The following is a 144,179-nucleotide window of genomic DNA, read 5'->3' as shown; positions in this document are numbered from 1 at the left end:
TTTGTAGGTCCTTGAACCTCTCCCAAGCCTCATACAAAGATTCATCGGCTTCTTGGGCAAAGTTCTGAATCGCACTTCGTAGTACGGCTGTTCTCTCTGCAGGATAATACTTGTTATAAAAATTCAAAACAAGAGTTTCCCAGTCAGTTATACCAAGTGCAGTTCTATTTAAGCCATTAAACCACAATTTAGCTTTTCCAGTTAAAGAAAAGGGAAAAAGAATCTCCCTGATTTGGTCTTGAGTGACCCCGGCTTGCCTGATGGTATTGCAATATTGAAAATAGTCGGCAATGTGAAGATTTGGGTCTTCTTCCTTGGCTCCACTGAATTGCTTCCTCTCTATCATCGTTATAAATTGAGGTTTAATTTCAAATTGAACCCAATCAAGAGCCGGAGTGGGAGTGAGATGTGGAAAATCTATGAGTTTTGGTTGTGAGTAATCACTAAGCTTCTTTGGAGCCGTCATCTCTGATTCTGGATCTGATGATACATCTGAATCGCTAGAACCAGTTGGAGGGTCGCGGTGATTATTATTATCACTAGAATCTGCCAGGATTTGCTTGTAGAGATTTTTCTGTCTATGGAAGGAACGTTCGATCTCGGGATCGAATGGGATGTACCCTGATCTGGAACACCTGGGCATAAACAAAAAAAACTAGAAGCAAATGTGAGATTTGCCTCAGAGAACTACCGTTCTCTGAGACAAAAAGAAAATAACCTAGACTACAAAAATAATCAGAAATAAAAATAAAACCGTTTCCCCGGCAACGGCGCCAAATTTTGACAGGGTAAAGTCGTATCCCCAAATCAAAAGTATTACCTAAGTCCTCTAACTAAAGTAGATAGGGAAGTAGGGTCGAATCCACAGGGAAACTGGTCTTTCTATTCCTAATTAATCAATTATAATCTAAATTATTAAAGTAACCAATTTGTTGTTGTTAAAGGAATTATACTATGAAGAATAAGTTTAGGGAGAAAAACAATAATAAGAACGCCTAGGGTAACAGGTTCACCAATAATTAATATTTCGGGATAAAACATAATAATTAATAATTAACATTGCACAAATAACATGATTAACAGGCTCTCGCAATTTATTAATCAGCATAGATCTAACAGGCTCTCGCAATTTACTAGATCTAAGTTCCTATTAAAAATAGCCTTTAATATTAAATTAACATCTGCTCGATTCATCAATTCAATATTGCTAAACATTCACAATCAAATTACATCTGCTCGATTCATAATCTAATTGCAAAGAATTAAAACAATTCAATAAGAAATTATCATGCAATACCAATAATCAATAATAACAAATTATCCCTTCATATTAATTATGGATCCCCATAAACCCTAGAATTGAACTACTCACACATAATAGAAACTAAACTAATCAAAGCAATAGAGCAAGACATGATTAAAGGAATGAAAATAAACAACTAAGATTAAGAGAAGAGAAATCGTTACCAAAATAAATCTGGAATTAAGAGTAGATTAAGAACAAAGGTTTTAGAGAAAGAAATCTAAGAAAACAGTTAAGAGAGTAAAAGAAAGAGATAGAGAAAGAGAGAGAGAGAGAGAGAGAGATAGAGTAAAATCGTATTACATAGGAGTATTTATACTCCGTACAAATCCTAAACTAAAACAAACTAAAACGACGCTAATTGTCTCCTAATAATTACACGCGCCCGATCGGGCGAGGCACCGCTCGATCGGGCGCGCTTTTTTGCTCGTCAGGTTAAATCTCGCTCCCGGCCGGGCGCGTCACCAGGCGCGCCTTCGGGCGCCAGCCTCTTTGGCCGGGCGGCTCTCTTGGTCAACTATTTGGACTACGATTGGGCTCCTATTCTTCGGGCTAACCTGGGTTTCCTCTTCGGGTCTTGAATACTCGGTCCAAATGCCCCGGTATCACCTATACCGAGCCCTTAATCACGAGTTCGATGACTCTAACCGGCCCTGGGCTATAAAATCTGGTCGTGCTTCTCCAATGTTTTTGATTGCTCCAAAATATCTCGGGAAAATACTCCAAAAGTGTAAATCCCTGCAAAAGTCAACCAAATCTACGAAAACACTAGAAAACACCAATTAGTAATAAAAGTGGCTCTAAATAGCCAAAAACACTACTAATTATGATCAAGGGACGGGGGTAAAATACTATATAAAATAGACACATCAGTATCCTTACAACAACAATCACATTTAAGAAGCCTAAGCAGGCAAGTTGTAGCCTACAAGTAAACAGGGCCAAACTGCCTGCCTAAATTGACTCAGCTTCTAAGGGAAATTCCTCAAATGTACCACAAATTGCACACCAGACCACAGTACTATATCACAACTAAAAAACATGTGAAATAGGAAAATGCTTCATTCAAACAAAAAGACCTTGAAATAAAAAAGAAATACATAATCACACAAGCTATGTAACTGGTACAGTGTGCAACAGCAGCAGGCAAGTATTCTTAAATCAAAAGGCAAAACTAAACATATTCATGAAGAGCATATAATCTTACATTTAAAGCCAAAACATGAACTGCAAACCAGGTGACAGGGTAAAGTCGTATCCCCTAATCAAAAGTAATTACCTAAGTCCTTTAACTAAAGTAGATAGGGAAGTAGGGTCGAACTCCACAGGGAAACAAGTCTTTCTACTCCTAATTAATTATTATAATCTAAATTATCAAAGTAACCAATATTGTTGTAAATAAATTCTATACTACGAAGAATAAGATCGAGGGAAATAAAGTAGGGAGAAATTAAATATTAAAAGAACTAGGGCATAGGTTCACTAATAAACAATATTCCAGGGCAAATCATAATAAGCAATCATCAAGCATTGATTAATCAGATTATAAAGGGCTTTCGCTACGTATTATAATCACAAAGTTAATTTATCGGTATTAAATCTCATCTGTCGAATCTCGACTTAACCATTTATAAATTAATCCGCCTATTGAAACTAAGCCTAAACATCAATTCTCATATGTCGAATCTCGAATTAATATTTCTAAACTCATACAATTAAATCTGGCCAAACCTAATTGCATAGCATTAAATCAATCAATAGGAAATTAACCAAGCATTGATAATTAACAATCACAATATTACCCCTTCATATTATTTATTAGATCCCCATAAACCCTAGAAATAAACTACTCAAACATCATCATAACTAAACTAATCAAATAAATATAGCAAAACATAATCAAGAAGTAAATAAAATAACTGAAATTAAAAGAGAAGAAATTGTTACCAAAAGAAATCTGGATTAATGAAAGTAATTAAGAACAAAAGTTGAGAGAGAATTTAAGAGAGAGAAAATATCCTAAGTAGAGAGAGAAAATCTAAAGAAGAAGGTAATTAGAATTTACGTACATAATTCGTACTTAAACATTCCTCAAAACAAAAATTAAAACAAATCTAATCAGTCTCCTAAGAAAAACACGCGCCCGATCGGGCGAAGGGCCGCCCGATCGAGCCCGCCTTTTTCCTTGCCCACTGCTGGTATGCCGCGCCCGATCGAGCTTACGCTCACCCGATCGGGCGCGCCTCTTCCTTGAGGGTTCTTTTGCGCATATCCGCCCGATCAGGCGTATGCTTGCCCGATCGGGCCCGGTCTTCTTCTTCGAGGCTTGGATTTTGATTGGGTTCAATTCCTCGGCCCTATTTGGATTTCCTCATTGGGTCTTGATTAATCGATCCAATAGCCCCGGTATCTCATACCGAGCCCTTAATCACCGGCTCTCACCGATCCTGGGCTTCAAGAGTGGTTGTGTCCTTCTAGCTTCCGTAGTTGATCCATGAAAACCAGGGAAAATGCTCCAAAAGTGCAATTTCCTGTAAAACTCAACTAAAACTACGAAAACACTAGAAAACACAAATTAGTAATAAAAGTGGCCCTAAAGAGCCAAAAACACTACTAATTATGACCGTGGGACGGGGGTAAAACACTATATAAATTGGACATATCAAACTCCCCCAAGCCAAACCTTTGCTTGTCCCTAAGAAAAGAGCTCATCAATGAACATATAAAACATGCCTCATCCCAATAAACAAAATCAAGCGCAAACGATTCAAGATAAATCTAATGAACATGCTTCAATGTCAATCAATCTCATTCATCTAATTATCATTCATCCCCAACAATTGTCAAGCAAAGAAAACCACATGAGCATATAGAATTCAAGACTAGTGCTCACACACTCAACTTTCATTTATGTGCCGAGTAAAATATGTACTCGATCGCTCTCTCTAACCAACCCCTTTATTTGTGAACAATGCCCTCCCATCTCACACTCTCGTGTGCTTAAAACAATGAACGCTCAACCTACTAGTCGACTCGAAATATGTCAAGTCATAACTTGCATTGATAAACAACACTTTGACATTCATACAACTCTATGCACATAGGTCGGAAGGTCTTTAAAGCTTGTAATGTAAGGCTAGGGTAAAGGGTAGGATAAATTTGGGAAAATGTGAGAGTAAAGCCATGCTTAAGGGAGCCATATCCTAATAGAACCCAAGGTCACAACAAGTGATGACCAAAACATCTCCTATCACAACTCAACTCCACAAAAGTTCACCAAACAATCATATATACAACACAATCCCAACACTTAATCGCTTATCACTAATTTCCAAATTCTTTAAGAGTTAATCGCACATCGTTGTTTAATAATCGGAATTGCACATGAGTGATTATAGCATTCATTTTAATAACATTAAAACTAAAGATAAATTCTAATGTTAAATAATCATATGTATCATGGCACATTTGAAAGAAACCACTCATGCCTATGCCCTTAAACAATTTTTCCACATATTTATCAAGACCTAATCTAGCTAATGTGGGAAGATGAACAAAGCGGGTTGAGATTACCTGTCTATCGATGAGGTTTAGCATCCTAGCCCATTTCTCCTCCGAGGTGATAACAACCTCCCCCCATCCCGGTACTTGAAGCTCTGGGTTGACCATTGGTTGTTGTGGCCTCGAACTTTCACCCCTTTGTGTCCTAGAACGCCTTGAAGCCATGTGTATGTGGAAAATTGGGTATTTGGAGCTTTCTCTCTCTAAGGGTTAGAAGGAATTATGAGAGAAAGTGGGAGAAAGTGGGTGGAAAATGTAGAGGAAGGTGTGAGGATTAAGAATATGTAAAAAATTTGAGGTTTAATTTTGATGGGTGAATTTGAGGAGATCTTGGATTGAAAGTGAAGTTGAAGGTTTGAAAATGGAGGTTTTAGAGAGAGAAAGTGTGAAGGAGAAAGAAGAAGTAAGAAAGAAAAAGAAAAGAGAAAGGGAGAAGGGGGGTTTAAACCCCGGATAAAAATAGGCGCGCCCGATCGGGCAAGCCTCGCCCGATCGGGCGAATAGGGTTCTTGTTGATTTGTAAAGTGCGGGCCAGATCGGGCGACCTCCGCCCGATCGGGCGCGAACACGAACCTGGGAATCGCAATTTCGCCCGCCCGATCGAGCGCGAACACGAACCTGGGAATCGCCATTTCGCTCGCCCGATCGGGCGAGCTTAGCTCGATATTTCTTTTTTTGGCACTCGATTTCTCCAAAAATCCGCCCGATCGGGCGGCCTCGCCCGATCAGGCGAAGTTTCCCTCGATTTCTTTCCTAACTTGCGCGCCCGATCGGGCGAAATAATTGGCAATTTGGACCCTTAGGTGCGCGCCCGATCGGGACTCCTCGCCCGATCGGGAGAAATTAAGCTCCGATAAATTCGATATTTTGCGCCCGATCGGGACTTCTTTCCCGACCGGGCGAAATAAAGTTCAATTCCGACCCTTAGGTGCGCGCCCGATTGGGCGAGCCTCGCCCGATCGGGCCCGTACCCAATGTTGGAGCTTCTCTTTCTTCACCTTTTTCTCTTGAAACCTCCGTACTTTGTGATCTAAAACCTGTACAAAACACTCATGAAAGGTAAAATTCACTCTCCTCACCTCTCTAAGAAAAAGTAAAAATAAAAATAAAGAAAAATATTAGTCTAGAAATCAAGAAATACGGGTTGCCTCCCGCAAAGCGCTGGTTTATCTAGGTCCCGCACGACCCTCTTACCACAGTGAAACTCAAAGTGAATCGGAACCGCTTAGGTGAAGTAATTCAACTGCACCAATCGTAGCCCCCTCATGATATAGCTTGAGTCTTTGGCCATTAACCTTAAACTCATTACCATGTTCGTCGAAAACCTCCACAGAACCGAATTTATTGGCCCTTTTTACAATAAAAGGACCCGACCACCTTGACCTTAACTTTCCTGGGAAAAGTTTAAGTCGAGAATTGAATAGTAACACTTTATCACCCTCCTTGAATTCTCTCGAAAGGATCATCTTGTCGTGCCACCTCTTCGTCTTCTCTTTGTAGACTCGAGCACTATCATAGACCGTCAACCTAAACTCATCGAGTTGGTTAAGTTGAAGTAGCCTCTTTTCTCCCGCTAGTTTGGCATCTAAATTGAGCTCCTTAATAGCCCAATATGCCTTATATTCCAATTCGACCGGGAGATGAAAAGCTTTACCGTAAACGAGTCTATACGGAGTAGTACCTATAGGGGTCTTGAATACAGCTCTGTACGCCCAAAGGGTGTCATCCAACTTGTCGCTCCAATCTTTCCTTGACTTTGCCACCACATTCTCTAGAATGGTCTTGATCTCACGGTTAGAAACCTCAACTTGGCCACTAGTTTGGGGGTGGTAGGCTAAACCCGTCCTATGGTAGACACCATACTTTTTGAGGAGGGTGTCTAACTTCCGTTCATGAAAGTGAGATCCTCTGTCACTTATTATTGCTCTAGGTACGCCAAATCTTGGAAAGATAGTCTTCTTGAAAAGTCTATGGACCACCTTGGCATCATTGGTAGGAGTGGCGATGGCCTCAACCCACTTGGATACATAGTCGACGGCGACAAGAATATAACAGTTCCCTTTTGAAGAAGGGAACGTTCCTATGTAATCAACACCCCAAACGTAAAAAAATTTCAACTTCTAAAATCCCGGTTTGGGGCATCTCATGCCTCCGCGAGATGTTGCCAGTCCTCTGGCAAGAGTCACAAGCCTGCACAAAAATGTTAGCATCCTTAAACATTGTAGGCCAATAGAATCCCAACTCATTAATTTTGGCCACCGTTTTAGTGGGGCCATGATGTCCTCCATATGGTGAGGTGTGGCAACTAGTAAGCACACCGTGGACTTCCCATTCGGGAACACACCTGCGAAACAATCCATCTGCACACTCACGAAACAAAAAAGGATCATCCCAAAAATAATGTTTAACATCAGAAAGGAATTTCTTTTTTTGTTGGCAGGACAAGTTAGGAGGTAAAGTACCACCCACTAAATAATTAGCAAAATCTTCATACCATGGGTGTTTCTTTACAACTGCATATAGGTTGTCATCAGGGAAAGAATCATCTATAGGAAGAGAATCCTTACCCTCATCATACCTGATACGTGACAAGTGGTCTGCCACTACGTTCTCTGCTCCCTTTTGTCTTTTATTTCGATGTTGAAATCTTGGAGCAAGAGATCCCATCGGAGTAGCCTTGGCTTTGATTCTGCCTTAGCTATCAAGCACTTCAATGATGCATGGTCAGTAAAAACAATGACTTTAGAACCAACAAGATATGATCTAAATTTTTCTAAAGCATAAATAACATCAAGAAACTCCTTCTCCGTAGTGGCATAGTTGACTTGGGCTTCATCCAAAGTTTTTCTTGCATAATAAATAGCATGCAAAACCTTGTTCTTTCTTTGTCCGAGCACGGCTCCTAGCGCAAAATCACTTGCATCACACATGATCTCGAAAGGAAGATTCCAATCGGGAGCACATATGATGGGTGCCAATATCAAAGCCTGCTTAATCCTGTTGAAAGCCTCAAGACACTCGTCATTAAAAATAAAAGGAGCATCCTTAAGCAAAAGCTGAGTCAGTGGTTTAGCAATTTTAGAAAAATCTTTGATAAAGCGGCGATAAAACCCCGCATGACCCAAGAAACTTCTAACTCCCTTAACAGTAACTGGGGGAGGTAATTTCTCAATAACTGATATCTTAGCTTTGTCTACTTGTATGCCCTTATCGGATACAATGTGACCTAGAACTACTCCCTCTGTCACCATAAAGTGACATTTTTCCCAATTTAAAACTAAATTGCACTCCTCACATCGTTTCAAAATTTTAGTGAGATCAATTAAACATGAATCAAATGAAGGACCATACACGCTAAAATCATCCATAAAGACTTCCATAATAGACTCTATGAAATCACAAAAGATGCTCATTATACAACGTTGAAAGGTAGCGGGTGCATTACATAAACCAAAAGGCATTCTACGATATGAAAAAGTGCCATAAGGGCATGTAAAAGTTGTCTTTTCCTGATCTTCAGGGTGAATCGGAATTCGGAAAAATCCCGAATACCAATCCAAATAGCAAAAGAATTTATGGTTAGCTAACCTCTCAAGCATTTGATCTATAAAGGGAAGAGCGAAGTGGTCCTTTTTTGTGGCGATATTTAATCAACGATAATCAATGCACATACGCCACCCTGTTACAGTTCTAGTGGGAATTAATTCATTTTTTTTCATTAGTAATCACAGTCATCCCGCCCTTTTTTGGCACTACCTGCACAGGACTTACCCATTTGGAGTCAGAAATAGGATAGATAATACCTGCATCAAGTAATTTCATAACCTCCTTCTTGACTACTTCCTGCATGTTGGGATTTAATCTTCGTTGGGGTTGAATGCATGGCTTATAGTTGTCCTCTAGATGTATCCCGTGCATACAAAAATCAGGGCTAATACCCTTGAGATCATCAATACTGTACCCAATAGCTTTCTTATGGGTTTGAAGAACCCCTAGAAGTTGGGAAGTTTGTAGGTGAGTAAGTGCAGAACTGATCATCACGGGGTATAGTTCTTGTTCATCAAGAAAAATATATTTTAAATGAGAAGGGAGAGGTTTTAGCTCAGGTTTCTTGACCTCGCAGGTTTTGATTCCTGAACTAAATTTACTACCTTCATTGTTTCCTTGGGGCTTAACTCTTGTAAGGAAAGAGCCTTTTCAATATCTTGTACCTCATTACCCCAAACGCTTGCATTATCTTTAGATAAATTCCCGCAGAGAACTTCCTCTAGGGGATCCCTCGCAAGAACCTGTGGCAAGCTATCATCACAAATATCATCCATTATATCAATTACATCAATATAACAACAATTTTCCTCTAGCATAGGCCCTTTCAAAACTTTCCCTAAATTAAAAGTAACATTGTCGTCACCTACAGAAAGAGTTAGTTTACCATTTTTAACATCAATAAATTGCTCCTGCAGTATGGAGAAAAGGCCTACCTAATATAATGGGTATTTGCGTATCCTTTGCCATGTCTAACACAACAAAATCAACAGGAATAAAAAATTTTCCAACTCTGACAGGGACGTCCTCTAAAATACCTAAGGGGTATTTTACCGAACGATCTGCCATTTGCAAAATTATATTAGTAACTTTTAATTCTCCCATATTAAGTTTAGCACAGACAGACGATGGCATGACACTGACACTAGCACCCAATACACACAAAGCCTTATCAATAAAAACATTCCCTATATGACAAGGGATAGAAAAACTACCGGGATCCTTTAATTTAGGAGGGGATTTGTTTTGCAATAAAGCGCTACACTCCTCTGTGTAAGCTACAATTTCTACTTCATTAAAGGCCCTTTTCCTAGTCAGAATGTCTTTCATAAATTTAGCATAAGCAGGAACTTGAGTGATTAAGTCAGTGAAAGGAACTGTTACCTGCAGGTTTTTCACAACCTCTAAAAACTTACCGAATTGTTTATAAAACTTACTCTTCAATTTTCTATTAGGGATCTGCACATATCCTCCCTTGTCCTGAGATTTACCCTGCACAAAAACATTAGTAGAGTTAGTATCTATTTGTAGCCCTGCAAGGTTAGCAGGATTAGCTTTTGTGATAGAGGAATCTAGATCAGGAACTGGTCTATCTTCCTTTGGCATAGGAGGTCCATCATAATGTGAACCACTCCTTAGAGTGATTGCATTGGCATGATCTGTAGGATGGATAGGTTGTGATGGTAGAGCTCCCTGCTGACGGGATTGTAGGGTAGATGAAAGTTAAGCAATTTGATTGTCCATGATTTTATTATGGGCTAAAATGGAATCAATTTGCGCATCCCTACTCTCCATATGCTTTTGCATATTAGCAAGCATTGCTCTAATTTCTGTCATGGCAGGGTCGGAAGATGATGAGGGTGATGCTTGGCTTTTCTGGCCGGAATTAGGGTGATAATATTTTTGTTGTGGTGGGGTTTGCTGTTGTGGTTGTTGTGGAGGTGGAGGGTTTTGTACATTGGTGCTCCGGTATGAAAGATATGGATGGTTCCTATAACCGGTATTGTAAGAATTGGAATATAGGTTATTCTTCCTATAGGTTTGAAAGGCATTAACTTGTTCCATAGAGCTCCTATAATCTTGCTCCCAATGCCCTACAATTCCACAATTTTCACAAAAAGCTTCATTGTTAGCAACAGCATAAACATTAGCTACAGAGTTAGGAGTAATAGTAAGATTATCTAATTTTTGACAAATAGACGTTAATTGAGCTTGCAAAAAGGATACGGAATCGACATTATGTTTTCCTTTATTTGCAAACCCTCTTGGATTCCCATATTAGGAATTGTGTATTGCCATGTCTTCGATAACCTGTCCTGCATCGTCCACATTTAAATTCATGAACCTCCCACTGGCTACAGAATCTAGCACTGATCTAGAAGAATTTCCAAGTTCATTGTAGAATGCTTGGATCAATTGCCATTGTGCTAGATTGTGGTGGGGGCACTCTCTCTGTAGATCCTTGAACCTCTCCCAAGCCTCATATAGCGTTTCGTCGGCCTCTTGAGCGAAGTTCTAAATAGCACTCCTTAGTACCGCTGTTCTCTCTGCAGGATAGTATTTATTATAGAAATTCAAGGCAAGAGTTTCCCAGTCAGTAATACCAAGTGCAGTTCTATTCAAACCATTAAACCATAATTTAGCTTTGCCACATAATGAAAAAGGAAAAAGAATCTCCTTGATTTGGTCCTGCGTGACCCCGGCTTGTCTAATGGTGTTACAATACTGGCAGAAATCTGCGATGTGAAGATTAGGATCTTCACCCTTAGCTCCACTGAATTGCTTCCTCTCTATCATAGTGATAAATTGGGGCTTGATTTCAAACTGAACTCCATCTAGCGCCGGAGTGGGAGTAAGGTGCGGGAAATCTGTGAGCTTCAGCTGCGAGTAGTCACTTAGTTTCTTCTGGGCCGTCATCTCTGATTCTGAATCTGAAGGAATTTCTGTGTCACTAGAATCAGAGGGAGGATCTCTTCGACTGTTGTCCTCCTCGGAACCCGCCATAATTTGTCTATAGATTTTCCTTTGCCTATGAAAAGAACGCTCGATCTCAGGATCGAATGGGATGTAACCTGATCTGGAACACCTGGGCATAAACAAGGAACTAAAAGACAAATATGAGAATTGCCTCAAAGAACTAACGTTCTCTGAGACAAAAGGGGTTAATCTAGACTACAAAAAATAATCAGAAAATAAAAATAAAACCGTTTCCCCGGCAACGGCGCCAAATTTTGACAGGGTAAAGTCGTATCCCCTAATCAAAAGTAATTACCTAAGTCCTTTAACTAAAGTAGATAGGGAAGTAGGGTCGAACTCCACAGGGAAACAAGTCTTTCTACTCCTAATTAATTATTATAATCTAAATTATCAAAGTAACCAATATTGTTGTAAATAAATTCTATACTACGAAGAATAAGATCGAGGGAAATAAAGTAGGGAGAAATTAAATATTAAAAGAACTAGGGCATAGGTTCACTAATAAACAATATTTCAGGGAAAATCATAATAAGCAATCATCAAGCATTGATTAATCAGATTATAAAGGGCTTTCGCTACGTATTATAATCACAGAGTTAATTTACCGGTATTAAATCTCATCTGTCGAATCTCGACTTAACCATTTATAAATTAATCCGCCTATTGAAACTAAGCCTAAACATCAATTCTCATATGTCGAATCTCGAATTAATATTGCTAAACTCATACAATTAAATCTGGCCAAACCTAATTGCATAGCATTAAATCAATCAATAGGAAATTAACCAAGCATTGATAATTAACAATCACAATATTACCCCTTCATATTATTTATTAGATCCCCATAAACCCTAGAAATAAACTACTCAAGCATCATCATAACTAAACTAATCAAATAAATATAGCAAAACATAATCAAGAAGTAAATAAAATAACTGAAATTAAAAGAGAAGAAATTGTTACCAAAAGAAATCTGGATTAATGAAAGTAATTAAGAACAAAAGTTGAGAGAGAATTTAAGAGAGAGAAAATATCCTAAGTAGAGAGAGAAAATCTAAAGAAGAAGGTAATTAGAATTTACGTACATAATTCGTACTTAAACATTCCTCAAAACAAAAATTAAAACAAATCTAATCAGTCTCCTAAGAAAAACACGCGCCCGATCGGGCGAAGGGCCGCCCGATCGGGCGAAGGGCCGCCCGATCGGGCGAAGGGCCGCCCGATCGGGCGAAGGGCCGCCCGATCGAGCCCGCCTTTTTCCTTGCCCACTGCTGGTATGCCGCGCCCGATCGAGCTTACGCTCACCCGATCGGGCGCGCCTCTTCCTTGAGGGTTCTTTTGCGCATATCCGCCCGATCAGGCGTATGCTTGCCCGATCGGGCCCGGTCTTCTTCTTCGAGGCTTGGATTTTGATTGGGTTCAATTCCTCGGCCCTATTTGGATTTCCTCATTGGGTCTTGATTAATCGATCCAATAGCCCCGGTATCTCATACCGAGCCCTTAATCACTGGCTCTCACCGATCCTAGGCTTCAAGAGTGGTTGTGTCCTTCTAGCTTCCGTAGTTGATCCATGAAAACCCGGGAAAATGCTCTAAAAGTGCAATTTCCTGTAAAACTCAACTAAAACTACGAAAACACTAGAAAACACAAATTAGTAATAAAAGTGGCCCTAAAGAGCCAAAAACACTACTAATTATGACCGTGGGACGGGGGTAAAACACTATATAAATTGGACATATCACCAGGCCACAACACAACAAGCATAAACAATAGGCATGCATTAAAAAAAAACAAAACGACAAAACCCAAAACATTCATGAAGGAACCACAAACAAGGTTGCATATATTAAACAGACTAAAGTGATACTTACAGAACACTTCTCTCCTAAACGTCAAATTAATAGAACCTGTCAAAAGGAAACACACAAAAAAATATCAGTGCTCACGGAAAGAATCCTCAACAGGAACCACAAACACAACATTCTAAATAACAAAACATTCCACATAGCTGACCACCAAATCCAAACAGAAACAAACCAGGCAACCATTGATTGAGGGTATAGCAGGACAGGAAAAATTACCAAAGATGAGGAAACTTACTCCAGCAGCAAAGGAAAAGAAACCCGTAATACTTGACCAGCATACAAAGGCAGCATGACTTGCACAACAAACCAGCAGAAGACATAGTTGCCATGTCCATTTAAGCAATCCAACTGAAGCAATGCAAGTATGGACAATGAGCTTGTAAAATAAAGATTTTGCTAACCATGAAGCCATACTTGAAAGCAATCAGAGCTAATATTTACACCCCAAGCACAAAATAGCAAAGTTTGTTCATTATAAAGTTTTAACTAAAAAATAATTAAGCTTAAATTTATACCTCAACCTCAATGTATGCTCCAACCTTTTACAGTGCTCCTTGCTTCCTCTCTTCCTGCCCTCACTCACTGAATGTAAACCCTATTTATAAACCCCCTTTTTTGTTCCTATTTTTTTAAAAATAAATTAAAATTTTCTTTTTTAAAAAGAGGAAAAGGCTCTGCATACCAAAGACCCTCTTATGACCACCCAAACTCCTAAAGCTAGAGTCTGTAACAGGGAAAAAAATAAAAGGGATACTTAATTTTTTATCATTACCAACACTAAACACCCAGTAAACCAGTGGATAAAGGGAGTAACCTGAGGGTTTGAGGCTGACTCCAGCAGATTAAGCCGCCCAACTCACACCGCCAAGCTTTAAATGTCAAATTCAACACAACAAACCTTAAAACGAATACAAAAGACATTGTTAACTACTAGCACGCCTGATCAAACTCTGAGCATAGCAGCACCGTCCAAAACAAAAGCAACCAATAACTTTAAGCCTCAATTAAGCTGAACACTCAGCCACATAAACTCAACACAATTAGTAAATAAAGGCAGCATCCTAAGCGTTCACTAATTGCAAACACAAATGCAACCTTAAATTAGTATTTATATTTGCCAATCCCTTAAAATACTAAACAATGTATCTAAATCAGCACATAATATCAACATTTGATTTAGCAATTTTTAAAAAAAAAACAAAATATTACAAACTTAACAAACCAATCTAAATTTAATCCTAAAATTACAATGTACAACATCAAATTTCATGAAAGAAATTGTTAAAACTTTACACTTAAATAGAATAATCCCATATTAAACAAAATACAACACCACAAATGTACACAATTCCTAAAACACTCCTAATCCTAATACATTTCTACTCCCATGTACATGCAGGACACCATAAGCAATGCCATCTTTGCATGGAGAGAACCATGAGAGCAACAACTGTGCATTCCAGCCGCCACTTGTCCACCACCAGGAAGACCAAGTCAGCTTACAAAGTAATCAAAAGACAAGAAATCGCCACCTAAGCATCCTGACAGAGCAAAGAACGAAGGTAACTGTAGGGATTAGTTTCAAGCCTTAAATCCCACTAGCTTGAACCCCACTGTGATCATACACTAAAGTACGGTGGCGTCCAAAAGGGAAGAAGATAGAGCAAAAGAGTCGCCAACAAGTTTTTAAGGAACTTGTAAACCGTTCACGAGGTGAAGGTTACACCCCTTAACGATCCAAGAGATCGTCAACTCCATAAGGTCATGAACCAAATAAGGGTTCGGGGATGAAGGTACAAATCCAACCTAAAAGAGATTGAACCTGCCCTAATAATAGGCCTCTACTTTATTCTGCTCGTATTCATGTGCGCTTTCTGACTAACATGCAATCAATAGAATTAACCCTAAACCTGTTTAATCTATGTTGGTTGAATATTAATGCACATATAAACTATTATTGGCGATCACTTGAATTATAATCACAATTAACCCTAAACAAGATTATTAATTATCTTATTAAGCGTGGTTGCAAGTACCAATTCCCTTTAAACATGCAATAAAGGTGATCAAGCAATAACAATATAAAATAATATGCATATCAAGCAACATAATCAACATCTTTAATAAAAATAATAATCATGATAACCATAAATATAATCATAACAAAACAATTATAAAAATAATCATGAATCATGTTAATATTAAAGCATAATAAAAATAGCAAGATCCTAGGCATGATACTAACAAGATTAATAACAATCCCTAGCATGTCACTAAGCAATAAAGATCAAATCTTTAACCCTAACATGATACTAAAATGAATAAATATTAGGAAGAACATAGGAAGCATCGCACTTTTAATCATACTTGATATTAAATTTACCCTAAACATGATACGAGGAATCAAAATAACAATCTAAGCATGATTTCTACATCATAAATCAATTAAACCATTAAAGTACTTACTTGGATGCCTCGTACCTCTTTCTAATAACAAAATACACACGTTAGTAACTTCAAGGAAAATAATACTCAAAAGCAATTAAATTAAATAATTGAAAGAGAGATTTGGGACCAAACCCTCAGAAATTAAAACCTTTCACGTCTAGGGCGAAGGAAACTTCGAATATGGCTAGGTGTTTCTAGATCTAATGAATGCGGAATTTTGTGTGAAAAAGCAAGAAAGAAAGAATGCTAAAGAATTTGATTATGGAAAATTGGTGAATGAAAGACGAAGATGAATGAATGAATTGCGAATGAAAGAATTAGATGAATGGTAATTGATGAATGAAAAGAATTAAAGAGAGTTGATGAATGAAAACGGAGTTTTTTGATACGATATTTATAGAGAAAATCATCCAAAAAAGATAATTTAACAAAACAGAGTCTGAAGATCGTAAAACCACATTGGCGCCAGCCCTGGCTAGTTGGCGCCAGCACCAGTGGCTAGCGCCAGGCGCCAATGGCAAGCGCCTGGCGCCAATCCTGGTTCCAGGCGCCAAGGCCTGGGGTTGGACGCCAAACTGTTTTTCAACGCGTTTTCGAAAATCTGATAAATTTCCCGTACTGAAGGATAAAATAATATAATTCCATCGAAAATGCTATTTGATCTTGATTAAAACTCTGAAGAGTCCTAATTGAATTAGAAATGATGAGAACCTTCTAGAATGTTCTAGAATGTTCTAGAAGACTAAAACCATTCCTAATTGCATTAGTAATGATAAATTATATTAGGCCCTCCCCTAGATCATTGGGCCGTACATAAAGCTCAAACCGGACCCAGTTTAGTAAATTGGCCATAATTTCCTCAATATTCATCGGAATTGGGCTTATAATATATCGCTGGAAAGATCTTTGCAAACCCCATCCAACTACACCACTATTGGACCCATATCATGGACCAACCAAACTGGATTGGTTGTTTTCTTAAAATAAAGTTTTCAAAAACAGGGAGAAGAGAAAAGAAATAAAACTTTCCGCCACACTAGACCTTTCCACACTTTCGTTTCATTCGATTATGATTCGACGTGAAAGGTACTCATCACTAGGTTTGGTTTTGGGGAGACACAAATGGGTGTCTACAGTAACAGATCACCAAAGAGAAAATAAGGGCAAAATAGTATTTGAACATTTTCAGGGGCAAAAAGGTCACCACACTACTACTAAGGATTTTTCAACTTGCCAAGTTCTCACTTTTAATAGTTATAGATTCTTTTGCATATTTCTAATTAGGTGAATCTATTCATAATTTTTATACAGTACCATTATTTTTGGTCAAATTTATTGTCATTATAAATATTTAGCAACCGTGCATTGTACGGGGTTTTAATCTAGTTACAAATATATAGGTAAATAGGAATATAAAACCTAATATTCCTAAGGTGTCGTTTGGTTGGGGGTATTCATCAATGGGAAAGGGAATCAACCACACCGATTCCCTTTGTTGTTGTTTGTTAATCGTTTTTTCTCATTCCCTTTACAACCCTCCATTCCCCCAAATACTTCTAAGACCATTCCCCACCCCCTAGGTATTTCCATTCACGTTCCCTACCACCACCACACCACCAGAGCCCCTCCCCCGACCCTCGCCGCCCCTTCCCCGACCCTCGCCACCCCTTCCCCGACCCTCGCCGCCTGTCCATTTCCCCGCAAAAGCATTCCCCTAGCCGTCGTGTCCCTCCTCCGCCACTTTCTAAACCCCTCATCGGAATTCTTTGCTTATCTTCGCACCTCCCTCAACCCTCGTTGAGGGTTATCGCACTTCCCCCATCCCTCAAAAACCTTCATCACCGCCCCTGTTTCGATTGAGCGATGAAGTTCAATTTCGATCTAGGGTTTTTTCGGGGCCGGGGAAGGTTTTGCGAGGGGCGGGGAGAGTAGTGCGAGGGACAGGGATGGTCAGAGAAGGGAGGCGAAGGGTGAGAGAGGTGCGGCGACTGGTTTGGTGGTGGGAACGTTGGAGAGTAAATGTTACAGGTGGTTGTGTGGTGTAGTGGTAGGACTGGTGGGTCTCATTCCCTTTGTTTTTAAAACAAACAACACCCCAAATTTAGGTATTTTCATTCCATTCCTTGTCTTTCCTTTGTTCATTCCATTTCGATTACCTCGTGCGAACCAAACGATCCCTAAATATCCTAACTTCTTAATATATCACCATATAAAATATTTATCATATTACAAAATATATCCCAATATCTCCCCCCCCCCTCAAGTTGGAGCATACGGATCACAAATGCCCAACTTGCGGAGTAAAAATTCAAACTTGACTTTTCTCAAAGCCTTGTGAAAATGTCAGCCAACTGAACCGCCGTAGGATCATATGAAGTATAATCGTCCCATCTGTAATTGCATCCGAACAAAATGACAATCTGACTTAATATGTTTTGATTGTTCATGAAACACTGGATTCTGCGCAATGTATAATGCTGACTAACTATCACAATAAAGGATGCATATCATTCTCATGTTTAACACCTAAGTCGCCAAGAAGTCGTTTCAACCACTTTAATTCACATGTCGTTGCATTCATCGAACGATATTCTGCTTCTGATGAAGAAAGAGCAACAGTAGGTTGCTTCTTGGTTTTCCATGACACTGGCGACAAACCAAGAAGCACAAACCAACCACTCAAGGATCGTCTAGAGAGAGGACAATCCACCTAATCTGAATCACACCAACCTTCCAACCGTAAAGCACTGTCGAATCTCAATAAGATTCCCTGTCCCGAGCTCTTCTTCAAATATCTAACAACTCACAGAGCTACTTCCCAATGATCAACCTTGGGATTTTCCATAAACTGTGATAAAATGTGCACAGAATATGCTAAATTTGGTCTCGTAATAGACAAATAAATCAGTCGACCTATGAGGCGACGATATTTCTCTATATCATGAAAATACTCTGCTTGAGCCAAAGCCAACTTGTGATTTTGTTCCATATGGAACTCTGCAGGTTTAGCATCTAGTAAACCAGCCTCAGTAATGATTTCCAATGCATACTTCCTCTGGAAAATAAAAATTCCCTGTTTATTCCGGGCTACCTCTAGCCCCAAAAAATATTTTAACACACCACGATCTTTCATCTTGAAACAATTTCCCAGATTTGATTTAAAATTGAGCATAACATTTTTATCATTGCCTGCTAAAATTAAATCATCGACATATACTAACACATTGAGCTGCATTTTACCCTTTGTCAGAGTAAATAAAGAATAATCATAATATGATTGTTTAAAGCCATAATTTTTCAAAGCTGAAGCTAGCTTTGCAAACCAGAATCTTGGATGTTTAAGCCCGTACAACGATTTCTTCATCCTGCAAACTTTGTCAGAGTTATTTTTCTCAAAATCAGGGGGAGTTTTCATGTATACCTCTTCCTCCAAGTCACCATGTAAAAAGGCATTATGAACGTCCATTTGATGAACTTCCCAATTCTTCACTGATGCAACTGCACGAAACGTTCTAACAGTCACCATCTTTGCCACGGGAGCAAATGTCTCGTTGTAATCTAGACCTTCAACTTGATGATTGCCAAATATCACTAGTATTGCCTTTAATCTCTAAAGATTCCCATGCTCATCGTACTTTTCTTTGTAAACCCATTCGCTTCCGAGTGCCTTTTTACCTGGTGGCAATTTCTCAAGCACCCAAGTGCCTTGCTCCTCAAGGGCCTGAATTTCATCTTCCATTTCTTTTCTCCAACCTTCGTGCTTCATTGCCTCTTTAAAACTTTTCGGCTCATTGTCTCCTGTAATAGCAGCAACATATTTTCTATGCTTTGTAGAAAAGCGATTAAAATCAACAAAATGTGTTATGGGGTAAATAGTACCTGAGGTAAGCGATGTTGCGGATGAACTTGGTGGAGAAGATGGACTTTTATTTTGAATGGTATGTGTCACATAATTGCGGAGACGAGTCGAAGTGAATTTTTCTCTCCTGCTTCTGCCCATATCAGTTGTGTTATCACTCATAAGTTCTGGTTGCTGTTGTACATTCGACTGCAGCTCATGTGCTGTATAAACACCATTATCCTGCATGTCACTAATCCTGCTAATGTTGTCCACGGCCTGGTCGCGGCCCTTGTTGTTGCGTGCTGCTCGTCAGCACTAGCAATGTTGTCCGCGGCCTGGTCGCGGCTCAGCTCTTCCTCCCGCGGCCTGGTCGCGGACCCTGCTGAGTGTGGATGTTCTCCCACGCCTACAACCTCCTCATTACTCCACTCGTCATCACTATATACCTCATCCAAGGGTAGGCAGGTGCGTCACCATTGTAGTAGGCTTTTTATGAGAAACCAAGAACGGAAACTCATTCTCAAAAAATTGAACATCCCTCGATACAAAGAACTCTTTTGTCTCCAATTCATATACTCTCCACCCTTTCTTTCCAAAAGGATAACCCAAAAATACACATTTGCGACTCCTACTTGCAAATTTATCACCCTTGCTTCGTTGATTATAAGCATAACATAAGCAACCGAACACCCGAATATACTTATATGAGGGTTGTTCGTCAAATAATATAATATCTCAAATGGTGTTTATTGTAAACCTAGAAGGAGTTCTATTGATCAGATGACAAGCCGCTTGCACACACTCACCCCAAAATTTGAGAGGCAATTGTGCTTGAAACCGCAATGCCCGACCCTTGCCACATTTAAAATATGTTGATGTTTGCGTTCAACACGCCCATTTTTTTGGGGAGTCCCCACACAAGAAGTCTCAAATATCATTCCATTATCAAAAAAATAGTCTCTCAATTAAGGAATTAAATTCCGTCCCATTATCACTACGCACAATTTTTATTTCTTGACCAAATTGTCGTTTAATAAGTGCTACAAAATGAAGAAACATAACCTCTACTTCTGTTTTATTCCTCAATAAATATGTCCACACACCTTTTGAGAAATCGTCAACAATGGTTAAGAAATAGTGAGATCCACAAGACGTTGGAGTCTTATAAGGGCCCCATAAATCAACATGAATAAGTTCAAAGACGCGACTAGCTTTATTTTTGCTAATTGGAAAACTACTTCTATGTTGTTTAGCTCGAGGGCATATATCGCAAGATTTGTGTTTACTACTACTACGACTCACAAATGAAAGGCGTTGAGGAACTTTGCTTGAAGGATGCCCCATTCGTTGATGCCATAACTCTATCGAACAATCTCCATCTAGCTTCAATCCATTCACCACAGGAACACCACGAAAATAATAAAGTCCATCCACTCGTTCACCCGCTCCAATCACCTTCCACGTCGCTAGGTCTTTTATAACACAAAGTGTATTAGTAAATTGCATTACACAATTTGATTCATCACTTAATTGAGTTACCGAAATTTAATTGCAATTTAATTGTGGTACTGTAGGGAATATTTCAAGCATTACCCCAAACTTGAACCCCACTGTGATCATACACTAAAGTACGGTGGGGTCCAAAGGGAAGGAAGCTAGAGAAAAAGAGTCGCCAACAAGTTTTAGGAACTTGTAAACCGTTCACAAGGTGAAGGTTACACCCCTTAACAATCCAGGATATCGTTAACTCCAATAGGTATGGAACCATGACTGGTGTTCGGGGATGAAGGTACAAATCCAACCTAAAAGAGATTGAACCTGCTCTAATAATAGGCTTCTACTTTATTCTTCTCGTATTCATGTGCCCTTTCTAACTAACATGCAATGAATAGATTTACCCTAAACCTGTTTAATCTATGTTGGTTGAATATTAATGCACAAATAAAACTATTATTGGCGATCACTTGAATTATAATCAAATTAACCCTAAACAAGATTATTAATTATCTTATTAAGCGTGATTACAAGTACAAATTCCCTTTAAACATGCATAAAAGGTGTGATCAAGCAATAACAATAAATATCAAGTAACATAATAATAACAATAATAAATTATAACAATCAAATTAATAATAATCATAATAATCATAATCATGTTAAAGCATAATAATAGTAAGATCCTAGGCATAATACTAACAAGATTAATAACAAACCCTAGCATGTCACTAAACATTAAAAATCAAAGCTTTAGCCCTAACATGATACTAACATGCTATTAGGAAGAGAATAGGAAGCATCGTAGGAATCACAATTGTCATATTTGATATTATAACCTTAAATATAACACTAGGAATCATTGTTGTCATTCAAAACATCAAACATCCTAACATGACACTATGAATCATAATAACAACCTAGACATGGTTTCTATATCATAATATCAATAAAAACAATTAAAGCACTTACTTGGATGCCTCGTACCTCTTTCTAATAACAAAATACACGCGTTAGTAACTTCAAGGAAAATAATAAACAATTAAATTAAATTAAATAATTGAAAGAGAGATTAAGAAAGTTTAGACTAGATTTGGGACCAAACCTTCAGAAATTAAACCTTTCACGTCTAGGGCGAAGGTAACTTCGAACTTGGCTAGGTGTTTCTAGATCTTGTGAATGCGGAATTTTATATGAGAAAATTTAGTTTAGAAAAGAGAGAGAGAGAGTATCAAGATATTCTTGATTAGAATTGGTAGTTGTTGATAGGAATTGATGAGAATTCATGATTGAGAACAGAATTTTAAGAGAGTATCAAGTCGGCGAGCTAGACTTTGCATAACATGGCCGTTAAAACCTCGCCTTAAGAAATACTTCATTGCGAGGTTTAGCAATCAGGAGGATTATAATTTTGTTCTCACACAAGGTCTATGGTTGATTGATGATAAATACCTTACCATACGGAAATGTGTTTCAATCAAGATCCGACAACCCGTATCCGAGAACTGTGAAGCTCCTATCGTCCGGATGAGAACCTACACAGGGAACATAGATTAGCTTACCCGGGGTGAATGCGGGAAAACCACTCCGATGACAAAGTCAGTAAAGTGTTTAAGAAGAAGATATGAAGAGAGAGAAAGTAGAGAGAGAGTGTGTGTAATAAATGCTACCTTAATTATGGGATAAAACCTAATATTTATAACACTTCCAGATGACAGTGGCCACGTGACATGCAAACTATTTCACGCCAAGTGTCAAGTTGTTGCTGCCACGTGCCGATCACCGACAAGCTGTAGACATCTACTTTTGGCATCCTGTCCCGACATGAAGTGCAATGACGATAAATAAAATCATCTTCGTGTTGGATCAAAGTGAAGAATACTTGTAGATGACTGATTAAATCACAAAGACACAAAAATGACTAGCCTAACCCAAAAATAAATACAACAAGGTCCGATTAACTACACCCGATCAAAATTAGGCTTAGTTCCGAGCTTAAGACCAAAAAATGACGGATTTAGAGGCTCCTAGGTTAAAATTTAATACTGTCGCAGAAAATCCGAAAGTATCTTAATGAGTCGCGCTGGTCTGGCGTCCGCGCAACACCTAACGCAACTGCTAGTGATGCGCTCGCGGAAGATTCAAAATTTCATAAAAATGTAAAATCGAATCTTACCATAATGCCGAGCGCAAGACATTCAGTTGCGCTGCCCAAAGCAGCGCAACAAAATCACTTGCACTGGGATGCCGCACGCAACTCATCCAGATGCGCGCGACACCTGCTGTGGCATAATGCTTAAAACCCTAATCGCACCCATTCCCTATAAATAGAGGCTTAATACGAGGCTTAAACAGACATAAATTAACGTAAAACTATGGCAGAAACTTTGTGAACTTGTGTGCTACCAAACCCTCTTGTCCTAAACACTCACCCCCTTTGATACTTGTTACTACGGTGGAGGTTCCCGAACAAGAAGGAGTCCATAAGTGTACTAAACGGAGATTTAGCAAAGAGAAGTGGTAAAATCCCGAGCACTTAGATCAATCATATTTATTTTCTTATTTAAAAGAACTTTAATCAATTAATTAGTGTTGTTTGATCACTTTAAAAGGTTTTTTTTAATCAATCAATTCCACATAGTATCTTGCGTTAAATAGGATTAGAATTGAATAATTAATTTTTGGTTGATCACTTAAGTCAAGGCGAATCTTGTTTGTTTTTGTTCCTTTCACAAATTTGAATTAAAAAAAGAATAAAGACTTTATGATGAAATTCCTACGTGTTTGATGCATGTAAATAAAATCAACTAATTTAGTTTTAGGTATCACATTGCATGTATTGTTTGGTGATAAAATTGTGAAAAAGGAAGAGCTAGTAGAGGTCGCACTAGGGCTAGGATATCGATTCCCCTCTAAAGAGAACGTTATCTTAGTACCCTCGCTCCCGAACTCATTTCTGGTTTATGTAGACCAATTTGGGCATGGGTAAACTTACGATTCGTACTAAATATCCCTTGAACTCTACTTGGGAGAAAGACATGAATGAGGTTTATGAGTTGTCCTAAAACTCATTGTCGACTCCCTATTTGTTTCTTATAAAAAAGCGTGATGACATGATCAATTCTAATAATTCAAGGTCCCCCAAACAGTCAAGAATTAAAATCCTAATACACCCTAACAAGTGTAAAGTCCTAGGCTTTTAAAAGGCCATGAGCATCTAAGGAGAAGGATCCCCTACGATGGGAACACCCTCCTTACACAAGCCGATATGTCTATTTTATGTATGACTACCGATATGTTTGACAGGTGTTGAGGATCCTGTAGACAGCCAAATGTGTCTCCCCAAAACCAAACTCAGTGATGAATACTTTTCACGTCATTAATTATCGAACGAAGTGAAAGTGTGGAAAGTCTAGTGATGAGGTTATTTTTAATAAAAATCCTTTTTCTGTTTTTGAAAATCCACTCTATTTATAAAAATGTCCAGTTTAGTTTAGTTTTGTCCATGATAAGGGTCCAATAATAGTTTAGTTGGACGGGTCTTGAAAAGACCTTTCCAACGATATATTATAAACCCAATTCCGATGAATAATGAAGAAATTATGACCAAAATACTAAACCAGGCCCAAACCGGATTTTATCTACGGCCCAATGATCATGTGGAGGGTTTAATCCCATTAATTAACTAATTAGGATTGATTAGAAGCTTATATAAGTTTCTAAAAGATCTTAATAATCCTTTTTGAAAAGATAAGATCATAGAATTTGAATAAAACTCGCTCTTCTTTTTTAAAGCCCTTGTTCTGTACGAAATGGAATATGATCAAATATTATTTCGTGCCTCATAATATTTATCCAAATCTTATATGGTTGGATAGATCTTGAAATTATCTTTCCAATGATATATTATAATATTAATTCTGAGCTATAACGAAAAAGATATGAAAGAAATACGAAACTCTATCCAAAACTGACACCCTTCCAATTTTTCGTCATATCTTTTTATCTACAAAAGACTTTAATCTGATTCCAATTTGGTTGGAAAGTTGACTTCAAGATCTTTCCAACGACATATTATATGACTTATTTTGATTTTTGGATCAAAAGATATGATAAAAACAAAATCCGCAAAAAAGGGTCTCAACGCCAAACGATAGACCTTGTCGCCATGCGACAGACTCTGTCGCGCGCGACAAAACCAATTTTATTCCGATTCGAATTCTAACTCTTTTCTATCATTTTCGGACTATTTTCTCTGTAAATAGGATCTTCAACCGCCATTTTAAATCATCAACAAGCTTGATCCCAATCATCTCTTCTCTCTCTAAGCTAAAGCTTGTTCTCTCTCCATTCTTTTTCTAAGCCTGTCCCTTTTCAAAATACATCATACCGCATTCACAAGATTTAGACACATCTAGACAAGTTGGAAGTTGTCTTCGCCCTAGACGTGAAAGGTTGATAATTTCTGAGGGTTTGGTCCCAAATTTCCTATTTCAATTCTTTGATTAGATCTATTGTTTAATATTTTATTGAAGTTTTAGTAACGCATAAATTTTGTTATTAGAAAGAGGTACAAGGCATCAAAGTGAGTAATTTTATTACTTTATTCTTGTAGAAAGCGTGCTTAGATTTTATTAATTCATAGTATCATGTTACGATGTTACTATTGCTTTGTAGTATCATATTTAGGGTGCTTCCTATGCTTTCTAATATCATATTTATATCATGTTAGGGCTAAAGCTTTGACCTTTATTGTTTAGAGACATGCTAGGATTTGTTATTAATCATGTTAGTATCATGCCTAGGATCTTGCTATTATTAAGTTTAATTATGATGATTATTATTATTAGGGAAATTCTCTTTGGTAAACTTCACTTTTATAAAATTCTAAGTGATGAACAAAGTTTTATAAAATTATCTTTGGTACTCATAAACTTTTTATAATTATCAATGGTGTCATTAATTATTATATTTTATTAAAAATTTAACTATAGTTAGGTTTTATTTTTATTTTTTTAACAATAACATTTAACTATAGTTAGGTTTTTAATTATTTTTTTAATAATTTAATAATTATACTAAAATTTAAAAAAAATAAAAAATCAACCACCCCTTCCTCCCACCCACTGCCAGCTCCCCCTCCCCCTGCCGGCGGCCGGCGCCCCTACCCAACCCCCGGTGCCGGCGACCCTATCCAGCTGCCGGTGACTGGCGACCCTACCTTCTCTCTTTCCCCCCATCCCAACATTGCCCAAACCACCACCTCTAATCCTTCAATAGTCAGCCACCTTAGCCCAGCAGCCACCCCGAAATCCCAAAACCTCTCCCCGTCCTTCCACCTTAGCCGGAAGCCCTTCGTCGGAAGCCCAGGTTCCCACCCCCACGTCGTCGCCCACCATAGCCAAAAATACCACCCTAAAACCCTTAAACCCCAAAATCAAAACCCTAAAAATCGATTTGGGGCTTTTAATTTTGGGGTTTGATGTGGTGTTTTGGAGGGTGGAGATGGCAGGGCTAGGGACGGTTTGGATTCGCCGGTGCGAGGATGACAGTTTGGACGCCGGCGGTGCGGGGGGGGGGGGGGGGAGGGGAAGGGTTTTCGAGGGAGAGAGGAGGTGATTTTTCAGATTGGGGAGTTGGTGGTTCATGGGAATTGAAGGTCTCCCGCTGGTGGGTTGTCGCGTCGGGTTCTGGGTGGCGCCGGTAGGGGGAGGGAGGTCAGGCGTCGCCGGCAGGGGGAGGGGTTGCTGGTTGGGTGGGGGAAGGGTTTTTTTTTTGTTTTTTTTTTTAATTATTAATAAATACTAACTATAGTTAAGGTTTTTTATTAAAATAACACTTCTCAATGGTAAGCAATAATTTAAGTCTACCATTGATAATAAATTTTAAGAATGTTTACCACTTAGAATTTCAAAAAGTTGGAGTTCACCAAAGAGAATTTCCCTATTAATGTTGGTTATTATGTTGCTTGATGTATATTGTTGTTATTGCTTCATTGCTTGATCACGCCTTTTATGCAGGTTTAAAGGGAATTTGAACTTGAAATCACGCATAATAAGATAATTAATAATTTGGTTTAGGCTAATATGCTTTTAATTCAAGTGATCGCCAATAATAGATTTATTTGTGCAATAATATTCAACCAACATAGATTAAACAGGTTTAGGGTTAACCTAATGATTGTATGTTAGTCCGAAAGCGCACATGAATATGAGAAGAATAAAGTAGAGGCCTATTTTAGGGCGGGTTCAATCTCTTTTAGATTCGATTCGTACCCTCATCCTCGAATATCCAGTCATGATTCCAGACCACTATGGAGTTAGCGATCTCTAGGATCGTAAAGAGGTGTAACCTTCACCCTGTGAACGGTTTACAAGTTCCTAAAACTTGTTGGCGACTCTTTTGCTCTTGTTTCATTCCCTTTGGACGCCACCATGCTTAAGTGTATGATCACAATGGGGTTCAAGTTTGGGATGCTTGAAATTATTCCCTACAGATCCATACCCGTATTTATTAAGATATCGGCACTTCCTATGATGCCGGTCCGTTTCCATATCTCCCCATACAATTGGCCCCCCAAGTGAGGACGTTAGATTGAAAATCAATGTTCTCACTTTATTTGTAACCAAAAGTCTTTATTATCCGTTTCTTGCACTCTGTTGAGCGCTTTTCTTTGTTGTTAGTTGAACTATAATATTTAGGATGACTTCTTGGAAAATTAATTTTTACATTTTTCTATGAAATAATCTCTGGGTTGTATTCCGTGGTCGAGCGAAAAACCCCGTTTTCCCCCTCAAGTGACCTTTTATGCCTATAGCAGACAAGGTGTACTTGAAAAAATAACTAAGAGTGAAAAAACTTTGTTCCCCCCCCCCAAGTGACCTTGTATGCCTATAGCAGACAAGGTCTACTTGAAAAAATAATTGGGAGCGAAATAACTCTGTCCCCCCCCCCAAGTGACCTTGTATGCCTATAGCAGACAAGGTCTACTTAGAAAAAATAACTGGGGGCAAAAAAACTCCGTTTTCCCCCCAAGTGACCTTGTATGCCTATAGTAGACAAGGTCTACTTGAAAAAAATAACTGGGAGCGAAAAAACTCCATTTTCCCCCCAAGTGACCTTAGCTTGTATGCCTATAGCAGACAAGGTCTACTTAAAATAAATAACTAAGAGTGAAAAAACTATGTTCCCCCCCCCCCCCCCCCAAGTGACCTTGTATGCCTATAGCAGACAAGGTCTACTTGAAAACTTAATTGGGAGCGAAAAAACTCTGTCCCCCCCCCCCCCCCAAGTGACCTTGTATGCCTATAGCAGACAAGGTCTACTTGAAAAATAACTGGGAGCGAAAAAACTCTGTTCCCCCCCCCCCAAATGACCTTGTATGACGATAGCAGACAAGGTCTATTAGAAAAAAATAACTGGGAGCAAAAAAAACTCCGTTCCCCCCCCCCCCCCAAGTGACCTTGTATGCCGATAGCAGACAAGGTTTACTTAGCTTAGTCCGAAAGCTGGAAGTTCTTTAGTCATTATTGCGCATATGCATTTTACTTTGGGTGGGAATTTTATTAAGCTAAGGACACGTGTCACTAATCCAGCGTATGCCTTTTTTGAAACCACTTTATTTTCTAACCGTTGGATCTCTGAACCGCCTTTCCTTTCAACTGTCTTTTCATCTTGCCTATTTAAATAAATTTTCTCTTTCCTTCTTCATTTTCGTTTATTCTCATCTCTCACTTTCGATTCTATCGGTTTTTGCTGCTCTCTTTCCGTTCCATATCTACAGTCTGTTGTTGCTCCTTCGTATTTAAGTCGACTTTACTTCTTTGCGTTGCATCGTACTGTGGGAAAAGGCGATAGCGTTAATCTCATTCCTTGGTTTATCTTAAAGGTATTTACGAACCCTAACTCTAATTTTGCATGCTTTCGATTTTCGCAATTTCTGGGTTGTTTGCTATTATAAATGTCTGAAAATAGCGTTGAGGAAGAACAACCTAGTCTAATTAAGTACCGTCAGGCGTCTTCTTATTAGACAGTGTTTGGGTAAAGATATCGATAGACCACAGGGTAATTCGTCATCTCTTTCTGATAACATTGACGATCCTTTTAAACCCTTAACTACTGAAGAACAAAGGCGTGCTTATATACGCCATAAAGTTATTGCTGACCGTGAACGGGCCCTTCGACCTAATAATCCCGACATCCCTGACAATACTGAGATACTTGATATTCAGCCTGTTAGTGTTCGTTATCATTTACGCAACTTTGCCGAGAAACGTTATATTGATCAATACGGCTCTAACGTTGGTGATATAGGTGTAAGCACTGCTTCAATGCCGAGAACAAAGCGAACTAGTTACCAACCTGAGGCTGCAGCCCAAGCTGCTGCTGAAATGGCTAAGTCGAGTAAAAAACCTGAACAAGCCCAAGTTGTGAGTTCTAGTTCTTCTGAATCTAACGATATGGAGGCCCCCTTAAATCAACAGGAACGACAGGCTTCTCCTGTCCACGAGTCTGCTGTTAACTCTGTCCTTGGTGGCGATGATATTAATCAAGAAGATATCGTCAATGCCGAGAGTAGGGATGACGTTATCGATCTAACGACAGAGATCATTCAGGAAGAGAGTTTGGATGAGGGGTACAGCTTTGAGATGGACAGCGCAGAATATCGACAACCCCTCATTTTTCCAGCCGGTAGCAAAGTTGCAAAGCCAAAAATATGTGATGAGTTTAGGAAAACGACGTTTGAAAAAGATTACTGCCGCCGTGCTAAGCGGTTCTATAAATTACCTAATGGGAATGAATTGACTATTCCTGCCTCTGGGTCTTTAGTGTTGGAATGCCCTGCTAGTCACGTTGCTATATATGCCAAGCATTTTGATTTCGGGTTGCGATTTCCCCTCCATTCTTTTGTTGTGAAGATTTTAAAGGCCTGGAATGTATGTTTAGTTCAACTGACTCCTCCCACCATCCGCGTCGTTATTGCTCTTGTGTGGGTTATGTTATACAGAAATTTCCCACTAACACTTAATGCATTCCGAAGGCTGTTATCTTTGAAAAGAGATGGCCAATCGGAAGGGTGGTGGTCTTTTTACACCTCTCCACGTAAATAAACAGTTTATCCCAAATTATCCAGCTGTAATACCCCGTATTTTCATACGTATTTTCCTAATTAATTAATTAGGAATTATTTTATAAAAAGAGTATTATAGTAAATTTATTATTTGGAGCCAAAATAATATTTGAATTTTGGCGACAAAAGTATTTTGAAAACTAATCATTATTTTGGATAGGATTTATTATCCATTTATCCTATTTTGAAAATCGGATTATTTATATATTTTGGATATTTTATTTAAGGCAAAAACTATATTTTATTAATTAATTAATGTGTCCGAAAATTCCCGTTAATTAGCTAGGAATTTCGGATTTCCTATGTGTAGGAAATATGATTTTTCTTAGTTATTTTGTTGGTGAATAATTGGTATTTAATTAATTAATTAATTATTCTATATTATTTACACGATTATTTTATTCCTTAAAACCGAGCAAAAATCTTCCTAAATACTACTAAGGGAATCCAAAAATCTGAGCTATGGAAAGCTCAATATTTTTGGCCCTCTTATATTATTTTGGAGGAAATTATTTTGGTGAAATTGTATTTTAATTATCTCCCAAAATCTATTATTTTCCTTAATTCTATTTCTCCATCATCTTAATATTTTATCATAATATTTTCCTACCTTTTATTTCTCTTGATTATTCCCCTGGTAATTCCATTTGCCACATTATTTTTCATGACAACACATTTTCCTAAATTATATTATTCTTAATCACCTTAATATCAAAAGTTTCCTTAATTCTTTTATTCACTTCTCCAAGTAATCCCATAAACTCTACTTGCCATAATTCTTCCCACATTCTCTTGCCATAATTCTTGTATGAGATAGCCTATAAATACCCTTCATACCTCTCACATTCTTCACACCAATTCTCTTCTTTTCTTCTCCTCAATTTTACACAAATCATCCCGTTTATCTTTGAAGCAAATTTTCGGGTACTTATGGTCAGTTTTTGGGGTATTAACGTTTAACAAAAGATTGTTCCTCTCAAAAAATACTTGAGGTTAGGATCAAGAATAACCCAATTCGGAGTTATATAGAAGGAGTTACAATCTCTGCAAGTTCTGCCTATTCTTTCCAACGCAAATCCAATTCTTCTCTCTTTCTTGTTCTCTTATCTTTTCTTCTTCTCTTCTCTTATTCAATTATTATTATTATTATGGGGGATTTATAAATAATTATTATGAGTAGTTTTAATTATATAAAATCAGATTTTTAATGATGTTTATGAGAAATTAATTAAAAAGGTTCATGTACATATAGTTGGGGGTTTCTAATTATTTGTTAACCTTATATTGATTAAGGTTATATTTATTTGTAGGGTGTGTTTGATCAAGATTCTTGTGGTTCGTTTTGTGTGATTTTGCTAAGCAAGGATCAAGGTACGTTAGGTGGCTAGATACCTTTGAAAGTGATTGGTTTGAATAACATGTTCTATATTATTTGATTGGTGATTGAATTAATTGATTTGAATTATGATTTTTGAAATAAATTATGTTTGGAGGTATTGATAAAAGTATTTTGAATGATTGATTTTTAAATCATGTTTTGAATGGTTTGAGTTACTTATCATGTTTAAATAAAGGATTTGATTTTAAAAGGTTTGTTGAATTAAATAGAAGGTTTTTCAAGGAAAAGTTATTGATTTTGAAAAGTTATTAATATGAGATTTTATTTTCAAGTATTTATTTAAAAGGTTTTGATTTTGAAAATATGTGGAATTGTTGAAAAGAAAATTGAATTATATTGGAATTACTAAAAGGATTTATTGAACCATTGAATTATTATTATTATTATTATTATTATTATTATTATTATTATTATTATTATTATTAATGCTTTATAAGCATGTTGGTAATCCCACTATGCAGATTTGGTTTATTGATAAGGCCTTGGACTTTGTATGACCGGGTCTTTCCTCAAGAATAGCCTTGTAATATAAGGAGACTAGCTTGGGGGTGTTCACACTTGGGTGAGGAATTGGATTTAAAGAAATTGGTTCAAAAAGGAATTGGATTTTAAAGGAATTGGTTTATCAATTATTTTGAATGTTGAATCATTGGAATTGATTTTGAATCATGAGTTTGGAATTATTGGATTATTTATTGGAATTGGTTTTAAAAGCATGTTTGCGAATAAATTGAATTTACATTATCTTGCACTTATCGTACTTAGCATATTTTGCTAATCCGTATTTCTTATTTGTTTTGGTTCGCCCTGTTTACCATAATGGTAAGCAGTGTTGACTATTTTCATGAATGAGCATGTGGGAGTCCCGGGATTCGCTTCACCTAGTTTAGGAATGTTGGTCTTGTCTTTATTTTGAGTACTCATAACAATGTTACTATTTTTCATAAGTATTAATAAAAGAAAGTTGAGTTTCTGCTGCAAGTTTGGTTATCAAGTTAAGTATTTTGAGTAGCCTTGCGTAATCATGCGGCGGTAATACACCCAAGTCTATCTCTACGGTATAATTATACGTATTATACTGGTATTTCCGTAGAGTGGTATTTGGCGGTGTTACACCAGCTGCAAAAGCTGGCAAGATAAATTTTTCTTCATGTATGTCCCTAATGATTTCCAATTCGGAGGACTTTTTATCGTCCTCACCCCCGATTTGACACAATTGCCGAGAGAGATCTTGGCAAACAAGAACATAGGCCCGTCAACCATTTTGACATAGAGGAGTTTGATGACGGAACGGTAGGACCCGTCTTACTGTAAGAGTTTATAGGTACTACGCAGCGGAAAAACATGAATCATATTCATACAGTACCTAATCCCAAGATCTAATGCATAACACATAAAGAACATATAATCGTACCTTTGAAGCGTGATTCCACGTGCGATCGAGCAAGAACAATGGAAGATAAAGAACCCCAAGCGTGATTCCTCTACTTGGTCCACGGGCACAGATTAAACCTTCACTAATGCTAGTTAGTCGTAATTGAACGCTTCAATCAACCTTAAACGAAGAAGAGCGAGCCACGAACCACCACAGGCGCCACCAAAGGTGGCCGGCCGTGAGTCCAAAGGGGAAGGAGAGGGAGCCGTGAATTATAGAGGGAATAAGGGTTTTGGGATTGGTTGCCTTGATGTCAAAATTCACTGTGTGTGAATTATGACTGCTTGCTTGCAACCCTAGGCATGAATCTTATTTATAGATCTCATCTCTAAATAAGAGCCCATGTCATAAGCCCAAAATCTTATTCCAATCTAACTATGCTAGCCCAATCCGTTTCATGATTAGTTAAATGCTCATGAGGCCCATTAATGGGCCTCTAACTTGCTTAATCCAATACCCTTGTGTGTGACCTCATATCTAGCGGGCTTTGGACTATTTGACTAGTCCAAATATCATCTCTCATAGTCTAGCAACAGATGATGACGCCCCAAGAGAACGAACTTATTATCTCCATAATAGTAATCCTTGATATATTTAGTAATTGCACTTATCGAAGACACAACTCCTTCAATCTCCCACTTGTCTGAGACAAGTGCGCAATATTCAAATTCCTTAAGTCAATGTGTGTCGATTTGATGATATGATTGCATCTCATGTCGTGATCATATTAATCTACAAATCTTTTCTTGAAAAACTGAGTTAGATTCACAGAACAAATGATTACTATGTAATAATTCATTTGAGCACGGCCATGCATTTTCTGAATTCTCCCTCTTCAAGGGGCCAAGACACATTCCTAATTAAATAGGTAGACTCAATCCAATCTTGTGGCAACTAAAGCTCCCACTCAACTTCTGAAATAACCAGGAAACACCCTTTATAATCTCCAGTTACGGGTAGACGTTTGAGTGTACCACAGCCATAACATCCATTGAATGAAATCAATGTTCCACTCATGTCAAAGGAATCCACTAATATATCCGGAAGCTCTATACTTGAACTTCAAAGTAGGTCTATAGTTCGATCATGCATCATTCATGCATATCCATGTGATTGACCGAGCTTCACTGTGCTCCTATAGACCATGAAACTGCGCTATCCAATCAATCTTAACATGCTAGTCCAATTTATGAAATCATTTATGTCCACTTTAATGATTCCGAACTAGGAACTTAAGTAATGTACGAATTAGTTCACCTGTGGGGTTTTATTCAACAGGTCATCAACCTGATGAGCCCATCAATTCATAATTATTTTGGACATTTTATTTAATCTTGAAACCACGATTAAATAAGATTGAAACTTTGTTTCAATTGATAAACATAATTCTGAAAATGAATGTATTACACATGTAACTTGTTTTTCTCCAAAAACAAATACAACTTCTAATTACATCATTTGCCTCAATCCAGTTTCATTAGCATGTTTATCATGCTTTAGAAATGGAAGGGGTTTACTAAGTAGAGTTCATGAGACATTCTCATAAACATGAATTTTGCAATTTCTAAATTTTATAATCATATTCACCTCCATACATAAGAATTTTCCTTCGCCCTTTTGCAAGGAACTTAGTAACTTCTAATTTTTATTCTAAACTCATATTGGATTTCGATTGAAATCTATCATCACTTGTTCTTAAAATGCGTGAATCAAATAGACGAGTATAGTCCATGACATGCATGATGCATCCTTTGCATGTTGCATGATGATCATCACTCAACACCTTAATTTCATCAACCTTTCTCAAAACATTGAATCATTAAGCAACGTGTCATGTTACATGGGATTGAAACTCTTTTCAATATAATGTTGAACCTTATAAGAATCTTATCAATATAAGCTTCTTAACCAAACTCAAACATCCTTCGAGACCTATCACTATAGATCTTGAATCCCAAATGTACCCATCATCCTCTTCAAGGTTTTTCATACAAAATGCACTACCCACCACTTGACTCTTCAAGCAATGAATAATTTGCTCTTTATACTAGACCAAGAAGACTTCATAGATCCCACTAAACATCTTGTACACACAAGACCTTTTCTTCATTTTATGAGAACATCAAACAATTTGATTAACTCACAAAATTAAGAACATTAATCAACTCCATGATGCTAACTTCAATCCATTAAAGGATCTTTTATGCATCTTTAGAATTATTGGATTTTCAAAATCATTCTGATTGTATAATATACAAATCTTCTTTCATGAACAATTTCAAGAAAGTGTTTTGAAATCCATCTACCAAATCTTATAAGGTAGAAATCACTAAAATATCTTTAATAGATCTTTGCAACATGACTAATGTAAAGGTTTCATCGTAATCATAGTCATACTATGAATTTGTTGAATCCATTAACAAGTCTTTGCTTAGTTAGAAAACATTTTTCTTTCTTGTCTGTTTTGCTTATAATGCGTCTCACCCAATTAGGCAAATTATTCAAGTGACATACGCTTGCTTACAGACTTAGAATCTATTTCAGATTTCCTGGTTTTTAAACCACTTGGAGTTATAACTTGTCAAATCATCTTTATTACTTGCATAATCATCATGTTCCAAAATGAATATTTTAGAACTCTTAGTCAATATGAAATCATATTTCTTTGGCTATGTTTTACATATGCTAGTCATCATTGTGGGTTTTTATGCAACAATTGAAACTCATACAACAGCTTTGTTTAACTTTCAATAAGAAACGACAATTGAGGATGTGCACTTGGAATGTACTACCTTCAACACATAGTTATTATTCCCATTACACTTAATGAGACCACGCGTTGTCATTTGTAACATGAGGTGAATCATGCTCATATTGTTGCTTTGATTCGATTACTTCTCAAATTTCTTCAAATATTTTCGAATTCACTTTTCTTGAACTTTTCAAGGCTCTCGAACTTTTCAAGATTCTTATACTCCCACTTGCCTTATTGAGGAGGCATATTTAGCATAGGGTGAACCAACCATGGTTTGATCCATGTTTATTTGTTGCTTTTCTCGAACTCTTTCTAGATTTATACTACTCCCACTTTACCTTTTGGAACAATTTCCATAAGGGCACTGTAACACCCCAATAATTCTCCCTTTTTCAACCACTTACTTTAAATAAAAATAGAGGAGAACCATTGGCATGTTATCGCCACATGTTAAAACGTTAAGGCTTTATCAAAGTATTACAGCGGAAATCCAACTTAAATCTTAAAATAATATAATTTAGAAAACTAATAAGTCAAAGCTTACAAATTGGAACCATAAAGGCCCTTATTAAAACCAAACCAATAATCAAAGTCCCAAAACATAATTAAAGTAGTAAAACATAAATAAGTTCAACATAAAGAACGAATACTCTCAATCACACCAATCCCTTGACAATGCGTATGTCAAATCCCCAAACTTCACATCATCAAGCTAACCTGTGCAATACTGCTCCCCAATAATACAAGTGTAATAATTGGATCATCACATGGTCAATGAAAGGTGAAGGCCATGACCAAAAGTAAACACACAAAAGCACGCAATCAGCAAAGCTGAGTACATACAAGCTACAACGCACAAAACCTGACATGCTCAACTACTTAAAGTAAATAAACATACAACACGAATTCATTAATCAAGACTCCACACTTAAACAATTCACTCGACTCAACATACTTGCTAATAAATTCCAAACACTTGACTCTTTATATTTAATTTAATTAATTTAGTTTGGAGTAAGCAATAGACGAGGTTGTCCAATCCACCAAATCATTTTGGTCCCAAATGACTATTTAAAATAAAAGTTTAGCGCGATGCAAGAATGGGCGCGACTCCATTCTCACAAAGTTAGTCTAGGATCTCATCTAACTTTCATTATAAAATAAAATGTAAATACCAAAAGAAAAGAGGTACGTTGATCAAACAAGCCTCGGAAAGCCACGGGCTACCACCGTGTACCCCAACCCATAATTGTCAATACTCTAGAAGTGCACGCTTTCTAGAGTTTTATTGCTCATCCATGTTTCACTTTACGTGATTACAATTTTAATTAATAGCCGACTCAATCAAATAGACCATACATAAAAATCATACATCAATTTACATTTAATCTTATTTAGGACAAGGGTGATCACATCACAAATTGACTTTTAATTTCATTAAACTTCCAAATTATCCAAATTGTTGAACATAGTCAACTCACCTAGCCATTTCGGCTTAATCCACCTTTACTCAACATACTAACAATTCATGATTGAGTAATAAAATAAATAACAACCTTGTGGAATAATTAATAAATTCATTCTACTTAAACCATTCAATTTCAATACTTTAATAATCCAAATGTGGTTAACAAATCGATCCAATAAAAATATGTTTGTATCAACATTCTATACAAACAATTAATCCAATATAATTCAACATGTTAGCATCCATAATTCCATACAAACATAATCAATTCACCAAAACATGTCTCATAAACATAAGCACATGAATTAATTAAATGTATAACCAAACAATTTTCATCCAAGTGTTCTCTAATCATGAAACTAAGTTCTTTTCTTTGGTACCTAAACATGATACTACTTACAACGAAGTAGATATGTACGTACCTCGTGCAAACAATCCTTTGTGCCACTTTACTAACTAGAAATCACCTTCAATAAACTCCTCTCCTAAACCAAATAATAACATCTCAATCAATACCCAATCAATCAAATTTACAGCAATACTAACTTACTTTAAAACCTTCGAAATCCAAATCAAACAACACTTTAAAACCTTCCCTTTAGTTAAAATTAAAGGCTTATATATAGTTCTTTAAATTTTCTTCATAAAAACCTTAAAATACACTCTTATACATGAAATTACAGGCAAGTTAAAAGTCTAATAAAAATCTGAAAATTATTTAAAAACCCCTAATAATCTCCCTTTTTAATGGGTGATTAAACCCTCTTTATAAAACATCAAAAGTAGTACTTAGAAACTATTTCCAACACTTAAAAATTCAATAAAAACATATATTTATGCTTAATTAACTTTAAACATAATTAATTTTATTAATCAAACTCAAGGATAATATTTTAAGTATAAAAAACTTTGTTAAAATCAAAAACTGCCCAAAAATCATATTTAAAGGCTGAATTTGGCCATGAGAGGGTGGTACTCACTACCAAAGGTAGTGAGTCTTTCTTAAAACGTTGTTTCCACATGAAAAACACTACTTTTTCATCAAAATCGGATGAGTTCAGAACCTGATCGGGATTAAAAGGGGATTAATATTAATGAACGGAAATCTTAAAATTAGAACACGAATTTAAGTGTTTAAAATAATCTGGAATTAAGTTAAACTAATCAGTAGTTATAATCACCAAAATTTCAAAACATCATTAATATAAAAGCCCTAAATCAATTGTTCATAAAAACCCTAAAATCATGATTTTCAATAATTAAAAACCCTAGGTTATAAAATTTACAAAATCTGAAAATTATGATATTATAAAATCTGAAATTACAAAGTTTAATCATCAAAATACAACTTGATACTAATTAAATTACTTTCAAACAATAAAATCAAAATCCATAAATCAATAATTATAATTACACAAATTAATAAAACAAAGGAGAGAGAAAATAAGACTAACCTTTTTGTGTGGGAAATTTTTGGGGATTCATGGGGTATTTATAGGAGACAATTGTAGGGTAAATAGGAAGATGGGACTCATAAAAATAATGGGTCAATTAAGTAAACAAATGGGTTAGGCTTGTTTGCTTGGACTTAAATTGTAGAATAAAGGTGCATAAAATAATTTATTCAAATAATTTTTGACCCAGATTAATAATTTGAAACTTTTGAAATTAATTCCGAAAAATGACAAATAAATATTATAAATAAAATAAAATTCCATTTATAAAATATTTAAAAAATACGGGGTATTACAGGTACCTACTTGAGAAACAAACATTTTGTGTGCTAAGAATGATTTGTGTGGTAGTACCCTGTGCTCTGTATAGGAATTGATCGTGCATTAAACGGTTTAATACAACTTTTATTTCTTGCTTTGTAGAAAGACTTTATAAGAACTCTTCTTATCCATATCACATATGAAATCTTTGCTACATTTTGATTTGACCTATGTATCTTTGTTTAGTTTTCTAGCTTATCTTAAAAGTATATCCCTTGAACAATGGTTGGAAGATAGGTAATTTACATCCATTATCAAAATATATCCCATATAGATTGATAGCTCCTTTTTATGAACATTTCATAAGGTTTTCTTTCGGAGTTTGTTGTAAAACGATTTCACAACTCTTGGATGTTTATCAAGGTCTTGGCTTAAATTTTCATTATTACGATCATATCGCAATACTTTGAATGTGTTGCCAAGTATTTGTCTTGACTTAAATTTTCACAATTACAATCATATTGTAATTAATGTAATCATTATCTTGTCAAGTTGATACTGAACTTCATACTGAACATTTTTGAACTTTTCAAAATTTTCACTCTTATGCTTCAACTAAGCACAAGTAGTGATCGTATCACAAATGAAGTTTTATTGTCCGTCTCTAGCCTTTGAACCTTTGATTCTCTTACATCGATATGTATTCGACCTTGAGTTCTCATCATCATTTCTCTACATGGTGACTTAGTCAAAATTTCAAATTAGAATGATAATTACATATATCAATAGATTTATAATCCAATGATATTGAAAGTCCATCCCTTTGGATCCTCCGCATGCAATTTTCATTTTCATTCGAATTAATTGACATTTTAGAGACAATTTATATATATAGAAATGGTTTAATTATTTCTATCTTATAGAACTTTGAACCTATTTAGCAATATCAAAACACATTATGACTCAATGAAGCATAGAATAACATTTATTCCACGTTTTTTGAATATTCGATGCTTAGTCATTACTAACATTGAATTGTGTTTTGATAATGGCAAGAGTGAATAGCACTTATTTAATTCTAGCCAATAACAAGGTAAGGTGAAATATAGGTTCTACTTGTAAAGTTGCAACTTTTGCTTCCAGACTCGTAGATTCTACTTGTGAAGTAGCAACATTTGCTTCTAAACTTGTAGATTTATTTCTCCTTTAGTCATACTTCTTCATTTAGTTCAACCTAATTCTCAATGAGATTGAACTAAACAAGACATCATATGTCCAAGAAGTAGCAATGTGCTAAATCAATTTCCATAATATACTTCTTAAATTGGAACATTTCCATTCTTTTACCTTCCAACTATATGAGGTAGTTTCTAATCAATTGGAATTGGTCCATTTAATTTGAAACATTTGTTGTTCATAACAACTTTTAGCATGTAAGTAGTTCTAGGTTTGAGAAGTAGCAACTTGTTTGCATTTCTTGGCCTATAACTTCTTAATGCAATCCTCATATATTCCTAAACCTTTCCCATTTTAGCCACTTAGAACACTTCTCTTAGGTTCAAAATGATGCTTTGCTTAACTACTTTAAGCACATTTCATGATTTTGCTAAGTCTATTAAATCATCATTCATATTAGATTCTAATCAACTATTTAACTCTTATATAAAGTGGATGAAGAATAGCGTCATTTGATCAACTTTTGATCATAGAGATTTCCAATCACTTTCTTATATTCAATCATATTGAAGATAAGAGATTTTATTGGACTTCTATACTTGTATTTTAGAGGGTTTGTACCTCCCATCTCATTATATCCCTTGAAACACTTTTCAAAATGAAGATGTGTTGGTAATTTACTCAAACATTTTGAATAAAGCCAACTTCAGACATATGACATGGGTTTCTAAAACTTGCTTTTTAGAACCATCTTTAGCAAAATTGGAATATAGTTTAATGGATTATCTTTTAACCTTTTGAGAACGTTTCTCAACTTTATTTTCAATCGAGGAGATGATATATAATAATAAAATTAGAACGACATGTTACGTAAAATTCAATTATGTTTAATAAAATTTAAAGTACGATAAGCGAATTAAATATTGGTAACTTTAAAGCATTTATTCAATTTTAATTTGATCCCTATTGAATAAAATGATTCCAAGATCCTTTATTTGTGCAATAATTGATCGGACTGAGGCCCTACCATCAAGTATTGTATTTTCAAGGTGAGTGAACTCTTTACTGATTACAACTCTTTGTAATTCTTGGTTGAATAATTACCCATCACATGTTTAATTATTACCCTTAGCTTCAGGGTTCTAAACTCTTTAGGTAACCTTGTTGAGTAATACCAATTAAAATTGTAAAACGTGATTTACCCCCACTCCCCTAAGGTATAATATGACACCCAGCTGAGGCATGACCCATAATAAATATCGAAGGTTTCATCAGGTTTTTAATTGGAAAATTAAAGCAACCTCAATATTACCGGAACCTAGATTTATTATGTTGTGATTGTTTAGTGAACTCTAGCGCATCATCACAAAACATCAATAAAATCTAACATGCATAATAAACTGAATGCATAAACAAGACATAGCATGACCCCTAATCCTAAGACACTAATAAAGCAAGCAACTCCCACTTGAACCTTCATGGATCTCATCCACCTTGCTCCTTTGGGCCTTCACTTCATGGGCTTCTTGGATTAACTGCAACCTGTAATTTTACTCTATTCTATCTACTACTTAAATAAAATGAAATAAAATTACAAAAATACTTTATCAGTACGTAGACCGTACTAAGATTACAAAAATACATCTTGATGTGCATATCGTATTTAGCAATCTACTGGGCCATACTAGTCATTATATAGCAATAAATAACATCATATATTATAAAATTGCCACATAATAAATCACTCATCATGTTTTCCTAAACTACAACATCGAATGTTCACAATTAAGGAAACATGACACCAAAATATCTCATATTTTTAATTAATGCAATTAGATAATATCATATATTATTCATGACCATCAATAAAATATCATATATTCTAAATTAGTCATGAGATAGAATCAAATCTTATTTTAATCTTAAAAGATAAATCATATTTATCCTCAAAGATTATCCTAACAATGTTAGGAAATTCTATCCTAATTACTAGCCAATCACAAAATTTTAAATCAATTATTATATCCAAAATTAATTATGGGATAATCACATTATTTAAATCAATTATTATCCTTTTGGAATATGCTCAGAATATCCTAACAAATCTTATCCAAAATTAACCACTTTAATTATGGATAATTACCAATTTAACAACTTTAAATATGGATAATATCAAATATAACAACTTTTGAAAGATTTGATTTTATCCTAAAATAAAAGATTTTATCCAAATAAAACTGATTTTATCCAAAAATAATTGTAATTATCTTGAAATAATTTTTCAAAAAACAGTTTTTTTTTTTTTTTTTTTTTTTGAAAATATGCGCCAGCCACCGTGGTGTGGCCAGCCGAAGCCAGCCACGGTGGTCGTACACCTTGCAGTGTACACTGCACAGCAGCAACGCAGAGCAACAGCAGCAGTGCCACGCAACTGTTGCACGGTGTTGCTGTTGCTTCACCCCTGACTCGACCTCCTGCCCCGATCTCCTGCCCCACCCCGCCCCTCCCTCCGGACCACCTACAGCGGCAGCCGCCGTGGCTGCGCCACCCACCCACGGTTGCCGCTGCTAAAAAAACCTTTTTTTTTTAATTTAAATAAAACAAAACATATTTTGTAAAATTAAATAAATGTTAATATGGTCCAATTAATTTCAAAATTAAATCACATTCAATCTTGAAATTAGGGTTCTTCATGAAATTAATCCCTAATTTAATTTAATACTTAAATTAAATAATTTGATCATGAAAAATTCATAATTTATCATGAAATCAATTAGATTAAATTCTTTAATTACATAGTAAACGAATTAAATCAAAACCAAAACACAAAATTTTACAAATTAGGGTTTAGGGTTTCGAAATTTTTTGAAAAAATAGGGTGGGGGTTTCGAAATTTTCGAGTGATTAGGGGGAAAATTCGGATCTCTTCATGGCTATTTTGAGCATTATTAAATCAAATTTAATCAATTCCAAGAGTTAAATCACATTTAATATAATAATTGACCCATAATTAAATTACTCTCCCTCCTAATTGAATTAAAATTGTGGACTATCAAAAAATTATAGTCAATATGCGTAAATGCAATATGCTAACTGATACCACTGTAAGAGTTTATAGGTACTACTCACCGAAAAAACATGAATCATATTCATACAGTACCTAATCCCAAGATCTAATGCATAACACATAAAGAACATATAATCGTACCTTTGAAGCGTGATTCCACGTGCAATCGAGCAAGAACAATGAAAGATAAAGAACCTCAAGCGTTATTCCTCTACTTGGTCCACGGGCACAGATTAAACCTCCACTAATGCTAGTTAGTCGTGATTAAACGCTTCAATCAACCTTAAACGGAGAAGAGCGAGCAACGAAACACCATGAACCACCACGAACCACCACACGCGCCACCAAGGGTAGCCGACCGTGAGTCCAAAGGGGAAGGAGAGGGAGCCGTGAATTATAGAGGGAATTAGGGTTTTGGGATTGGTTGCCTTGATGTCAAAATTCACTATGTGTGAATTATGACTGCTTGCTTGCAACCCTAGGCATGAATCTTATTTATAGATCTCATCTCTAAATAAGAGCCCATGTCATAAGCCCAAAATCTAATTCCAATCTAACTATGCTAGCCCAATCCGTTTCATGGTTAGTTAAATGCTCATGAGGCCCATTAATGGGCCTCTAACTTGCTTAATCCAATACCCTTGTGTGTGACCTCATAGGATCCATTCTAACGGGCTTTGGACTATTTGACTAGTCCAAATATCATCTCTCATAGTCTAGCAACAGATGATGACGCCCCAAGAGGATGAACTTATTATCTCCATAATAGTGATCCTTGATATATCTAGTAATTGCACTTATCGAAGACACAACTCCTTCACTTACTCCTAAGGTGTGGGTGCCAAATGTGGGATACATTCTCGGCAACGCTCCCTTATCCCATGTCGGTCTTTGTTGTACTGACAGTTATGGTATTAACTCATCATCATTTTTTTTTATATATATGTATATTCTTGTGTCTTCGCATGCCTTTGTTTACACGGATACAAAATTCAGTTTAAGTGATTCATATAATCATATATGTGTTCTTGCTTCTTTTATTTCAGGTGTCGACAAGTTGGACAACAATCAACTTGGATTATCGGCTGACGGGAAAAGAGTTATAAGGCACTGCCCCAAGGACCCCAAACCTAGCTACGATACCCTTACTTCCTACTGCAGTCACGCTTCCCCTTTCAACCCCAAGAAAAAAGCTGAAGCAATGGCCGATGAGAATGCCAGGAAGAGGAAGCAAACATCGCTTGCCAATCGGCGCTGGGGTGCCATCGGAACCAGCAAACTGAGACAGACTTACAACCAGGCTTCAAAGAAAACTCGGGGAGTCGAGAACCAGGAGAAACCTCCATCTCCAAAACAGGCTGACACCTAGGACAAAACGGTTGACCCTTCTACTGTGTCAACCATAAAAAAGTTACCTGAAGGAGTGATGATTCAAGACATCACTCATATATCTGAATTTCCTTCTCCACCTCGGCTAAATGCGGCCAGTCAGCCTGAAGCTCAATTCAGGATTGTTGCTGCCGGCGGTTCTGATGTAAGCGCCCCTGGCCTCTTATATCGGTCCAACCAATGGATTGAACGTCCATAGGGTAGACCTCCTTATGAAGTTGTCAAAAGGTTCTCTGATCCTGAAGGCCATTCAAGGGGCTGATGGCAGCCTGAGCTTGATGTATGCCGAAATGAGTCTCTATTCACCGATGATCCAACACGAGGAGGAAACCTCGGATATCGACTCTTGCACAACCTGGATCCCCCTATGGATAGGCATGCTGGTCATGTCGGCCCTCTCGCTACTTAGCTTATGCATGACCTAATGAAGGTATCTTTCTTTGTATTGAGCCCTTTTGTACCGTTTTCTCATTCTCTTTCTACTACTACTACTACTACTACTACTACTACTACTACTACTACTACTACTGTTCATACACTATGTGTTCCGTTATACGTACTGAATTAATTAATTCCATCTTTTATGTTAGGCCGTAATGTCTAGTACTGAGCTCGTGGAGATGTACCGAAACTACCAAGAGCAACACTATCAAGCCTCTACTACTCAGGGAGCTCTACGGACGGCCTTAGAAAATGTTGATAAGGCCATTGCCAAGATTAAGGAGGCAAAACAAAAAGATGACCTTGAGATGGCGGTTCTCAAGGATGGGATTGTCAAGCTTGAGGCAGTTGAGAAGGAGGCTCTGCTTCTCAAGACCCAGCTTGCCGAGAAGGACAAAGCCATTGAGCGTTTGCCTTCCCTTGAGAAGGAGCTTACTGATGCCCAGGCTTCCATCAGCAATCTTGAAGATAAAATCAAACAAATGGAGGCTGACAAGACCGGTATTCAGCAAAGAGCAGTCGGTCGTCACTTAGCCTCCAAAGAGTTTTGCAACAAGCTTCAAGACCGCTTTGATAAGGGTTGGACTGCTGCTCAGAGATGTGTCGCCCAAGTTGCCGACTGGAAGGGCATAAGAAAAAAAAAAAAAAAAAAAAAAACTCTTGTTAGAATCGTCTTGTGTGTACTTGATGGAATCGTCTCAATAAATAGTTTATTATTTTTAATTGTTATAATTTATACTTATTGATCTAAAAATATTACTAATTTTTTATTTGCATCATATGTATGGTACATAATGTACCCAACAGAAATAAAAAGAGACGGGAGAAGTATAATACTACCCCCTATGTTTTTTTTATTCCTTTTTTTTTAATTTTTTTTTTGTATTATGGTCATAAAATTATTACCGTATAAACAAATGTGATCGCATTATGTGGTTGACCACACACAAAAATTGTTTATAAGCCATTGCTCCCTCGGTTTCTTGGTGAGCCGTGAATGGGTCCAAAATTTAACTCATATCTCAAAGTCTTTTCCATCCTTTACTAACTAAAACAATGGAATTGAACAAATCCCTTTATTAAAAAAAATATTTTCTGTTAAAACAAATGGATCCTAAGATAAAACCTTATTGGGAATAATGAGATTTTACCTTATTGGGAGCACTTAGACGGTCTGAGTACAAATCAACTTTTTGATTTTTGAGAAATTGATGAGTTAAGTTGGAGTTTAATAGGTTGCTGCTTTGAAAAGACAATCAACCTAGCATTTTGTAAGATCTATTTGAGCAATCCTTGCAAAGATCTATTTTGGTTCTTGGTAAAATAAAATGATTTAAAGAGTTAGTCAAAATATCTAATGCAAATAGCTAATCAAATTTGTTATATCAACTAACTATTACTCTATTAGCTAATTTAAAAACAAATCTAGCCTTACTAATAAGATGCTACAATATACATTTACAACACTAATCATGTGCTCTATTCATGTTGCAATTGGTTCTAATTTTGGTTTTTTTTTCTTAGATCAATACCGGTCTTAGGCCCCGTTCTTTAGAGCTACTCTGCTCTGCTCTATTTTCAAATAATAATTAATAATAACAATAATAATTAATATTCAATAATAATAATAACTAATATTGTATTGATGATAATAATTTATTATTTTGATTAATTATAATAATTAATAATATTAAAAATAATTTTAATAATTATTAATATTCATAATAATTAATATTTATTAATCATAATAATAATTAATAATAATAATTATCAATAATAATATTTAATAATTCAAACTATTAAGAATTAATATTTAATAATATTATTAAATATAATTTCTAATAATTATAAGGAAAAATACACTTTAATAATCCCAACTATTGGCGATTTACTTTGAATAATCCCAACTATTGATTATTTTATAACAGTACCAACTTGCCTCTTATTTTCTTCCAATAGATCCAAACCGTCAACTATAGGTCATTAACCTGTTATAACATGTCATATGTCACGTGTCAACACACGATTGGTCCCAAATAAAAAATTAAAAAATTAAAAAAAAAACAGAAAATAAAAAAATTCTGAAAATTCAATCAGAAATTTAAATAATATCAAAAAATTAATAAAAAAATCAAAAAATTAATAAAAAAAATCAGAATTTTTTTATAAAATCAGAAAATTAGAAAAAAAAAATCAAAAACAAAAATCATAATTTTTTTTTTTAAAAAAAGACTTTTTTTTTTAAATATTCAGAAATTTTTAATTTTTCTAATTTTCTGATAAAAATTTAAAAAATAAAAACAAAAACAAACAATAGCCATGGCGGCCGGCCAGCCACCACAACCGCAGTGGTTCCGGATCCACGGTCTCTGAACCCCACTAACACCACCCGATCTGCCTCCCTATTCCCTAACCACCATAATCCCACCCCGTAACACCCCCTGCCTAATCGAACATCCCTAAAAACCGCCGGAAACGCCCAGCCGCCCCTCCCCCTCCACCTTCAGGCGGAGCCTTGATAACTCCTCCCGCCGACGAGTCCATCCCTACCCTTTCTCCCTCGCCCTCCTTCTTCCCTTACCCCACCACGAACACAACCACACGCAACTAGGCAGAAAAACCAACCACCCTCATTCCTCCCTTAAATCACCAAGAAACAACCACCGCTCACCAATCCCTTTTCCCCACCTCAAAATGATCCTCTTCGCCGTTTAAGGTAGGGGAAAGAAAGATAAGGGATGCCACCCTGTTGGGTGGTTAGGGTTTCGAGGTGGTCGTGGCGGGGGTTAGAGGACAGGAAGGGGGTCGAGGGTGGATCGGAAGGGGTTGTGGAGGATCGGCCGGCGATTTTGATGTTTAAGGTGGGTGGCCGGCTGTTTCCAGGCGAGCTCAAGGGAGGTGCAAGGGTTTGGCGCCTTGGCGGTGGGGAAGATGGCCGGGGAATTTGTGTTTTATGTTTTTCTTTTTTTTAAAAATTTTTATGTTTGTTTTTGTCTTTATTATTTTTTAACATTTGAACCAATCACATTTTGACACGTGCCTATTAAACCCAAAAATAAAAAATGAAAAAAAAAACTCTTTCAACAGGTTACCGGTCATTGGGACCGTCGGAGGAAAACTCATAGTATAGTTAGGATTATTAAAAAAAAAAAAATCTTAGTTGGGATTATTAGAAGTAAATCGCCCATAGTTGGGATTATTAAAGTGTATTTTTCCTAATTATAACAATTCTTTCAAATAAATAAATAATAAGAATAACAATTTCTTTTCTAAACATTTAATATATATTAAATTAAAATGTGTAGAAACATTTTATGTGGGTATTGATTGTTAGTTTATTGAGTTGAATTATTTTTCAAATCTTTCTAGGGATGGCAACCGGGCGGGTCGGATGCGGAGGATGGCACCTCCACACCCGTACCCGCCTAAAAATTTTTTACCCATCCCCGCCCCACCACCCGTGGCGGGTCCAATACCCACAATCCATACCCGCCCTGACGGGTACATTGTAGGATCCATCCCCGCCCCACCACCTACTTGGATATCCATACCCACCCCAAATCCGCCCCAAACCTGCTGTAAAATGGAAATAAAATCACACTGACAACAATAATAACATTACAAAGTCCACCAGAAAATTACAAACTCATTAATTATACAGTTTCATACTTAGAAAAATTCACAAATCCAAGTCCATTAAATTATACAAAGTTATAAAATTCTAAACGCATGAAAATTAATCGATCACTCCGGTTACTTCGGTATCACTTCCATCTTCTATTTCCTCCAACCATTGATGCTGCACTTCCTTCAACTCACCTACAAAATAAATATGTATAAATCATATTAGTAATTGTCATATATTATACAATTAGAAAATTTAATACGATAAACAAATACCTTTATAATTGGACCAAATCCAATTTTGAGTGCACATCAAAGCTTCTACTGTTTCCGGTAAAAGTCGACTACGATATGGATCAAGAACTCTTCCACTAGTACTAAAAGCAGATTCGGATGGGACTGTGGAAACGGGAATGGACATGATATCCTTTGCTATTTGTTGTAGGATAGGAAATGTGTTCCCATTTGTCTTCCACCAATTTAAATTAAAATATCAAAATCATCATCAAGAGGGAAATTTTCATCACTTAAATACTTCTCTAATTCTGATTTTTCATTGCTTTTACTTTTATCTTGCTGCATAAACTCAGCAAATTCTTGCATATAAGCATCTCCTTGAACCTTTCCACTCATATGACCTGATGACTTCGGGTGACTACTAGAAGCTTGAGTTCTCCCATTTTTAGACCCATATTCAACAACCAATTCATTTAACAGATTGCTAATTCTTTCAACCTCCTTATCAACATTCAAAGCATCATATATTTTCCCAAAATAAAAACGAATAAGAGCCATCTTATATCTCGGGTCAAGTATTGTTGCCACTCCCATTAGAGCATTGACACCAATCCAATACTTGTCATATTTTTCAAGCATCACTTGTGCCATAACTCTCACATAGTCATAAGGAGATGAAAGCCAACTACTTAAAGCAAGTTTAAGAGCACACACCTTTGGAAAATAAATGTTTGCAGTTGGATACTTTGATGCAGAAAAGTCATGAGTAAGATTACTAAACACTTACAATTTTTCACATATTTTTTCCACCTTGATCCAATCCTCCGAAAGTGGTGGATTTTTATATAAATGATCTCTAGCACCTAAAACAACAAACACCTCTCTATACTTGATAGCAATGATAAGCATTTCATAAGTCGAGTTCCACCTAGTCTTACAGTCAAGTACTAACTTTCTTTTAAAGTCCGGAACTAATTGTCTAGCCACTTGTTCAAATTTTTGGACCCTTTTAGGAGAAGCCGTCCAAAATGAAACACTATCTCTAATTCTTAGAACACCATCAGAAACCACAACACTTAAACCTTCTTGAACGATTAAATAATTTAATATATGAGCACAACAACGCATGTGGAAAAAATGACCATGCAGAATAAGTGAACCATAAGGAAAGTCTCCAAGCAAGATATCCATCATTGCATCGTTAGTGGTGCAATTATCAACAGTTGACAATTTAAGATCAAGGTTCCAAGAGTGAATGCATTCTTTTAATGCATCTGCTAATAATTAAAAAAAGAGGTTGTTTTCAAGTAGTACTTTGTATATCATTATTATTTTTAAGGTTAAAAATTTATGATTAAGACAAATTAAGTAAAATCATTATTACTTATTAATTATTTTATTTCAAAATTTTTGTGAAATAAATATAAGTAAACCGTTGTATTTTATCTTTCTACTATTAACATATGTTAAATCTGGTGCACATATATTTATGTTTTCACTCACCTAAATCAATGGTATATGCACATAATAATAATAATAATAATAATAATAATAATAATAATAATAATAATAATAATAATAATAATAATAATAATAATAATAATAATAATAATAATAATAATAATAATAATAATAATAATAATAATAATAATAATAATAATAATAATAATAATAATAATAATAATAATAATAATAATAATAATAATAATAATAATAATAATTCGGCCTGGTTGCGGACGGTCCCGATATCGGGTTTGGGTCAGACTATGAATGGTAAGACTTACCGTAGTGTTCTTTGCTATCGGTTGGGTGTTCCTTTGTTCTCCGTTTCAGCGCCGTGTTCATCTTGCTCAAGGGTTTTTGACGGGGATATTTATGGGGATCATGCAGTGTCTTGTGCTGGGATGGTGGGTATTAAACATCGGCACAACGTTGTTCGTGACACCCTTGTTGATATTTGTTTTCGGTCTGGGATTTCTGCTCGAAAGGAGGTTAACGTTGGGTTGACTGGAAGGAACGACGGGGCTCTTCGACCAGCAGATGTGTTGCTTCATTCCTGGGATAGAGGCCTTGATGTATGTGTTGACTTGACGGGGTCTTCACCTTTAACACAATCGGGGTTGTCTGACTTCGTTCCTGGCCGTGTTGTGTCGGCAACGGTTCAGCGGAAGCGGGACAAGTATGGGGCGCGTTGTAGGGCTATTGGCTATGGTTTTCTTCCTTTCTCCTTTTCTTCATTGGGGGAATTAGAGAAGGATGCTATTGCATTGCTGAAGCGGGTTCAGGCGTTCTCTAAGACTCAGGATGGTGCTCGTGCGGCTGCTCACATCTTCAGCAGGATCGGGTTCGCAATAGCTAGAGGGGTGGGGGCCCAGATTGTATCTCGGCTCCCCACCAATTTCTTGTAAATTGATTGACTTTGTAGGTTTTTTTATAATAATAATAATAATAACAACAACAACAACAACAACAACAACAACAACAACAACAACAACAACAACAATAACATTAATAATAGTATTAATAATAATGTTGAAATCTGCTCGGCTCTGCTCTACTCTGCTATCCTGAAATCTGCTCTGCCCAAAAGCTCAAAAGAACAGGGCCTAAGTATCGAGTACTCCGATGCTTGAACTAGAACCGAACAAAAAAAAAAAGTTATTTATGCCCTACTCAATAATCATAAAATAATTCAATATCACTTTTGAAAAAAAAAACCTAATTAGCAATCCAAATCACAAATTGTTTTATTTTTTTAAATAAAATAATAAGACATCAGTTCCGTTTTCCATTTTTAAGAGGTATCGGTTCCGATTTCCATTTTATAATAACAAATTTTAATTGGAGTTTCGAAAATTCCTCCATTGATCATCCCTACCTCGAGTGTAACAGGACACATAGGTTCACGAATAAAAAGTTGTCTATATTGTAACATTGTGATGTTTCTAGAAGATGTTCCTGTCCAATCTGTACTCTATCCCAATTGTCAAAGAGGGTGGCATTCAGCTACGCCACAATTCTCAAGTGACATGAACATGATACAAGTAACAAGATTGAATGTTTGGTGCTCAAATTTATTATACAAATAAATAATTCACAAAAGGATGGTAGGCACCAGATAATAAATAATCTGTTCTTTGTTTATTTTTTAATGTTATAACCATTTTTTTTTTATCTATGATTATTTATACTACTCCGTATATGCTTAAGTAAAAATATAATTTTAAATTCATCTCAATATATATTTTTATCAATCTTTTATAATTTTTCTTATTGATAATTAAATATGTTAATGATTGAAGATTTGAAGTTAAACATCTAACGGACATGATAATAAAACATTCCAACTAAACTGTTTTTGAACAAAACGTTACAAACAATTTAAGGTTTAAAATCTATTCAAAAAATAAAAAATAAAAAAAAAATTAAGGTTTAAAATTGTCAATCATTTACATTGAAAATTTTCCAATTTTTATAAAATTATTAGAAAATGGATGGAGTAAGAAGTAACAACAACCTAACAAGTCAACAACCCATCTACTAGTCTTTCATCAATGACTTGTATTCTATTAATTTTTATTACAGGTCGCTGACAAAGTGACAACTTCTCTACCTACTTCTATCATTTGCTCTATTTAAGAATTTCCCCTTTTTTTTTTTATACTAACAACCAGCCAACTGTATACTTTACCATCTGATTTCTTTCACTGGTAATTGTTTTTTTTTTTTTTTTAATAATTTTTTTTTTGCCCAATTATAATGTTTTATGCTTTATTTGATTAATTAATACAGTGTGATCTTTAACATGATCCTCTGTATTTTTGGGTTTCTGGGTATTGTAAATTTTTCATCATTTCTTGTACAATGATGTTAGTTATTGATTTAATGTTGCCAATTGTGTTTGAAATGTCCTAATTTGCTGTTAATTACATTTGGGTATAGCTTAACTGACACAATTTTCAATTTTTTATGCAGCAAGAAGGTTCACTGTTGAATTATAATCAAAGATGGCAAACTCAGAAGGACCAGTAAGTTCTTTAAAGATTACTTCTGTTTGATTAGTACAATTTCTATACTTTACTTTTGTTATTTTAGTGTGAAGAGAACAAGACGATCATTTTTAGATTTATTATTGCAAATTAGGCTATTAATTCTGCTCATTCATAAATTTGAAAATAGACTTCCCTAAATAATGTAAATTGCTACAGTAGATTAAGAATTAAATACAATTCCCAAAACAATGTTTAGTTAGGAATTCATGACAAAAGCACGTTGTAATTCAATATCCACATTCAAATTTGGGAAAGAACATTATAATTTTTGGTGCATTAACATACATGAGTTGAGTTGGGGGATGGTTGTGTTACAAAGCATGTACCGACTACTGTTGATCAGTTATACTCCATATGGAATTAAATTTTTGGGTTTCCTAACAGTTGAGTATTTTGCTTTTGGTGTTTTTGGGGGATTTTTTTCTCCTGTTCTGGATTCTTGTAATGTTGAAAAATGTGGCTAGTTTTGTTTTTGAGGATGGCTTCTTATGCATAAGAAGTTTATTTAAATTGATTATCAGGTGGTTATTGGAGAGGAAGCAGGGAAAGTGAGATTGGTTACACTCAACCGGCCTCGCCATCTCAACGTGATCTCGCCAGAAACGGTGCTTATGAGTTTTAATATTTAGGACTGCTCTTACATGTAGAGCTTGAAGTGTAACTAACGTTGTTTTATGATTTATACAGGTGTCTCTATTGGCAGGATATTTGGAGAATTGGGAGAAAGATGACAATGTTGAGCTTATATTGATCAAGGTTAATTCTGTTCAGAATTTTTAAAATTTTATTATGGTTGACAAAATTATTATCCTTACTACCCTGAAAGCTGAAAAATCTTATTATTCCACCTAAATGTCTGGTCTACTCCATATTTGTTTCAAGGAACCATCTTTCTTAGTGAATTTATATATCACTTACAGACTTACGAAACTGTTTTTTTGTGGATAAATATTCTTAAAGTGTAAATATAATTGTAGCTCTCTTTACAAAACTATGGTCATTAGTCATTTCTATTATTGACTGTGTGCTATTGCCATTCTGTCTTGCAAAGGGAGTAGGCCGTGCATTTTCAGCTGGAGGAGATTTACGGGTTTTCTATGAGGGAAAGAAATCAAGTAATAACTTTTATCTTATGAATTTTTAGATATGTATTCCAACCCAGATATATTTGTTAACGACATCACTTCTGTGATTTGGTTTTGGCAGAGGACTCCTGCCTCGAAGTAGTTTACAGGATGTATTGGCTGTGCTATCACATCCACACCTACAAGAAAACTCAGGTTGTGCATAGTAGAATATGCATGGGTGCTTCATTTAGTAGCTAAATAAGTGAGATGCATCTTGAGTTTTCTTTTTGCAAACTGTGGATAATAAGCCAATATCATTTTCAGGTTGCTCTAGTTAATGGTATTACCATGGGTGGAGGTGCATCATTGATGGTTCCAATGAAATTTTCTGTTGTAACTGAGAAAACGGTTAGTTTCTTATACTTGAAAACAGTTCTTTCATGAGCCTATTACCACATTATTCACCTTAGACTTTATCTTTACTTCTATAGGTTTTTGCCACTCCTGAAGCTGCTATTGGGTTTCACACTGACTGTGGCTTCTCATACATACATTCTCGATTGCCTGGTTACTTGGGTAAGCTAAGTTATGTGTAAATTCTTTTGTTACTAGCATTGGAAGTTTCAGGCAGAACTTGAATCAATTGTATGTGGGGAAGTAAGCAATGGATAAAAACTGGATAGTGTGGTGGATAAGGGGCTGAAAATAATGTGGGGATATCCGGATATGTAGGGTTCTTGGAACTTATAGAGCCCTTTAATTCTTTAAACACAACATGCTATTTTTGGTAGAAACAACTAATTTTGATGATATCTAGCGGACATTTTCATATTTATCAAGAATACAGTATAGATGTTGGCTTCACATAAGTGTTGGCTTCTTACTTTCTGAAACTTTAAGTGACTTATTTCTATAGCTTTGTTCACGGAAATTAGTTGCTAACTTTTGATCACATATTGCATAGCTCTAGTTCTAGGATGTACATTTCTCTTACCTATTTCGAGGCATGCACTTAACATTCTGATCACATCTTTGCAGGGGAGTTCTTGGCTTTAACTGGTACAAGATTAAATGGCCAGGAATTGGTTGCAGCTGGACTGGCTACTCATTATGTGCCTTCAGAGGTACTATTATTTCATTTCAGAGTATAACACATTGTGTCTGCACCCAAAAATTCAAATAGAATCTATTTGACGGCTATTTGAGGATCATAATGCTTAAAATACTTCCTAATGTGTATTTCGAATTTTCCACTGCCTTTAGATTCCAACTTTTCCAACAAAGTGAAGATTTTTGTTGTTAAAAATATGTATAATGATCCTAATTATACACATACAAGGTGGCATATGAGATATGGCACTTCCACGCCTTGCTCTGTGATCCTTTTTCCTAAATATTTTGACTACTTGCAGTACTCTTCCTTTTTCGTGTTTATTGGTTCTCTGAATTTTCATCGAAACTGATTAGTGGAATGCAATGATCCTGCATCTAAAGTTTCACTTAATCTGCATTAAATTTTAAATTGCTTATCTATCTTATTTCTCTAAACAGAAATTACCTGAGCTGGAGAAACAGTTGATTAGCTTGAATAAGGGTGACAAGGATGCTGTCAAGTCTTTAATTGAAGAATTCTCTTCTGAGGTTCAGCTTGATGCAGGAAGCATTTTGAACAAGTAAACTTATGCATATCCAATATGTGAATTCTTCTGAACCTGCTACCCAAATGCTAATAAACATTTGATAATGTTCCAGGCAGTCAATAATTGACGAATGCTTTTCTAAGAATTCAGTGGAAGAGATTATACAATCATTTGTAAGTTTTCATTGAAGGTCTATTATATGCTTTTATGTTTTAGATTCTAAAGCATAAGCATATTATTAGTGACAATTATGATGTTCAGGAAGCTGAGTCATTGAAAGAAGGAAATGGATGGATTGGCCCAGTTCTTAAAGGGTTGAAAAGATCATCTCCTACTGGATTAAAAATCACACTGAGATCGGTACCAACTTTCCCTTTCATTGTCTTGTGATTATTGTTTAAATCATCCACTCTTACTTTTGTTGCAAGTCTCGTATTTGAAAAATAAATGCTTTCTACATTGGAGTTTTCGTTAGGTGACTGGTATATTAGCCTAGTGGGCTACTGGCTTCTGTTACCAATTTGTTTTATTAATAGAAAACTACTGGACTTGTGTATTGTATTCCTCTCTTCCTGAAAACCTTATTCCAGTGATCCATTGTCTATAACAATTTTAGGTGCGTGAAGGAAGGAAACAAACCTTGGCCGAATGCCTCAAAAGAGAGTTTAGACTCACAATAAACATTTTAAGAAGCTGTATATCAGGCGATGTGTATGAAGTAAGTCCCAAAAGATAATGTAGTAGCTATCTTTACATGTTTCGAAAATATTTAATTACTGTATATTTTGACTTGCAGGGCATCAGAGCACTCACCATTGACAAAGATAATGCTCCAAAGGTGTTTTTACCTCTCATATTCAATTTCTCTGTCAACTTTGTTTGGTTAAATGAATTTACTTGTATGATTCCTGTTATACATATAATCACATAAGGATGGATGAAGAACATGAAAAAGTTAGTGAAATTAAACATAAAGACTTTCTGGAGTTAATCAAAACTCTACTTAATTGGAGACAAGTTCCTTCAAAATCCGTTTTTATTCTCACAGCATACATTTTGGTAGTGTGCTTAGATGGAGTGTTTATGTTAATTGCAGTGGGACCCACCAAGCCTCGATAAAGTACAAGATAAGGACTTGGACACAGTGTTCCAGCCATATGAAGCTCATCTGGAACTTCAAGTTCCAGAAACCGAAGAATGCAGGTTAGTGTTTGCGGCTGCCTCCATCCCCCCCTCCCGCTCCCACTTCTCTTTTACTTCCTCTACTATATGCAATCAGCATTATGCTTAAAATAAAACTCTCTTGTTTTAGTGACTGTTGGTTCTTGTTGAAATTACCTACAGGTGGGATGGAAAGTATGAGCACTCAACTTACGCAACATCTAAAGTAAATTAGAAGGTTCCTCAGACTTCAGTGTATGTGTTTGAACTGTTATCGAATAATCTTGTGGCTAATTATTTACAGATGAAATTTGTACCAAACATTTTCTCTCAAGTAATCAAGTATTATTAAATAATTGTGTTTGATGCGGAAAGCTTTGCTTTATAATTATTTGTATGTAAATGTGAGGTGCCACGGAGAAAGTAGAAGCAAGTCAAGCAACGGATCTTCGGTGTGTGGATCTATGAACGGAATTTGACAGTGTACTTGAATATGTGTTTAGACAAGATTTCAAGCTGTATTACTTGACTAATAACATGAGTTGTTCTGTTGGTTTGATGATGCACATTTTGGGATGTTCGTTGTTGACTTGTTCAAGGAATTCTGAGTTCCAGGTGTTTATTGTCTGAAGTTCATGTTCATACTAGGAATCAGCTAGAAGGTTGCTTAAAATAAGTGTAAACATACTATATGACTCTATTGAAGAGGTTTCTCATTTATTTCCATAAAAAATGGAGTTCATGAGAATCATTTGGGCAGTTCCAACTAGCTATTCAATCGGTTTATCTACTTCCTTTACGAGTTGTGCAGTTGATTATGAGCGTGGAACGGCGTAGAAACTTCTCAGAATCATTTAAAGAAACTTCAGGTCTGAAAGAATGGGGGATTTGAGCCTAAATTACTAAGTTTAACTCCAACCCTTTCCATATAAAGTAGGAGAAAGAGTATGCTAAACAACTCTGGAAAATTCAAATTTGTGCCTTTAAAATCAACTAACTTGTATGAAATTAAGAAGAAATTTGGAGATTTAAGTTTAGTATCCCTTGTGTAATGCAGACTTCTGGATTTAAAGGACTAATTGTGTAACCAAATCCTATACTATATTAATAGGCAATTTCTGTTGTTGGAAAGGGTTTGGTCCAAGGCCTTATTTTAGACTACTTGTCAGACTCGAAGTAAAACGGAGCTCACCCACAATAGGCTCTGGCAGAAGTTAAGCGAAGCTCTAACCACAAGATCAAAAAGTACTTGGATATAATCTTATAGATGTACAAAAACGGCGCAAAATGGAGCTATGTGCTAAAGTACTGTACTTTCCGAATCTTTACAGTATAGTGTCAAGGAAGGAGTTGTACATAGCCAGTTAAAACAGCAATACCTAGTATAACTACAGGGGGAAGGATCACAAACGCGCCAATGCTAGCAAAGAAGACTGAATCATTCCTTTTGGACACTTCATTCAGGTAGTCTTGTCTTCTGATGTTGCGCTTCTGAGATATGGTCAAGAACTTGGGGCTCACTTTCTTCAGATTCTTTTTACCTAGTGCAATGATGAAATCGTCATCTCTGCCACCCACCAGTTGCGCAAGCTGCTCTCGTATGGTTACTTTTCCTGATGGATCAGGGTCACTTTCATAACCTGAGAAATTTGAAGACAGGGCATCAAATAAAAATCTGGTTGCTTAAGGTATAGAGCATAACAGCTCTCTTTGAATTCAAATGAGTGATCAGAAATACGGATTTCATACCAGAAGCTGCTGATGAAGTTAGTTGATCCAATAGACCCAGCTGCGCCCGTGCAGAAGTGAATTGCCCTTTTAAATCAGGAGAAAAATATAAAAATTTGATAGACCACATCAAGAAGGGACTTGAACTACTAGGTGTAGGCACAAATATTAAATACGCAAATAACAGTCAAAATATATGAATTAAAGTGTGAAAATATGATAGGATTGAACAAAGTAGCTAAGTACCCAAAAAAAAAAAAAAAAAGCCGCCTTAATATACCCCCAAAAACATCCTGTGACGGTATTATAAGCATGGCAACCTTGATATCTTGGACAATTCTTGGTGTTTTTATTATAATAACTGAATGACCAGAAGAATAAATAAAGATCAACCCAATTTGATGGTGAACTTCTGAACTACACTGTCTCAGATTCTTACAAAAATCCTTGAGAATTTACTATTTGAATTTGATGTATTACTAAGATGGATGTCCTTATTGTCCTATAGAACACCAAGTTCAAATCTTTGCTGATCAAATGCCCCAAAAAAACTTGTAAACCAAATTTTGTTTATGCAAAAGGGGAACAAAAAATATCATTCCGTTCTAAGATTATTTGTGATCATTCCAAACATGTTTCCCGAAGAATGAATTAGTTTGTTAAACAAGAAATTCATATTAATATTTGTGATTATGCAATACTATTGGGATACTTGCTTGGGTTATGGTAAAATCTGTGAAACACAATACGCTGTCGACAATTTCATAAACTAAAAGCATGAATGGGAGCCCATAAGGAATTCAAAGGACTGCAGTTATGCACAGGAATCTAATAACAGCTAAAATCTAATACATGATAAAAAATTGTCTACTGTATCAAAAAGTATCACCACCCCTGAGGTTGTGTAATCTTCATCTAAGCTACTCGGATTCTGGTACTCAACTTGGATATGAATTCGTGTCCAAGTGTTTGACTTGGTAATTTTTGTGAAAGTTTTCCCCAATATGAACCCATGTTAGAGTATCAAGGATCCAACACGGGCATTTAAGGTGAAATGAAAAGTGAGTTACATACGAAGTAGATTATAATGCACATATCTACATTCCAAAAGCTTAAAATTAATCAAATCAAATGAGTTCACAAAGGCAAACTTACCAGCATCCTCAGAAGCAGAATCCTCAATCTCTTCTTCTGTTGTAACTCTTCCTTGACTTCCTTCAGACTGAGCAGCTGCAGACCTTAACTGTACTCCTGATAAAGGGCAGACCTTAAAAAGATCCTTATTTTTTGGGAAGTTTGAGTAAGGTTTAGGGACACAACCAAACAAAGCCTTATTAGCAGAGGTAGTTGTGAAGTTCAAAGCCATAGATTTTTCTCAAGAATTGGTCCTCTTATTTCCATATTTTAGAGCAGAGCTATCTAAAGTATCAATTCCATCGTTTTTATTGATTCATTGGACTGCAGTTTTCGAATAAAATCAACAAATTTTTCATGAATTAATGATTCATATATGGTCACTTAGTGAGGAAAAATAAGGAAAAAAAATTCCTACCACATAATTTTCTGTGGCTGCTACTGATTCACACATCACAAATAGTGTCAGCATCAACTCTGGGTTCTTCTAAGTCATTGGTTTTATTTTATTTTTGCCATTGCTTTTGTTATGGGCATGAAATTATGAATTCGTTTTGTACTTGTGGGGCACAAATGGAAAACTATGAGCCATGGCTAAATGAACTAGGCCACTTGTAAAAATTTTGGTGCACACATGAAAAAACATGAACTATGGCTAAGCAAACTGGGCCAAGGTGCAAAATTTACACTATCTCTAGCATATAATATACAGAGTACTAAAGATATACACGCGTAGAGGGATGATATACCATGCACAATGTGAGGACTATGGTCTAAATAGAGCCATTTCTTATTTTTCATGGCATATTTCAAGGGGGAAATGGGTGTGAAAAAGCACGTAAACAGCATCGCACTCATCAACATATGTTGCACATCCCTGTGCACCTCATGCAAGCACAGTGCATAAGAATACAGGTTAGATCGTTTCTTCAGATGTTGGAATTTATGGACCGTTATCCCAGTAATGATCGATCCACAATCTGAGCATATAGAAATTTCAACTTAGAATAACACATGATCCAATGAGAGGAAGGCCAGCCATAAAGATCTAGAGTAAGAGTAACCACATGTTTCAGCAAGTCCCAACCAAACATCTAAAATTTAATTTAACTCATTAGCCATCGCTGGGCCAAATTCCTTTTACTAGCAGCCGTAGCAGGTTATTCCAACAGAGCAAATTTACATTACTACAGAAAAGCCAATACAAACTCCAAAATGCAATCCCACAGTTTTACACTAGGAGATTCTCAAGTAAGCCAAAACAATTCTACCACAGATTACACAGGATGGAGTCCATTACCAAAAAAGAAACTCCGACTAGGAGTACCAAAACCCTTCACTTTCAGCTATGAGAACTACAATTCATCAGTTCATTTCAGTGCGAAGATCTCATAACCCCATGAGCATAACCACCGGTCATTATTAGAGAAACAAGTGAGACGACACCTGCAGGGAATACCTTTCCCGACTTCTTGAATCGCGATCCCATCACAACAAGGAGTGCAGCAGACAGGCCGAGCCCAACTGAAGAAGCAAAGACAGGTCGTTTAGGAAGCTCAGTGTAGACATAGTATAACAGCAGGGCAGACAGTCCACCAGATGCAAGTGACTTCTGGCTGCCGCTCTTTAAGTAGCCCATAAGGCCTCCAAGTCCAACTAGGGCAGCATAAGCAAGGGTAAGTTTCTGGGACATCGAAAGACCCTTACTCTTCTTGGCATCAGCATCATCTGATCCTTCATCACCTTTGTTTTCACTGTTGTCATCACCTCCATCTCCACCCCCACCCCCACCACTTGCATCTCCACCACTACCATCGTCACCACCTCCACTAGAGAAATCAGGCTTAACGTCAAACACCTCACTTGGTGACTCAAAGTCGAGACTAGAAGTGCTGGAAACAGCTGTTGCAATAATGCCCCTTTGGAGGCGGGTATTAAGCTGAGAAAAACTTGAAGATGTTAAAGGAAGTTGGCAGATCCTTGATTTGGCTGTTGAAGACAGATGGAGCTTATAACAAGAAGAGACAGAGGCTCCCCCATACTTGACATATAAAAGCCCGCTTCCAGGTAAGGTAGCATGTGGCTGAAGCTGAGGCAGCAGCAACGAAGATTGAGAGCCAGTTATAAGCCTGGTCATCTGTCATACCAAATTGAAGTTTCAAGCAAAAATGAGACACATCATATTCAAGACAGCTCCAATATAACTCTCAAAAGACTGGAACAGAGCAACCTTGACAAGGGAAAACATGGAAAAGCTCTATACTTTTTTTCCGTGGGCGGAAAGAAGTTAGGAGCATAGTGAATTCAGAGGTGATACTAAAAAGTTCTAAGATTATATACATGATGTCACAGCCCCTCACAAAAATAGCATCAACAAAATCAATTTTACCTAGGCTCTTAATAAACACCATTGATTACATGAGATAAAAGCCACCATATCAATTTTTTTTTCTTTTGGGAATATTGAAACAACTCGTTGAATCCAATATAACTATGGCATGCCAATCCAGCCCACCACCCCTTATATTACAAGCATGCAGGGCAATTTTCTGCTCAAGCTTGCAAAAAGAATTTTGACCTTGCCACTCATAAGTTCGCAATCCTACAGTCCTCTAAAATTTCAAGAGGATGATAGACAACGACAAACGACTAGATAATTTAAAGATAAATCTCACAAGAACACAAAGAATAACATGAAAGTGAATGAACATGGATAATTTCAACAATCATACGAACACGCATGCACACACACCCAGCTTGATCAAACATCAAATTATGAAATTTATTCAACTCCATAAAAATACTTAATGAACCCAAATGAATTCAAGTAGAATTCAACATTGATGAGTATTACATGCCTATTCTACCACCATTAAAGGCCTTCACAATTTTTTATCTCATAATACATTTTGTTAAAAACCTAAAACTGACAAATTTTTATTGGGGGTAATTAGAGAAACATTTGGAACACATGAAAATACTTAATGAAAACCCAAATGAATTCAAGAATAGTTCAACATTGATGAGTATTTTATGCCTATACTACCACCATTAAAGGCCTTCACAAATTTTTATCTCATAATACATTTTATTAAAAACTAAAAATGACAAATTTTTATTGGGGGAAATTAGAGCAACCTTTGGAACCCATAACTCTATCAATCAATTGTAAATTTTAAACTTCTTAGTATAATTTCAATTTCAATAAAATCATATTAGCAGCTAATTTTCGTTCCAAAGATTGAGAGCTAGTAATTAAAGAGAACAAATTCAATTCAAGATTCAAGATAAAAACGAATAAAACCCAATTTTGCAAACAACCTAACAGAAATTACAAGTGGCCTAATTAGGGATTAATCGAATACACTAAGAATAACAATCTAATTCAAACAAAAATTGATTATTCGCAGATAGAAATTGGATGGGTTATTACATGAGATGAGACGAAAATAAGAGAGAGAAAGAAGCTTACTGTAGTTAAATTGGGCGTTGTTTTTGGGAAGGTGAAATGTTCGATACAAAGAATAGACCTTCCTAATTATTTCTTAAATCTTAACTACTCTCTTTAGTAATGGGCTTTTGGGTTGCAAGTGTTTTTATGAATTGGGATAGTTGAAACCATACGGTGTCCTTCTTTTTTTTCTTGAGAGTTAGCCACACCTGATTCATCGGAGCTTAACTTTGACTATATTCAGATTCGATCTGGGTTGCACATCTTGACTTATGATGGGCGAGTCTTGTAATAAGAGTTTTTTTGTATTCGGCGAGACTCGTACTTGTGATCTCCTTTAAGTGACAATAAGTTGCTTACCACTTGAGCCAACTCTTGTTGATGAAACCATACGAAGCCTAGTTAAGTAAAAAAAACAACTAGTTGTAATTTTATTGGGCTTTACACTTAAGGCTTTTGTACATGTTACATAATAACCAAAATAAAAAAATAAAAAAAAAATCCCAAAATCTACCATGGGCCAAGCCCTTTTATGCCCTTTAAATAGTCCGCCCCTCGTACTCACTAAATCATACATATGAATGAAAATTACTTTTCCCTCCGTCCCTTAATACAACGTCTCATTTCCTTTTTGGGTAAACCAAAATACAATGCCTCTTTCTATTTAAATGTTGTATTTTTTTACATTATTACCCTCCTTTTGATGAGTTATCATCTTTTTCCCTTTACTTTTTTGTACTTTTAACATTAATTTTCAACACTTTCTCTCTCTGTTTCTTCAATTATTCCCTTTACTTTTTTGTAGTTTTATTTCTCTTTATTTCTCTCTAACCCTACATGCACATATGTACTTTTAATCATTAGTTTTAAGGAATTTACAACTTTCTTAATTCCCGCACAAAAATCAAAAGAGACTTTTTATTAAGTGATGGAGGGGGTATTATAAACCAATGGTTTTTCGCTGCAAACTATTATAAACCAATGTTTTTTTTTATGCAAAAAAAAAAAAAAAAAAAAAAAAAAAAAAAAAAAAAAAAAAAAAAAACAATGTCACCATAATGTGTGACTAGGCACATACAAGACTTACCAGTTGTACAAAGGACAAATTATTATACAAGGATTTAAAAAATAAATTAATTAAAAAAAGGCACAAATTTCATCAAGTAGAATAAACAAAAACAGAGCAGTAATAATTAATTAAATGTTGTGAGAGTGAGGGCTAGCTCAATGGTTAGAGCTTCTCTCCCGATCTCAAGAGATCATGGAATCAATTCTCACCCCGCCCTTGTGGCTTTCAAACGCAAAAAAAAAATAATTAAATGCTCTACAACCCAAACATAAACACATACATTAATATACGTAGTATATAATTACGATTGAGTAGAGAGCAAAAATTAACTAGTATAGATTGCATATCAACTAAAATCGGTTCAACATTTTAAGAAAAAAAGGTTACAACATTATTATTGTTCATATATATGGGTGATACGGTGATACCTGCCCATATTATACAAGGGTAGGAGTTAAAATTGGTATTTTTCTTAACCAAATACTACCCCGTAGAATTATGTAGTTTTTGGTAATTTTTTTATTTTTTTATTTTTTATTTTTTTGAAAAAATAAATATTTGGTGATTGATACTAACAATATATAATTGTTAAAAAACTGCTAAAAGATATATATGATAGAGATTATGCTAAAATAATAATCTTGTATATATTTTGTTAATTATACTTTGAGTATAATTAGTAAATATTGTGTTCTCATAATTAGGTTTTACCGTGCCTAATATATATCAATATATGAAAAAGCCTCCACCAAAAAAAAAAAAAAAAAAAAAAAGGTTAGAGAAGAGATTAGTTAGAATATTATTAAATAAGAGTAGATGGCGGCGAGATTGTTATCAACAGAATTGTGGAGGAAGAAGGACAATGCAGGGAGGATACGAACGCTAGGCGCATTATGTGATCTTACTCCCGAAAGGCAAGAACAATATCTAAAGAAATTGTCAGATTTTTTAGAGCTTAAAACAATATTTGGTGGGGACGACATCGAATTTGAGGACAAGTTTTTGGACTTGTATATTCAAGTTTACAAGGACTCTAACATTGAAGTAAATAACTGTCTCAGGGAAATCATGTTGGCGCACCATGACCGCTACCCCTACGACTTGTATCAGCCCTATTTGTATCACCCCAATTTGTCCCTCTCCAGCATGAAGCAGTTCAGTCTCCGCACCAACGATGTAGTCGAGCGCGGCATCCTTGATCTGGTATGTCATAGGGCTATAAGATTTAGAATGTTCAAAACCTCGACTTATATACTACCTCCGTTACATATTATTTGCAACGATTTGACATAAAGTAGAGAGGAAAAATGTCTAATCGTTGCAAATAATATGTAACGGAGTATATATATATATATATAATCAATAGAATATAATTATAATGATAATTATGATATAGTAATTACTTTTTTAATAGTATTTTTTTTTTTTTTTTACACAAATGATATAGTATTTCTAATTACCTTTCTTGTTTATATTTTTTTATTACTGTATTATTAATGTTGTTTAATAAGCCATATCTACCTATCTCTTGTAGTGTAAGACACTGAGTTCGGCAAAAAAACGCTATATTGCCGGCTTACGTAAGAAAAGGGAAGAGGTAGCGGAGGCAGAGGCTGCAGGGTTTCGCAAGCTACAAATTAAACTTGGAGTTTTTGTTTTGGGATTTGTGCTCTTTGTGGTTTGCTATTTGTTATGCCCTAGTTCATAATTTTAAGTTTTTAACAACTACAGTACTAGTGTGTCTGAAGGGCAATATTATGAAATTGTCGCTAATTAAACCACAATATTATTGTTGCTAAATGGCCTAGATTTTCGAACTGTATTCATTTAATATGGCAATGCTGACTTGGACTCCGTATTTGTTCTTTATTTTCCCATTCCGTTTTCTTTCTCCATTTCACGGCAAAGTTAAAGTCGTGTACTCGTGTATACACACTCACCTAAAGGGAAATAGGAGAGAGAAAGTTGTTCGAAATTCATCTACGCCCGACCAACATATGAGTCCACATCTTTTTTAACGCAAAGGGGAAATATATACAAGTATTACATTATAGAGGCATTAAACCACAAGTTCAAAAGCCTAGTAACATAGCTAATAGAGTTTGCAAAATAGGAACTAGTAGAAAGCAGATGCTTCACAAAAGTAGCTACTTTTAGAGTTGAGAACAGCAGGACATAGTATCATCATCAGCTTCAAGCAGCATCCATGTAATCCGGAATTTCATGAGCATAAGTATCAAATAGCTCAGCTCAGTGTCTATACAAAAATCCAGTGTCTAAATGTAAACAGTAGCTACAATTGTCAGTCACTAATTCACCTTCGTCTAAGCAGCAGTGTAATATGGGATCACTGATTCACTGATTCAATTATCAGTGTCTGCTCAGCAGCAACATTCAGAATCTGATCAGCTTCGATCTGTTAAAAAAAAACAAACAAACCGTCAAACAAAAATATGTAAGTGTTGCAACTATTTCTATTTAAAAAAATAATAATAAATAAATAAATAAATAAAAAATACCACGGCTAAATTATTGATTCTGCGTCTGAGATTAGCCGCATCACGTTGCAGCCAATAGATCCACTGAAAAGCCTGAAACAATATAATAATTAGTAAACAAAATTTAAATCTAGTACATTAATCAAATTATATTTTTAACACATCATCCCTAGCCATATTTGCAAATTAATTAAGCTCTAAGTTCACTCCTCACCCTTCTTTTCCCTTTCAAAATGGAACAAGCTATGGCACGTACGAGCCCCTTATAAGTACAAAATATTGCTTTGGAATGCTTGCCACCAAATTCTCCCACTGCCACTATTCTTCAAAGAACTATTCACAATTTTAATTCCATTTGCACTCGTTGTGAGCTTGACAGTGAGTCCCATATCCATCTATTTCGTGATTGTATTAATTCTAAGGTTCTTTGGTCAAGAATCTTGACGGGGAACAGGTTGGATAAGGACTTCAATTAACACACTTTTTACAACACCAATTGGATTGATTGGGTTCGACATAACCTCAGCCTTAGTATGAACTGGAAAACCATTTTTACAGTTGCTTTGTGGCACATCTGGAAGATTAGAAATCAAGCTGTTTTTAGGCTTGCTATGGTTCATCCTGTCACCTTGTTTAACAGATACATGGTCGATTTGGTGGCTACTATTAATGTGTTTCAGGGAAATGAAGGGAAACGAAGATGAGTAGGGAGGAGGCTATCTAGACTTCTGTCAAAGTTAATGTTGATGGAGCGTGGCAAAGCAAAGAAAAGGCAGGGGCTGGGGCTGCAATCAGAGCTAGTGATGGAGGTTGACTTGGTGGTTGCTCATGGAAGATTACTGCTAGAAGTTCGTCTTAGGCTGAATTGTTGGCAATCAAAGGTGGCATGATCGTTGCAATCAATGCTAGATACAAGAAAGTTATGGTTTAAACTAATGCTTTGTCTCTAAAAGGTAGTTTGGAAGACCTTAACAAGAGTGGCACTCATTAACAAGACCTTAGCAACGACTAGTGGTACACAGATCCCGCAACACAAGGCAACTATTGAACAAAGGAGCCGGTAGCTTTAGCCATGTACTGGCTCCTCCAATTGGTACTCACTGTCGCCTACCGGAGTTGAGTACCGGTAGTCGATGCCAACAACCAACAGCCCATGATTTTTAATAATCCAAATACTTGATATTATTTAATCACTACATCATAGAATATGGATTCAAGATACCTAAGAGCTAATAACTTGATAAAACTACATGAAAGGGATTGCCATTGAACCTAAGAGGATCAAAAATTTATTTTGATATGAAGCACTTGTAAGTAATTTTTATTGAGTATTGAAATTATTTATTTCAATTATACATTTCCTACAAAACCTGAGTTTAATCCACACAACAAATGTTTACGGAGTACCATAATATTATCTAATGAAAATTTGCACTCTGTAATTCATATTTATCAATCCACGCAAAAAAGAATATTAACCAGGACGAAAATTAACAAGTAATTGAACATTACTAGTAAATTAGTTAAAGATTTTTCATAAATTGAAAAAAAGTAATCAAAGATTTGTAAAATGAAAGCATACAATTTAATTATAATTAATTAGTTTAGCATTTAGGGAAAATGTATTCTGCATTTAGTACTGCCATCTCAATATTTTCTATGAAAACAAAATAATTGAAGGTGAAAGACAATTGATCTTACAGTAGGAACCGATTGATTGAAGTTGTTGATGTAGAAATTCAGAAGATCTTCATTGTTTATAGCATCGACCGCCATAGCATTCAACCTCAAGACCATAATTTTCCTGAACTGCTCAAATTCCTGCTTCAGCTTCAAGAAATTCTCTTCAATCCCCTGAATTCTTTGATCTACTTTGTCCGACAATCCAAATAAATCCACCGTCTCTGACCTCAAAAGCTGAGGAAGCCCCAGTTAATCGCTGCTCTTAGGATTCCAATTTCAGCCCACACGTCTTGCAATTCGCGTTCAAATCTTTCAAAATTCATGATTGGTGATTGAATTGTTCGATTTCGCAATTTAGGGTTCTAAGGGTTTTGTGTTTTTGTATTCTTCTTTCGGTTTTCTTTTTTGATCGGTTCGGTTTACTTTTTTATTTCCTTTGTCCGGTTATCTTTGTTTTTTTTTTTTTTTTTTTATTTATTTTTTATTGTTTGTTTGGTACACAAATCGGAAAATTCAAACTACTACATAATCAATTTGATTCCCAAAAAAAAATGAAAAAAAAAAGTTATTCAATTTGATTTAGTGTGCTTTTCATAAATAACTAGTGTGTGTCCCAAACAATGCTCCAGATTGCTAATTTTTACTTTATTTTTATTATGTTCAATTGATTGTACAGCTAGTGTTTGACCTAGGCGTTATTGCCTAGAATAAATAAATTGAATAACCTCTAATTAGAAAGGAATATATAATATTAATTATGTGAAATTTAAAACACTAATAATAGTGGTTGAGATGGTAAGTGCATAACCTTTATTTGTTGGAGTAGTGACATGGCATTGTGACATGATGTTGTATACATTGAAGAGTGCCACGTTATAGTATAGATGTTCCCAAGAATTGCAATTCCATTAATACAGTCCTTTCCACGTTATCATCTAGGTATTAAACCTTTTTTATTCTTCTGGTCCAGCAATAAACCGCCATTTGAGCGGTTTTCATTTTGGGGAAAACCGCTAATTGAGGTAGCGGTGTTCATTATAGTTTTTTTTTTTTTTTTAAAAAAAAAAAAAATGAGTTATCAAATCTCCTGTAATTAAGGACAAATTCACATAATGGAACCAAAACCTTTGAGGATGATAAGCAATTAATAATGAAATTGGACTATTAGGTAAGAGAAGTTTGAGTGAGATATAAAATTTGAACAAGGATTGGTAATGAAGGACTTTGGTTTCAATGATAGTGAGAGAGAGAGAGATGAGGATATTTTTATTTAGTGGACTGGTTTCGTTATTAGTGGAAACTGCTACTTAAAGTAGCGGTTTTCCTACATAAAATGTTGCTTCAAGTAGCGGTTTTATAAAAAATCCGGGAAAAAAATTTATTCATTTAAACCGTTGACGTTGGTAGTAATCTTGGAATTAATAAAAGAATGACTGTATTTATGGAATTGCAATACTTAGGAGCATTATTCATGGAAAAGCTCTCTTTGATTTACATAACAGAAAAATAAAAAAGGTAAAGTTGGAAGTTTGTAGGTACCGATGTGGGTTTTGTGATGTTTTTGATAAATGAGCTGGAATTTTAATTACTGACTGGATAGACGGTGTTACATAGACGGCCATTACAGGTGGGAGTTAGGGTTTATAGTCACATATCATTATGTTAGTACGAAAACATGATTTGCCTTAGAATCAAAAGCGAGTTTGAATTTTCTAAAATCTGGATTCAAATTTCTTTTAGGAAAAATTGTCAAGAATTACCTGCTTAATAGGTCATTTTGTCAACGACTACTTGCTTAATTTTTTTTATCAAAAAAACTACCCACTCAATTTTAAAGTTTGACTAGCACTACCCATTTTGGTTTTCCGACAACAAAAAATCCGGCGAGTGAGGAGAAGGTGGGTTAACGAGATGGGTTTTGGAGGGCCGCTCCAGGCCCTCCACTTAATGACTAGGGTTGACCCTATAAACAAAATGTTTATTGTTCCGGGTGGTCGGGAGTTCCGATTTTCAAAGAATTAGGTTAGATGGGTTCTAGGTATTCCGAATGGTCCAAAAGCAGTCCCTAATATGAATATGATGAAAGATGAAGTTCGTAAGAAGGTGTTGAACATATTCTTGAAATATGGTAAATCTTGGGAGACTAAATCAAAGAATGAGTGTAGCATGGTCTACACGTCCATAGGCATTATTCCTGTGACTTCTGGGATGAAAGACAGGCTTGAAGGACACTTTTAGGTAAATTAGGAGGAAGAATTCAAAACTTTATTCCTCATCATTGCATTACAAATGGTGTTGTTCCCCACCCAGTCACCAAGATTAGCTTCAGACTTACTACCTGCACTTGGTTGGGTAATGGAAGTGATTATGATTGGCGTGAATTGGTATTGTCTAAGTTGATGAACAGTGTATGTAGCTTTGCGCGACGATTTTATGCGAATGGATATGCCGGTGGCTGCGGGGGGTGTGCCATGTTTGTAGTGGTAAGTGTACAACTATGGCGACTACTAATGTATGTCTATATTGTGAGATGATGACAAAGTTAAGCTTCATATTAACAGTTTCAATTTTGTGCAGATATATTACTTAGACAGGTTGGACAGGGATCCCATTGAATGGGGGGTATTTCCTTGTATCAAAGTGTGGAATATGAAGCAAATTCGTAAGCCTGGGAAGTGTGATAGGCTTGGAATGGGAGACTATGGTTTTTTAGGGGTAAGTAGCCAGTGATTCAGCATGTGTCTGTTTTGCTACATTGACATCAAAAGTGTTATATGATACATAGCAGTCTTGTAGTTGTTAGATGTTACGTATGGAGAATCTCATCTTAGGAGGCTAGGGACACAAAAGGCCCTACTATAATTACACAATACCCTGTGAGTTCATGATAAGTTGTACTTGGGTTAGACTCTGTTCTCATACGATTATTTTCAGTTCAGTTCAACTCCTAATTTCCGTCTCTTATAAAATATTCAGTTCAATTCAGCTGAGTTCAGTCAATGAGAACATGCCCAAATAATGAAATCATACTCGAATTGGACTGAATTTGTTTTTATGTGTAGGAAGTGTCGACTACGGTGGGGGTGTAAGAAAAGGCGCAGGTGTAATCCCCCGTATTTTTAAATATTTTATAAATGAAAATTTATTTTATTTATAATATTTATTTGTTATTTTTCATAATTTAATTTCAAAAGTTTCAAATTATTAATCTGGGTCGAAAATTATTTGAACAAATTATTTTATGCACCTTTATTATGTCCAATCACACAAGCCTAACCCATTTGTTTACTTAATCGACCCATTATTTTTATGAGGCCCAATCTTTCTTTTTACCCTACAATAATTCTCTCCTATAAATACCCCATGAATCTCCAAAAAAATTTCCCACACAAAAAGGTTAGTCTTATTTTCATCCTCCTTTGTTTCATTATTTTGCTTAATGTTAATTTAATTGTTTTGGGTTTTGATTTTAGTATAAAGATTATATTTTTAGTATCAAATTATATTTTAATGGTATAAAGATTATAAATTTCAGATTATATTTATGTTATAAATTTCATATTTTATGAATTATAAACCTAGGGTTTCAATTTATTGAAAATCATGATTTTAGGGTTTTATGAACAATTGATTTAGGGCTTTTATAGTAATGATGTTTTGAAATTTTGGTGATTATAACTACTGATTAGTTTAACTTAATTCCAGATTATTTTGAACACATAGATTCGTGTTTTAATTTTTAGATTTTCGTTCGTTAATATTAATCCCGTTTTAATCCCGATCAGATTCTGAACTCATCCGATTTTGATGAAAAAGTAGTGTTTTCCATGTGGAAACAACGTTTTAAGAAAGACTCACTATCTTTAGTAGTGAGAACCACCCTCTCGTGGCCAAATTCAGCCTCTAAATATGATTTTCGGGCAGTTTTTGATTTTAACGAAGTTTTTTTATACTTAAAATGTTATCCTTGAGTTTGATTAATAAAATTAATTATGTTTAAAGTTAATTAAGCATAAATATATGTTTTTATTGAAGTTTTAAGTGTTGGAAATAGTTTCTAAGTACTACTTTTGATGTTTTATAAAGAGGGTTTAATCACCCATTAAAAAGGGAGATTTTTAGGGGTTTTTATATAATTTTCAGATTTTTATTAGACTTTGAACTTGCTGTAATTTCATGTATAAGAGTGTATTTTAAGGTTTTTATGAAGAAAATTTTAAGAACTATATATAAGCCTTTAATTTTAACTAAAGGGAAGGTTTTAAAGTGTTGTTTGATTTGGATTTTGAAGGTTTTAAAGTAAGTTAGTATTGCTGTAAATTTGATTGATTGGGTATTGATTGAGATGTTATTATTTGGCTTAGGAGAGGAGTTTATTGAAGGTGAAATCTAGTTAGTAAAGTGGCATACCAATTCGTTTGCTCAAGGTACGTACAAGTTACGAAACCTTTAGGTGCATGTTTAAGGACGACGGATCGAGAACTTAGTATCATGTATAGGGATGACTGAGTTAAATTGTTTGGTTATACATTGTGAATTTCGTATGACGTGCACTATTTTATATTGCAAGTATTATTTGTGCTCTAATTATGCAAGGTGCGCTTAGAGGTAAAGGTATATGATTGGTGTAATGATTAATTTATTACTCATTCATGATTATGCAAGCAGGTTGAGTAAAGGAAGAATTTAAGTCTTCTAAGACGAGGTTAAGGTTTTGGGGTGCCTTATGCACTCAAGGTGTTTATACACCGAGGTAGTAAAGGAATAAATAATAAATGTTGCTTGCCACTAATAAATCAAGAATTGAAATTGAAAAGTTGTTTTACTTGATTGAATTGATATTGGATTGATTGTATTGTTATGCATATGAGTCATCACCAAGTCTAAACCTGTAAATCACGTAAAGTGCAAGATGGATGAGCAATAAAACTCTGGATTGGTGCACTTCTGGAGTAATGACAATCAGGGGTTGGGGTACATGGGGTATTAGCCGTGTACTTTTCTTGAGGCCGTCTGATCTACGAGTCTCTTATTTCAAATATTTTTCAAAACTAGGAGTTAGGTGAGATCTCATACTAACTACAGTCACGGAGTCGCGCTCGTGGTCGTTGGATGTTTATTGATCTGATGTTTCCGAAAGGAGGCATGGGGTTTTTCTTTTATTGATGTTCCAAATGGAGCATGGGTTGGACAACCTTGTCTATTGCGTAATCCAATGAATAAAAATAATGATTTACCCATTATTAATTAATGGAGTCTTAGTAATATAAATAGTTGAGTCGTGTGTTGAGTCTATAATTTAATGATGCATGATGATTGATTATTAGTAGCATGTTATGGATTTCTAAGTTGGGTTTTGAATAAGGGCCTTAGTGGTTCCAAGTTGTATGACTTAATTTGGTTTCATTCGTTGGTTTTGAAACTTATTTATAACTGATTTAGTTTTTCCGCTGCTATTTTCTGATAGAGCCTTAACGTTTGAACACGTGGCGGTAGCACGCCAGTAATTCTCTTGAAATTGTTCAAGTTATATACAGGTTTCTCACAGTTTTTAAGAGAGAATTATTGGGGTGTTACAGCAGGAAGGCTCCGACTCGTACGCACAAGGTCATAGGCAAACATAAGTAGCATTGCGTCAAAAAGATGGCTCAGATGAGTTGAAAGGCTTAAGATTAGGCAAATGTTAAAGTTGTAATTTAAATTCAATTTCATATGGATACGTTGTCATAGATATTTGTTGTTCGTTATAGTGAATGTATGATTATGCTATAATGGTAATCACTGCTTAGAGTGAAGAGGACTTTCTTATTTGTGTAGCAGTGGACTGTCTTATTAGGATCATTAACTATTGTATGTTGGGTGTTGATGGGTACATATTTATTTGGGCCTGTATGACCTAGATTACTATATCATTTACATTCAAAGCCCAGTTAAATAGGTTAACTGTTGGGCACAAAGAACTTAATTGGGCTTGATTGAACTCGAGTAATACAACGATGTTGCCCAAATAGGTCTACAGCCATGAGAAATACAACATGAATTAAAAATTACATCCACAACTAACAAAGGTAATTCTTTTGGCTTAAAATAATTTGATGAACTTCGATTAACGTTCTAACATTGAACATTGACCATGTCAAAAAAAAAAAAAAAAAAAAAAAAAAAAAAAAAACAACATTGAACATTGACCCTAAACTATTTCGGCCCAGTTGTAAAGTAAGGCCCATAATCATAGAAAAAGTTTTATAAGATAAGACCCATAGTCAATAGATAATTCTTAATATTAGGCTAACATATAAATTTTTGCCTACACCCCTATGTAGGTAGCACTACCTGCACCCCTCTTTATAATAATGATGTCATCTTATAATTTTTGGATTTCGAATCATATATAAAATGTTCATTTTGGTATATTCAGTTTTGTATCATTACATGTTCAATATTGTTAATACGGCGATACTATATACTTATTGTTTCTTGCTTTTTTATATTTTCAAATGTATAGATGTACACAAGCTCAATTTATTAATTAAAAGTAGAAACTTTTATAAAATCAAAAGCGAAAATCTTAAACTTCAAAAATGTACATATTATGTACTTAGTATATATGTGTCTTACAAAATGAATTGAACATCGCCTCTAATTTAATACATTTGGTACACATAAATTGTTTGTAGAATCATCGTCCTTGTAATAGATACCCTTTTACGTACTCTTATGATGTTTAATTTGTGTGTTTTCCTTGGTACATATCTTTTCATCAATACATACATTATCGTCTTCAACTTTTTTATTTCATTGATTGTCCTGTGTGATAAGAGTTCAAAATTTTATAAAGTAAAATGTTAGTAACAATCAAAACACACCTACTATAAACAAGGCAGAAATCCCTTCAAAAAAAAAAAAAAAAGGCATAAACATTTTAAAATACAAAATTTTAACATATTGCCTGAAAATAATGAACATAGTTCAATATGAAGATGAACAAGTAATATCAAAATCTAAATAAACATTTTTCAATACGATAATGAACAAATATTAAAATTTAATTGAACATTTTTTAATGTGATAACAAACAAGTATTAAAATTGAAACAAATGTCTTTTAATGCGAGAATGAATGAATGAGTATAAATCTAAATGAACGTTTATATATGAGAATAAATATTGAATTAGATTGCAAATGAACATCTTTCAATATAAGAATGAACATATAAGATTAAGAGAATGAACATATATCAAAACTAATTGAATATAAATGAACATAAAATCCATCTAAATTAAATAATCAATGTTCCACCTAAAGTGAAAATTTACAATAGATTGATATTCCTTATTAGATCAATAGAAAATATAGGCATAAAATGGAGATAAGGACATTTATCATAATTCTAATGAGCGTATATTAATATGTGCATGAACATATAATAGAACATATATGAACATTTATCAAAATGAAAATGAACATTCATATACGAGCTAAATTCCAATTCCTATAATCATAAGATTGATTAAAGTGATTGATCCAGCCACCACCACACCACCGGTGGGCCGCCGGCCACCACTAGTACCGCCAGCAGCAGCAACGGCGCCATCAGCAGTACGGCAGCAGCCGGCTGTGGTGCCGTGGCTACTGCCCGGATTTTTGAAAAAATAAATTTAATCTTTGTTTTTAATTTTTGTTTAAACCTTATATCTAATTGTTAAATATGGGTTTTGTGATTAATATTATGATGTTTGATTATAAGTATTATGTAATTTAATTTTCAGATTTTAATTCTAATTAAAAAGCCCAAATTTTTTCCTTATGCTAAGCCTTAACGCTATAAAATTACATTAACATTTTTTTTTTTGGTGTTTAGAGAGCCGGAAGAGCGAATGATGAGAATCGATCCCAAGATCTCTTGGAACCGGGATGGGAGCTCTAACCACTTGAGCTATCCCTCACTCTCAAATTACATTAAAATTTGAATAGGCACATCACACTTATCTCCATTAAGGTGTTGTTTGGTTACACTAATTTTCCATGGGCACTCAAAATTCCTTTCAAACAAAACCCTTTATTCCAAAAAAAAAAAAAAAAAAAAAAAAAAAAAAAAAAAAAAAAAAAACTGAAACTCTAATTTCGAAATTGTGATGGATTTGGATGGAATTGAGAGAGAGTTGAGGGATATCTGGCAGAGATTGCGATTCTTCAAGCTGCGACGGCGTTTTCGGCGGCGGATTATTAGTCATTGTAGAAAGATATTGATGTACTGAGAATGAATGTGAATTTGAATGAAATTGATTTAGCTGATTTTATGGTCTTGTCGGAAAGAATTCAGGTATAGGTTTATAAATTGTTCATTTTTGCGTATGTTCTCTTTTCGATTGTCTTCTTCAATCAAATTTTGTTGTTCGAGTTTTTTGTTGAATTTGTTGCTGCGATTGTTCTTGCGTTCATCTTGCGGTGATTTGTAGCAATTTCTGGTGTTTTGTTTGATTTGATTGTGTGATTGCAATTTCACAAAGAGTCGTTTTGATGAAAGTGCTCCAAAACCCAAATGCTCAACTCTCATGCATTTAGGTTGGGGTTTTTTTTTTTTTTTTTTTTTTTCTTTTTTCTTTATAGTTTTTTTTTTAAAAAAGAAAAAAATTACTACCCATCCCATTACTTTATTTTTAATTTTAATTTTTTTTTTAAAAAAAAATCAATAACTACCCATTCACTATTTCCTTTTGGTTTTTCATTTTTTGTTTTGTTTTGTTTTTTTTTTGTTTGTTTTTTTTTTTTTTTTCAAGGGACTACTACTAACATTTCACTTTGGTACAATAGTATAATATATGTTATGCATTGGCACGAGTATACAATTCCTTTTTCAACAATTCACTATAGTACTCTAAATCCCTAACCCTTCAATTATATGCATTTTTGTAGGGACTACCCTCCAAACATTTTCTACTTCTTTAATCATCAAAACCAAAAAAAATGTACAACACGTTTTTGTGCAACTAGCCTCAGCAAATAACTACTTGCAACAGAACAAAGTATGTAACTCCTAGAGTAAGACACTAACCCATATGACACTAACCGAGTAACACGGGTAACCCCTATAACACTGAACGGGTAACCTCTATAACTTTGAAAAGGTAAACCCCATAATAGCATTGCGTGGCCACCGACATAAAAGAGTAAGATCCTGATTTTTGAGCTTCTAAGCAAAGTATAGAATATCATATTTCAACATAGCACAACAGGTGTCAGCACATTATTAATACGATTATTAATACTCAATACAACAGAGCTAATTAGGGTTCAATAAAACTGACCAGTCCAAAACCAACCATCATAGCTCAAGTCTAAGTTACAACATCAAAATCAACTTTTCATATTTTAATTATATTTTTTCTTATATATCCCGTGCATTTTGCACGGGTCCACTCTAGTAATATATAATTGAGGAGCGTGATGTTTGTTTTGTTTTTTTTATAGGTGGAAGATAATCAACTTTTGAATGCCATTGCTGAGGAAGCTCTTATAATTATACTCCCTCTGTCCCAAATTACTCGCAATGGTTTGACTTTTTGCACTATTCACACATCGTCCTTTGACCATCTTTTTTAACTATTATATAAAGTCAATATTATCATGTAAGATGTTGTTGGGTTTATTTTAATATATAGTTTCTTAATACAAACTTTTTATAATTTATATAAATATATAATAAAAGATATCAACGGTCAAACATGTGCATTGGCAAGCGTGTCCAGTCAAAATGTTGCAAGTAAACTGAGACAGAGGAAGTATTAAAATTTTTAATATTATTAACAAATTACGTGAAACTATGGTATATGTAATTTTAATTATTTATTTTTTTTGAAAATATTTTATTAAGGGAAGTTTATATAATTATTAATTTTATTAAAGTTGAGGTTTAATTTAGGAAAGTTTTATTTTAGTAAAGTTTTTAATCAATCACTTTAATCAATCAAGACAGAAATTGCAACCTCAAATTGCAATCACACAATCCAATCAAACAAAACACTAGAAATTGCTACAAATCACCACAAGATGAACGCAAGAACAATTGCAACAACAAATTCAACAAAAAACTCGAACAAAAAAATTCGATTGAAGAAGACAATCGAAAAGAGAACATACGCAAAAATGAACAATTTATAAACCTATACCTGAATTCTTTCTGACAAGACCATAAAATCAGCCAAATCAATTTCATTCAAATTCACATTCATTCTCATTACATCAATATCTTCCTTCAAAGACTAATAATCCGCCGCCGAAAACGCCGTCGCAGCTTGAAGAATCGCAATCTCTGCCAGATATCCCTTAACTCTCTCTCAATTCCATCCAAATCCATCACAATTTCGCAATTAGAGTTTTTTTTTTTTTTTTTTTTTTTGAAATAAAGGGTTTTGTTTGAAAGGAATTTTGAGTGCCCATGGAAAATTAGTGTAACCAAACAACACCTTAATGGAGATAAGTGTGATGTGCCTATTCAAATGTTAATGTAATTTGAGAGTGAGGGATAGCTCAAGTGGTTAGAGCTCCCATCCCGGTTCCAAGAGATATTGGGATCGATTCTCATCATTCGCTCTTCCGGCTCTCTAAACACCCAAAAAAAAAATGTTAATGTAATTTTATAGCGTTAAGGCTTAGCATAAGGAAAAAATTTGGGCTTTTTAATTAGAATTAAAATCTGAAAATTAAATTACATACTACTTATAATCAAACATCATAATATTAATCACAAAACCCATATTTAACAATTAGATATAAGGTTTAAACAAAAATTAAAAACAAAGATTAAAAATAGTTTTAATAATTCCAGCTTTAGGGCCTGTTCACATTTACTTAATTTCAGTTCGGTTCAGTTCAATTCCTAATTTTCCTCTCTCATAAAATATTCATTTCAGCTTAGGTCAGTTCAGTTCAGTTCAGCTCCAATCAGTGCAGTACAGTTCAGTTCAGCTCTAATCAGTTCAGTTCAGTTCAGCTCAGTTCTGTAAATGTGAACAGGCCCTTAGTCGATTTTTAATAAACAATCCCAACTTTTGATTATTATAAAATAATTCCAAATTTGGGAGAGAGAAACCTAAAGTTAAAATTTCAAAAGATTTGGTCAAAAATAAAATTTCAAAAAAAAAAAAAATAGAAATAGAAAAGACATCAAAAATAAGGAATGGTTTTTTTTTTTTTTTTTTTTTTTTTTTTTTTAATTTTTTATTCTTGAAGTGGGTGACAAAATTTTATACTACATGTCTACCTCTGTTACTTTTTATGTGCAACTTTGGGGTATTATTTGTGAGATATAAAACATTCCAAAGTTGCACATAAGATTAACGGAGGTAGTATTATAAAATTGCATGAGAAGTTACCAAAATACCCATAATAGTCGCCTCCACCACCTTTCCAAGGCGTATATTTGTTTTATCCACAAATTTGTCATGCCTAAGAATCTAAGATCACCACCTAAGAATACTATTTTTATTTTTTTGAAACACCTAAGAATACTATTCAATCAAACTCTTCCTTTATATCTTTAGCTAAATACTTTATGCTCCTAGGTCCTTAACATAAAGTTAATATATTTTTAAAATCTTCGAATACTTGATTTGTACGAGTATTAAAATATTGTGAGCTTTACAAATAGGGAAAATTTTAATATTCGTCTAGCCTGTGTGAAATGTTGATTCAGAGGGTAAAAAACACAAATTACTCTTAAAACGACATAATACTGAGTTATTGGCCCGGGCGATGTCCCGAGTCATTATAAATTTTTTACTTTAATTGAAATATATATATATTTTGGATTGTTTATCATTGAAAGCTTAAGTGGAGGTTTTTTTTTTTTATTATTTTTTATATTTATTTAATGTGATAGCTTAATTAGTTTATTGCTTATATGAGTTGGTTTGATTATAAGAATAATTTTTTTACATTAAAATCATAAAAATATTATAAATCAAATCTTTATAAATTTGATGTCAAAATATATACTACTCCATAATGCACAATAATCTTTTACTCTATGATTACAATTTTATGAGTTAATGCACAAAATAAAAATGGAGTAATGTTTAATTTCTTACTAACTTTAACATCATATAATTATTAAGGAGTTACAGTCCAAGGGAAATTGTCATGCATATGAAGAGTTTATCAATTAAGCTTAACATTAATATATGAAAGTTAATGCATAGAGTTTTTCAATAATTAATGCTATGGTATGATTTGGCGACGACACATCATATATTCATATGCCAAATGGCAAAATTGTTAACACATGGCAAAACATCATGTCTTGCCATGGCAAAACATCATGGCAAAATTGTTAACACATGGCAAAATTTTCTAGTTAGATTTGGAGGAAAAAAGTTATACTCGTACAATATTATGTAAAATTATATAATGGTACGAATTAATTTACAATCTTTTAGTTGTAGTTTATGAAATACCGGATACCCACCCCTTAATTGCCTGATCTATTGCTAATTTGCTAGGATCACGCTTCATTCATTTTTTTACTCACCAACTGATGCAAAAAATAATAGGGTGTACATGGTTCATCTACACTACATTTCAATTCACCTAATTGCAGACTACAGAGTAGTCCAACCTCCATATTGTTCTTATACTCTTACTTCCATCCTTTCACCCTCCTGGAGCATTTTCTCCAATAGTTCTTGAGCTCGTTCCTTCTTCATTCCATCATAAGCACCACTGTATAACTCCATAAATGAAAAGCCTTTCTGTGGTAAACCTTAAGTTTCCATAAGCATAGGCACGTGAACATCCTTGTACAAAACATCCTACAATACAGCAGCCAAGGGACTTTTAGAAGACATGGTTTTATTTCGATGTACTGAACCATTCATTACCAACGTCTGTATATGAAGTACGAACTCTTCAGCTAAGATATACCCTTGATTTTGCCCATTAGGATAACAAAGAACAGATATCTCTAGTCAGAAGGATGTGCAGTATGCATTCCCTTTTCAAAAAGGCTACCAATAATCTCCACAACTACATACACCATCTCTAAAATGGTGAAATCGACTGGTATCCCTAATTGTTATCTCCCTCTTAGTGACAAGAGTGATATGCTTAATGGCCTCATGACAATCACCACAAACCCGCAAATTCTTGGTAACAAAAATAGGTTGGCTTGGGCTCAAACTAATTGTAGCATATGCAATAGCTAACTTTTCACTATGATAAAGAAGAATATGCTCCTTTTCTTCCTCTTCAACATCCTGGAATACAACACTTGGGACAGCCTGATATCCCAACTTTTTAATCTCTGTGAGCAATTCCTCTAATTTTTTGTAAATTTGTTCTGACTGTGGGTGTGAATTATCCCCACCGATGAATGCGTGAATCTTTCCATTTATCTCTACCCAGCTACATCCTGGTCTTTTTTTGAAACCCTGATCACTCTGCGTGATTCTTACAGAAGCCGCCTCTTCCCATCTCCCTGCACAGCTATATATATTAGACAAAAGCACAAAATTGCCAGAACTTTCAGGACCCAAACCATGGATCCTCTTTGCTGCTTCTTCAGCCAACTCAACATCCTTGTGGATTTTACATGCAGCAAGCAAGGCGCTCCAGACATGAACATTGGGCGTGCATGGCATTTTGTCAATGAAATTTTTAGCCTCTTCTAGAAGACCTGCTCGACCCAAGAGATCAACCATGCATATACAATGATCAACCTTAGGGACAATCTGAAATTCCCGGACCATAGCATCAAACCAGTATTTGCCTTCTGTAACAAGGCCTGCATGAGTGCAAGCAATCAAAAGACTGATGAACGTTATATCATCTGGCATCAGACCTTCAGTTCTTAGTTCACTGAACAGAGCAATTGCATCTGAGCCAAGGCCATGAATACCATAGCCGGCAATCATAGAATTCCATGAGATAATATCACGTTTATGCATCCTATTAAAAACTTCCCTAGCAGTTCTGACCTTTCCACACTTTGCATACATATCAATTAGCGCATTACAGATTGGAGTATCAGACACAAAAGCACGGACTACAGAATATCCATGAGCACATGCTCCATATTTTAAAGCAGACAAATGCGAACAAGCTGGTAGCAAGGCAAGCATAGTAGCCTCATCTGGATCAATTCCTGAAAACTGCATGTTCCGGAAGAATTTCAATCCTTGCAGACTGCTGCCATTTTGCACACAACCAGAAATCATTGCACCATAAGAGACTCTATCTATTGGATTCATTTCTTGAAAAAACTTGACAGCATCATCTAATATACCACACTTTGCATACATAGAAAGAGTTGTATTGCTAACCATCAAATCAGAAAGATACCCTGATTTCAAAATGTATCCATGGATCCTTCTCCCATTAACAAGATCAATCAGCTTCGTGCAAGCTCGAACAGCACAACAAAGAGTTACCAGTGATGGACTTCCAGCCTCCTTAAGCAACATATGGTCGAACAGTTTCAAAGCTTCTTTCATCTGATCAGATGCAACATATCCACCAATCATTGCACTCCAAGTGACTTCATTCCTTAAACTCAACAAGTCGAAGGCTGTCCTCGCGTATGAAATGCACCCGCATTTTCCATACATATCAACAAGCCCTGTGCCCACCATAACCGCATTGCTAAAACCCCGCCTCACTGAATAACTGTGGATCTCCTTCCCATGGATTAAGGCACACGCTTGAGCAACTGCAGGTAACATGGTCACAACAGTCGACGAGTTGGGGCTAATTCCTTCTTCCTGCATACCAACAACCAATCTCATCATATCATCATAAAACCCATGAACAGAAAAACCAGCAATCATGGCATTCCAAGCCACAATATCCCTACAAGACATACCATAAAACACATCCTCCGCTCGAGCCAGCTCTCCACACTTGGCATACAAATCAACCAAAGCAGTACAAACATACACATCCGAGTCAAACCCAAGTCGAAGCACATGGCTATGAATCTCTTCACCACGCTCTACTGCATTCAAACCCGAACACGCCTTAAGAACAAAAGGGAAGGTATAATTGTTAGGAAGAATCCCAGAAACAATCATTTGAGAGTACAAATCAATGGAAGCATCAAAGGGTCCATTCCAAGCATAAGCCCGGATCATCAAATTCCACAAAACAACAGTTGGTTCAGGAATTTCATCAAACACATGGCGTGCATTACCTAACCGGCCACAAATAAGATAAAATCGAGTGAGCTTTTCAATTACAATAGAACTTCCATTGACATGGTAGTTGTAATTCTTTAGAAAATGTTGATGAATGATCTTGCCATGTTTAAGTGATTCGGTTTGAATGCAGTGTTCAAGTAATTCTGGGTATTTGTCTACTGTTATGGCGTGTAGTAAGCGAGTGGTAGTGGTGAAAATAGGCCGGCAAACACGGTCGAGCCGTGCGAGACATTGCATTATCTCGCCGTGTTTCTCTTGTAATTGTGTGCAACGATGTCTGAGTGTCTACTTTCTTTGTTGTTGCTCACTTCATTTTGCCCGCCAATTAATGATATGAGAACGAGTTTTTTTTAAAAAAAAAAAACCTTTTTTAACTTTTAAATGAGATGTTAATACTTCATGTCTTCATCCATGTTTTATATGTAAATAATAATTTCAAATACTACTACGTAATACATTACTTAACATAAGTAACTAATATGACATACATGAATTACTAACTTATATGCACGTGCTCTCTAAAAGAAAAAGAAAAAAACAATTAACACAAAAATGTAAGACCCTTTGAGTAGTATTATTGTTATAAATTTATTTGCACTTTAAAAAGACTAGGTTAAATCCCGTGCCATGCACGGTCATAATTAAACTTTACAACAAAATTTATAAAGAATGGTGTTAATTCAACAAATTTATCCAAAAAAAAATATTTGTAACAAACTAATAGTCTCTAATTAAAGATATTGATGATCAAAGTTGTGTCTCAACAAATGTGCAAATCCAACCATAACTTATAAAAAAACAGAGAAGTATAATATAATAAAATGATTTGTTAAGTTGTTCATATAAACGTTGTAAGATTTTGTTAAGTTGTAAGATTTATACAAATTATCCTACCAAAATTATTATTCTTATTTTTAATTAAAATAAATTTTAAGTCAGAGGAAAAAAATCAATCATCAATATATTATACTAAAAGACAAGCGCCTCAATGTGAGGATGACAAATGTCACTCTCTCATTGGCTTATCTTATGTATAAAATGTATCTATATAATTACTGTTTACATATTCAAGCAGAGTTATTTTTGTTAAACTTCAAACAATAAAAGCAAGTTTCTATACATGCATAAGATTTTCATGATTTCCTAACATAAATATTGATTTAATTTTTTATAATAAATATATACTTTCCAATACTACAAATAATCCATAAAATCTTTCCAATCTTTATTTATAGTTAAGTAAAGAATAATAACTAATTTGAAGCAATATGATTAAAGTGACATAATTAAAGAAACAAATATTTCGTATTTTGAAAGGCTAATATTGTTTTTTTTTTTATGAAAATTAAATAAAATCGATAATATTTAGTTTGACGTCAATTATGAAATCAATACAAACATTTAAAAAAAAATCAGATGTACAATAAAATATTGTGCACCTATTATAAAAGCTACCCTGTAATGAATGAAAGTTATTTATGCTTTATTGATAAAATTAACCAAAATAGTCTACAAGTTATCCTAAATTCAATTCAAGTAATCAGATGAATACAAAAGTTTTTGATAAAGATACAAAATAGTGTAAAAATTACTTTTATCGTTTGTTGTACTCCTTGACAAATACTGAATGCTGAGCCGATGTGTTGTCTTGGAAAAAAATACATAACCTTGAACATAAATTTAATTTTAATCGGCCTTTCATTTTCTATACAATGTCTTTTACAATGACCTTTTGTTTTTCTTGCATAAAAAAAAAAAAAAAAAAAAAAAAAAAAAAAAAAAACTGAACCAATAACCAATCTAAACAAGAAGAAAGGGATAGATATAAAATGTATTATAACTATTACTCATGTTTTAAATTATAATATTCGTATTAACAATGCTATTACTTATGAATTTTTTTTAAAAAAACTAACATTTTGATTTAAAAATTGTGCATTGCTCATGTACTATACTAGATATACAACAATCATGTGCAATAATTTATGTTGTTTTATACATAATAATACTTTTAAATATAATAGTATGTGTATATAATATAATATTTTTTATAATATAAAAAAGTATATGTTTATAATATAATATTTTATAACACGTGTCCTCCATACCAAGTGTAGTCACAATCACCACTACACCAATTGGTCACTTGGTAGGGAGGACCTATGTGCTCCCCTGCAACAACAATCGGAAGGGGAGTAAAACCTAATAACTAATTTGATCCTCAAATCTGGATTAGCCCAAAGGGTGAACCGGATAGAACACTCAAAACTCAATGCATATATGACGGGAATTAACTTATCCTTTATCTATCTTATATAAAACTCCAAAGTCTATTTTTTTTTTTCAAAATATAATAATAACATTTGTAAATTTTTGTTAATATGAAAGATATAAACCTATCAAAATGTATGTGCTCCCCTGCAACAACAATCGGAAGGGGAGTGGAACCTAATAACCTAGAACTGATCCTCAAATCTGGATTAGCCCAAAGGGTGAACGGGATAGAACACCCAAAACTCAATGCATATATGACGGGAATTGACTTATCCTTTATCTATCTTATACAAAACTCCAAAGTCTAATTTTTTTTTCAAAATATAATAATAACATTTGTAAATTTTTGTTAATATGAAAGATATAAACCTATCATAATGTTTATATAGTTAAATTGTTTAATAACTTATATCGAATGCGTAGTTTTATTAAAATTATTTGCATGTAATCATTAAATGTGTTGGATGTTGTGTAGCTATGCAATGTCCAAAACTTTAGTTGAGCGACTTTGATTTAGTGATTGTATGGTAAAAAGATATTGACTTCGATCTTGAAACCTAATAGTCTAATAAATTCTAAATAGAAAAATTAAAACAAAAGGAAATGAAAATAGTAAATGGCTTTAAATATTGAAATAAACATAACCTTTTAAATCAATTTAGTGAATTCAATAGACAATTTTAAGGCATTTAAAATTAAATGGGGGAAAATATATGTAAAAAGAACATTTTTAGATATATAAATGTCCATAATGGGGGAAAATATATGTAAAAAGAACATTTTTAGATATATAAATGTCCATGCACTATTATAAGAGTTTTGTTAACCTTTTTATAATTAAGGTAGGGATAAATCTTAGTAATATATACTCTGTATACTTTATTTATATAAAATTATCAGTATCCATACCTATATACGAAGTATTTGTGTCGTATACTATATTTAATCAGTTGCTGGTTATATATATGACTATTATATAATATATAGTTTTTGGCACAGTGCTTAACTTAGGAAAATATAAATTCTGGTAGGTCAAATATTAGGTTATTATTGTGTCTATAGATCTAAAGAGTGTGACGGGTAAATAAAACATGTATATATTAGATTGATTGTAGCTACTGATGCGGATGGTATGATAAGAAAATTTTAGTTTTTTCTCAATGGGAGATATAAATAAATTAGTCCACTTCTTATAGAACTATGTGGAGTATTATTCAATTATTTTTCAATTAATAAAATAACATTATAAAAAATTAAAAGAAATTCAAATAACATAAAATACTATTCAAATAACGTTCCTTTAATTTTTTTTTTTATTGACCATTAGTACAAGTCCTTTAATAGTAAATGAATTACCTTTGTTTTTATTTTTATTTTTCCTACGGGTTTAATAATTTGATTTATAAAATCGTGCATCGCACGGGCACTATGCTAGTTATAATAATATTATGATAATCTTGGATGATGATATATGTCAATACCTTAATTTTAAACTATGTTAGTATATTTGTAACTAAAAGATTTATAGTATATAAAATATATGTTGAAAAAGAAAAAAAAAATTAATTGAGTATGATTGGATTAAATGTGTTGTCAAAATGGAAATAATTATTATGGTAGGTTATAAAATGGAAGTCATTAAAATTTGGCAAAAAAAAAAAAAAAAAAAGGAAAGACAAAAAGGCGGGAAATTTTTTTATAACATCGTGACAAGTGTCACTTTAGGTTCGCTTTTAGTATAGGTTAATTGATTAGGATTAAAAGCTAATACGAGTTATATGACCGTTTGAAAGCAACCCATTCAATACTTTTTAAGTTTTTATCTTAAATTCTTTTTTTTTTCATTTTTTTTATTATATTTTTATTTTTTACTTTTTGGCGCACAAGTGATTGTCTTCTTTCCTCTTCACCACGAGAAATAAGAGCACCAACATTCAAGAATAAGCAACAATCCTTTCCGAATTTCTCTCTCCTTTCCTCCCCTTGACACATCACACTCTCTTTCTTCCACATCACTTCCCACTATCTCCAACCTTTTACTCATCCTCTTTCTTAAATATTTCCAACATCAATGAGTATCTTTTCCCATATGACCGTTACTGTTTTTGGTTTTCTGAAATAAGTTACCGTTAACAAGTTATAGCCGTTTTAGAGATCGATTTAAGTCACAAAAAATACGTGACCTCTAAAGTTGTGACAAGTGTCATAACTTAACTTGTGCATGTTTTGCCATTTGACCATTCTTCTTTGACGTTGGTTTGGCATTTTGCTCCCAACGGTTACTTTTTTTTTTTTCCTTTTTCTTTTGTTTGCTTTGACATGTGGGTTGATGCATTGTTTCCTTTCCACATAAAGAAAATGCTAGTTTCCTAATCAAGAGAGGATCCTTTTAGCTAATCTAGCATTCAAGAGAAAGCTAAAAAATACATAAAATGAGAGCTAAAAGCCTAAAAGGATAGATATCCTCTTGAACGGCGGTGCTCTAAGAGCATCAACAATGGTGAGGATAAATATATCCTTTCTCATTTTATTTCTTTTTTTCTCCAATCGACACATCATATTCTCTTTCTTCCACATCACTTCCCACTATCTCCATCCTTTTTCTCATTCTCCTTCTCTAATATTTTCAACATCAATAAGGATCCTTTCCCATTTTCAATCTCCTATTTACATATACCCCACTATATATTCTATCTCTTATTTATATCCTAAAAGGCATGTGTATTGGATTAATATGAACCAATTATATATTGAAGGATAAGTTGATGAAAACTATAGAGATTAGATCAAGGATTGCCTAAAAAAAAATTAGATCAAGGATAGTTCAATATTAAGAAGCTATGCTAAACTAGTAATCAGAAGATATTGCTACTTATTTGAAGGGGATTTACATTAACTCTTTGCAAGACCAATAGGCCCAAAGTTTCTGAAGATTACTTTAGGAAAAATGATTAAAATTCTCAATTGTAAAACATATGATCACAATTATGAGGACAATGAGATGAAAAAGAAATACTTTGCATCAGTTGTCACATCATTTGGGTTCCCTCATTTCCCTGGATGCTATCTTTGCTTCCCTGGTACTGCCTGCTGTGATGCTGGGAGTTGATACAAAGATTTGAGTTGCCGACTAATCAGCTTGCTGTTGTTTATAACGGTCTGAAGTTCTAGATCATCAGCCCACCACTGCTCCAATCTATGAGCATCGAGAAACTTCTGATTTCCCTTGGACAATACAAAGAGCTTTGCAGCCACACTGGCAGCATTGTTGTTCACAGGAGCCACATTTTCCTTACTGCCACTGTTGTTTCCGGCTTCAATACTTCCGGTTGGATCAGCATAATAGCAGCATACATAATCACTGTTATTTACATACAAATGCGGTACCCATTTTCTCAACACTTCATTTGCCACCTTGTTCTGATCATCTGATGATATGCTCTGGATTTCGGCTCCTGAAGGAAGCATTGCCCTGATTCTCTTCCAACCAAAAACCGCTTTCTCTCCTAGATTCTTAAGGCTCATGGCTAGGGAAACCGAAGGAGGGTTGAATAAATGAGCCTCCACATATATTCCTTCTTTGGCTAATGCCTTTCCAATTTGAAGGGCAAACCCAGCACCTAATGAATGACCGACAATGGAGACATTGCCACTTCCATACTTGTCTGCAATCGATTTGAGTGCATCAAAAGCCACTTTGAATCTTACTGAACCTTTTAAACTTTCCCAAGCAAGGAAACGGAGGTCATCAGTTAAATCCCTTCGAATTGTCACACTCTTGAGGATTGTTCCTCTTAGAGCTAAAACAGCCTTTGGGGCCCCACTTGGCCGCATGAAAATGAAGTCGGCCAAAGCTGCAGAGCGGTCCCATTCAAGTACTGCTCCGAATATGGATCCATCTCTCTCATCGATTAAGGTCTGGGTTAGTTTGTACTTGAAAGGCAACCACCACTTCGGAGCCAAAGCATTATCAGGTGTTCTGTTTTCTTGCCTGTCAAGCTCTAGCAGGTAAGCAGCTTGTATGAAACACGCCATGACTGTTCTTTTATAATTGCCATCTTTCCTGCATATGTCCACACAGCAATGAATTGTTAGAGAACTATACTTTTCTCATGACATATAGTTGCCTGCACATAAAGCCTGTTGCTCAAGCGTAACTGCAAGGTAATTTCTATCATTCATTGTTAAAAGATAAAAGACGAAGCATTGCACGCCCAGGCTTATAATGTACGTGCACTGGAACATGTATCTTCCCCCTGCTCTCTGGGAAGTAAGCTCAACAAACCAAACTTTATTAGTGCCACTGTTTTTGTAGCTGCACTTTTTTGTTGGTCCAGGAGAAACAATACACTACGCTTTTATCACTCAAATTTTCTAAGTAGCCTAATCTCCAACAAGTGTGATTATAATGCAAAGGGCGACAAATCTCATTCTATAAACTGTATATGAAGGTAGATGAGACTTCAAAAGGTTACATGCATATTTTTATTGACGAGTTCAATGCAACCTAGGAGATATTTACTGCCAGTAACCAATAATGTGCAACGAAAACTCTCCTGGCATAGTAGCATGAGGAAACATCAAAATAGTAAAGCATGAAGGAACTGAATAGGTTATGAACCATATCAAAGAAGTGTTGAAGCTTTCATTAAGATACTACAGCACTCAAACATTTCACAAAAAAATCCTTGATAACAGGCTCTAAATGATGTTACTCCAAAGAAGATTCATTTGATTTCAATGACTAAGGTTTCTTCTACAGCTGAATGCCTATTATGTTCCATGAATAAGGTTTATTTCGTAATTTCTGGTCATCAAAATCCATCTGCAACCCTTTTTTGCAAGCCCAAATATAGTACTTCATACGTTATTACTATGAGTAAATGAAAGAGATGTTCCAATTCAATATTATCCTGAAAAACATTTATTCAGAGACTTGACAAACAATGTAAGACAAGAAGTAAACAACTAAGCATTTTGCATTGCTATAAACTCTTCATACTTTTGCAAAAATCGCGTGTTTGGTAGGTGACTAGGTGGTCAGAAAAGGTAGTAGTGAAATTTAAACATACATGTAATACTACCACCTACAAAACGGTCGTAACAAGCTAAAACATGGAAGATACAACTCCCTAGTTCCTAGTTCCTACAATAGCCAACAGTTTTCATCCCATTATTACTCGAAAAGCTCGTTCTAGTTCGAACAGTTTTACAATACAAAGCCTAAGTCAAAATGCATCCCGGAAAAAGTAATATTGCGCAATTATACATCTAAATTCCCAATAGATCACCAATCAAAGACAGATCAGTGAGCAAATGCTGTTAATTTAGAAACCTGAATCCAACATTAACAGTACTCAAATCTTCTTAAGCGATGTATTCAATAGATAAGCAATCATCTAAACCATGGAATCATAAAAGGAAACTATTAGATCATATTTTTTAGCATATATCATGAACTTTCCTTTTTCTAATTTAAAAATGTTTATCCAATTCTAAAATCAACAGCCAAAAAAGGCAACAATATTCCATTATTAGCAACTACTCAGATCAACCCATCAATATAATTAGATTGAAATAAACCAACACATTCAGAAATTCAAACCCCATAAAAATATACTTTCATAACAAAAACCCCAGAAAATTTCGTAAAGACGTGGCCAGATCAAATCCCGTCTACATCACTGCTGTTTACGACTCTATACTAGTACACACCAAATAAAACAATTCTAACAAAACAAGTAACGTAGAGCAAAAAGAGGAAATCAAACAAACCAGCTAGAATTGATAATATCTCTCCAATTAGGAGAAGAAAGATTCCTCGGCCCAGAAACATGAAATGCATAAGGATGACTTTCAACACCATTAACACCACTTTCCACCATTTGCATAGTGTTTGCAACCATTTCTTCTTCTACTTGACGATTTCCTTCAATTTCAACTGCCATTTTTTGATTTAATAAAACCCCTTTACAATAAAGTTTTGATCTTGAAGAATATGCTACAATTATAATTATGGACCGTCCCTTTTTCTTTTTTTTTTTTCAAACTGAATAATGTCACATCATCTGCAGAAAATCTAGAAAATGAAGAAGATAAGAAAAAAAAACCCCAGAATTGGATTCCTAATTCCCACAACCAAACACAAATGGGAGAAGAATTTGAGGAGAGAGAAAGAGAAAATGGAAGAAGAATTGATTCTAAAATTTGTGATTTGATTATTTGAATTGACTAAGTAAGTAGAGGAGGAGTGTGAATGATGTTTGTAATTAGTCGTTTTTTTTTTTTTTTTTTTTTGACAAATTAGTCGTTGGATTAAAAAGGGAAGAAAATAAATGTAATCTAATGGGATTTTTAATTTGGTGTTACAGATTTTCTTTCCTTTTTGCCCAACGGTCATATTTTGTTCATGTTGTCCCCTGTTCTCGTGCTCCTGACGTTGCTACTAAGGTTTAAACCACTTATCTAGGCATTAGATTTTATTTTAGGTAGATTGGGTAAAATTGACTTGACTACTTCATCGTTTTTTTTTCTTTTAGGGAAATTTCATGAGTTTCTTTTAGTGAAACCGTAAGTGTAAGTAAAATATGGTTTTGCTAATTTACATTATGATCACAATGTTTTAGAATTTTAGGGCTCAATTTATACACACTTTGTGTTACAAAAATATCTCCAATAGTCGCGTCAAAAAAAATAAATAAATAAATAAAAATCTCCAATAGCTAACCATTCTTATTTATTTTCAATAGGTCACTCATAATTAACTTTTTCGATGATCATTCATTCTTTATAACAATATATTCAAAATTTATTACGTACTAAAATAAATGTAGTACTCCATATTTTGTATTTGTAAGAGATTGGCCTAGCTAGTATATATAATAAGCATTAAGCAATCTAAAATACCCCTCTTTTATAATAATTCTAGTTTGTTGTAAAAAAAAAAAAAAACTTGTGAAGAGGGCTTCTATCTTACCACTTAAAAATAAAAATAAATTATGCAACTTAAAAATCAATGACAAATATATAAAATTAAATGGAGAAATAAATCAAAATACCACTACCTCCATTTCAAATTATTTGTAACAATTAGATATTTTTCCTCTCTATTTTATGTCAAATCGTTGCAAATTTACAAGTAATATGAAACGGATGTAGTAGTATACAGCCAATACAGGTATGAGCATGTCCCGTCAAAAATGAATTTCTTGAATTGGTTGGTGGCAATTGCTATGAAAGGGAAAGTCAAAAAAGTCAAGAGGTGCTTAGTTTCCTACACGCTTTAGACAATAACCTTGGCTCTGGAGTTAGATAGTTTGTAAATTTGACTAGCTGAGACTTCTAGTGCAAATAAAGTCATCATTTCAAACAGATACAGGTTTTTGTAAGAGAAATATTTGCAACTTCTTACATGATACGAAGTACTAAGATATCAAAATTCCTTAATTATACTGCAAGTAGTAAATGTTTGCCAAAATCCATTACCACTTGAAAACAAAACGTTAAGCTTTAACCAAGTTGTCATTATCTAATACAAGTTCCTTTCAAGTTCTTATGCCTATTGTTTTCTCTAACTTTTAGAATGAGTAGAGGGTTTGATTATTCAAAAATTTCAATCATTTGGCTAATTAACGTTCATTTTCTTTATCAAATGTTAAAGGGTTCATGCATTTGAAGATTTATTCACTTTTATAAAAACTATTTGATCTAATATCCTAAAAAAATCTAATTGCTATTTCATACTCCCTCCATTCCTTTTTGTTTGTCCCATGTTTCTTTTTAGGTCTTCCTTCAAGGTTGCTCTATTTTCTTATTTGGTAAGTCTTCTACTTGCACTTCCATTTGGCATTTGCTCTTTCCCTATGTATCCTGATCAACCCAACCTACAACCCTATATGCACAATTTTAACTTACTTCTTACAAAAATGAATCGTGCTCTATGGGTAATAAAAAAAAGGGACAGAGAGAATACGGTCATACGGAGTATGAAGTAAGCTTGGCCTTTGGCGCGTGATCCAAGCATTGCTTTTAACTTTTAAGTAGAGTGTAATAGAGCTTTAGATTGGAGTAATGTATTGCTTTCTAAAAAGCGTGGTTTCTTTCTTGGTTGGAAGGAATTTATACATTGGCACTTCGGTTGTTAGCTTGGAAATTGTAGTCCATAAACTACGTGCACTACAAAAACAAGTTAACTAACTTCATTTTACATAAAATACCAAAACGTTTTAACATAAGAAGGAACTTTTTTACAAGTCATTGCTTAAACAAACATCAAAGTGTTCTTCAAAGAGTTCAAACCAACCATGCAAAGAGTTTATAACATGCAATTGAAAATCCCTCATTGAGGTATTTGTTCTTTGATGTTTTTGTTGACCGGTTAATTTCGAAGGATAGTGTTCTTTTCGAAGGAAAGAATCTTAATTTGACATACATATATAAATATGGTAATTTCACGTTACAATTTTAATATGAATCTTGCTAACGAATGCCCATCAATTAAAAGAGCTAGGAAGACGTAGTGACTTTACTACAAAGAGCTAGGAAACGATGTGACACTAATACAAAAATCACTATATCAGTAGTATACAAATATCACTCCCTATAAAAACACATGGGGAAAAAAAATGAATGGACAGGCATCAGTTCTCAGAGTATATAAACAGCTTGGCCTTTGAGTTCAAAACAATGAGCCAACAACATAATCAGCACTTCAAAAAAATGTAAGCTTTGGTCGTTGTTGAGTGAAGTAGCATGATGTTTCCAACCCCAAAGTTGAGAACAACCAGTTGTGCCCTTCATCTAATCGTCTTAACATGCAATATTCCTAAACTAAGCAATTGAACCAGCAGAAGGGCACTTTAGTAAGTAAAACATGTGGTCTGCTGCTGTAGCCTGTTCCCCACATAATCAAGTCTCCGATTGTGATGAATTTTCTGAGATAGATGACCCTATTCGAAGCATTATGGGATAAACAGGGTCAAACTCCTTGTCTCCTCTAGACCTCACTAATGTAGCATAGTCGTCAAGAGTTGCTTTGATTCCCCTCCATATTTGATCTTCACCCTGGGAGTCCAACCACAAGGAATACTGAAGAGGCGTGAGTTTATTCCTCTGCATTGGTGACAGCAACTCATCGGGCCCTCGAGAATAAAGGTGGTGAAGTATAGTACTAGGGCGCAGATCCTGAAGCAGTGGTGATGCCTCAAGTTGAGATGTATCCAAGAAGATGACAGGACGGAATGCTCGTAGGGCCCTGTATGGAGCACCAAGCTGCTCCACTGGGAACAAATTCTGCCCCACGGCTAATTCCAACTCAGCCATATCCCGAGCCATCCGCAATTTTCCAGACTCGGAAAGGGGTCTTACAAGGGAAGCATGCCTAATGAAGAACATGAGAACCCGTGAAGCCATTCCACGTGCGAGCTTAGTGGATATAGATTCAGTTCCAGTCGCTGCTGCAGTTTTAGAGGAAGGCAACAACCTGGATAGGAACTCTCTGCGGAAGTGGAGGATGCATTTTTGCAAATCCTCCATGTATGGTGAAGCATTGTTATCCATAGCAGCATCCATGCCTACAATGCCAAAGTTGTGGTCATGGATTTGCAAGATGCATGACTGGAGACGGTCTAGCATAGCTTGGAATAAGGATTCTACTGAATCACAGGCAACCCCATATACAGCACCTAGTGAGGGAGACAATACTTCAGAGGCTTCACGGGGTAGTTTTGACAACGAAGCTGATATGCGAGTGTGGATTTCTTGAAGATGCTGACACAACATGAAGTTCTTCAATTGAGCTGGAGTTGCAGGACCTGTTATCTGCCTAGCTTCAGGCCCAGTAGATATCTGCAAATCAACATGGGCAGAAAAATGAAAGGAGAAAAAAAAAATCCAAGCATGTAATGGAAAACCGCCAGAGAAGCATCAACACTAACAGGAAGACCTAGTCATATTTTATTCACTGAGATGGTTGGTGTCTATTTAAGTTGTCCTTCTCCATATCAAGGGCTGGATTCTTAAGCTGGGACTCTTTACAGGAAAACAAATTAAAAATTGGATTCTAGTTTCAACAACTAGGACCTCTACCATTGCATACAAACAGAAACAGATTTTGAAATGACAAACTAAAAAACCATATTGCAGAAATCACAAAACATTTTACTAGTTAGAAAAAAATATCAACTGAGATATGGTTACAGCAACTACAAGGAACAGGCAAGAAAAGAAAAGCTAACAAGCACACATACAAGAAACGAATTCACAAGCTTATGGCTTTCATCAAAGGATTCATGGAAGCAGCATTTTCAATAACGAATATTTTTGGTTTTTCAGGGATAAATAACCCAAACATACCTGATATTCAGCTCTTTCAGCCAAGAGAATCAAAACTTTGCCGATTTCACGCAGAACCAAAAGAGTCAAATGTCCATCAAACTGAACAGCTTGGATCTCTTCCTGGATCCGTGATATGATTTTGGATATGTGTTCCTTAGAGGGAACACTTCCCCGGTTGGAAACTGGCAAGACACTGTTGACAAGGTCTGAGAGACGACTCAAACAAAGGGTCAAGAATGCTGTCCGGAAAATTTCGATTGCCCCACGCATCTGCTCTTTGTTATCTGAACTAATAGCTGGTAGAACTCCTTTGACATCAGTTTCACGTGATACTCGTTCTAACAGATTCTCAATCATGGAATAAAGTTTTGGGTAGCCCAATGTAAATATTTCCTTTACAAAACTTGAAGCGGTGAATGCAGATTTCATCTGATTTGTAAATGATTTTACAAATGCTTCCCAAACTCGATCTGTTAACATTGGATCACCTTCCTGCAAAAGCAACAGGTAAACTAAGAAAAAAGGAAAAGTCATACGAAATCCAGCTTGACCAGCTAGCTTGAAATGGCAATACTGGGGAAAGATAACAAAAGAAAGTACTTAGATCTAGAATATCTGCCACTCCACGATTCTTTAATACTAGAAGAAAGAAACATCATAATTTTATTAATGGTAGAGAAGTAGTTTGTTCCACATATTGTTTGTCTACTCTATCCACAACATAAGGGCAAGAAAGATTAATGTATCAGATACAGGGCTGATTTCCAAACGTTTCGAATTTTGACAAAATCAACTACCAGTACAATAGCTATTACTTTTGATCTTTCCCGGACACTCAACCTCATACAGTCATCATATACCTACTTTCCATATCATAGCCACCCAAAATCAATAACCAACATGCAGCTTGTGTAGCATTAAGAGAAGATCCATCATCTTCCTTGAGCAATTTTCAATTTGTAGATGATTAAAAAAATCAATAAAAAGGGCCTACAAGTTCAAGTAATAGACTAGCCTAAGGGGAAGGGGCACTTGTGGAAATGCATTATACATTTTAGTAAATGGAATGGCTAAGAAAAGATGATTCTTTGATCTTGCCCAGGGGCTAAAGCATAACCGTTTTCTTCAAATTTATTATAGCTTAACAGCCTCCAAAGCGTTGTCATTGTCACTGTCTAGTAAACAGACTAGGCTGAAGGAAGCAATGAAACAATGAGAGAAAGATAGTGTCAAAGCATCTTATGTAAGACACCATCCATATTTTACTCAATGATGTGCATAGACCTTCAAGATCTTCCTCAAGAGTATATTAGCAAGTGAATTGTTCGAGCATTCAAACTGAATTTTTCATAGTTATGATTCTGTTTGCATTTGAAAAAAGCAGCTGAGTCAGAATGTCGGAATGACACTGAGTAAGCTTGGAATTGGAATTGAAGAGAAGATAATTAAAGAAGTTAAAGACAATTTGCAATAACAAGATAGCCCCTTAGAGTGTTTAGTACGGAAAGCACAAGAGTCCACTACAGGATAGGTGAGCCATGGACCCATGGTAGGGCCAATACGTCCATGCAGGAGTGGGGATGGGAAATTTGATGCATTGTTGAGTTTTTTGCAGACTATTGCTTACAAGCTACTAAGTCTTCTAGTTTTGCATAAATTAGGATTCTACTCCCACCTTCCCCAATCAAAGCTCTCATTCCTCACAAAATGTTTGATCCCATATAAAGTTCTCAATTTCTCATATTGAGCTGGGTCTACAGAATTAACTATACCACTAACTTCTTAGGTAATCACTTTTATTCAACAAATCCACACTTTCTTTCACCACAAACATTAAACAACACCCATTAATTTATTTTAATCACTTTAATCAACAAAACCCCCACCATAATATCTCCTAAAAACTAGTGCCTGAGATAAATAAAAAGCTAATTTGGGACAGAGGGAGTGTAAATATTTCCAAAGCAAAGGTTGTTAGATTAAATTATAATTATATGTTTACTAATATCATTTGTAATCTAGATCTGAGACAGAGTCTAAGAGACGGGTAGGACTCTGCACATTATAAGGAGGCAACACTCTTGCTAGTCTGGTTCCAATTCTCGAGAAAAGGGGTTGTAATTCACAAGTGTTGGGAATCTTGGGATGGACATCAAATTTAATGTATAATTATCACTGGCTCTATATATTTTGCACCTTTTATTTGCTCATAAATATTTAGTGCTTCCACTAGAACTTACAGAAAAATGTTTAATGAATTCCATAAAAAAAACCAATGTCACCCTTCTCATTTGGCATTAGTCAAAAACTAAGCAAACATGTAATGTGTTCATACTCCCAAGAGAACTAAGAGGAGCTGTGAATCCTGTGATTGATCTAAGCAGAATGAAAAAGGAAGCTACTAATCAACCACAATTAAATCAAAACTTCTACCCTTATGAGCTTAAGTACCACGTTCTTTATCACCCATTTACTACTTCTACAAGTGAGGATAAACTAATCAAGTTATGAGTTAAATAATATAAGTATAAAACTTCATAGAAGATCCAATCAGAGTTCATCTTCTCTTCTAAGCATACTAGTAGCAAGTATTCCCACAAAATGCAAATCAAACAATCTTGAATCACCAACTTGCTTCTATGTTTTCAATTGTAAGAACATTATTCAATCAAACCATGCAAATTCACATAAGAACAGATAAACAGTAAACATTCTGCAGCGGTAAACTACAAGTAACCAAATCCATTCACGATACAAAAACAGGAGCAGCAAACACACCTGAATAACCTCATCCAGCAACAAAACATGAGTAAAAGGATCCCTCTTCTTAGACAACACCCTCTGCAATAGCCAAACGGCTCCGATAATCGAATGCAACTGATCCATACACCCACTCATCCGCTGCCAAAGAGCGTCTTTCGCTCTCGCCCCGCCCCCAATCTGCGGCGTACCACTCCTCTGAATCCCTCCAGGACCACCAAACCCACCACCAGCACCAGAAGCAGCAGAAATTGCCTTCATATCCAATGCATTAGCAATACTCTTAACCCCCAAATTCTTATACTTAGCAACCAATCCATCAACTGTTCCCCTCAATTCCCCAAGATTATAGAATACCTGCAAACCACTTCCAACCTCAGCTTGATTCAACCCCTCTAATCCACCCTCCAACATCTTCATCCCTTCGGCCCGAAGTTTCGACCCGGCTTCAGAAACCCACCTCAATTCTTCATCAACCACATCAATCCCACCCAAATCATTATCATTCGCTAACCCTAGAATCTCACAATGCAATTGAGCACCCTTCAAAAGGTCCAACGATTCCGAAGAACCCTCCATTAGATCTCGAAGCTTCTTAATCAATCTCAACACTTTGATAGTAAACTGCAAATGCTGTGAAGCAGTATGAAGATTAGACAACTGGGTAGTCTTAGATTTGATCTGGGTATGTGGGTCAGAGATCTCAGATCGAACACGACGAACAGACGATTGGAGAGAGAAAACGGAGGATCGAACAAGGGAAAGAGCGGAATCAGCATCTCGAAGGGAAGATAGCTGAGAGAAGAGATGATCATGGTGGGAAAGAACTTCAGAACGAAGCTGTTTTTCGAGGAGACGAATGCCGTCTTGGAGGCGCTCGGCGGTGGAAGCGGCGGAGCCGGAGGAGAGAGCTTGGGAGGAGAAGGAGGTGGAGGAGAAGTCAGGGGAGAGGAAGAGAGAGAAAATGGGGTCGGAAGAGAAGGAGGAAAGGGGGTTGGTTGAGGTTGTGGTGGTGGAATCGAGGGAAGAAGAAGATGGGTTGTTGTTGTTGGTGGTGTCTTTAAAGGTGGAGAGGCGTTGAAGAGGGGAGGAAGAAGAAGGAGGAGAGAGAGAGGATCTATGGAGTGAAGCAGAGGAAGCCGCCATTGTTGAAGAGAAGAAGAATTGGAGGTTGCAGAGTAAGTAGTGTTAATGGAGATTCATGGTGAAATTCATGGAATTGTGGAGAAGAAACGTAACATTTGGATCACTATTTTGCTTATTTGCCGGTTGATCTCGGTGATCGACAAAGGTCAAGGACTCAATGACTCAAGCTATGTCTTGGATCTTGCTAACGAGCACCGTTGGACGTTAGATAAGAAATAATTATATAGGTTGAAATAGTAATAAGTTAGGAATGCATGACAAAATCACGCGTCATTCGGTGTAATTATTGTTAGTTTTACTCTAATATTTCCACTTTTATTTCTTTTATGGGGTGCTCATTAGCTTTTGCCTTTTAACTTCTTGAATCGTTTAAGAAGGGGCAAAATTGTATTATCTCCATCCTTTATTTTACTACTGCCTCGATTTTACATTTTTTGCAACGTTAAAGGGAGCACGGACTGTTAAACAAAATTTGTTTATGAGTGTAAGATAGAGTGAGAAAAATTAGTTGCAAATAATGTGTAGCACCCATTTTTGGCAAAAATTGCAAAAAATATGAAACGGAGGTAGTAGAAAGAAATTTGAGGTAAAAAATTAAGGACAGAGTGAGTTATCAGTCTTATCGCTGGCTATTACTGCAAATAATGTGTATCACAGGAAAAAAATTAACTTGTTTTACCTCGGTATGAGTTACCTCAAAGCTGCTATTTAAAAAAAAAAAAAAAAAAAAAAAAAATTGAATAAAAAATACGGCTATTTCACCAAATGCCACTGAGTAATTTAAAAATTCACCAAATGTCATCGGACTTTTCAGAATTCACCAAATGCCACCGAGTTTTTAAAAAATTCACCGAGTGTCATTAATGACTAACGGCAGTTAACTCCGTTAGTCATTAAGGCTAATTATGCCACGTGGTGTATTCTAATTGGTTCACTTTATTATTATTATTTTATTTATCAAAAAAAATTAAAATCAGAAGTTTTTAAAAAAAAAATTAAATTAAATTAAAATTAAAATCAGAAACAAAAAAAAAAAACTAAACCCCAGCCACTCTTCCCACGGCACCACCGCCCCTACGCCAGCCCAACCCCTTGCCCCCACCCCCACCGACGACCAACATCCTCTTTGGTGTTGGCGGCCACCCTTCCCCCTACCCCTACCATCTCCATCCACTCCCCCCCCCCCCCTTAAACCACCATCCTCGACACCCTAAAACCCCAAAATTGAAATCTCCAAAATCGAAACCCTAAATTTCGATTTTAAGGTTTTCGATTTTGGTGTTTAAGTGAGGTGGTTCAGGGGGTGGAGATGGGAGGGGAAGGGCTGGTTTGGGTTCGCCGAAGCGAGGAAGGGACTTCGAATTAAGGGAAATCGATATTGGGGGTTTAAGGTGTCGAAACCCTAGATTTCGATTTTCGGGGTTTTTAATTAAGGGATCCGGCGTGATGGTTGAAAGGGTGGAGCTCGGAGGGGATGAACAGATTTGGGTTCTCCGGCGTGGGGGGGGGGGAATTTGGTCATCGGCGGTGGGGAGGGGAGGGATTGTCGAGGGAGAACGAGAGTTTGTGAATCGCGACTGGGTTGCGTCGTTGGCGTGGGTTGGCTAGGGTGGGTTGCGTCGTCGCCGGTGCGGTTGTTTAGGGGTGGGTTGCGCCGCGGTGGGGACTGGCTGGAGGCGGAGATATGGTGGTGGCAGTGACAGACGGTGGTTGGGGCTGGGTCATGGTGGGTGTTTTTTTTTAAATTTTTTTTTTTTATTAAGTAATTAATTTACTAATTTAATAAGCAACCAATCATAAGTCACCACGTGGAATAATTAGCCTTAATGACTAACGGAGTTAATTGCCGTTAGTCATTAATGGCACTCGGTGAATTTTTTAAAAACTCAGTGGCATTTGGTGAATTCTGAAAAGTCCGATGGCATTTGGTGAATTTTTAAATTACTCAGTGGCATTTGGTGTAATAGCCGTAAAAAATATTTTATATAATTTACCTCGGTATGCATTGCCTCGAAACCACTATCAATTCCATAATTGAAATTCTTATTTACATTTAATTTTAATAAAATAACATACGGGGTATAATGTAGAAATAGCTTAGTGGCTAACATCCGTTCAAAAAGCTTAGTGGCTAACTTTATTACTTTTAAAATTGAAAGTCATTAGTTTACATTTTGCCTGTGGAGCAAACAAATAGGGATAGAGGAAATACTTGTAATAAAAGACAGCCCAATGTTTTTTTTTTTTTTTTTTTTTTAGCTGACACTCAAGAAAATAATTAGCTAAATAGTAAAATTTTGGCAAGACTGTAGAATTTGAATTGTTTTGGTGAGTACTGTGACTTTCTTGTAATCTTGTGATTGCAGCTTTGTAAATATTTAAATTTTTCTTTAGTTTGTTATGGATATGTTTAATAGCAATGATATCAATTACAAATAATTTCTTAGTAATTGTATGTCAACAAAAGTAAATATAAGACTCCATTGTTGAAAGTTTAGTAATTGTAAGAACTAATTCAAAAAACATAAGGTTAGCCCACGACATTTGTTAATCAATCATCCTTCCTCTCATTCGTCAATGATGCAAGACAAATTATAAGAGGGTTCATCTTAACATATCTTCAAATATAAATTATAAAATTAAAATCTTCAAAATACTTCATACATAGATGAATAAATACAGATGTTAAACTTTAAAATGGAAAAGCAACAAAAAAAAATTAAGTAAATAAATGCAAAGCTAAAACGGGTAGAATCACCTAGGTTCCACCATGAATGAAAATTAACTTTATATCTGATGATTTTCTGTACATAGGTTTCTCTCCTCTTCTTAGCATTTCCAATCATTCCCCAGCTTCCTGTCCTGTCCCGATTCACGGAAGGCAGGCATATAAGGAAAACTTTCACGCTTAGAGTAACTCCCAACAGGTCTTACTAGGGAGGCACCAGCAATCGAACAGGATGGCTGGTAAACCAGTCACAAGTATTTGTTAAGCGTCAAGATGAGTGGCTGCACCATACATTCTGGAAGAAGTGGCCAATATTAGCTAAACCATGTTACAGTCAATGCCTATACTTGACTAGAACTAGGTGCAATGCTATCAGTGTCTTCCACTATACTAATACTAATTTCATCACCGACTGAACTACCAGTATCCTTCACACTCTCAAATTCCATGCTCGTTGTACGGCTCTTTCTATTTCTACGATCCTGCAAAGAACACCCTTTAAAGTCAGATAATCTCAACAGATGCAACTAGAAGACCTGGTCAGATAGTAAAAATTGTGCATAGGGGGAAAATTTGGTCACAGTTAAATACGACTTCTAAACAAGAGTAATGTGTTCAAAACTCCTGATCTGCTGGCTCTAAAACCATGAACATTCGCTAGTTTAGGATTTATATTTCAACATAATAAGATCTGTAATGGGAAACAATCAAGTGGCTGCCTAGTAACACTGGACTTTGTTAGCTCTGACTATGCTACAATAGTAAGCTAGTTGGTTTCCTTCCGGATCAACTTTCAGGCAAAGCTCCATTAAATCCACTGCGCTCAAGGTAGGAGCTTTTCTAAAGGCGATCATGGTATATTGGTATCAAATGGTTCACATGTTTATATGCAAGGGGGAAAAGTTACAAAAATTGCTTTCCATTGTCAAAAAGGTATAAATGTTTCGAATATAATCTTGGAAAGAAGCTCAGTAGCTCAAAGCATCAATTTCTGCACAAAATTTAATACATTCTATCCACAAGTTTGTCATCCTATGTATATGATCCTTGGTTACTGGTTTCTACACATTCACACTCCCTTTTCCTATTTCATAAATAGGGTCTTCAGAATTTTAGACCAGATAAACAGAATTAATTTTGCTACTAAAAGACTACAAACTAAAGGATCATAAAGCAGGTTATTTTCCCATGCAATGTATAGCTCATTGGTTTCGCTATATGTAAAACAGCCTTCATGTTGCACTCCATCCCAAATGCTTTACTCATTGAAAATTTTAAGCAATGCCTATGAGATATTATTGTCTAATTAGCTCAGGTTGGTTTTCTTATTGGTGTCAAAATAAATGTACACGCTATAAAATCACACCCTAGCAGCTTCTAACTCGCAAATTGAAATCAACTATTAGCAGAAGCAATTTAATTCCTGTGCACGCCAATAACCAATATAAGGAGGTTCAAAAGTCAGAATTTTCTCTACTTGAAAGCTCCCAAACCATATTGCTGTTTCATAAACTAGTACTTGACTCAACAACTTCTAGCCTTTAAGGTTATGAGAACAATTCTTCCTCTCAAGAAGTTGGATAGCGCATTTGGACGACTCTTATAAGCACCAAATTACTAATATAGTCATATGCATGTTACAATGATAAAGACACAACCACCTCTATTGGATCTTATTGCTTGAAGTACACTGAAATTCAGAGCATCTTGGACTCCAAAATGGGGCATTTTGTGTTATTGTCTCATAAAATAATCAGTAGATTCATTCCCCTCCCATATTCTATCTAGACTGAGTAGATGCCAAAATTTCAATGAAGCTTACGCACTAATGAAAAACAAAAAAATGACAAATTGTTTGCAAGGGAAAGCAGAAGTTGGGCTCAATAAGCTGAGTAACAAGATGTAAAGATGAGGGTTGTATAATTGTTAAGGCACAACAGCACAATAACATAGGCTGGGTCGAAAACCATACAAGATGGAGTTGAAGAGGATAAAATGAGCTTAGCGGTTTTCAATGACTTGGTATTGTCTCTTCAATCTCAAGGAAAAACAATTGAGTGGCTGCAGTGAATCGTCCACACAAAGCAGCCCCATGACAAAAACTGATCCAAAGTCATCCAAGAAAACCCATGAAATAGCCTCAGTTGTGTCATAGATCCTATGTACTTTGATTATGAAGCTTGGTAATTATAAGCTGTTTCTTTTTACAGATCATCATGGTTTTAGCCTCAACAGAATCTTAATACTATCAACCTGATTCTACAATGTTGACCTGCCCAGCCGGAAATCTCCAATCTTGCTCCCTTTCCATTCATAACATAGTTGATCGAATTAGTTATCTTAGGGTTTAAAAATTAATAGTCTGTACTCTGTAGGGCTGTTGGATTATATAGTCAAGCATAATAATTACACCAAAATCAGCATATACTAGCAGTCTTAACATCACATGGTCATGAACAATTTCTGGAACAATCTTCCAAACGAAGAAGGAAAACTTATAAATGCTTTAAATTATGCCTCATCCTAGAGATGCAAAGTAAGGTAATTCAGTAGATAATAATCAGCCCATTGGTGAGATAGGTCAAATATAGCATCAGTTACGCGTTGATCATTGTAATTTGAGAATGTCATGGGAAAAGGGGGAAAAGAGAAGAATTTGACAATGTCTATAGGAATGAGGCAGTAATTCTGACAATCAATCAATCAAAGCCTTAATCCCAATAAGTGGGGTCGGTTGCATGAATGAACCAAAAGAGATTATTCCATATAGTCATCCATAAAAAAAAATTCTGACATATAATGTGGAGAAAAAATTTACTTTTGCATGACAAGTTGCCAACTAGTTAGATTTTTTTTGGTTTCTATAATTGCAGTCTAAAGAGACAGCTCAAGATAAATGAGAGCCTCGATCATAAGTAAATAATAATCTAAAAGATGCAGTCAGTGACAGCTAGAGAAGCATACCTCACGATTTGGAACCTCATCAGCGTCCAGCATTCTTACAACCTGACTCATTTTCGGTCTTTTTTCAGGGTCAGGATCAATACATCTAAGTGCTACAAGAAGCGCACGTTTCAGAGCACGAGTTGTAGGTTTAACTTCAAGATTCGGATCTACAACTTCCTCAGCCCTTCTAGTCCCCACCATGACTTTCAGCCACTCTACAAGATTGACCTATCACAAGAAAACGATTATCTACATGAACAACTGTGCACAATATGATAGTATATTTATTATCTTAAATTCTTAAGTATGTACAACTAATAAGGTCATCAGCAGAGAGAAATGAATTTTAACTAACAAGTGATTTTGCAACTACAATGAGCATTCATGAAAGCATAGCTTCTGATACCTCATTGGTAGGCCGGCTATAATCTACAGGGTCCCTTGCAGTTATGGCTTCTAAAAGCAAAACACCAAAACTATAAATGTCACTCTTCTCATTCAGCAGACCACTATTTGCATATTCTGGTGCCACATACCTGTAGTTCATAACAGGGTCAGCGGCCAGATCAGAAATTTACACCAAATTGCTAAAATATGAAATGCTGCACTCAGAAAAATTAAACACGATAACAAAACTAACCCGAAAGTCCCCATTACTCTGGTGGTTATATGACTTTCTCCAGAATCCAAGAGCTTTGCCAATCCAAAATCAGATACTTTGGCATTGAAATCAGTATCGATCAGAATATTGCTTGATTTTATGTCCCGATGAACAACTTTTGGTTCTATTGATTCGTGCAGATATGCAAGCCTGCAAGCAATAGACACAATTTGAATCTTGTATAAATCTGGTTTACAGAACCAGTTTGTCAAATATGAATCTTGTTCATTAATGCAATAATTCTTTCTTCCTAATTTTTTTTTTAATTTTCCATCCTACCTCCAGGATATAGCAAGATTAGCAACTAATAATTTATATCTTCATGATACATTGATACATGTTTGCAAAGAATGGTAAGGTAAACTTACGCCTTAGCAGTCCCAAGAAGAACCTTTATGCGAGCCTCCCATGTAAGGGTACCATGATGACGCATAGCTCCATGAATCCATTGCTCCAAGTTGCCATTGTTCACATATTCATAAACAAGCATCCTGGAAAACCAATTCATATCTAATTTATACTTGGGCAGCTGGGCCAAAAGAAATTAACTTATAGCAGATAACTTGTAAAAAAAAAAAAAAAAAAAATCAGCATTGCACACAAAAAGGCAGTAAATAATCATAATCATAATCATGAAAGAAAATTCTATCTACATCAAGATTAATGGTGAGTCACCTATGAACTCCTTCAATGCAATAGCCCAAGAGGCGCACTAAGTTCTTGTGTCGAACATGACCTATAGCTTCAACTTCTACCCTAAATTCTTTCTCGGCTTGCCCCCTGTCAATAAACACTCAATGACAATCAAAATAATAGCATAAGAATATGCAGGCCTTAAAAATCTTTTGAATTAGAAATTTACTTACATATTATTCACTAGTCTCTTAACAGCTACTTCAGTTCCATTGACTAACAGCCCTTTGTAGACAACACCATAACCACCCTCGCCTATAATATTAGTTGCAGAGAAATGATGAGTTGCCATTTCCAGATCCCTAAGAGTAAACCAGTGTCCCCAACCAAGATGTGATATCTCTGGCAAACCAACCAAAGGAGAAGCTGTTGGAAGGCCATAAGATGAAGCATGCTTTGGAATGGTGCCAAAACTTCCATCATCCCCAGAATGTGAGCTGTATGCCCTGTCGTGGTGATGAACCGAACTGCACTGGCTCATAGTTTCAACATCACTGGACTTGCTCCTACCCAAATAAGCAAACATCTTTCCTGAATTTCTGTCACTTGATTTATCATGTACATTGATGGATAGATGATGATGATTATTATTATTAGTATGGTTATTATTATATTCCCGAGGACCCGGAGCCCCAATTCTATCAACCCTTATATCCTTTGTAACATTTGGAATCTGAGAAACGGAAAACCTGTCTACCCTTCTTGACTTCTTCCGGAATGTGAACCATATACATAAGATACAAAGAATCACAATTATAAACAAACCAACACATAATCCTATCAAAACCCACAGCTTAAGACCCAGAATTGTCTTCTGAGAAAGTTTAGCACTCAATGTGCTACCCGATGACATTGTTAATCTTCCGCCAATACGAATTGCCAAATTACCCTTATTTGAGTCTACAGGTTGCACAACCTAAACATCTTCACCTGTTACACCACAACAATGTTGCTTCAAATTTCACACTTCTATAATGTCTAATTGTTTATCAGCCAAAAAGAACAATATGATCCCCAACAAACTTTACTGAATAGGCAGCATATACTAGAAATAAGTACAGTTATAGTGAAATTAGAGCTAATAATATTGCAAGAAAACCTAATGAATAGCACATTCTTTAATTACAGAATTGTAAACAAGTGACATTTTAATTAGCAATTTCACCCATTACTTGTAGGGGAACTCCAAATTAAGATGAAATTGCAGCATAAAATGCCCCAAAATCATAGTAAAAATCATTGAAATTACTCAAATTTTCCAAATCTAACAGAGATCAAATTCAGAAAGTAGCATCACTTGTGCTTGAAGTCAAATGAAAAAAAGGTCAATGGGGATGGAAGGAAAAGAGGGATAATACAACTACAGAAAAAAAATATATATATACAGTAAATTTAATAATAATTGAACAGTAGTTTTATTTTTAGATGTGTATAAAGAGTCGAGTATAGACGGGATTCGATCCGAGGTCTTAATTATCGACCCAAAAGACTTTAACCAACTACGCTAATTGTGACATTGATAAGACAGTAATTGAAAGAGTGAAGGAAAGCATTATACCTTTTTAGCAGGGAAATGAAATCTTAACCTAACCACCTTGATCTTCTTCCTTAAGAACCCAGAGAAGCAAAAAAAGGGGTTGCTTTACACCCAAAACAAACTCAATAAGCATAGATAGGCCAATGTAGACCTAAAGCAAGCTAGCAGTACCCAACAACAATAAAGAAGAAAGGTCACACCTTTGAAAATGTAGAGTAATTTTGAAGGATTCAATTAAAACCCCACTAAAATTATTTTTTAAATAATCAAAAAAATTGATTAACCAAAATGTGAAAAGGAAGACAAAAGGGTTTTTTTTTTTTTTTTTTTTTTTTTGGGAAAATTCCCAAGTTTTAATTTTTATTCAATGGCCGGCAAATCCAAAGAATATTAAAGGGTTGGGGAAAAAAATGGTAAAAAAAAAAATTAAAAAATTACAAAATGTAGGGATCTAAGAAAGATTGAAGCTTTGTTTACAATGGAGGAAAGAAAACCCAGAATCAGTGAAGAAGAAGCAGAATAGAGGGTGAAATTGTGAAATGAAGAGAGATTTTTATTATTTAATTGTAATAATTTTGTGAATAATGATAATAGTGGTAAAAAGAAGTATAATTAGTACAAGTAGAAGTAGAAAAAAGAAGAAGAAAAGGAGGAAAAAGGGTCAGAATCAAGATAGTGAGAGAGAGGTGGGAAAGAGAAGGAGAAGAAGAAGAAAGAAAGAGAGTCAAAAGCAGAGGATGCCTAGCTGGAAGACAAATAACAATACATTCCACCTGTTTATGTTACGTACTTATTTGGATAGATGTGTTCTTATATTCTTATGTTATGGTATGTTTCTAAGTGGAGGAGCTTATTTTTTTTTGTTTCGTTTTCACAATAATAAGTCTCGTTACCGTTGAGTATTGCTGACCTATATTATACTTGTATCATGGGGTCGACCGTATGAATAGTCGTCGTCTAGTCGAGACATCGACCTCTGAAATGGGTTGATAGATTTGATTTCGTGATTATGTTATTCAAGAAAAGGAAACGTGTCATAGTCACACCTACAACATCAATATGCAAAATACGACTAAGAGGTGGGGGTGAGAGGGACTTGAATCAACTTGATCTTATTGTTCTAATTTACACCTGGATTAACAAGCGAACTCTTTGTATAGTGAAAATAGAACGCCTTTCAACCTTGTGATTAAAGCCTAGAAGGTTTTATTCTTCTCATTAAGGGTAATTTGGGGATGGGAAATCCTTATCTCCCACTCTCTCAAATTATTTAGCCCGCTAATCTGAATCAAGTTAACTTTTAAGGAGTTTCGACATGGTAAAACTCTTCTACTTACCTACAAATAACACATTTTTTTTTTTTTATTATTAGTAGGTACATTGAACTCAAAATTAAATTTCCTATATTCTATTGTTAATTTCCAAATGTAGCAATGTAGGGCTTGTTCTCATACGTTTATTTTCAGTTCAGTTCAGTTCAGTGCAGCTCCTAATTTTCTTCTCTTATAAAATATTTATTCCAGTTCAGTTCAGCTGATTTCAGTCTATTAGAACAGGCCCGTATTATGTAGCATATACTCTAGTCATAGGACAAATCAAAAATCTTGAGGAAATATGATCAAATATCTACTGTAATGAAACTTATAAATTCACAAAACAAAATCAAGAACAAATGAGTATTAAACATTTCTTCTTCTTTTTTCTGACGAGAATATTAAACATTTCGTAATACATCAAATTACTTATTAATTGTTGAAAGGAAAAGAGCAATTTAATTTGTAATGTGTAAATGAGATACTACGTATAAAAAATATAGTGTTTGTTATCAATACCAAATAAAAGTGTGGTCCGTACTAGAAATCGCACATAGTCCATTTATAATCATTTGTTCCCAAAACATTTTTGGTTGAACAAATTAAAATTAGTGAGAAATTCAAAGCCATCGCAGTTGTTTATTGGTGAATGGTCATGATTTAATGTCCAGCTTTTAGATTTGCAGTATTTAAAAAATTTAAAGGTTTGTTTTAGTAGGTTTAAATACAAAAATTTGTTAATTTGTCTCGTTTAAATATTATGATAAACCTTATATAACCTTTTTTTTTTGTTTTTGTTTTTGTTGTTGTTTAGAGAGCCACGATGGCGGAGTGAGAATCGATGCTAAAATAATCTCTCGGAACTAGGAGGAAAGCTAAGTTATTTTTTGTTTGTTCAGATTATGTTTATGTGCAATATTATTAACTTCATCTCAATGTGTAGTTTTAGTTTTTACAATAAGAACATGTTAGAAAATAATATTCTGTCCGTAAAAGAAAATGATAGCGTAATTTAAAATATTTATATAGGGGTATTAAAAAGACATTCATTAATAAGATTATTATGTGCCACGTGGCCTCAAAAAAAGAAGTTTATGTGTCACGTGGCGCTCTCTTCATTTAATCGAATTTTTTATTCCATATGTTAAAAAAAATATGGATCTTTCAATATTTAAACTTACAACTAACCTTAAATTTTTACATATTAGTCACTAAGCTACAACCTACTTGCCATTGTATCAAAATTAAATATACGGAATAATAAGTATTTTATCGAGGATTTTAAAAACTAGTGTGTATTAGAAACTGTACAAGGAACAAATAGATCAAACAAAAAGTAATTATGAAAATTGTAGTATTATTATACAAATATACAATTTCTTTAATCACAAGGGATTACTTAAAAAAAATAAGTTTGGGTGACTCTGGCAATGGAGGTTACTTTATACTTGTATAATAAACTTCCCACCACACTGCAAAATGTGATAATAATTCTTTCTGAAAAGCATTTCATTTCACCAAGCTAGATCTATACATTTTATAATACGAGTTTTAATTTAAATTAATTTAATTTAATTTAATATTCCTGGCATTTATTATCATATAATTAAAGTATAATTCCTGACATTTAGTCATCCCAGTCAAAAAGCTATTTAAGTCATTCTAATATAGCCGTTGTATTCAATTAATTTCATGGTTTTGGTCAAACATTTAACATTAGCATTTGTTATTCGTATAACTTTTAAGCTATTGAATTCTCATTATCACCAATTATGTACGTAGTTTTCTTAGTCTAAACAGATATATTTTTATTTTTTATTTAGGAAATATGCTTGATTAGTTGAAAAGGATGAATCAAGTGAATGATAAAAGAAAAAGATACGAAGTATATGCTATTTTATTTTTTGAAGGGAACAGTACGAAGTATATGCTATAAAAAGCTAAAAATGTAAAGAAAAGACAACAAATAAATATATATTACGCCGATTTACTCGTGAATTGTCGATAAATTTCCAACTTAGGCCCTATTCTTTTCACCTTAAAAAAAATAATATTAAGTAAAAATAATTTCAGTTCAGTAAAAATAAGTTCAGTTCAGTAAAAATCAGTAACTTCTAAGAAGAAATATAACATGAAATCAGTAAAATTAATTTCAGTTCAGTAAAATTAATTTAAGTTCAGCAAAAATAATTTCAGTTCAGTAAAAATAATTTCAGTTCAGCAAAAATAAGGTGAAGAGAACGGGGCCTTAATACTAAAAAAGGAAGTATATTAAATGTTTATATGCAGCCCTTATGATAAATATAGCCTAAGGATTATGTATAAGATGTCAAAAAAAAAAAATTTATAATTTTCATTACGGAAAGATTAATATTAATTACACCGATTTGTGCATAATTTTGTCACGGATTTTCAACTTATATTATTGTTGAAGTAGACTTCCCAAATATCACAAATAAGTGTCCCACATTTTAAAAAAAAAAGGGGGTTGCTTGGCTTGCTCCTCATAAGACTCCTATTGACATATGAGTTTGTACTTGTGAAGTGGACTCTCTCTCTCTCTTGATTGTAAATGTGACTCGTGCCTGTATTTAACAACTAAACATATCATTAACTACTATTTAGACTTCCTGTACGATGTTATAAAGGATAGATGATATATATAGGGTATAGCTTGCCAAAATAAATTTTAGTTATAAGCATATATATATTGTGCATATCATATTTGGAAATCTAGATATTGTTTTGGGGTTTTTCAGATGTCTCTCGAGAGGCTACTGACTAAGATGCAACACTTGTACGAATGACCACCTACAAAACAATAAAATAATAAATACTCTATCATCGAAATATTCGCATTCGAAGATAAAGTTAGTGATCGAAAGCGGAAGATTTAGAGGGAGAAGTTAGATGTTATGCCTATGTTTTTTGCGTAGTACAAGTATACGAATGAAGATGACCTTATAGGAGGTAATTAACTACGGCCCGATTTGTTAGCTCGGATCCGGCCCAAAAAAACACAGGTTTGGGCAAGCAAAAAAAAATATTATTTTACGTAGTAGATAAAATCCGAACCCAATTAAAAAAAAGCCTAAAAACCCACTTTGGCCCAACAAAGCCCCCCACTTTCTATGGGTTTGGCAAGAGATTTTGGGCAACATTTTTCTGCCGAAATTGGGTTGAGCCCAGCCCAATGCCCGAGAATGGACAGATTTTTTATGCCTTGGCACATCCCAAACCCAGCCAGCCTGCCCATTTACCAGGTCTATAATATGTACAAGTTTAATTTTGCCTTTATTAATATTAATTGCTTTTTTTTATAAACTATTTAGAATAGTGCACAGACATTTATACCCCTAAAATATTTGTTTACATAATTTCCCTGACTAATGTAATCAACTATTGAAAAAGCTACAGCTAGCTATGTAATCAACAACTGAAATATTTGTTTACATTATTCTTTCAAAGAAAAGAAAAATATATACAATCAATTACTGAAAAAGCTTCCTGAACATGGCTAGCTATGGCACGTGCATCATGCGCGTTAGCCACCCTAGTATTATTATAATTTACGAATGAATGTACCGATTTTAATTTACCGTCAATATGTATTGACCTTGGTGGTTGAACATTGGCTTCCATACCATTGTTTATTTTTAACATTATCTTTAGCACATCTCTACTTCATGGTGTTACTCTATATTGGGTGTTTCTGCATTAACTAACACCTTTGTGATTTTTTAGTCCGCTAAACAACATATTATCCAAATGCTCAAAGTAAAACATTGAATAATATAACGTGTTTATGTTAGGGGTGTACCACCTACTAGCTGATTAAACACCTGTTCAAGGATTTTAATCTTAGTTAGGTTACTTACATTAGGGTGTTACCCAAACTAAGCACGGATGCTAAACAGGGCTGTCTTTGGACATGTTTTTTCTCACACACAGAACAGGGCCCCCAAAATTCAGGGCCCATAATTTTAAAAAATGATGACTTGTTAAAAAAAAAAATCACAACTTACCTATTCACCTTCTTTCTCGTAAAGGACCAACATTTTCAAAATAAAACCCAAAATTTCATCCTAAATCTTTGATTTTGCCTTTTAATTTCCAAACCAAAATTAAAATGATGAAGATATAACTAAGGATTTTGCTTCAAAGAATGTTAGAATTGAAGGATGACATTTTTTAAATAAAAAGTTTTTATTTGTTTTTTTTTATTGAATTATTATTTAACTTAGTAATATGAATATTTTCCTCTTTAATTTGTATTATTAATACTAAATAAAGTCATTTTAAAATAATTATATTTTTAACGTTTTAAAAATAGTTCAATAAAAGTTTAAGGGCCCAATATTTTAGTTAGAACAGGGCCACCGAATTGCTGGAGACGACCCTGATGCTAAATCTCTAATGCCTGTCCATTCACCCATTCCCATTGATTAACTAAGGGTGCAATGAATCATGATGTCTTTTCCTAACATGTCTATTCTCAAAGGTAGAACAATATATTCTTTCATGGAGTCATGGACCCATGCTTGAGAATTCCTACATTAATGAGTACCTTTAGGCTTTAGCCGCTTTGAATTGTTGCGTACTTGAGTCTGTGCTTCTTATGATGAATAATGCCTTGTTGTGTTAGTGCATTTTCACGACTTTGGTCATCTCTGAATTTAAATAATTTTGCATATAATCTGGGTTTTGTCTTTAAGATTCAACGTTTTCGAAATGCATGTTAATCTGATGGCGTGTTGTTGAAGTTGGGTTTTTTAAGTTCAGTGATTCGATGGTATGTCATTAAGATTAAAAATGTTTTTGAACCTATAATTGTTGCAAATCCCAAACCTGTTGATATATTTTTAGAGGTGGTGTTTTAAAGCTTTTTATAACCTTTATTTTATGATTATCAAATGGAGTAGTATTGTTCCATTGGTTTCTGTAGTGTAAATGGTGGGCGGCAACCAACAACCATGATGAGTTGCAAGGTGAGATATTCTTAGTCGATTCATTTATGTATATTCATTTATGTTAGCAACTAAATAGAGTAGATCATAGCAGCTCATAAAAAGCGCTTAGGTGTAGGGGTGCGGCAAACATCAAGGGACGGAAGAGTACTACAATATGGTCTACATCGCAATAGCTTACCAAGCTAAGAATACTAAAATAGGAGTAGAATAGTGGGATAGTCGTTAGTTGTAAACATCAAGACCCATATTTTCTTCTTTCCCGGCCCAACTTTATCAAGTTCCAAACCATTATAAATAACAAATAATTCAAAAAGAAACCCAGAAAACATCCCCCTTTTTTCCATTAAAGTTGATGGGAGCTCTTAACAATGACAAAAACCAGCAATTCTTTACTTGCTGAAAGAGAAAAGCGATAAAGAAAAAGCACTACTTTGGATTCATTGCCCCACTTCCTACACAAAGTATCTTCATCATCCTCTAAATCATTCATACAATGTTGTTTACCTCTTTATTCGCAATCTTGAACCGAAAGACCAAGAGACTGAAATTGTGGATACTACATACGGTAGCGGTGCCGGTGGTGCTGCGATATGGCGAGTTCCAGTGGGAGCAGAGCCGATTTAGGTTCACGGCCGCCGTCGAGGCGGATGACTCGAGCTCTTACTATGATTGATCCGACTAAAGATGAGATTCCGATTGATAGTGAACTTGTTCCTTCTTCTCTTGCTGTTATTGCTCCTATTCTTAGGGTTGCTAATGAAGTCGAAGTTGAAAACCCTAGGGTTGCTTATTTATGTAATCTCATCTCTTTTTCTCTCTTATTTTTTTGATCAATTTTGGAATTTATTGATTTTTTTTTATTCATATTTAATTTAATTTAAACTTTGTGTTTCAATTGAATTTAAGGGTATAAGGTTATTTGTTTTTGGTTATTGATTGAGATTTGTGAATTTTATTTTATACATTAAGCTTTACATTTTCCTCCTATTTGATTTTATTTTATAGTAGAATGTTGACACTATGTGATAATGATTTTCGCGAAAATGCTACTTTTGGTAAGTTTTAAGTATATATGAGTAATTAGTATATCACATTATAGGATTGATTATGAATTATGATAGCTCAATACAATATCTGACAAATTTATGACCAAATTTAGTGAGTTTGAGCACCAAAATCAGGTGATATTTTGTTTAATGCCATTGGTATTATTTCGTCTTTTGGAGTTGTGGTATATGGAGTAATACTGAATCATAAGGAACAGATAGTTTACTATATTGAACATAAAATGGGAATCTGTTCCTACAGTTGAAGCTAATCAGGCATAACCCGTTTGTCCAGTTGCTTATTTTACAGAATATTGCTGCATCAACAGTTTCACTTCTGCTTGTCTTGGTCTTTTTTTATGCAACAATGGTTGCTTTTATCATCAGTTTTAGATTCAGAAGTTCTATTGTTGTTCTATTAATTGGAAAAGTGTATCGGTATCAATAATTCTTCTCATTGTGGTGTTCCTTTTTCTCAATTGATGCTACTGATCAACTAGGTCGTTTTCATGCATTTGAGAAGGCTCATAAGATGGACCCAACATCAAGCGGGCGAGGTGTTCGTCAATTCAAAACGTATCTATTGCATAGACTTGAAAAGGTAGGATTCTCTCTTTACTATCTGTACTTGAAAACGTATCTATGTATTCTTAATTTTTTAATATTGATGTTGAAAGTGAGCATGAAAAGAAATAACAAAGAAAAGGAGAGTTTACTTGCTTGTCGTTGCTGTTTCATACATCGCACTGGTGCTGTATTCATTAAGCTAAAGCCTGTCGGTCATTTAAGTGGTTTAATGGGGTTATGGGAAGATATACTGTCACTGATTCGTATGTGATTCTCCTAATGATATATAGACAAATTATCACCCTTAATATGTTCAGTAATGTGGAACGTTTTTGTTAAGAGTTTACTGTGTCCTCTTTTCACAGGAAGAGGTGGAAACTCACCCAAGGACTAAAAGTGATCCAAGAGAAATTCAGGAGTTCTACCAGGACTTTTGTGAGAAGAACATTAGGCAGGGTGCACATACAAAGACACTGTAAGACAACCCTCTTTCCCTCCCCTCTGGCCCTCTCATATCCATGATTGTTATAGTGGGTAACAATCCTCCTAAACCTTTATACAGTGTTTTAGTATTCAAACTAATGTGGGACAGAGGAAGTACTTATAATTGTTAGTTGACCCTATCTAAGGTGAAATAGAGAAGCGTACAAACTGTTATAGGGTGTTATTATGCCCCAGTAGTACCCAAAATGAATTTTGTTGCTCATTAGGTTCTGAACTATAACTTTTTTTGTTGCTTTATGAAGGGAAGAAATGGCCAAGGTTTATCAGATAGCGACTGTTCTGTACGATGTTTTAAGGACAGTGGTACCCTATGCAAAAGTTGATGAAAAGGTTTGATTCATGCATTTTGTTTAATGTTTTATTTTAGTATTGATATAACCTTTCATATCATTAGTATCAGGTTAAATCTTGACATTCAAGTTTATTGCAGACAGAAAGTTATGCCAAGGAAGTGGAAAGGAACAGAGAGCAATATGAGCATTATAATATTCTTCCTCTCTTTGATATTGGAGTTAAGCCAGCAATTATGGAACTTCCCGAGGTTACTTACATTCTCCATCTATGCTTTTGCATTGTCCGTAACTGTGTAAATTAATGACGACATGTTTGTCTGAAACATCCAGATAAAAGCTGCAATTCTGTCTATACGCAATACAGACAATCTTCCCATGCCTCGATTAGCGTCTAGTACACAAGGGGATAACATAATTATGCCGGAGTACAAGGACAAGTCTATCAATGATATACTCGACTGGCTAGCATCCATCTTTGGGTTTCAGGTAAACATTGTCGATGAGGGTCTTTTCCATCTCTGCTATGGGCTCGAGGGAGGGTAGGCGTATTAATTTAGTTGGTATACAGCTTTAGACCTTTTTGAGTAGTTTAACCTATTCAATTTTAGCTCTAAAATGTTTTTTCCTCCAACCTTGCGAAGCAAGGCTTTTTCTGACGAGTCTTTGCAAGAGATTAGCTTGTATCTGATCAATTACATTCCTCGAAATCACTAATCAACATAATATTTTTTTGATATACCCTCAGTCAATTTAGTTTCGTTTACTCAGTGGAGGTCTCAATTTATACTGAGGTATCAAATTGGTATCCTGTTTTTTTCCTGAAATTAAGAAAGGCAGATTGGTTGATTGAATTTCCAATATTTGTTTCCATTTTTTTGTTTGACAAGAAAAAAGTATAAAAGCTCAGAAAAAGGTATTCAAGCAAAAGAAGGAACACTGTCCTTTAAAATCAAAGCAGGGATTATACCAATTTCTTTGAATCTCACAGTCCTGTGATCCTTGAAATCCCCCATTGTCATAGCCCATAACAGCCCCAGTTTAGTGACTGCCCCATAACGATCTAGTCTAATATCCTGTCATTTGTATTATCCCATTGGTCCTGTTATGAAGAATTATATAGTATCACCATGGAAATGTAACTCTTTGTGTCATACCTTCCAATTCGAAAGAATTAGATTTGGTGACAAATGCGATAAATCAGGGATTGGTCTTGATGATATAAATGAACTAATTGCATCAGTCATACCGTGTGGCTAATCATCTGTCTATTTTAGAAAGGATAGTATTGAGTATATCCTTCATCCTCCTAGTGAAACACAATTTGGAATGTGCGAATTGGTTTGTGTATGTAGTTTTGTACACTGGTTCAGTTAAGAACTAGTTTGGCTTCTTTACATTATACCATGTTTGTACTAGAAGATACTGTTGTTGAGGTAACACAGATGGCTTGCTTCTTCGGCCTAATAAGGAACTTCTATATATAGCAGTATCTTGGTTTCCAAAAAAAAAAAAAAAAAAAAGAAAAAAAAAATCTTTTGGCTCTGGTAATTTCTGCTCAGTCAATTTTGCTAGGAAGGGTGTCTTTTTGCCTTAAATAGCCGAGATGATACTCCCTCCATTTTTTTTAGAAGTGACCCTTTAGAACTTTTTGCACTATCCACTTTGACCAATGTTTGTGATTTATACATAAGAAAATAATACACTTGTGGGTACTTGTTGGAATCGTCTCAATGAATAGATTATTAATATTCAATTGTTATTATTTTTACTTATTGATAATTAAAGATAATATTGATCAAAGTTCTGCATCGTCATATGTGCCATGTCACATGTGGTATTTAAAAAAAAACGGAGGGAGTAATGGAAAATCAGATTTAATCATGTGCCAGTGGTGTACCATTCATATAGAAAATTCTTTTAAATTTAGATAGCAAGGTGGTTTGATGACTTTGATCATCAGAATATGTGTTTTGTGGTTCTGTCTATATGCAACCATGCATACATCATTTTTTTTTTCTTTTTTCTGTTTATTTGTGTTGAATAACCTATATATTTCATTCAAATGCTTTTATTTATTGAGATTACACAATCTGATAGTTGTCAATATCTGATGTTTCATTTTTTCTTTCTTTCAATCTTTCCTCTTTTTTTTTTCCTTTCTCTGTGGTAAAAGAAAGGAAATGTTGCAAATCAGAGGGAGCACCTAATATTGATACTTGCAAACATGGATGTAAGGGTCAGGAGGCCCGGGGACTATGAAGTGGTAGGTTAACATTTATTATTTTTAACTATTTTTAAGGTTTTGATGCATATGATTAATTAGTACTTAATGATTGAGGGATGCAGCTTGATCCTCAAACTGTCCACCAGCTAAAGGATAAGATTTTTAAAAATTATGAAAGATGGTGTGATTATCTTCATTGCAAATCGAATCTCAAGTAAGTTCTCTTGTCCTGTAGAATGGAAGAAATATTGTTTATCTAATGTACAGCCAGAATGTACTACCCATTCTCAAGAATAAGGCATATAGGTCACTTGTTGACTTGAATTTACGTGGAATTTTCAAGGTTTCCTCTTGATGCTGATCATCAGCAATTGGAACTTTTGTATATTGCACTTTATCTCCTTATCTGGGGTGAAGCTTCAAATGTCCGCTTCATGCCCGAGTGCCTATGCTACATCTTCCATAATGTAAGTAACTGGTGATCACACCTGAAAGTGTTTGGTTTAAATTTCTTTCTTCGGTTGAAATTCTCTATATAATAACAAAACTCCAATAGTGAATTTCCCAGAACCCACCCCCTCCCCCTAAAGCTTATTCATCCTCTATTTTTCATGAGTTCATGTTATTTTCATAAAATTCAAGTGTTCAACTGGTATGGAAGGGAGTATCTCTTGGTGCTTAATAAGTGATTTTCTATTTGTTTGCATGAAAGTACTAAGCAATAATAATGTTTTCAGGTCAATTGAACACTATGGTTTATCTCTAGTTCAGCAAAGATAAAATTATAATAACCTGAGAACACAATCTATATAAATCTTTCTTAAAAAGCTTCCTTAACAGCTATTATAATCATCCATAAACCATGATCCCCAAAAATATCCCTATTCTCATTTTGTCTCTATGGTTGTTTTTCTATATAAGGAAGGTCATGAAAAAGTATGGGAGGTCTTCTCAATTACACACACCACACATTTGCCATGAACATTAACAGAAATTATAACTCCAATATATGACGAAGGGGCATAGAGTGAAAATTCTCAATAATAAAATAGAAGGGTAATATTTACATTCCAAAAAATTGTTGTCCACCAAATAGAATTGTCAAAAGTACTAGGGGCCAACAAATAGAATTGAGTATGGGAATAACACCTAATAGAACTGTTAAAATATTTGCTGTTGAGGCTGTTTATTGCATATATAACCCTGACATGACTTTTTAATCTATAAAGAAAATTCTCTTTAGAACTGTGTTCTGTCACTGGAAGCCCATATATATGATCAACAAAAATGCTATACTGCTGATGCTTGGTCTGGAGGAAAATGTTCCATGCTTGTGTGTTGTGAGATTATATGGTATGTAAACCTTGAAAAAAAATTGAGTGATTTGTGATAATCACATTTTCCATTGAAAATCTTATCAATCTTTGACGCAATTCACGATCAACATTTTTTGGTTACCTCACCTTCTCTAAATTATGTATGTTATGTATTTCTAATGCATGTAGATGGCTAGTGAAATTCATGGAGTTTTGTATAGCAACGCATATCCAATCACGGGAGAGCCTTATCAAACTATGGAGCATAGAGAAAATTTTTTTCTAAAGGAAATTATAACTCCAATATATGATGTTGTTCGTAAGGTATGTTTTTTCTCACATGAATGTAATCTGTACTGTCCATATGCAAAATTCGCCCAAACGAATGACAGCCAATTGTTCAAAAAGGAAGCAAGAAGAAACAAAGGAGGCACAGCAAGCCACTCAGCTTGGAGAAATTATGATGATCTGAATGAATATTTTTGGTAAGATTAAAGGGCATATAGCGGTTTCTGTGCCGTATTTGATATTTCTTATAAACGGAGTTCTTTTATAGGTCTAAAAAATGTTTCAAGTTAGGGTGGCCAATGGATCGCACTGCTGACTTTTTTCCGAAAGAGAAAGAGACACATCCTCCAAGGACGGAGACACAGCCTAACAGAATGGAGAAACAGCTGGTAAAATAATGCTTACTAATATTGTTTCAACTCTGTGATTGTGATAATGAATTGCAATGTTATCATCCTGGACTGTGTTCTTCCAAGTATTTGTCAATGGCCGAGATGGTTGTTATTACATTTATTGTAAGCAAGAGAACATGGTGTGCAACAAGAGTGACAAGCAGATTGTAACATAGTAAACAAATTTCCGAATCTCTTTTCTGTCATGTCTTATTTTCTGAATAGTGTTGCTAAAATGATATTAAGTGATAAAAATGAAGTCAGATAAAGCATGGCACTGAAGTCATAGTAAACAACTACTATTCCAAGATTCTAACTTGTAGATTTTGAAGCAACAATTATGTACATCCGGTCTTGATGGAATTTTTCTGTTTTTTGTTGTCATGTTGATTTTTTAGTTCACTTCAGAGCATCTGCTATCCTGTTTCAATTGGAAATTTTCTTGTTTCGTTTTAGTTCCCTAGAGTGTGGCTGTGAAAATGAGAACATGATTGTGGAGTACTGGAATTAGCTTATATAAGTATTGGAAGCAATCATTGGACAACTTCTCTAAGAGGAATCTTATTTTAGGCATTGACGCATTGTCCTTTTTAACTAACATTTGATTGGAACATTAGGTTGATATATGAAGATTAAAATTGTTTTGTGGTGACCAAAAGCTTTATGTTGAACACACTGGTTTTTTATTGGTTAAAATTGTTTTATGCTCAAATGAAATTATTGTTCAGATTATTTTTTTGATCTAAGCTGAATTTTTGTTGGAACAACTTTTTGCTTATTTTATTAGTCTTACATAATGATAAATCGATGATAATAGAATTGTTATTGTTACAATTTTATTGTCGTTTTGCTTACAAATTTGAATCATCTTTAATTTTATTGCCAGTATAATCAGCATTATCTTATGGAATATCTGACATTTCTTCTTCTAAATGTTTGCATCTCAACTGTTGATACTACTTACAAATGTCTGTAAGTAAATTGATTTTTAGTGGCTGTTATGTTAACATTATCTATGATTCCGTAAATCCATCCTTTACTGGTCTTCCTACTTCCCTTATTAATTCGTCTTTTTTTTTAAGGGTATTGCTATATGCAACCCTTGATATAAGCATTAAATACATTTCTAAAAACATGTGTATATCAATGTACATAAAAAAGTAAATATTTTGCAAAAATAAACATTGTTCACACTGATCTACACATGTTTTTGTCATGAATTTCTAAATTTTCAATATATAGGAAGTGTATTTTTAAAAAAATAATATATAGGAAGTATTTAATGCTTATATAGCACTACCCTTTTTTTAATCAACCTGCTTGGAGTCTTTCTTTCTCAAACCAATTTTTTCCAAACTTAAAACCCAATTTTGCATTGCAATATCCGTTTTCCCACTCAAAATCGACCACTTTTCCACTTGCATCCCCCACTCTATGGATGTCTATATTTTCTTTAAATAGTTTTTTTTTTTTATAATTAAGTCCAAGAGAATAGGCCTTACTTGCCCAAGGAAGAAGGGATTCTTGGAGTTTTTTTTTGTTTGGTGTCTAAAAAGATTTCAGATTTCTCCACTGAAAGCTTCCAGTTTGGATGAAGGCATTTGTAATTTTGTATTGACTTTTATTTTGAGGAAGCTCAATACTTGTGAGGACATATAGGATACACATCATGGTTATGGGTTCATGACACAATAATTGGTTTCATGTAATATAACTTTTCCTGATCTAACTTGTAATTGAGATTTTTCTATGCCTATGTTTGGTATTATATATATATATATATATATATATATATATATATATATATATATATATATATATATATATATATATATATATATATATATATATATATATATATATATAGGGAGGGGGGGGGGGGGGTTATATATTAATGTTACTTATAGGCAGAAATTCCAAATTTTCATGTCGAGACACAAACTATCATGTACAGGGTCTTCTGCTCATGCATTTAATCATGTATTTTATCATGTACAAGATGCAAATTTGTAATGAAATACATGTCTTCTTTTGCAGAGGCATGAGCATGACCATCAGGATGCTATTGGTAAGAGGAAGCCTAAGACAAATTTTGTCGAAATGCGTACTTTTTGGCACCTTTATAGAAGCTTTGACCGCATGTGGATATTCTTCTTACTTGCTTTTCAGGTAGCTTCTGAGTACAGACTTTGTAATTTTTAATATTGAACATTTTTAGTATCTAGTAATCATGAAAATTGAAGATTCTGATAGTATAGTTTTCTATTATTCTAATTTGTTTGCAGACAATGGTTATTGTTGCATGGAGTTCTTCTGGTTCAATTACCTCAATATTTGATCCAGATGTATTCGACACTGTTTTAAGCATATTCATTACTGCTGCTTTCCTCAATTTCATGGGAGGTACTTTAAATGAGCAATTTGTTAATTGAGTCTATATTATCTAAATTGATGATTGATTAATGTGATTATGCTTCAACATCTCTACTCTTTAAATTCTACCTGGGTTCTGATTGGCTGGTCATGTGTTTCTTGCTGGAGATGTAAGTAGCTGTGGGTATGGGATTTAAGTCCAAACTGGAAAATGACTTCTATTGTGAGGTTTGGATTATCATGGTAGTGTGTATGTGGATGCATTCTCCCTCGATTTATCTCAGTAATCCCGTATACAAGCTTTCCTTCCCTATATATGGTCACAGAAGCTCCTTATAATTCTAACATATCTATGATTTCCTTAAATTTTCTTCCCTGATTTTCTGTATTTTTTTTTTGTTAAGCTTTCTCCACTTAACCCTAAGCACTTTCCCTGTATCCATGAGCAGGGGAGTGCTCGAAGGCTGATAATGCTCATTCGCAGAGTCATTTCTAAGTCAATGATAGGATCATAGTGATGGTTATTATCTGCGTTCTTTGTTTAATTGGCATTTTTCTTGATGAATTCTCGATAAATGATGGAAAATTATTGTGCAGAAAGTCTTTCCTTTTCACATGCTGGAGGGTTTTCTTCTAGGATTATTGTATGTTTAATGTCACTCCCTCCGTCCTCGAAAGAACGACCCATTTGGCCTAATTTTAGTCCCAAAAAGAATGACCCATTAGCATTAAAATACCCACCAATTTGCAACAATATTTGTGCAAAATTAGCTTCCCCATATAAAATTTTGTTTTTCCATGTACTTTTATTACTATCTCTCTCTACTTTTTTATAAACCCCATGTAAATTTATCTTTCCAATGTACTTTTACTTCTTTTTATTTAATTTTATTAATACCCGCGAAATCAACCCAAATGGGTCATTCTTCAGGGACGGAGGGAGTAATAATTAATGTTCTTTTCACTTCTTATGTGCAGCAACGCTGGATATAGTTCTCAGTTGGAAGGCTTGGGGGAGCTTGAAGTTTTCTCAAATACTGCGATATCTCTTGAAATTTGTTGTTGCAGCTATGTGGGCTATAGTGTTGCCTATAGGCTATACCAGCTATGTGCAGAATCCAGCAGGGCTCGTACACTTCCTCACAAGCTGGGCAGGAGATCTTAGGAGTCCTTTATTTTTCAAAGTTGCCATTGCCTTATACATGGCTCCTAACATTTTGGCTGCTTTGTTATTTTTCTTTCCACCAGTACGAAAATTTGTGGAAAGATCGAATTCACGTATCATTATTCTCATTATGTGGTGGGCTCAGGTAAGCATATTCTGCATCTTTCATTCTTGCATTGTTTATATTTTTTCTGCTAACCTCTTGCAAGCCACTGCTATTTTGCAACATTGTTGAACTTCATTTTTTTTGTTGGTACAGCCAAAATTGTATATCGGAAGAGGCATGCATGAAGACACATTTTCCCTTCTAAAGTAAGGACACTTTGTATTGATGTATTTAGGAGAGATTAAATGACTTCAAATTTTGTTGTTGATCATATCATGCTCCATGATTTCTCTAGTTATTTGTACAATCTATGTTGTGTTGTTAATTATTATGCTCTTGCTTGTGGTACACCATGGAAAATATCAACAATTTTCAGGTATATGCTGTTCTGGATCTTGCTGTTAATGTGCAAGCTGGCATTTAGTTACTATGTGGAGGTAAGTTTGGCTCAGTATGAATGTGCTATTGCATTTTTGCCAATAAAGCATTCTTGGTTGTTTAATGCATGAGGATTCATTGAGCTGTATAGTATTATTTCTCGATTTTCTAAATATTCTCTGCTATTCTGATGTGGAACTTTGTCCCTGTACTAAACTGCATTCCCTTGAATAAGTTTCTTTATCATTGATTATTCAATATCTCTTTACTATAAATATTTATTAACTAGTCTTGTGATCCATGCAACACATAAGCTGTCTCAGTAGAAGAAAGGGACAAAGACAGTGATAACGAGAGAGGGATGGGTAAGGGGAGGAGAAAAATTAACTTTAGCTAAGGGGATGAAATAGGAGAAGGAAATTAATGATCCTCACTACTCATTATATATTAAAAAAAATTCAAAAATAGTGGGAGAATTTAGTAGGAGATACACATATGACTTTGGGTTTGTGTTTTTATATAATAGGTCTGAGATCTTAATTAAAACTTCTAAATTACATAATATAAAATCTTGGAATCTACTTCAGTCATGTTGCTAATAAATAATGAGTACAAAGAAATCGTGTCTCCTCTATCCTTGAGCCTCCCTCAATCATCCCTTCCAAAAAATTATAAAAATTACTTTCTTGCTATGATAATGTTGTAGGAAGTTTAGATACCCTGGAATTTGTTGAAGGATCGGAAAAAATTATACTTTTATTATGCTCAAATTTTCAAGTAAAGTTCAATTGAGTTCTAATACTTCATAATTGGTGCATAGATCTTGCCATTAGTTGGGCCAACAAAGCTAATATGGGGTATGAGAGTTGGTAACTACGAATGGCATGAGTTCTTTCCTAATGGTAAGCTTTTTCTCGATTTTTGTGAATACCATGATTTCTTGTTTAGATGGTTCACTATAAACTGATTTCAATTATATTTGTTGTACATGCAGCGACACACAATTTTGGTATTATCATTGCTATATGGGCTCCAGTTGTTCTTGTAAGTGGTTCAGAAGTAGATGAAATGTTATACTTTGTTACATTTTGGTAGTTTCTGTGGTAACTTAATATTATACCCTTATTTTCATGTTTAGGTCTATCTTATGGATGCACAAATATGGTATGCTATATTTTCTACTATTGTTGGTGGCATCCTTGGAGCTTTCAGTCACTTGGGCGAGGTTTGTGCTTTTATTGTCAATATTGTAATGCAACATTAAATAGATGTTTTGTCCATGCTCTATATTGGTGAATTTATCTTATGAAAGAGATAAATTAAAGCAGAAATTGCTGTAGTGAAGCCTTCGCTTACTAAACTGGTGCCTAGATTTGAACCCATGAGCCCTCAGTTGAAGTACTCCCTCCATTTTTTTAAGTTCCCTGGTTTGACTTTTCGCACTATATACATACTCAACTTTGACCAATGTTGCATAAGAAAAAAAAGTAGTCATATGGTCGCTTGTTAGAATCGTCTCATTGTTTAATTTTAAAAAAATTTACTTTCTATAATTTATACTCGTTGACAATATAAGATATAATCGGTCAAAGTTCCACATTAGCATAAGTGTCTAGTCAAATTGGGGCATTTAAAATCTAAAAAACAAAAGGAAGTATCTCCATCCTCTGATAAGACCAGCACATGTCAGTTGTTGAGTTGTGATTTGGGTTGTTCTATAGTTCTACTTATTCTATAAAAAATTTGAAGTGAAAACCAAAAAGATGAAATATTTGCTAATTTGACACTTTGTTCTCCTATATAGATACGCACTCTTGGGATGTTGCGCTCCAGATTTGAATCCGTGCCTATAGCTTTCAGGAAACGCCTTGTACCAAGAATGAAAAGGGAAACTCATCATAGCCCAGAGGTAGTTTCATTTTATCAATGATATCTGAGTTGTTTACTCATGTATAATATAATCCATGTTTAATATCTTTCATCATTAATATATTTAAGCTAAAATACATATAATGTGTAGGAAGAAGATAGGGAGGCTCGGAAAAATGTTGCAAAATTCTCTCAAGTGTGGAATGAATTTATACATTATTTGCGGCTAGAAGATTTGATCAGCCACAGGTTGGTCATCTTGCTTGAGACCAGATAATTAGCTTAATATGTCGAATCAGCCTAATTTCTTTTCATTTTATTTATTCTTCTACTTAACTTTCTTTTCTACATAGGGAGAGAGATTTGCTTCTTGTACCATACACATCAAGTCAGGTTTCAGTTGTTCAATGGCCTCCTTTCCTTCTTGCTAGCAAGGTGTGCCCTTTCACTAACTATTTGTGACCTTATTATCATATATGTATTTGTTTCGACTTTGATGGTTGTATTGCTATCTTCTCTGTGATTCAAATGTTTAACAGATTCCTATAGCACTAGATATGGCGAAAGATTTTAAGAAAAAGGACGATTCTGAGTTATTCAACAAGATCAAGGATGACGACTACATGTATTCAGCTGTGATTGAATGCTATGAAACCCTTAGAGAAATTCTCTTTGAGCTTTTGGATGACCGGGAGGATAAACTGTAAGCTAGTTGTTTCTATTCTACCATTGGCCTGTGTTTTAACAGAGAGCAGCTTCCTATAGAGTTTTAAAATGTTACAAGAAGTGAACTTGTTTACTAATTCTTTTCATTTGTTTCAGAGCAATTAGACAAATATGTGAAAAAGTAGAAACTAGCATACAGGAGCACAAATTTTTAGCTGATTTTCGTATGGCTGGACTGCCTTTTCTTCATGCCAAGTTGGAGAGGTTTCTGAAATTACTGGTGAGATTTTTCATTAAGTTCATCTTCGCCTGACTCTCCCTCCCCTTTGCAGTATTTATTTTAGCATTTCTGTCAATATTTTCATGATGAGTGCCCTGTGTGGAATGGCCCGACAAAAAACTGCTCTCTGCAATTGCAGACTTGCAGTTGCAGGAGTTTGGTTGTGAACATCTGAGTCCTTGAGTTTTGTGCATTGAGTTGATGGTGATTTTTGATGTTGGTGATGTATTCTTTATGCTCTTTCTCACAAGATTGCATATTTTACAGCTGAGTGACAGTGATTATACGGATGAAGACCTATACCAGTCTCATATAATAAACGTTCTCCAGGATATTGTGGAGATCATTACACATGATGTCATTTACAATGACCTTGGGTAAGCTCTATGAAGTCCAGTCTCATATAATAAATGTTCTCCAGGATATTGTGGAGATCATTACACATGATGTCATTTACACTTGCCAATGCATAATTTCAACCATTAATGACTGTAATCGTCAACAAGTAAGGTTTAAAAAAAGTTACTATTTTGAATATACATTGAGATGAAACTAACGAGATCTCACATGACTGTATATCTTAAGTGTAAATTACCAAAGATTGTGCAAAATTCAAAACTTTGCAACTAAATAAATAAAGAACTACGTTATTAGATCTAGCAGTCAGAAAAACTTTGGATCAATTGGTTAACCGGATTACTTATGTTGTTCTTGATGTTCTAGTATCTTTAAGAAGACTCAAGGCACTCAACAAGACCATCAAATCAATGATGATGGCAAAAGAGAGCAGAGGTTTGAAAGGATAAACATCTCACTCTTACGTAATAAATCGTGGAGGGAAAAGGTATTCACATCTTACTTTTTTAGTACCAGATATATTCAGATATAACCCTTTCTTCCATCCCCCCAGGTTGTTCGGCTACATGTTCTCTTGAGTGAGAAGGAGTCTGCAATAAATGTTCCTACAAATCTGGAAGCACGCCGACGAATGACATTTTTTACTAATTCATTATTCATGACCATGCCATCAGCTCCATATGTTCGCAATATGGTTTCCTTTAGGTGAGACCTTCAAAATAAGCTTGTAGTTCTTTCTGTACTTTAGTTGTTTGATTTTCACTGTTGTTTTTCTTCTTAAAATTTTAAGGCATGAGGGAGAGAATACTATACACTTCTTTCATTTTTACTTGCAATGTTTGGAGTTTCACGCTTGTCAATGCACATTATATATATATATATATATATATATATATATTTTATTATATGCTAGTAAAATTTATAAAAGACTTTTTAAAGGAGAGTGTGTAAGTAGTGTCAAATTCCAAATGTTATAATTATATATTTGCAAGTAAGAGTGACTATGTAGAAATAATAAAAGTGTGGATGTACACTGGGAATAAGATTATACAAAGTAGAACAATAACATTACATATATAAATTTTATATTTTACTTTTAAGCCCGTTCAATGCATGGGCTTGTGTAATAGACCAGATTTCCGACTCCAAGATTAACACAAAAAACAGTAATTTAAGGCTAAAAGCTTGAGTAATTAATTGCTAATGATTTTGGAATACAAACTAAGAAGGATATCTTTAGCTTTAGGCTATAAATCTCATGAAGAACTCACTGAACTCACTTAATTCTGGATAATTCAACTACTAAGCTTACTACTACATTTATACTCGAACTTCTAAGGAACAATTAACCTTCATGTGACTACTTAACCAAAATAGCTAAACCAACCTAAGACCTTGCTACTGCTTGTTGCTTTTTCCCTAACTTCTCTTTAATGAGTTTTGCACTTAGTTCTTGGTGCTTGTTGACTCAAGTCACCCTTTTCTTTGCTTCTGCTGTCCCCTTCTCATCGGTTGCCGCTTCTTGACTGTTGACCTTCGTATGGTGATACATCACAGCTTGAAAGTTACAAATCCAATATAAGTGTGATGTTGACCTCAAGAAGAAACTGAATCTTTTCTTCCTTAGATTCTTCTTTGTATCAGGGCCTAATTTGCTAATACTTCACCATAAGGCTTGTTTTTGGGTCAGAGTTTTTCTTTTCATCTTTTTAATTTTTTTTTAAATTTTTTTATTTATTTTTTTTGCTGGTTGGAGTGGGGTCCTGTGGATGGACTTGTTGGTCTGTTGGACCTCTTCCATATAGCTTAATTTATACAGCCTGTGATAATCAGGCGATGATCCTAAACTGATTTCGATTGTTTCCTTTGTTTTAAAAGTAACAATCCTTATCCATTTTTCTACAAATCAATTAATCATTACTATTTCTTTTCACATATTATAGTGTTTTGACCCCTTATTACAAAGAAGATGTTCTCTATTCATGGGATGAACTTCACGAAGAAAATGAGGATGGAATTTCAACCTTATTCTATCTGCAGAAGATATATCCAGGTTAGTCATAATATTGTCTCCTCTGTGTTTCGTTTTCTATTGGCCTCTCTAACCTTGCCTTGGTTGGTGGAGCTGAGCCTACATATATTTGTTTTGATCCTTCTAACTGTGCCAATGTTGGGAGATTTTGTGGTGAACTCAGATCAAAGTTAATAAATAAGATAATTAATCTGCAGAATTAACAAGCAATTAAGGAAAAGAATTGTTTTCTTTGGTTTAAGAGAATTGCAGTAAAAGGGGTTACAACTGAGCATTCGAGAGGTTCAACTCTCTCCCAAGCAACCAAATACCAACTTCCTGAATGAAATCCTTCTCCATCTTCTCTCTTATTCTTCTTCTTCTTCTTTTTTTTTTTTTTTTTTTTTTTTTCTTTTTTTCCCCTCACTATAGTGATCTCAACACACATAATTATTTCCTCACACCACTGCCACCTCTTTCTTCTAACAGAATACAGGGTTCTCCCCTATTTGCCCTTATCCCTATTTTCTGCATGTCAGCCTCGCAGTTGCTGCATGCAAGTTCTTGTCTTATTTTATGGTTATTGTTTCTGTTGTTTTATTCTTATATGTTCATATTCTGTCTTCTGTTCCTTCACTAAGTTCTGGCTTATGATTGTATTTCTATGTTGGGAACTTGGGATCACTCCAGATGAATGGAATAACTTCAGGGAAAGAGTAAATGATCCAAAACTCGGATATGCTAGCAAAGACACCAGGGAGTTGGTTCGTCATTGGGTATCTTATAGAGGGCAAACACTAGCTAGAACAGGTGTGCATAACATGCTGATTTTTATTTTTCTCTTTGTATGGGTTGTAGCTGTCTCTCAAGCTTATCTGTTTGTGTGCTCTAGTTAGAGGAATGATGTATTATCGTCTGGCTTTGGAGCTTCAGTGCTTCTTGGAATATGCTGAAGATACGGGTATATTACTCTTTAATTTTTCAATTAATTTTTGGAATTATTAGCAACGAGTATAATGTATAAATTATGACTCAAATCTTTTTTTTTTTACCTGACAGCTATCTTTACTGGCTACCGAACCATTGAGAAAAGTGATACACATAAGAAGATTTTTGAATATTCTCAATCTCTCACTGATTTGAAGTTCACTTATGTTGTCTCTTGTCAAGTCTATGGTAATCAGAAAAAATCTAGTGATGCTCGGGAACGAAGCTGTGCAAATAACATACTAAATCTCATGATTACGTAAGTTTCTTTTACAAGTGAATTGTAGTTTAAATAGGGTATGAACTCCCCACATGTTTTAGTAATGTAGTGAGTTTGTAGGTACCCATCTTTGCGTGTTGCTTACATAGATGAGAGAGAGGAGAAAGTTGCTGAAAACAACGGGAAGGTCTATTACTCTGTTCTGGTCAAAGGCGGTTTCAAGTTGGATGAGGTATGGAGCTTTCAAAGATGTTTCTTTGTGTACTAATCAATCTTTTTAGGTTATCTTAGCCCTGTTTCTGCATTTATTATGGCAGAAACAGATTTATGTCACCGGAAGCAAAAGATAAACCTGCACAATATTTCACAAGTTCTTTTTGCAAAGCCATAAATTTCATTTTTATTTTAAGAATTATACAATATTTTACATCCTACTTGCTTGATTATTCGTACTTTTGTCTTTTAAAAAAAGATGAAAACCCTTCTAGTATGTGGCCAGGGATAAGATAATATTTCCTCATTGTATTTGTATCTTAAATCGCTAGTACAAGGTAATTAAATAGTATGATGATCCTGTCATAACCATGTTTGCTGAATCTTTATTTTAGCATTATTTGTATTGCACAATGCCTTATAGTTCTATGTTTTTATTTGAGCTCTTGGAGTTTTTGTATGCTTGGGAAAGAAATTAGGTATTCTTACAGAGTAACTCAGTTCCCTGAGGGCTCTATATATCTGGCAAGTGGACTGCACTATCTGGTTTGATCCCTGATAGAAATTTTAGTTTTCAAGTGTCCTCTATTTCTGATGCTTCAGTATTGTGTGATTCATTTCCTAGTTTGTGACATAATCGTAATTTGACTAAGTTACATGTGTTTTAGGAAATATATCGGATCAAGCTTCCTGGTCCGCCTACAGAAATCGGTGAAGGAAAGCCTGAGAACCAAAATCATGCCATTATTTTCACACGTGGAGAGGCCCTACAAACAATAGACATGAACCAGGTCAGTCATCATCCATTTATCAGTTGATGTCCCCTTTCTGACCTCTGACAAGGGGCTGAGAGAGGATGGCTGGGTAGGGGGCTTGGGTTTATAGAGTCTAAAGACCCCAAAGTTACTATATAATCTAATGACAAAGGAAGACTTTGAATATATGTTCAATTTTATATGTTATTTTTTGGTATTTGATTGGATGAATTGGAAGCAGGAATTGAAGGGATAGGTTGATGTGAGTGGGTACTGATAGCTACTAGAGTACAGAGGATGGTGTAAAGTATAAGCATTGCATTGTATTGAACACAGGAGAATTGCTTATTATGATTAGATAGAATTCTAAGCTTATTTTTTTGCTCTTTTAGTTTTCCTCCTTGACCTTATGTAATTAAAAGAGAGTTTTAACTACTTACACACTTGAAACTTGAAAGGATAAAAAAATGCTTTTCAGGAAACTGTCTATGTATCCTATGTGGAGTACAAAATTACTACTGTAACTTCTGCCAGAAGTAATTGTTACCTTAATCATGGTTGTTAGAATTGTGATTTGAATCTTAGAATCTTATTATTATATGATCCAAAAATATGTGGCTGGTCTCAATTTTAAGTAGGACATTTTATTCCTATCAAGATAAATATTTGAATTGTTAATACAAATTTATGATCCAGTGATACAGTCCCTACAATGACTACTTGAAATGATAAAATCATTCTTACATGTTATTCACCAATTATTTCTATTAATGATTGTGTTTGTTTTATAATTTTGTTCATCACAACTTTCAAATCTATGAGATTGGGTTAGAGGATAATTTTTTAGTACTTTAGAAATCAAGTACGAATTCCTTATAATATTTTGAGCAAATATGTACTCCCTCCGTCCCATTATTTCGTGCCTATTTCTTAAAAAACACGGTAATTAAGGAGAATGGTGGAAGTAGTAGAATATTCTATTGGAAAGATAAAAAGTAGAAAATATTGTATGGGAAAGATTAAAAGTAGAGATTATTGTATGAAAAAAAAAAAAAAAAAAAAAGCAAGTAATGATTTTTTGGGTATATGTGTATTTTGTATGGGAAAGATAAAAAGTAACTAATGATTATGGGTTATTTTTAGAAACAGGCACAAAATTTTGGGACACCCAAAATGGAATACAGGCACGAAATTATGGGACGGAGGGAGGAGAAGCTTACAATTTTATCACTCATTCCTACGATTTGATACTAAGCAGCCCTAACTTGGGGCCATTATATTACGGAATTAGCCTTACATGACAAGTAATTTTGGAAGGGATAGTAAATCCATCAATTTTTTTATTTATGTGTTTTTTATATATATATATTTTTATGGATGGGATTTAGCTGTGCCTTTTCAATTTACTGTGTTTAAGTATGCTGATTTTTTATAAAAAATAAATAAATAACTATATTCTATATATAGGACACTGACAATGTTGTTGGATTTATTTTATATTTTAATATGTTTAAATACAAGACATGCCAAGACTATTTTTTGGGTTTTCATACCTCTCTTTCTATATTTGTGTCACAGGATAATTATTTTGAAGAAGCTTTTAAAATGAGAAATGTTTTGGAAGAGTTTCAAAAGTCACGTCGTAAGCGTCGAAAACCTACAATATTGGGTTTGAGGGAGCATATTTTCACTGGAAGGTAGGCCTTTCATCCTTTCTCTACAACCATTTTATGCAAGAACATTAGATTATAACATGTTTGTGATTCTGTTTGTGTTCATATTTCAGTGTTTCATCTCTAGCGTGGTTCATGTCCAATCAGGAGACTAGCTTTGTTACCATTGGTCAGCGAGTCCTGGCCAACCCTCTGAGGTAGCACTGCTTTTGGTTGAACTCCTTGTGCCAAGTTTGAACTATGTTTTATATATATATATATATATATATATATATATATATATATATATATATATATATATATATATATATATATATATATATATATAGGTTCATTATTGTCTGATATGCAATCCTTTGGCTGATGCGTATTGGCTTTTTGATTTTTCCTAAGGCTTTGTTCTCCTCAACTTATTTTCACTTATTTAGATTTAATAAGTTTAGATAAGCACACTTCCACTAAGTGTAACTAGTGCCACGATCTTGACCATAACTGTGTTTATAACCCTGGTTCCCGCTTAAGATTAAGAGCCAATGAATCATTTTATATATGGGCTGAATGAGGTGATCATTCCCTCTTTAAAATCTGTTTAAATGAGATGTCCAGTGCCAATGGAAGCAATGAAATTAAGCTTTGCTTAACTTATATTTGATGAGCTGTAAAGGCCTTTAATATCAGTTGCCACCAAGACAACAATCGATGCTGTCTATGCAAGTTGATACAGGCTGGTACTCTGAAATTAAAATCACTAAAGTATCAACTGTGACCTCTTACATGACAATGCAAAAAAGTAGGCTCTCCGTCAATTGAATGTCTTCTTAGACTTTGTCACTTAAGAGTAATTGTAAGGAATTTAAATTTTGGAACTTTTTTTTAAAAAAAAATTGAGGGACATAGAGTTGGTATGACATGAGATATGAAGGGAGATAGCATGAGAGAGAAATATTCAGTGGAGGAGCCCACATCACCGAGATGGGTGGGGTAAACCGGTAAATTTTCCATGCAAGGCAAGATGACAGTTATTTATGCAATGACCAAAGCAATTTATAGGACAATTATTTGAGGATGGAGTACATATTTCAACATTTGACCTTTTAGGCAATCATGACCTCCCATGATTTAGTTCCCTGAGCTATAAAATGGACCTAATAAAAAATGGCTTAATAGATTAGTATGCTTGTCACTTTTGGTGAAGCTGCAGGCATTCAACACTTTTCAATTGCAGGGTCTTAACTGGAACAGTGTCTCGGTATTTCAAGGGTAAGGCTGAATACATTTAACCCTCCCCTGCGTTTGCAGCAGCCACATGTGAAGCACTTGGGCATTGGTTATTATTTTGATTCATATTTTGATTATGATTCAATATATCCTTAGTTAATTGCTGAAAAGCATACACTTTGAAATGTTTTGTATCACTGTATGGCACAAACCAGAGTGGGATTTTTTTAGTAGAGCCTACAAGCATTTGGATGGGAATATTGCCTCCATAGACTATGAGTTTTATGACCATACATTTTCTCATATCCATCAGTTGAAACCTCAATACCATTTGATAATGTCTTGGAGAGATTTTTGGGATGTATCTTCTTTGTGTAATGGCTACAAGTAGGCCTAATGTGATGGTTTAGACATGCCTGACTGTGGCAACAACCTGCCAGCTTAGACTTATGTCTGATTGTGTCACAAGTCTGTCAGGCTGACTGAAATTTGGAACTGTGATCCTGAAGAGAAAAAAAGGTCAAAGTAACCAAGCCATAACCGATCATTCAAAAAAGCCTTAAATCAGGAGCCAATTTCTTATTTTTATGATTATTTTTCCTGAAGTTTAATCTGAGGTCATCGCATTGAATGTTCTTGCAAAGGCAGTTACTGGTAAGAGACCTGATTTGATAATGTATGGATGTACATTTTTTTTTTTTAAAAAAAAAAAGCGACATTCAGGATCTTTGGTCGTGTTAACAAATGATAGAAAACACTGTAACACAACTGCTACATATTGAAGTGGTAAGTAAGCCAGTTGTTCAATAGCCAAATAAGTGTGTTCAATCTGCAGCTTAGCAGCTCAAATTCTGAAAAAGTATACCATAGGTGGATGCTTATTCAGTTATGAGATTCTGTCACTGACAAATTTCTCTGTTGTGGTTTATTAAATAGTTACCATATCATTGCTTATGTCTCCAACCAAGACCAAACCTTTTGTACTTACCAATTTACTTGCTGGCTCATTTCTCATCAATCATCTGCAATAAAACATAGAAAACATCTTTATGGTTATATAACTTTCTTATGTTTGATTTTCTGTCATTTCTGAACAGGGTACGTTTCCATTATGGCCATCCTGATATATTTGACAGACTATTTCATATAACCAGGGGAGGAATTAGCAAAGCTTCAAAAATCATTAACCTGAGCGAAGATATATTCTCAGGTATGTCTTTTTACATCTCAAAAACAGAGATTTTATATCTGTAGCCTTTGCTAATTTCCTTTAATCTTCTTAGGTTATAATTCAACCTTACGTGGAGGTTTCATTACACACCATGAGTATATTCAGGTGGGAAAAGGCCGTGATGTTGGAATGAATCAAATATCCCTTTTTGAGGCTAAAGTTGCCAATGGCAATGGTGAGCAAACACTTAGCCGTGATGTTTATCGACTTGGCCGCCGATTTGACTTTTACAGGATGCTTTCATTCTACTACACCACAGTGGGCTTCTATTTTAGTAGCATGGTATGGATCCCTGACAATTATTGAAGTGATTAATGGTAACCAATTTGTAAAATTGTGATTTTCTTATCTGAAATTCATATGTTGAATAGTGAGATGGAACCAGTCAACATACTATGGGTATTGTTCTTCAAATGCACTAAGAAATATTAATATCAGGGAAGTCATTTTGAGAGAAAGTAGGTTAGTCTAACGCCAGTGAAGTTAAAATGAAATAATACACATCCTAAAAATCATTTGCTTGTCATTCTTTGCTCAAACTGTATTTTACCCTGATAATGGGCATTTAGCTAGACTTGACAATTTGACATGCTTGTACTTTTCTAGCAGTTTCTGTATTATCTTCCCATTTTGTTTAATTAGTGAAAATTATTGGAGAAATTGATCTAGGCTGATGGAGTTTAGGAGGGACTTGTTTGATTTGCATTTAAAATTTATTGCTTCGGATATCTCTATAATATATCTCATCTTGTTCCACATCTCAGGTCACTGTTTTGACTGTATACATATTTTTGTATGGACGTCTGTACATGGTATTGAGTGGGCTAGAGAAATCGATCATAGATAGTGCAACAATAAATCAAACCAAGGCCCTTGAAGAGGCTCTAGCACCACAAAGTATGTTTCAAATTGGTGTACTTTTAGTACTTCCAATGATTATGGAAATTGGCTTGGAAAGAGGCTTTCGAACGGCAATAGGTGATTTTGTAATCATGCAACTTCAGCTGGCTTCTGTGTTCTTTACCTTCCAGTTAGGGACAAAAGCACATTACTATGGAAGAACTATCTTACATGGAGGTTCCAAGTATCGAGCGACAGGGCGTGGTTTTGTTGTTTTCCATGCAAAATTTGCAGACAATTATAGGCGGTATTCACGAAGTCACTTTGTGAAAGCTCTGGAACTTTTTATTCTTTTAATTGTTTATGAAGCCTATGGGGACTCATACCGCAGCTCAAATCTCTACCTTTTTGTTACGTGGTCCATGTGGTTTCTTGTCGTCTCTTGGCTGTTTGCTCCGTTCCTCTTTAATCCATCTGGATTTGACTGGCAAAAGACAGTTGATGACTGGACAGACTGGAAAAGGTGGATGGGAAATCGTGGTGGAATAGGTATACAGCCAGATAAAAGCTGGGAATCATGGTGGGATGGAGAACAAGAACACCTGAAGCATACAACTGTGAGGGGACGGTTCTTGGAAATAGTCCTCTCTCTCCGCTTCTTCCTTTACCAATACGGAATCGTGTACCATCTTGATATTGCTCATGGAAGCAGGAGTGTCTTGGTACTATTCTACCCCATGTATTTATTTTCGTTATACATTGCTGCAGGTTACATCTTGACTTTTATCTGTGATTTTATTCTGATAGGTCTATGCACTTTCTTGGGTCGTCATGGCTACTGTTCTTCTTGTCTTGAAGGTAACATAAGCAAGTTATCACCTACTTTCCCTCTTGTGTTATGCCTAGGACATAGTTTCAATTATTTAAAATTTTGCAACTTAAAGCTTAAACGCAATGATTGATAATTAAAAGGTGGTATTATGAGTTTTTTTCTTTAATAATTTCCTTGACCATGGGTTCTGAAGCAAATAACATTCAGTAAAGTACATGATTTCTTCTACAAGCAAATATTTTCTTTTTACATGTATTTCTTTTTATTCTGCTTATGAATCTAAATATTATACCGCCTATAGTAATTTTTCAATGGCTATTGCTCTTGGCATCAGATGGTCTCGATGGGAAGGAGGAGATTTGGTACTGATTTTCAGCTAATGTTTAGAATTCTCAAAGGACTCCTGTTCCTTGGCTTTGTATCGGTTATGACTGTACTGTTTGTGGTCTGCAACCTCACCATAAAAGATCTCTTTGCTTCTATCCTTGCTTTCTTGCCCACCGGGTGGGCTATGCTTCTAGTAAGTTATACTATCCTTTTCTTGTCTGTTTCGTTTTCTTGTTCTTATGAATCTATGATACTATTGCATATGTACCACACATACACACTACCAAGCACAATGCAATCCCAAGACAGTGCTGAATTGAATTTCTAAGTGTGACAATCTAAATAACCTCTAGCTGATTGTACCAACTACTATGTCCTCATGCCATCCAGATTGTCTATGCAAGTATTAATGCATGAATTCAAGATATCAATCCTTTTTTTAATTCATGCCCATTTGCTTTCTCAGTCCAAGCTTGTCTTTTGACTATGAGTTTCCTACCATAAGCCTAACAATTGTGCCTACTTGTTCTTGCCCTCTTCAAGATTGGGCAAACTTGCAGGGGTTTGTTGAAAGCTTTAAAGTTCTGGGAATCAATTAAGGAGCTCGGCAGAGCCTATGAATATGTGATGGGACTGATAATCTTTATGCCCATCGCTGTATTGTCGTGGTTTCCATTTGTTTCCGAGTTCCAAACAAGGTTGCTGTTCAACCAAGCTTTTAGTAGAGGTCTGCAGATTTCAATGATTATTGCAGGGCGGAAAGATCATTCCACCTCAGATATGCAAGGCTTAAGGGTGGTTGACTTGTAAATTGTAATGATTCTTGTAGTAAACAATTTTTATTTATACTACTGTAATTTCTCCCACTTTCTGTAATGCAGCCATTATTACTAGTTTATGTTCAACGTCATCAGTAAGGTTTTGCTACGCGTTCTCCAACGCAGTACTTACTAAGATTCATTTGTTCTGGAACCTCGTCCATTCTAACCCTGCCCCCTGGTCCTTGGACTCACCAAAGCTCTAGTCTGTCAAATTTTACCTCATACAACTTGCAACCAAATATCGTCTTCCCTTTCTTGTGTGAAGATCAAATATCAAACGATGGGATACATGTTAATGGAATAATGATAAACATACAAGGCCAAACCCGGTGGAAAAACTTTTGTATACACCCGGTTTACACTAATATTAGTGTACATCGAATAGTATAAGGGTAACTTTTAGCTAATTTTGGGATAAGTTTTTCCTTTTTTTTGAGTAACTTTAAATATAATACAAATTTTATATAAATAGACAACAAGAAAAGTTTTATAAAGGTAATTTAATTACATTCAATCACTAATAAATTTTTAGTCATTTAAAATGTGATTCTTTACCAACAAAGCGTAGATTTTTTTTTTTTTTTTTTTTTTTTGGATTACCTTGTACAATAATGGATGTACAATAGTTATTGTACATCCGATTTTTTTAAAAGTTTGTGAACCTGGCTAGCCCAATACTATTGTACATGGCTATCAAAAACGTTGTATAACATACTCTTCAGGGAGATATCGTTCGAAAATACATTTTGATCTATGTCTACAACTCTTAAGTAATTGATTCTTGTAAATCCATAATCAATACCAATCCGAGTGTAAAACCATAAAAATTCAAACCTGCAATACATAATTAAAGAGGTAGAAAAATATGCAGGAACAATTATTCCTCTCTCTAAAGGGCTAGATTTTGATATTTGTTTATAATACGACGCCTTGTCGGCTTAATCCATACTTTATATCTGGAGGAGATGGGGTCTTTGTGACTTGTTCCATCTAATCCTTCTTTAAACCTAGCCTTCTTTAAACCTTATAAACGACCTTCTTTATATAGAGTGTCGTAGAGTAAAAGATAATAATCTATTAGATTCTGAAGATAAATATCTTATACTACCTCTGTTAAGTTTTATTTACAACTTTTACTATTTTCGGATGCTTAGTATTATTTGCAACTTTTCCAAATATTTCCATTTATAGTAAGTAATTTTAGTGAAAATGTCAATATTGCCCTTACTTAATAAATCAAACACTCACTTAGACAATTAGCTAAAACACCATCATCATAATCTGATTTCATTAATTTAACAACTCCCACCAAAAAATTAAATCATTCTCCCACCTACCACATTAAATGGCCTAGATTAAATCATCAATTCATCTTGAATTAAAACCCTAGTTCTTGAAGTTTCTTCATCTTTCTTATTTGGGTGTTTCTCTCTCCTCTTTCAGTCGCATATCCCATCTCCTTTCTCTGTCCTCTCTTCTTCGTTCTCTTTCTTCTCTGTCATCTACTCTCTAGTCTCTACCATCTAAAAAACACAGTCCATTAAAATGGATCTAACCCCACTATACGAAGCTCTTTTCGCAAGTGATGATGAAATCGAAAAGGGTTTCATAGATGCTCTGATTGAAGCTTTTGAACAACGGGCGTCGTGGCCTAATTTGTTCTTTATGTCGGGCAAAGGTGGAGAAATTTTCAGCCAACGAACCTTCGCTGCGATTGGTAAAGTGCTCATATCTATTGAAGAGGAGGAAACCACCCAAAAATTAAGCACTGTAAGCTCGAGTGTTGGGAAAGGGGAAGTGATAACCGAACCTGTTGGGGAAGGGGAAATGAAATGCGAACCCAGATCTGTCTCTGAGTGTGGTGGTTCGACACAACTCAAATCTATTTTTGAGATGGGTGGAAGCTTAGGGTCGGGTCGTGGAAAAAAACCCAAGATGCAGTACCCTACGAGACCTATTTCTGGGTAACTATTTCTGATCCCTAATTTATCGAAATTTATGTTATTTTTAGCTGGGTTAATTGATTAATTTTTGTTGGTGAGAATGGTATAATTTCAATTCACAAATAATTATTTCATTTCAGAAAAATAAGAGAAAGTGAAGATGATCTAAATGATATGCATGTGATGAATCCGATGTATCTAACATAATTCCACACTTTTACTTATAAAATCATGACCGGCCAAATTAAGCTACTTGATTATATTTATCGTTTAATTGGTGAGAATGGTTTAGTATAGTTTAATTGTTGGTTATCTATTTTTGTATGGTATAATTGATGATTGATGAAATGTTGTTGGTTATCTAATAGTTATCCTAAGATGATACGGAGGGTCTCTGTGACACAGATGAGAAGAATGTATGGGATCGGTGCTAAGATCACACCAATTTACGATGATGATGACAAACATGAGTCCCCCACTGCTGCTGGTGAATCTGATGCTGAGCCTGCAAGTAAGCGAATGAAATTTGGCCTTCCCACTGATTGACCTGTTCTGGGTAACTATTTATGATCCCTAATTTATCGATATTTATGTTATTATGTGTTGGGTTGATTGATGAATTGTTGTTGGTGAGAATGGTTTAATTGTTGTTGTTGGTGAGAATGGTTTAATTGCTGATGAATTGGAGCCTGTAATGAAGGTTTTTGTGCATCGCTTTAGTTTCCTGGTTTGTGTTCATCTAGCTCTCAGTTTGAATGCAGTTGTATGCAACTTGATTGTCTGGTGTTGTTGCCTTGCATATAAGGGAATATTATTAATGAATGATGTGTATGAGCATTTTAGTTGTTGTTCTCGATGACATTTTGATAGGCGTGTCGCGTACCTAACAAAAATAAACCTAACTAGACCACTACTATGTAGACGGGCAAGCAAGGGTCGGATCCCAAGAGACTATGGTTCAACTAATTTAAATATACTCAAGCAATTACTAAGCAAGTAACCAATTCAAATAAGTGAGAATCAATAACTAAAGAACTAATTAAAACGATTAAATCAAAACAATATGACAAATCAATGCTAAAAACATCCAAGATCAAGCATCACCACGAATACGATTAATGCAATAGTCATTCTACCCCTAACACATAATTCAATTGATTAATGAGGAAAAGTAATCCATGAATAATACCAATGGTCTCTCCCGAGTTATCAATGACTTCTCTAATCACAATCAAGCCTACTTCCGTGGAATCATGTAAGTTAAAGACCTTAAGCACATTACTCTAACTTCCTAATCATCCATTCAACTACTCCCGTGATGAACTTCAAACCCTTAATTGATTTATTCAATTCCGTTAAAACCCAACTCCCGTTGCGATTAAAACAAAGGATTAATAACAATACCAATTATCCCTAATCTAGTATTGGCATAAGCATAATCAATTAAGCATATCAATTACAATTATTATTAGAGAATTTAAAGAATTAAATCATGCATTAATCATATTCGGGATCCGCTAGATCTTGGAATAAAGAAACTACTCACACATATTAACGAAAACAAAAACAATAATCAATGAAGAAAACATGATTAATAAGTAATTAAAAGTAAAAGAAGAAATAAAGATGAATACCAATTGCTTGAATGAAGAAAAGTACCATTGTTGATGAATAAAGATTAAAACTTGGAAGTGAAATGTAATCTAGATCTAGAGAGAATATTAGGGTTCTAATGAAGGTTTAAAAGCTAGAATATAATAACTAAGTATGTTTTAGTCGGGCTTTACAAAGGGTATTTTATATCCTTTAATTAAGAAAACCCGAAAAAATAGGAAAATGCGGTCATCGACACTCCGCCCGGTCTGACCGGGCAAGGCTGCCCGGTCGGGCGCGAGAAGCAAAAACGACCTTACGCCTTCAAGAAATCTTTCATATGCAGTGCTTTTGTCCGCCCGGTCTGCCAGGGCAATGTCGCCCGATCCGGGCGGATGGAAGTTGAACTCTTCCATTCTTTCTCATGACTTCTCTTCTTTTCCTTCTTCGCCCTGGCTGCCAGGGCAATGTTTCCCTCCAGGGCGGACACGGGTAAAATTCTCCTCCATCTTAATAAGCTTTTGTGGCTATCTAAAACAAGTTCAAATCATCCGGAAATCTTCATATGCCTACAAAATCAATCAAATAGACCAAGCCACACTAGAGAGGAGGATATTAGCAAGAAATAGCTCCGTAGAGCTTAGAAATCATAAGAACATAGCTATAAAATGAGGGTAAAATATGGTATAGAATGTGTACATCACATTTTTTTAGAGAACAATGTTGTGCAGTACATTGAGTACCTCACATGTTAATTATGGATTGACTTGAGTCCTTTCCTGTT

The 144,179-nt window shown here is 34.9% G+C and overlaps 9 protein-coding genes, 1 long non-coding RNA gene and 2 other non-coding genes across 15 annotated transcripts in view; 5 read left to right on the top strand and 7 right to left on the bottom strand.

Moving 5' to 3' along the window:
- LOC145560975 (small nucleolar RNA R71) overlaps window positions 1-85 on the top strand; it is a 107-nt gene extending 22 nt beyond the window's left edge. Inside the window, exon 1 of the small nucleolar RNA XR_014093562.1 lies at window positions 1-85. This exon is cut by the window's left edge and continues 22 nt beyond it. This is a non-coding gene — a small nucleolar RNA (small nucleolar RNA R71).
- Window positions 86-10,838: 10,753 nt separating this feature from the next.
- LOC145561184 (small nucleolar RNA R71) lies at window positions 10,839-10,945 on the top strand. Its single transcript, XR_014093747.1, has one exon. It is a non-coding gene; the product is annotated as a small nucleolar RNA R71 (small nucleolar RNA).
- A 38,168-nt stretch (window positions 10,946-49,113) lies between these two features.
- LOC145559287 (zinc finger BED domain-containing protein RICESLEEPER 1-like) lies at window positions 49,114-50,061 on the bottom strand. The gene is made up of 2 exons (XM_081620714.1): window positions 49,658-50,061; window positions 49,114-49,555 (listed from the first exon to the last, which is right to left on the bottom strand). Exons 1-2 carry the CDS (start codon window positions 50,059-50,061, stop codon window positions 49,114-49,116), a joined length of 846 nt encoding a protein of 281 aa, XP_081476840.1.
- A 2,375-nt stretch (window positions 50,062-52,436) lies between these two features.
- LOC145559394 (3-hydroxyisobutyryl-CoA hydrolase-like protein 5) lies at window positions 52,437-57,156 on the top strand. Of its 3 annotated transcripts, none has more exons than XM_081620813.1 (16): window positions 52,437-52,580; window positions 52,846-52,898; window positions 53,444-53,527; window positions 53,610-53,678; window positions 53,974-54,037; window positions 54,129-54,202; window positions 54,314-54,397; window positions 54,481-54,565; window positions 55,028-55,113; window positions 55,541-55,662; window positions 55,742-55,802; window positions 55,891-55,989; window positions 56,246-56,347; window positions 56,426-56,467; window positions 56,726-56,832; window positions 56,974-57,156. In XM_081620813.1, the coding sequence occupies exons 2-16, from the start codon at window positions 52,878-52,880 to the stop codon at window positions 57,023-57,025; spliced, it is 1,152 nt and encodes a 383-aa protein (XP_081476939.1). In that variant the 5' UTR covers window positions 52,437-52,580; window positions 52,846-52,877; the 3' UTR covers window positions 57,026-57,156. The 3 variants fall into 3 exon arrangements, with proteins under 3 accessions (XP_081476939.1, XP_081476941.1, XP_081476940.1); XM_081620815.1 differs by lacking the exon at window positions 52,437-52,580 and adding an exon at window positions 52,651-52,703; XM_081620814.1 differs by lacking the exon at window positions 52,437-52,580 and adding an exon at window positions 52,690-52,739.
- Window positions 57,157-58,015: 859 nt separating this feature from the next.
- On the bottom strand, window positions 58,016-63,264 carry LOC145558252 (uncharacterized). The gene is made up of 4 exons (XM_081619427.1): window positions 63,125-63,264; window positions 59,674-61,789; window positions 58,540-58,605; window positions 58,016-58,430 (listed from the first exon to the last, which is right to left on the bottom strand). The coding sequence occupies exon 2, from the start codon at window positions 61,787-61,789 to the stop codon at window positions 61,028-61,030; it is 762 nt and encodes a 253-aa protein (XP_081475553.1). The 5' UTR covers window positions 63,125-63,264; the 3' UTR covers window positions 58,016-58,430; window positions 58,540-58,605; window positions 59,674-61,027.
- A 1,515-nt stretch (window positions 63,265-64,779) lies between these two features.
- Window positions 64,780-65,994, top strand: LOC145559393 (uncharacterized). The gene is made up of 2 exons (XM_081620812.1): window positions 64,780-65,375; window positions 65,707-65,994. Exons 1-2 carry the CDS (start codon window positions 64,989-64,991, stop codon window positions 65,878-65,880), a joined length of 561 nt encoding a protein of 186 aa, XP_081476938.1. The 5' UTR covers window positions 64,780-64,988; the 3' UTR covers window positions 65,881-65,994.
- A 221-nt stretch (window positions 65,995-66,215) lies between these two features.
- On the bottom strand, window positions 66,216-68,780 carry LOC145559392 (uncharacterized). The gene is made up of 3 exons (XR_014092707.1): window positions 68,372-68,780; window positions 66,692-66,763; window positions 66,216-66,588 (listed from the first exon to the last, which is right to left on the bottom strand). It is a non-coding gene; the product is annotated as an uncharacterized LOC145559392 (long non-coding RNA).
- A 12,044-nt stretch (window positions 68,781-80,824) lies between these two features.
- LOC145559391 (pentatricopeptide repeat-containing protein At3g16610-like) lies at window positions 80,825-83,792 on the bottom strand. Its single transcript, XM_081620811.1, has one exon. It carries the CDS (start codon window positions 83,779-83,781, stop codon window positions 81,358-81,360), a length of 2,424 nt encoding a protein of 807 aa, XP_081476937.1. The 5' UTR covers window positions 83,782-83,792; the 3' UTR covers window positions 80,825-81,357.
- Window positions 83,793-88,685: 4,893 nt separating this feature from the next.
- Window positions 88,686-92,123, bottom strand: LOC145559390 (GDSL esterase/lipase At4g10955-like). The gene is made up of 2 exons (XM_081620810.1): window positions 91,594-92,123; window positions 88,686-89,881 (listed from the first exon to the last, which is right to left on the bottom strand). The coding sequence occupies exons 1-2, from the start codon at window positions 91,764-91,766 to the stop codon at window positions 88,882-88,884; spliced, it is 1,173 nt and encodes a 390-aa protein (XP_081476936.1). The 5' UTR covers window positions 91,767-92,123; the 3' UTR covers window positions 88,686-88,881.
- A 2,151-nt stretch (window positions 92,124-94,274) lies between these two features.
- On the bottom strand, window positions 94,275-100,122 carry LOC145559389 (conserved oligomeric Golgi complex subunit 5-like). The gene is made up of 3 exons (XM_081620809.1): window positions 98,932-100,122; window positions 96,172-96,645; window positions 94,275-95,664 (listed from the first exon to the last, which is right to left on the bottom strand). The coding sequence occupies exons 1-3, from the start codon at window positions 100,057-100,059 to the stop codon at window positions 94,726-94,728; spliced, it is 2,541 nt and encodes an 846-aa protein (XP_081476935.1). The 5' UTR covers window positions 100,060-100,122; the 3' UTR covers window positions 94,275-94,725.
- A 2,537-nt stretch (window positions 100,123-102,659) lies between these two features.
- LOC145559387 (putative receptor-like protein kinase At2g42960) lies at window positions 102,660-109,534 on the bottom strand. Its single transcript, XM_081620808.1, has 8 exons — window positions 108,646-109,534; window positions 107,261-108,017; window positions 107,070-107,174; window positions 106,763-106,885; window positions 106,374-106,544; window positions 106,140-106,269; window positions 105,752-105,961; window positions 102,660-103,269 (listed from the first exon to the last, which is right to left on the bottom strand). The coding sequence occupies exons 2-8, from the start codon at window positions 107,938-107,940 to the stop codon at window positions 103,129-103,131; spliced, it is 1,560 nt and encodes a 519-aa protein (XP_081476934.1). The 5' UTR covers window positions 107,941-108,017; window positions 108,646-109,534; the 3' UTR covers window positions 102,660-103,128.
- Window positions 109,535-115,138: 5,604 nt separating this feature from the next.
- Window positions 115,139-139,963, top strand: LOC145558251 (callose synthase 7-like). 2 transcript variants are annotated; one of them, XM_081619424.1, is made up of 42 exons: window positions 115,139-115,702; window positions 116,454-116,554; window positions 116,886-116,995; window positions 117,267-117,354; window positions 117,455-117,565; window positions 117,648-117,803; window positions 119,491-119,580; window positions 119,664-119,755; window positions 119,885-120,008; window positions 121,047-121,181; window positions 121,266-121,342; window positions 121,414-121,534; window positions 123,575-123,706; window positions 123,823-123,940; window positions 124,889-125,220; window positions 125,335-125,387; window positions 125,558-125,618; window positions 126,380-126,461; window positions 126,554-126,603; window positions 126,698-126,784; window positions 127,364-127,468; window positions 127,580-127,677; window positions 127,782-127,863; window positions 127,968-128,131; window positions 128,251-128,374; window positions 128,642-128,751; window positions 129,098-129,218; window positions 129,285-129,436; window positions 130,675-130,784; window positions 131,433-131,552; window positions 131,635-131,703; window positions 131,802-131,988; window positions 132,070-132,181; window positions 132,831-132,953; window positions 134,496-134,614; window positions 134,704-134,787; window positions 136,906-137,018; window positions 137,092-137,321; window positions 137,804-138,601; window positions 138,687-138,737; window positions 139,046-139,231; window positions 139,582-139,963. In XM_081619424.1, exons 1-42 carry the CDS (start codon window positions 115,498-115,500, stop codon window positions 139,846-139,848), a joined length of 5,850 nt encoding a protein of 1,949 aa, XP_081475550.1. In that variant the 5' UTR covers window positions 115,139-115,497; the 3' UTR covers window positions 139,849-139,963. The 2 variants fall into 2 exon arrangements, with proteins under 2 accessions (XP_081475550.1, XP_081475551.1); XM_081619425.1 differs by lacking the exons at window positions 115,139-115,702; window positions 116,454-116,554; window positions 116,886-116,995; ... (4 more) ...; window positions 119,664-119,755; window positions 119,885-120,008 and adding an exon at window positions 120,743-120,894.
- Window positions 139,964-144,179: the final 4,216 nt, after the last annotated feature.

Source organism: Chenopodium album, chromosome 9, assembly GCF_948465745.1.
Source record: "Chenopodium album chromosome 9, dcCheAlbu1.1, whole genome shotgun sequence".
Lineage (NCBI taxonomy): Eukaryota > Viridiplantae > Streptophyta > Magnoliopsida > Caryophyllales > Amaranthaceae > Chenopodium > Chenopodium album.
The sequence above is the reverse complement of the archived record's forward strand: the minus strand, read 5'-3'. Positions and strand labels throughout refer to the sequence as shown.

Bases quoted from the DNA above. Each gene is read 5' to 3' on its own strand.
- LOC145559393 (XM_081620812.1), top strand. From the start codon at position 64,989: ATGGCGGCGAGATTGTTATCAACAGAATTGTGGAGGAAGAAGGACAAT. The intron at 65,376-65,706 runs GTATGTCATAGG...TATCTCTTGTAG, and splicing joins AGCGCGGCATCCTTGATCTG to TGTAAGACACTGAGTTCGGC.
- LOC145558251 (XM_081619424.1), top strand. From the start codon at position 115,498: ATGGCGAGTTCCAGTGGGAGCAGAGCCGATTTAGGTTCACGGCCGCCG. The intron at 116,555-116,885 runs GTAGGATTCTCT...CTCTTTTCACAG, and splicing joins TATTGCATAGACTTGAAAAG to GAAGAGGTGGAAACTCACCC. The intron at 117,804-119,490 runs GTAAACATTGTC...CTGTGGTAAAAG, and splicing joins CATCCATCTTTGGGTTTCAG to AAAGGAAATGTTGCAAATCA.
- LOC145559389 (XM_081620809.1), bottom strand. From the start codon at position 100,059: ATGGCGGCTTCCTCTGCTTCACTCCATAGATCCTCTCTCTCTCCTCCT. The intron at 96,646-98,931 runs GTGTGTTTGCTG...TTGCTTTTGCAG, and splicing joins TGCTGGATGAGGTTATTCAG to GAAGGTGATCCAATGTTAAC. The intron at 95,665-96,171 runs GTATGTTTGGGT...GTTGATTTGCAG, and splicing joins CTGAAAGAGCTGAATATCAG to ATATCTACTGGGCCTGAAGC.
- LOC145559287 (XM_081620714.1), bottom strand. From the start codon at position 50,061: ATGGATATCTTGCTTGGAGACTTTCCTTATGGTTCACTTATTCTGCAT. The intron at 49,556-49,657 runs GTAAGTGTTTAG...TGCTTTAAGTAG, and splicing joins GAAAAAATATGTGAAAAATT to TTGGCTTTCATCTCCTTATG.
- LOC145559391 (XM_081620811.1), bottom strand. From the start codon at position 83,781: ATGCAATGTCTCGCACGGCTCGACCGTGTTTGCCGGCCTATTTTCACC.
- LOC145558252 (XM_081619427.1), bottom strand. From the start codon at position 61,789: ATGACCAGGCTTATAACTGGCTCTCAATCTTCGTTGCTGCTGCCTCAG.
- LOC145559394 (XM_081620813.1), top strand. From the start codon at position 52,878: ATGGCAAACTCAGAAGGACCA. The intron at 52,899-53,443 runs GTAAGTTCTTTA...ATTGATTATCAG, and splicing joins TGGCAAACTCAGAAGGACCA to GTGGTTATTGGAGAGGAAGC. The intron at 55,990-56,245 runs GTACCAACTTTC...TAACAATTTTAG, and splicing joins TAAAAATCACACTGAGATCG to GTGCGTGAAGGAAGGAAACA.
- LOC145559390 (XM_081620810.1), bottom strand. From the start codon at position 91,766: ATGGCAGTTGAAATTGAAGGAAATCGTCAAGTAGAAGAAGAAATGGTT. The intron at 89,882-91,593 runs GTTTGTTTGATT...GGACATATGCAG, and splicing joins GATATTATCAATTCTAGCTG to GAAAGATGGCAATTATAAAA.
- LOC145559387 (XM_081620808.1), bottom strand. From the start codon at position 107,940: ATGTCATCGGGTAGCACATTGAGTGCTAAACTTTCTCAGAAGACAATT. The intron at 106,886-107,069 runs GTGACTCACCAT...TTGGTTTTCCAG, and splicing joins TGCATTGAAGGAGTTCATAG to GATGCTTGTTTATGAATATG. The intron at 106,270-106,373 runs GTTAGTTTTGTT...TATGAACTACAG, and splicing joins AGAGTAATGGGGACTTTCGG to GTATGTGGCACCAGAATATG.